Source organism: Styela clava, chromosome 1 (genome assembly GCF_964204865.1).
Source record: "Styela clava chromosome 1, kaStyClav1.hap1.2, whole genome shotgun sequence".
NCBI classification, from domain to species: Eukaryota; Metazoa; Chordata; class Ascidiacea; order Stolidobranchia; family Styelidae; genus Styela; species Styela clava.
Window position 1 is genome coordinate 22,071,847 of NC_135250.1, and position 109,443 is coordinate 22,181,289.

The 109,443-nt window shown below is 36.0% G+C and overlaps 8 protein-coding genes across 13 annotated transcripts; 6 read left to right on the top strand and 2 right to left on the bottom strand.

Annotated features, from left to right (window-relative positions):
* Window positions 1–790: 790 nt before the first annotated feature.
* Window positions 791–3,899, top strand: LOC120345330 (clavanin-D-like). The gene is made up of 4 exons (XM_039414744.2): window positions 791–930; window positions 1,223–1,242; window positions 2,244–2,363; window positions 3,675–3,899. Exons 1-4 carry the CDS (start codon window positions 884–886, stop codon window positions 3,770–3,772), a joined length of 285 nt encoding a protein of 94 aa, XP_039270678.2. The 5' UTR covers window positions 791–883; the 3' UTR covers window positions 3,773–3,899.
* Window positions 3,900–6,874: 2,975 nt separating this feature from the next.
* Window positions 6,875–11,758, top strand: LOC120348302 (glutathione S-transferase Mu 2-like). 2 transcript variants are annotated; one of them, XM_039418421.2, is made up of 8 exons: window positions 6,875–7,135; window positions 7,819–7,894; window positions 7,962–8,020; window positions 8,566–8,692; window positions 8,936–8,984; window positions 9,383–9,500; window positions 9,786–9,896; window positions 10,654–11,758. In XM_039418421.2, the coding sequence occupies exons 1-8, from the start codon at window positions 7,088–7,090 to the stop codon at window positions 10,771–10,773; spliced, it is 708 nt and encodes a 235-aa protein (XP_039274355.2). In that variant the 5' UTR covers window positions 6,875–7,087; the 3' UTR covers window positions 10,774–11,758. The 2 variants fall into 2 exon arrangements, with proteins under 2 accessions (XP_039274355.2, XP_077967942.1); XM_078111816.1 differs by lacking the exons at window positions 9,786–9,896; window positions 10,654–11,758 and adding an exon at window positions 9,582–9,708.
* A 108-nt stretch (window positions 11,759–11,866) lies between these two features.
* On the bottom strand, window positions 11,867–18,960 carry LOC120348301 (nucleoporin Nup43-like). Its single transcript, XM_039418420.2, has 5 exons — window positions 18,647–18,960; window positions 15,252–15,346; window positions 14,492–14,654; window positions 13,213–13,500; window positions 11,867–12,668 (listed from the first exon to the last, which is right to left on the bottom strand). The coding sequence occupies exons 1-5, from the start codon at window positions 18,867–18,869 to the stop codon at window positions 12,409–12,411; spliced, it is 1,029 nt and encodes a 342-aa protein (XP_039274354.2). The 5' UTR covers window positions 18,870–18,960; the 3' UTR covers window positions 11,867–12,408.
* A 2,158-nt stretch (window positions 18,961–21,118) lies between these two features.
* Window positions 21,119–24,818, top strand: LOC120348610 (complement factor H-related protein 2-like). Its single transcript, XM_039418770.2, has 5 exons — window positions 21,119–21,278; window positions 22,065–22,256; window positions 22,618–22,806; window positions 23,953–24,007; window positions 24,414–24,818. The coding sequence occupies exons 1-5, from the start codon at window positions 21,218–21,220 to the stop codon at window positions 24,442–24,444; spliced, it is 528 nt and encodes a 175-aa protein (XP_039274704.1). The 5' UTR covers window positions 21,119–21,217; the 3' UTR covers window positions 24,445–24,818.
* Window positions 24,819–33,375: 8,557 nt separating this feature from the next.
* LOC120345829 (dual specificity calcium/calmodulin-dependent 3',5'-cyclic nucleotide phosphodiesterase 1A-like) lies at window positions 33,376–63,030 on the top strand. Of its 5 annotated transcripts, none has more exons than XM_039415389.2 (15): window positions 33,376–34,301; window positions 52,567–52,963; window positions 53,584–53,697; window positions 54,303–54,409; window positions 55,731–55,879; window positions 57,424–57,540; window positions 57,967–58,107; window positions 58,182–58,282; window positions 59,328–59,456; window positions 60,416–60,517; window positions 60,589–60,672; window positions 61,332–61,450; window positions 61,911–62,130; window positions 62,597–62,712; window positions 62,813–63,030. In XM_039415389.2, exons 1-15 carry the CDS (start codon window positions 33,482–33,484, stop codon window positions 62,920–62,922), a joined length of 2,826 nt encoding a protein of 941 aa, XP_039271323.2. In that variant the 5' UTR covers window positions 33,376–33,481; the 3' UTR covers window positions 62,923–63,030. The 5 variants fall into 5 exon arrangements, with proteins under 5 accessions (XP_039271323.2, XP_039271373.2, XP_039271340.2 ...); XM_039415439.2 differs by lacking the exon at window positions 33,376–34,301 and adding an exon at window positions 38,972–39,102; XM_039415406.2 differs by lacking the exon at window positions 33,376–34,301 and adding an exon at window positions 41,862–42,063.
* Window positions 63,031–68,945: 5,915 nt separating this feature from the next.
* LOC120344188 (large ribosomal subunit protein uL5-like) lies at window positions 68,946–72,942 on the bottom strand. Its single transcript, XM_039413303.2, has 6 exons — window positions 72,819–72,942; window positions 71,327–71,477; window positions 70,855–70,961; window positions 70,053–70,142; window positions 69,438–69,590; window positions 68,946–69,015 (listed from the first exon to the last, which is right to left on the bottom strand). Exons 1-6 carry the CDS (start codon window positions 72,825–72,827, stop codon window positions 68,983–68,985), a joined length of 543 nt encoding a protein of 180 aa, XP_039269237.1. The 5' UTR covers window positions 72,828–72,942; the 3' UTR covers window positions 68,946–68,982.
* A 2,268-nt stretch (window positions 72,943–75,210) lies between these two features.
* LOC120332989 (uncharacterized) lies at window positions 75,211–77,756 on the top strand. Its single transcript, XM_078112864.1, has 3 exons — window positions 75,211–76,469; window positions 76,564–77,578; window positions 77,751–77,756. The coding sequence occupies exons 1-3, from the start codon at window positions 75,211–75,213 to the stop codon at window positions 77,754–77,756; spliced, it is 2,280 nt and encodes a 759-aa protein (XP_077968990.1).
* Window positions 77,757–103,468: 25,712 nt separating this feature from the next.
* Window positions 103,469–108,715, top strand: LOC120348685 (uncharacterized). The gene is made up of 6 exons (XM_039418888.2): window positions 103,469–103,578; window positions 104,721–104,839; window positions 105,729–105,855; window positions 107,098–107,302; window positions 107,583–107,653; window positions 108,494–108,715. The coding sequence occupies exons 1-6, from the start codon at window positions 103,563–103,565 to the stop codon at window positions 108,571–108,573; spliced, it is 618 nt and encodes a 205-aa protein (XP_039274822.2). The 5' UTR covers window positions 103,469–103,562; the 3' UTR covers window positions 108,574–108,715.
* The last annotated feature ends 728 nt before the right edge of the window (window positions 108,716–109,443 follow it).

Consider the following 109,443-nt stretch of genomic DNA (forward strand, 5'->3'; position numbering starts at 1 on the left):
GTTTTCCTTGATTCAAAAAGCGTTTCGCACGACATCTCCTTTGCGATTTCGTATTTAAATAAAGCAGGCTTTTTTACCATGGCCCAATAAATGTGATTTCACTGACTGTTGTTAGGTTTTGTTTGTTCGTTTATATAAAACTCATTGCAAAAAAGGTATTATATTGAAATGTATCAATAGCTTAGTACGCGTCCACTTGAAAATATGTTACAGCAATGAGCCTGCTCCTTCAGGACTCAGACACAGAAAAGACGATCGTAAAATGGGTCCCGTCAATCAAGCCATCACGTCGCTTGTTCGTGCAGTGCCTCGTACGGAAGTCACAGCTCACTTTTACTTGCAAAAAATTGTAATTGTATATCCTACAAAATTGTATTGTATGAAATACCTCATTTGGAACTCCTACATCCTTCCATATGGCCCATAATGTCTGATATAAAGATAATGAATAGAATATCCTTGAATTGAATTCACCAAATACGTTTCACGAACTTCCAACTTCCACCAAAAAATAGTGGACTAGCGGATATTTCAATAACGTTCAATAACGTATGGAAGTTTAATGATATCAAATTCAAATAAATCCATAGTTTATGCACCATAATCATATATCTATAATCATTCCCAAGCTTTCTTTCATATCATGAACTAAAAATTTCTATATGTGGATGTCATTATCATCAGTTTTATCGACATCGATTATCAGAATTTGATTAGGTCATTTCCACGGAATTCAATGCAGTATTAATTTTTATGTGTCGCCACGAGGAAGACTATTGTTAACTTTTTTTAAAATATCGGATGTAGAAGTGTATAAAAAGCCGTCATTTCTCACTGTAAATCACAGTTTCGTCGAATCAAACTGAGACAAACAACAGGAAAGATGAAAACAACAATTTTGATTCTTCTCATGCTGGGACTTGGCATCAAGTAAGTTTTTTTGCATTTCATTTACGCTTTATATCAATTGCCGAGAGAAATTGCCAAGTAAATCCATTTTCACGACGAAATAATCATTCCAACTTACCGACTTCCGCACTTAACAATTCAAAGCATTTCTTCTTTCGAACTAAGAAATATATTTGAACATTACTCTCCCCTTTTTATTATCCGTCTATATGAAGCACTTTTAAATGATATGAAAATTCTATGTAAGATTTATAATATTTTCATTATATTTATCAGTGACTTCTCTAATGTCATGATCATCTTTTGTTTTTAGTGCAAAAGCCCTGGAGGAAAGTAAGTTATAAATTATATTGTCATTATAACTCATTTAAATTTACTTTGTCCTATATTTATATATATGAAGAGAGGTATATTATAAGATTTGGTTCGCGACTCTATTAGCCAGGTAATACTATTCGTCCTGTTTTAAAACACACAACAGGCGCTGCATAAAACTGGCTTACGGCAATTTTTTGGGGTATATTATTGCATTCACCAACATCAGATGCGATCGACTACTCGAGACGTGGCGATCGGTCGGTCGCGATCGTGATCGAGGTATTGGCCACCCCTGATATATAATTTGGCACCAACTCCGGATTGAAGGCAGTGTATGCATGTTTATTTAATATTCTGCTGGAAACGCTTAGTAAATTTAATGCTCCTTGAGTTTCTGTAGTAAATTTTGAACTCTTTCATCACAATTAAAATTCTCCACCAAATTCCGAGTTTTGACTCCGACTCCCAACTCCGCGTATTTGTGATAGTAAGACTCCAGTGAAACATGCCTTGCTCCGACTCCACAATACTAATCGGCGCATTCGAGCTGTCATGTTGGACACGACCTAAGGATCGTTTTGTTGAAATTGTTGTTGGTATTTTTCTTCAACGTCATTAAAAAATTTCCCATTCTTATTACCCACGAGACATTGCTTTGAAACTTCCAGCGAATAAAGATAGCCGTTGTCGCCAGAAGACTATTACTTTACTTTTTTATAAATCTACCTTGAAATCTGGACTTTAACCAAAATTTCGCTGTATTGATATTAATTCCTGGGAACACGGTTTTTAATCCGCCAAACGTTACGGCTGTATATACTTTCGCTAAAAAATGTTTTGTAAAAGCATTAATTTCAAAGTAGTAGAATAACGTGTGTTGGTAAGACGGAATCACATCGGTTCGACAAATCCAATTTACGTACAAACTATGTTTTGCTGTCGATTGGTTTGGTTTGAAAGGTCATCTGTGTGACATAGCTTCAAGAATTCATAAATTAACGCTTTTTTGTCTTCAGGTCAACCGGACGAAGACAAGTTTTATTATCACCATCATCCTTATGGCTGGGATCAACAAGACAATGAAAAGTGGTATCATCCTCATGGGTACGACCATCAAGATAATGGATTAATGGAAAGTACGTTATAAATTATATTGTCATTATAACTCAATTTAATGTATTTCGTCCTGTTTATATATCTGGTGAGAGATATCTTATAAGCTCTGGTTCGCGACTCTATTGGCCAGGTAATTTGAAGTTGTCAAAGAAAGAAAATTTCTGCTTAAAATCAATCACTTCCAATTGTTTCCAAATTTTCTATGAGCCCACTTTCACCTATAAATTTGCCTAAAATTTACTATTTTGAAAATGCGTCACTAAAAATAATGTTGGTGAGCCATTACCTTACGTGGGGTGTGAAGGCATTACTTTTTGTGTCCATATATATGAACATGTGTTGTGTAATCGAGGAAAATGTACCACTGACTCTCAAATCCGGGTTGAAAATATTTCGGCACCAACTCCAGATTGTAAAAAACTTGGCAATGTATACAAGTTTTATTTAATATACTGTTAGAAACGCTTAGTAAACTCAATGCTTCTTGAGTTTCCGTAGTAAAATTTTTATTCTTTTATCATCATTAAAATTCTCCAAAAAATTCTGAATTTTGACTCCAACTCCGTTTAGTTGTGATGATACGACTCATGTGAAAACATGCCATACTCCGACCCCACAATACTAATCGGCGCATTCGAGCTGTCTTGTTGGACACGACCTATGGATCGTTTTGTTGAAATTGTTGTTGGTATTCTTCTTCGACTTCGTGAAAAAATCGCTTCGCTCATTAACTACGGGACCGTTGGACCTAAGATCGTTGTTGTAGCTAGAAGACTATTACTTTATTTATTCATAAATTCACTTTGATATCTAATATTTTATCCAAAATTTTGCTGTAATATTCTTAATTCATGGAAACACGGTTTTTATTCCGCCAAAAGTGACGGCTGACTCCTACTTTGATTTTGCTACAACAACTGTTTTCAAGCCTCAACTCATTATTACTTGGAACAATCTTAGGTCTATACTTAACTCTCGACTCTAAAAATTTAAAATTCTTTTTTGATTTGGATAAATTGCCAGTGCTGTTACTCTAACAGGCAATTTGTGACACAATATATTCCAATACTTTGTGAACGTCCATTGCCGTTACTACTTTAATTTTTCGTGGCTTTTGCTCATAAAAATGGTTTGTAAAAACATTAATTTCAGAGTAGTGAAATAACGTGTGTTGGTAAGACGGAATCATATCGGTTCGACAAATCGAATTTACGTATAATTAAATATTTTGAAGCATAAACTATGTTTTGCTGTCGATTTGTTTGGTTTAAAAAGTCATCTGTGACTTCATAACTTCAGGAATTCATAAAATAACGCTACTTTGTCATCAGGTCAACCGGACGAAGAAAAGATAATAATACATTTCCTCAAACATATATTCCGCTACGACCAACAAGACAATGAAAAGTACTATTATCACCGATGGTGAACAATAAAAAAGTTCTAAACAGCTACGCGACTTGAAGACGGACGGACCCGGCAGAACATAGATATTTCTTTTCTTCATAGATTAAAGGCTAGCCTTATTATTCAGAATATAACACTATAGTATATTGCATTCAACATTTGTATGTTTATTGTGTTTGGAGTGATGTTTTGGGAAATTTGGCACAAACGCGTGTTTCAAGAGGCTCAGGCGATTCAATTTTTATTATGGAGAAGAACAAGAGGCATAGCTTAAATTTTAAAGCAGGGGTCGGCAACCATTCGTCACTCGCAGGCCAAAAATAAAGGTTGTAAGTCATTGGCGGACCGCACATATTTTCAGAATGATAAAAACCGAACAGATGGCCGACATTTTTTCACAAAGGGCATAAGTTAAATTTTAAGCAGCGCGCAAAGATTGATCATGTGAATATTTTCTGCGCCATTAAACCATTTGCACTTAGCATCAACTTTTCTGCGTTTTGTTGCCATTTCTAATCCTATTTAAATTACAGGCTCATTAAACGAGTAATTATGAATTATATTCTTGTTAGGGTATAATATAATTTAGTTTACACGTGTCTCGCAATAAATTCTGTTACGTAAAGAATCTAATCATCAAAACAGCTGTTTTGTTACTATAATTCAGTGTAGCGTCGCGGACCGGATTACATTTCTCCGCGGGCCAGGTCCGTTCTGCGGTCCGTAGGTTGCCGACCCTACTTTAAAGCCAGCACTGCAAATCTATATTGTAATGGAAACCGCACAAAGCCGGAGAAAATTCCACCCGGCCGAAATTTTCCATAGAAATGTTCAATACAGAAATTTGGTTATTTTACCAAAGAGTATCATAGTTGTCCTGAATTTGTTAATTTCGTTTTACATTTCGATAAAAAGAGTATATTCAAGACTGGCTGAAGGCTTCGATAATTGGATAACTCAACTCAATGATAGCACATCGCGTTCAACTTGACGTCTTGGACAAAAGAAAACACATTCAATCTGTAAAGATTGAAGCAGTGGTTCTTAAAGTATGGGTCGCGGAAGGTCCAAAAATGAGTCGCGGCAAGGTCGCGGATGCAAGGGCGGCGTATTGTTGCATCACAATTAATATATGCCAGTCACGTGTCTTGTTTTATACTGTCGGCAACCATGCATGCCGTCGTTGTGTTGACCGCGCGGCATGTCGTCTTACTGAAGCAAAATACCCCAAAAATGGATGTCTTTTTTGGTAACGTAAAATCTCATAGACGAGGCAATGAAAAAGCTCGCCTCTCATCATTAGATGATTCGAGATCTAGCATGAAAGAATGTGGCTTCAGCTCGAGGCACCATTTTCTGCGAACGAAGCAATATCTGCACATTTTATGAGTGGAATTGTGGAAAGTTTTATATCGAGAGACCGAATGCCTAGCTAGGATGTCATGTTTGCGACAGACATGTATACTTGCGCATTGAGCCCAGTAAAATAAATCCGTGTATTTGAGATTTAATGAAAGGAAACTTCAGTTTCACCAATCATACTGAATCAATGGACTGTTTCTAATGAATCGTTGTCTGCATTGAGTCAAATAGTATTAACCTAAAAAATACACTTTTGCGATATTTAGGGTTGGGTCGCGAGTAGTCATAAAACTCTCAAAAAAGTTTAAGAACCATTGGATTGGAGAGTGTCATCCAACATCTTATCATTTACCCTATTCGGTAGTAAACTCTGCCGCTCAACTGGTATTCAGCTTCTCATCTAGATTTGCGAAAATGGTCAGACTTTTTTAGAATTCTGGACAGTTTTGTGGGCCTAGTATTCACGATTTCAAAACATGCTTCTATCTCATAAACGGTGTAAAACTGTTCACACGACACGATGTCAAAATAATAGACACTATCTAGTCATTTGGGTTATTTCAGCTTTTGTATTTTCTTCCTGGAATAAACCAAACAACAACTTCGTGGATTCATACAGAATTCCGTTTAAAATTTGTCAGCAACCAATTAAGAAAACAGCGTGAATAAAAATTTGTTCCAAATCATGTTTGAATTAGCACAGCATGGTAAGTTTGTGTCCCTATAACTTTTCTATAGAGAACAGATTCCTAGACAGACAAAAAACGAGAACAAAAAGCACTGTGACAAATTTTAGATTTCGATTTTGTTTTTATTAGTTAACATGAACATCTTGAATTTAACAATAATTACAAGCATGACGTAGTGACTAGAAGCAGCAATGGATATTCACAATTAACTATAATGGTGCGCGTAGAGGCATTGGTGCATAATAAAGACTTAAATAAACTAAAACTTGAAAAAAAATTCGAATAAAATAGTTTCAGAGATAGATAGATTTGTTAGCACAAGTACGATCCACTATTTTCTAGACTTCTTCGTGCGCGATACTTTCTGCGTACGGTACTGGAAACCGGTTTCACAAGTCTTTAAGAATCTCACTCCATTTTTGCCATTTCTTATCAATTTGTATATGGAATTCGGCGTCAATAAATCCGGTTATATTGCTTAAACTTTTTTTACGCTGTAAAATACTCTCTCTCATTGTACGAATATTCATAAATTTTCGCTCCAGTACGATATCAGAGCAAATATGAGGTGCAGTTAGTCCAGTACCGTATCAACTTAAGTTCATTCGTGCTGAAGTATGAAGTCACCGTCAATTACGCTTAGTGACGGAACAAACGGCATTGATCGTTGGCTGACAATTTTTATTTACTTTTGTTGGATTAGTTATTATTCAATTAGAAATACGAGTTTTAATCATTTTCAAGTTTTATTGAAACATTATACGATTAGAACTTTTCGAGTTTTTTGCGCCCCAGTCCAAACGGCGCCCATGGCACGAGCCATGGCTGTCATACCCTAGATACGCCACTGTATAATTGCAATACTTTCGTTGAATAAATTGCAAGAATGCAAGAAAAATATTGCATAAACAATTATCCTAGATCACATATTCGATAGGATTCAAATCTCACCTGGAACAATTCAGTCGAAAAGATGACACCTACGAACTAAAATTGAACGAGACTGTTAACGTTAACGAATAACTTTCAGTTGATTTAAACCTGTATCGTAGGCCATTCGAGCGAAACGGAAACATCCGACTCATCGTAAAATGGTACGACCAGTTTGTCTCCGTTGTCTATTGATCCTTAGACGCATCTGAATATTCATAAGGTTTACTGTCTTTTTGCAAATCAACGACATCCCATACCAGCAAGTACACAGGGTTAAACTTTAACACCTCGTTCCTCTAGTTGTAGATTGCTTCAGTGTCATCAGCCTATGCACCGGTACTTGCACGCAAAACATGGCGGGTACAAAGATAATGGAGTTAGGATATTGGGATTTTCGAGGGGTAAGTAGGCTAGTTAGATAAGTTTACTTAACGTAGTCAGTTTAACCGTGAACAAAATAATCCTCTTATTGTGATATAAACCCAAAGCTCATACAGAGCCTCGATACAACTCGCCGTCACTGGAGTACTGCATACGCTTCGGTGAATACCTGCAGGGTATTAATATGTTTAGAACTTTAGGAGAACACGAAATAAAATCAGTCAGCGGGACATGCCAATCCAACTGCCGCTAAATACCTATGCGGCGTGACGTCCGTGATTGCAAGTGTTTCCATTCATTGTGATATCGGAAACGATTTTGACTGTGCATTTAGCTCGGTTTACCACAGGCAAACGGAACGGTCAGTCTTAAACGGTTTGAATCGAAAACTAGTTTCCACTTTCCAGCAGTCTTTTTTCGAAAATTTGAGCGATCTTTTACTGACCTCTTGGCAGTCCGATAGGGCTGTAGATAATTAAATACAAAACTCAAAAATATGTTAGTATCACGGGAATAAATTTGTACTCAGATTAACTCCAACACTACATTTTGTGCATGTTACCAACAATTTGGTAAATAGCGCTAAATTACCAATTGAAAAAACCGTGGAAGGAATAACTTGACTTACTAGCATTCCACTCGTTGAGTTTGCCTTCGTGTCTATATTTGCATTTCTCTGTCAATATACATTTTATAATTACAGTATGGCGAGGCATGCCGATATATGCTCGAATACTGCGAATGCGATTATGATGACAAACAATACCCAAGACGATCGCGTGAGTCAAAAGAATTTTGTATTTTGATGACGAGGAGGATTCCTGTTTAATAATTTTTTGTTTTTAGGCGTCGATTACAGTGCATGGAGAGACATATGCGAAACATTAGATCTGGATTTTCCCAATGTAAGCATGAGCGAATAATAGAATTAATAGTATTCTAATTAGTGTACCTGCATCAAATGCAATCGAGTTTCCCCACTTTAAGTATAAGTCGGCACAAAGAAACGTAAAATGAAGTTGATGAATGAAAATAAATCCTAAAGTCTTGCATATGAAGAGACAAATTCTTAAATCACATATATATATATATATACCAAATAGCGTTTGCCTAAAGTTTTGAATCCATGAAGATTAATATTTCAATCCAATGATAAAATTGACACACTGTAAAGTCAATCCCCATCGTGTAAAATGTTGAAGCGCTTTATGAAGGCGTACGTCTATTTTAGGTGACCCCGTATAGAGAAACCTTAGTGTGGCGGAAGTGGAACTGCAATTCTTATATATTTGTTTTTTTCGGAACCCACGTTCCGTTCAATCCACTCACCCTTGCTTAGATATTGACAGCGGATTCCCTGACAGCAGTCGTAATCCATGTTGTTAGTGCTCCACTGAAAGCCTATTTTGGTCGCGACTCTTGGTATAAATCTATTCTTATATACCTTCAGTTACCATATCTGATAGATGGCACAAAAAGATTGACAGAAAGTGTGGCTATATTAAAATATCTCGGTCGGAAATATGGTCTGACACCCGGAAGTGAAGACGACAAAATAAGAGCAGACATGGTGGAAGGTTAGAAATAATACCGTTGAGCAATGTTTGGTATTAATCAGATTGACAATTGATTCATCTTACAAGATATCATAGAGCAATATTAACACTTTTATGTATTACATGTAAGAATTGCCCATAAAACCTTATCCAGCAAAGTGACTTTGTTTACCTAGTCTCATACCAGTCGAACAATGTCAGTGTTTGTAAAAAAAAATGGCCTAATGAAACTTGTCATAAAACAAACGTACATTTTTTTTTCAGGTGTTGTTTTGGAAATTAGAGACCGATTTTATGGATTGTTTTTCGAACCGTTAGTATATTTTCTTACTTTGATATATATGATTTTGGCAGACTTTCCTGGTATTTAATTACTAATCGTTATCTGTAACCAATGATGGGAATCAAAATTTTAAGGTTCCCTTGCATCGAACTCAGATTTCCTCATTTCAGAAAATGTGTGTATGTGATTAAGTAAGCTGCTTTAACAGGACCCGCTTCAGATAAATATAATACACCGAAACGGCAAATATATATACGCTAGTAGTCCGCAGCGCCACACGATACCCGGTTGGTCTACAATGTACAAAACAAAAATAAGAACTGTTTTGCCGATTGCTTCGCAAGAACGGATTTGCATAAAACCCGTGAAACCCAACACCACTCTCTTTAACTGTTTTCAAATTGTCATTTGTTTTATTACATTTTCAGAGAAGGTCAGTACAGCAAGTACGTCCATGACTTCATCACGGACATGCGAGGGCTCCACGCTAAATTAAAGAAGATTATCAAGTTCATGGGCAAAAACAAATGGCTTGTTAATAATGAGGTAATAATAGGTTACGTTCATGTAAAAGATTGATATTTGTTAATCTATGTAGTATTAATTTAAAAATTCATATTAATTCAGGTATTGAATGGTATCGCCTCAAACAACGCGCTTAAAACAGGCACTATACGTTCAAGTGACTACTAAGATAGTTAGGTTTAAAGACATGTCTATTTATTAATAAAGTTTGGGTTAAATATGTATGGAATCGGCTGTTATGCAAAAAAAAACTATTGAGATTAAAGAATTTTTTTGAATATTTTATTAAGAAATTTTATATTACAGTTGACGTACGTGGATTTTCTTTTTTACGCTATGATTGCACAGATTAGATCATTGATTCCGAAAGCACTCGATGGATACGATCGAATCGATAAATATATGATAGATTTTCAGGTACACAAAAGCATAATTATTTCAGACACACTCATGAGATGCTTTTCGACCGGGTTCCCTAGTGTTCTACAAAACGCATATTGGGGTTTTGTGAAATTTGGGAGTTCGGTAGGGTTCGGTTACGGTTTCTATTTGAGTGGACTTTGTCAATTTCCCAATACAATTTGCGTGAAACAGTATTTTCTGCTTTAACAACTACTAGGAATAATAAAAACAAAAGTAGCTTCAGTATAAATATGTGCATAAATATTTCATTAAACAACATGAAGACACGATTTGAAAGTTCGTGCAGAAGGTACCATAGCAGAAGGGTCGTTAAATTTCTTGCATTTTCTCCTCGGTAATGACTTTTCATCGTTGTAGTGTTCATTTTTTTTGACTTTCATGCCCAAATGGGTGGTTTTGAATAATTGTTAATTGGGATTCCGCGATGAGCCCAATAGCATATCAGAGGTCCACAAAGACAAAAAGGTTGAGAAGCACTACACAGGTGTATCACGGATATTTTGAAACGATATTATGACGCTACTTTTTATGTATGAAGTTATTTGCTGTTCGTTTATTTCTAATAATTACTGGTCAAATTCTAATCACAGTATAGACTCAAAACACCACACTGCATTTTGAGTATGTCAGATTTATTGCGCGATGGTTTTCGAAACCTTTTTTTATCATAGGATGCCATTTGAGATATAATTCCAAGGGTGAATTTTGTTTGAGGTAGTTTTTATAGTGAAGTTGTCGATTGTATTTGCAGTCTATACCAACGATAAAGTCTTATCTCAAATCCGGAAGGTTTGCGGAATTTCCAGACCACGATCCGTACTTGCGATTGGACAATAAAGTTGATTCGTCATTTACGAAGCAAGAAGATTAAAAGTCATGTATATATATATATATTGCAACCAATGCTTTAACTTTATCTTCAATAATTCGATTGAATTACGGTTTATTGAGAATGTATCAGACAGTTTGTCAAGCTTTGTGTACTTAGATGGAGAATCTTTCAATTTAGGATATTTTAAATTGCATTCTTAAAATAAATCTGTCACAATCATCAGTCTGCAACTAAAGTGAAAACTGTTGGATTTCAGGATCTTTTAGCACAAATCGATCAGAAAAACTAGCGTTCTTTAAAAAGTATTTTTGCAACTATATCCATATCGCCTCTTCCTTTAGCCGCTACAAGATTCAGCTATTATTTCATAACCATGACGCCTCGATATCTAAAGATGAAAGCAGTCGACAAAGGCTATCACTTTCATTTTTTCAAATTATCCTCGGGGTCGTATGGGATTCTATATTCCATTCAAAATCTTGTTCAATTCATGGGAACACTTTCTGCGCATTGCGACAGGCAGTGCCTGTAAGTATCATTTGTAAAAGTTTATAAAAACCAAGCACACCAATGCAATAAATGCATAATGGGATGTGTGACTATAACGAAAAAGATAGACCGTCACGCACTGTCGTATTTACGTGGAATCGAATACTTATTATTAACTTCAATCAATTTATTTCAGTCGCTCTGGTATAAAACAACGGGCGCATCCTAACCTTTCAAGTTCGCACCGGTATATCTTGACCAAGATGGGGCATATTTTACTTATTTCTATAGAAACACACACAAATGGTAAGCAGGCCTACATAATATCTCATAGATACGTAACAATGCATCGTAGATTTCTCAGATTCAAAAGATTTTCACGATATTTGGAAAATACCGGTACCGGCGTGAAACAAACGCAATATTCGTCAGTGAAACAACGCCGCATGGACGAACAGCGCTGAAAATTGAGTATTGGTAGTAATTTTATGCCGGCGTTGTAAAGCTATGGGGAAAGCTTTGCTAACTTCACCGAATCTTCGTCCCGTGCATTATAGTTTTTGTACCATGGCGGGATTAAAATATTTTATCTTACTCATGGACAGTCGGCGACTCCAGTAATTTTAATAGAACACACACCAAGCTCACAATCAGGAATTTTGTAATTTGAAATAGGATAAGCCGTGCTATCAGCTCTCAACATTTGGGACCACATTTACCAGTAGCAAATTGGCCGACGGAGGATCAGCTGTGTATTTTAGGATACTTTTTAACAATTTTCCTGGAACGCAAATTTTCAATCTACTGCCATCCAAGTTGATAGTTTTTTCGCGTTCTTCAGCATGTCCATAGTTTCAGTGCAAAACAATAGTCAGGAGAATGTTGAACAAAAAAAGTACTGGTATACACTACTATACAAGCAACCATTTTATTGTTCATCAAGTTGCCTGAAAAAACGGCACCTGGCGGAATAAATATAGTGGGCAGGTTTCTAAAACACATATTGCGATAATGGGTCCCTTTAACTGCAGTGAACATCTTTTGCCTCATTAACACAGTAGATTCTCTCCCCAAAAAAGTGCGTTTGATGGGACAGATGAGTTTAATTCTCCTTTCCTCATTACTGCGTATCAAAGCTGGCAATTTTCCATCACATGAAATCCAATTTCAACACTCTTAGTTGTGTCACTGGATATTTTCAATCACATACACAGATTCTGAATCTGTACCGCATACAAGTCTGCTCCCTGATATACTCAAAGAATTGACGGCCATATTGTGGCAGTTCAAAAGTTCTAAGACATCGACTGGAGGTCGATTACCCGCAGAAATTAAGGAATCCTGATTTTTTAATTCTGAAGTAATGTCTAATCTGCGTACTGCACCATCTTCAGAGCATGTAAACAAGTTGTCAGGTGACGTTGGATGGAATTGAACCTCCCATACTGTAATGCAATGTAGGAAGTTTATCCTATGATAGAATATTTCCAAAACCTTACAAATTTTAATAAAACATTATCATATTGATGACGTAGGATAAAATAATTATAGGAAAGGTTGGTAATTTTGACAGATTTCAGTACGAATAGCCTGAACCATTTTAGTATGGCTTGGTGGTTGCTGAGAAAAAGGAGCAAACTCTTGCTGATCACCTGTTTATGGGTATTCGGATGGTATTTCATACAACTATGTGCAGAATTCTACGCTAAACAACAGAAGGTGGCTGCTTATTGTTTCCTACACTAACCATGTTCTTACATCTGAAACATTCATCCGAATAGTGATTACCATATCATGGCTAGATGTTTCACACTGCTATAGTTCACCATATGGATCAGATTACATTACCAAAACTCTTCATGTAGTCTCATAGCTGATTATTTTTAAATAGGTTATGTCAGTTTAACTCATACAATAACTGCACATGTCTTGCAAATAGTGAACTAAATTTTAATTCACAAAAATCTATTATATCTAATTACTTCTCACCTTCAAGATCGTGAACTTCAAGTTTTGTTACGGGTGCAACTTCTTTTCTAATATCGAAGGTAGTAACGCATCCATCGGCCCCACCTGCGGCAAGGATGTGTGGTCGTGAGGGATGCCGACAAACAGATTCTAGCGCAATGAGTTCTTCTGATGTTACAACGATTCGTGACGGACTGTCTTGTGAACTCCTTAAATCCCAGAGACGTAATTGACCCATTTTATTGACAGTGCAAATTTCATTTTGTTTCACAAAACAAACATCAGTAATAGGACAACTGTCCGCTTTAGCTGTAAATGAAAAGTACAACTATATTTTAAAAATGCAAGCCATTTGCAATCGAAACTCGGGTGATTCGAAGGTTATCATTGTAATCTATTATGCTAATACTGTATAAAGATCTTTTAAAAAAGATTAAAATAGAATTACTGTAGATTAAGTATTATTTCAATAGAGGAGGAATGTAATATACCAGCCCCAATATATGATTATATCAATCAATCTTTTATTTTGGTTCTCTGACATAAACAATACAAAAAGTAAACAGACAAAACAAATGCAGAGATACCAGAGAGACAGGTATAACTTTGTATAAAAAGTTAAGAAGCGTACAATATACAGGCCCACCCACCAAAAAAAATAAAACAAGGACAGAAAAACGTGATTTACAATCTTTGACAGTACTTTGAAAGCAATTTAACAAAAACAGCAAATTGAAGTGGATAATTGAATGCAATAAACTTCCACCTTTTAAATTGAAATGTGTGCCGTGTATGTGTAACCCAACAGTGCTTTTCCAAAAATATGGAACAAAAAACACTCCCTAACGTAAAATGGTGATGCTGTAGGCCTAGTTCAATTTCATTGCAAAAATAACACAGTGACAAATAAATAGGATTTACATATTCATCTCAGAGAAGAGAAAAGGTCTCATAAGCAAAGAATGCAGGTTTTTATCTCGCTAAGAGAGCAGAAAGGTGAACGAATGGATTAATTGCACAGTTGTTCAGTAGTGGCTTCTGCCACCAGCTAAGTCTTTATATATGCAACACTGAAATAACCAGCTATCCAAAAGATATGCTGTGACTCTTTCTTATTTGGCAGTTGATGACCGAGAATACAAGTTACACGGATAAAAACAAAGCTTTGAGAGCTTATAGGGTTGATTAACATGATTCAGTTTACAAGAATGAATACAGTCGATTATTGAAATGGTTCAGTTGCCAAATAAACCCATATTAAATTCGAACTATTCTCCCGATCTATGTAGCAGATAATTACCAAGTTTTCTCAGTAGCCTATCACTTCCAATTCTCATCAAATTAATATTTCCATCTTCTCCAACAGTGACAAAATCAGGTATACTGACATCAACCCCAGTACATGGTATTCCGTTTCCAGATATATGGTGCATTCCCTTCCACTCTTGTACTATATCTAGCATCTGGAAATGATGCCATAACAGTTATGATGTATTAGAAAATATTGATTTTAGATAGGTGTGAAGAACAAAACAAAAAAATTGATATTTACAGAATGAAGGAGAACACAAGCCACAATGTATTTGCAGCCAGGATTGGACCTAATTATAGGACGTGTAGGATAAAAATCTCAGTTTACCAGAAATATTCAAGACCTTTCAGAAATAGTAGCTCCTGAGTACAGGAGCTGGCAGTAAGTATAAGGCTGAGAATTGAGAAAGATTGAACATCGGCATACAAGATGCCAGAAGGCTTGGCCTGATGACCCTTAAATTAGAATAGGCAATAATTTTTGACACATTACCATTGAATGAGTGAGTTTATTAACCTATGTTCGAAATTATCTGAAACAAATTAATCTTTTAGTGAAGGGTAAGCGAAAGAGGAATTGTTTTTATTCAAAACAACTGCACAATACAAACATTGAAACATCGGTACTTACTTATTTAATAACAGAATTGGAACAGATGGTTATATAATTTCATACATTTCAATCCCAACCCAAATAAATGTCATTTAGTGATAGCTCTGTAGTTTTTATATAGAGATACCATTCATACCTGAGATACAGAATATTTAAGCAGCACAACATCACCATTCCCCAATCCCGCAATGACTGTGTCTGGATCAGCAAAAGTGAGCGAGTCAATATTACCTGAAATAAGAAAAAGTTACTACATATTAGGATAATAAGTTAAAAAAACATGAATATGAAAAGATCACAATACGTGAATTCAGCAAATGCAGTAGGGCACAGTTCTTCGATTCGAAGAATAGCCCCAACATTAAAAGAAATTAATTATAAAAGTGAGTGCCACTTCTTTGAGAGACAGTCTGGGCCTCCATATCCGCAAAATGTCGCTGCGCAATTAACTAAACGAAAGCAAAAAATAATCTGATTTGCTGAAGGAAAAAAGATAGACAGTAGCATTCCAGGGTTTTCGATAAAAAAAATCATAAATTTGGCCACATGACAGCTGACGCACGTCGCGATTGATTTAAATTATTACAGAAACAAAAATGGCGCGATGTTACGTATTTGCAGTCGTGCCAAGATACCCTCGTTTCAAAGACCAATAGAGTTTTTTTTTATTGAACCAAATGTTGGGACATCTCGAAATGACAGAACAGTGCCCTACTGAAATGAAAACTCCACAAAAAGATTTATGGCAAAGCAAGGCTTTCATCCCATTGCTCATGTAGGTCAGATATTGCTGTATTGAGGAGGGGCCGAGGTTAATCTGTTATAATTTCAGGGTGATGGCTGATAAAGTGAGCCTGTTTTATGCATGATATATTCCATCCCCGACCTAATGCACCATTCAAAATTCCTGTAATCAATGTGCCAGTCAAATTAACAGTATTGTATTTAAAATCCACCACTATTTTGGTTACAATTGTATATTTAAGTTATTATTTAATGTTAATTTGTTTCTATTATGGTACCTAATTTTTGAGTTTTAAATCACCGTAATTTTTTAAATACCAGTAAAAGGATTTAAACTGTTATGTTATGACATATATAATTTTATTACCCTTCATAGAACTTCAGGTGCAGAGGTATGCTGGTATGGAAATATTTGAACCAATAGACTAAACCAGGGGTCACCAAACTTTTTTGACCGCGGGCCGGGTATGACTCAAATTGTGTTGAAACGGGCCGGATGAATATTTTTGTCAATGCAATACAATAAATCCACAAAAGTTGGGAATATCGCAGAATATAGATCGAGAACAACCTAGGAAAAAAAAATTAACAAGATTTCTATATCTAGACAACTATCCTGAGTTTAGCTGTTATCAAAACGTTGCTTTCATGAATTAGAAATGTTACAAAATCCGCGGCAAAAAATGTTCGCATCACGTCTACCGTTACGCCGTGTTGAAATACCGCTCATAAAAACGAGTGCCTGCTGTAGCTTGGAATTCTATGAAATTTTGACATAATTTAGATAAAATAAACAACTATTATCTGGTATTTGAATTTTTTCATTAGCGCATAAATTTCCCAACATTCGACGCTTTTAAAAATTACTCTCCAGTTATACGTAGTGCAAATTAATGATATTGTCTACGGACACCAATAAAATTTATATGGACGTGTGTATTTCTTGTCTAACTTGATACTTACCAATTTTTATGAAGTTCGTACAATCAGAACATCGTTAATTATTACCCACAATGAACCACTGTCAAACTATCATGCACAACTCCAGCGTTTATTTGCGACGATCTTTCGGCGGTGTCAATGACCGTTGCCAGAATAAAATCCTGAAATAGTCTCAATATACCATAGATGTGACGCACATCGAAAGATTAGTGATTGATATGTGTTATTTTTCCATATTTAGTTCAGTTCTTATCAAAAAAGTAAAACAATCATTATGGAAAAAATTGGCTGTCGGGCGGTACTAAAATTCCGATATCTCCGTTATTTCTTGACCGTTTATTCCAAACTTGGTATTGTTTTCTATTTTTACTCAGATCTTTCCACTGGAGCAGTTTTTATTCAAGTCGGATGAACTTCAATTTTTTTGTAACATACCTACATGAATATCCGCATTAAAGCAGTACAAAAGTTAGTGTGGCTTTTGAAATTGGAGCAGTACGCGAGGGATTACAGTAATGTTAGCACAAAATGCACATTTGACGTTTATTTTAGCACGAAAAACAAACAGTTTCGTCGAAAGCAAGCGCCACGAGTGTACAAGTGTATCGCGTACAAGTGTAAAACGTTACGTACTAGTAGCATTCAAAGTCGCAAAAACGAAGTTTTGTTTACAACCACGACTGAAAATCTGTCAGAGTGACAAAAGTGTCTGAGCGGATGCGGAAAGGCCTATTATTACGTCACTTTTCTGCATCTTGCCGATTGGCCAATGTTACGAAATAAACAAGCACGACGATGCTCGTGAAAATCTTCCTTGGAAAAAAATTTAGCCATTTTTGCGTGTTATTGCGGACCAGATAAAATGACGCCGCGGGCCGGATAAAATGACGTTGCGGGCCGGATCCGGCCCGCGGGCCGTAGTTTGGTGACCCCTGCAATAGACTAAACCAGGGGTCACCAAACTTTTTTGACCGCAGGCCAGGTATGACTCAAACTGTGTTGAAAGGGGCCAATATTTTTGTAAATGCAATATAATAAATAAACAAAAGTTGGGAAATCCATTCAATTTATTCAAAAATATATATTCTACAATTCTGAAGATTTGAATATCAAATTCTATATCGCAGAATATAGATTGAGAACATCATGGCAAAACAAATATACAAGATGTCTAGATCTTGAAAACTATTCTGAGGTTAGCTGTTAGCAAAACATTGCTGTCATGCATAGCCGCATGTAAGCAGTACAAAAGTTATTGTGACTTGGTAGAATTACAGCACTATTAGCGCAAAATGCACGTTCCACGTTCATTTTAGCACAAGGAACGTACACAGTAACAGTTTCGCCTAAAGCATGCGCCAAGAGTGCATCCTTCGCAAAAACTGTTGCGTACTGGTAGAGAATTTTAGCCTTTTATATAACAGCTATTCCTAGAATAATTTTGGATTACTGCAATTACACTACAACTCCTAAAAAGGAAAAATGATGATTGACTTATTCGATTCATACTTAAATTTCCGAAACACAACCAAAAACCAACGAATAACATTTAAAAACTGTCTGAGTGGATGCAAAAAGGCTTATTGTTACGTCACTTTTTGCATCTTGCTGAATGAACAATGTTAAGAAATAAACAAGGAAGTCGATTCTCGGGGAAACATCTCATGGAAAAAAATTTCGGAAATAACTTTGTTTGTGTTGTTGCGGGCCAGATGAGAGGACGCCGTGGGCCGGAACGGTCCCGCAGGCCGTAGTTTGGTGACCCCTGGACTAAACAGATATCGAACTTCAGCAACTTGTTTTGTATAAAAAATGAGCTTAATATAATTTGATGTTTATATCTACCTGGTACCCTGCATTTATGAGCGCATCTCAACTTATCAGTTTCCAAGTTTTCATCTTCAATGGCGTCTCCTCCTTGCACCGACCAAACATTGATTGTATTTGTCTTGTTTTCCCAGCTCCCAGTTATAAAGACGTCGGGTTTCTGTAGACTCGATCGAGTGGGTCTCCATCTTACTTTATTTATTTTTTGCGACACAAATTTCACGTATTGAGGATCACCCATAGCAATAAACAGAGATAAAGGCAAAATATCTGGAAGTAAAATACAGAAAGAAACAAAACGGGCTTCAGAATTAGCGGCAAAGTGGAATGACGGGGAACTCCCTTATCACGGATGATGGGAGTTGTAACCGGCAATTGAGTCCATAATTAAAGCATTGTAAATTAACAAAAACTAATTTTAAGATTGCAAAAATAAGACATAAAAAATGCAAATTTTGTTTATTCAAAAGTCATTTTGAATACAGTCTCCTTGTTCAAATGGCTCGACTGGGTGGCGCATGGTACTCCTGCGTCCTGCCTCCCACCAAAGCGTATAGGCTGCCATAACGTCCTTATTTCTAAGATTTGTCCTTATTTTGACATGTGTCCTTATTTTTGTCTTTATTTTATGTGTAAAGTTCAATTCGAATGAATGATTTGCTAGAAATGCTATTTTACAACCTCATTGTTTGCTACGCGCTCTCATTACTTGATAACAGCGAAATAATTGACACAATGACAGCAACAAAAAAATAGCCTACCGGCCAAAATCAGTTCGTGTAACTTGAATCAAAATATAACTTAAAAGTCAGATGGAACAGATAGTTTCCAAGAATAAAGAACTGCTGGAGCAAATTTTTTCTAGTGCAAAGTATGATTAGACACGTGTCGCACTGGCGTGAATACATTTTGTTTATAACATTTCGTTCTTTGTTATTCCATTATTATGTTTCCCCGATGTCCTTATTTTTGGGTTCATATCGATGGTAGCCCTGCATATAACCCACGCAACCGCACCTCTGATTACCCTGTATAGGTTTGCAGTTTCGAACGCCGACCCCTGGCGTAGGCGATAATTCAGTGCGGGAAGATTGCTGGACTCCCCGTAGCCATAGGGTGGTTCACGTAACCGCTGGTCGGTGGTGACTTTTGACTCAATTAATTGCTTACTAAATACACATCTAGAGTAGGATAAAGTTTTTTTGATATATGGCAAAAAAATGAAGACTACGATAGGAATCGATACCTTACGTTACATGTAATGAAATATTATGGAACTAGCGTATAGTCTCAAATATAATAAGTTATATAGAAAACCGAAACAATTTACTCAATCGTTCATAAATAGAGAAGATACCTAAAAATGAAAGCAATATGTTATTTAAAGAAGAAACGGTACAGTTTCATTTACAAATATTGCAAATTCAATTTAGCCAATCTCGTTTGTTTTGTAACCTTTCACTACAAATTTTAAGTGAAATAAAAGTAAAAATGTTTTGACTTGATACAAAAATTGTTATCCAAATTGGTTAAAATGTTTTGGCTCGTCAATAATCCGATTTTTGAGTAAGCGTACCCTTACATCTTGGTAGACTGTTATTAACAGCGCATTGACAACTTAATTAGCGGCTTTTTTATTAAGCCATATTAAAAATAAATTTCAATATTACTATGAAATTGTGTGTTTATGTTAACGGAGTTTTAATTGAGCCTCAAAGGTTTGTTTAATAACATCACTATGCGGCCCATCGACAGGGTAAAATGCTTTATGAACAGAATTTTTTTACCAAGTATTGATTGTTTTATTGCGAACTTTCATAAAAACGTGGTATGAGTAAATACGAACAAAAAATAAACTAATTTGGATGATTACGTAAGCCCGGGGCATGATGTCTTAAATAAATCTAGATAAGAAGCACAATACAAATTATTTTGTGTCTAAAGCATTTTCTTAAAATATGTACATAATTATTTAAAACATGAAACACATTTAGATTTAGATGGATATTTCAATGCCTTATGTCTATCATAAAGCAACTTGACAAATTCTGTAGCATGAACCATAGCGTTCAATTTCTTCATTTCATTATTGGGGGATGTGGAATAGACAGTTCGGTTTTCCGTATGGACGCAGGTAGATAAATGCTCCTTATATAAATGTTATTGATCATCCATGAATTCTGGTGATTTTAAAATACTTTGGTATGCTTTGAACCGTCGCAGAGAGAGGGAGAACTTTTTTCCCTATATTTACCCAATTGACCTTTTCGCAAGATATTTTGGTTGTATTGCATATTTTGGTATTTTTGTTACAAGAGTTCGTTACATACATTTGTTGTCTTTTATTAATAATCCATGTAATTTCCCTTCACTACCTGTACCAACGCGTGTTTGGCAACAGGATATTATCACTTTGATTATAGTTTTCTAATCGGCGATGTCGTTGTCTTGTTCCGCGGATTTTTTGTGCAAATCGTCCACGATATAAGCCCGCAGGGAAAAGAAGTCTAATATTATAGTGCTGTTCCATTTTTATACTTGACATTGATATAATACATCTGGAGCGAGCGGTCGAATATCTGGATAAAAATGGAAAGAATCCGAGATTTATTTGCACTTGTAGTTGCCATTTGCGTTATACAACTTTCAGGTATTTATTTATTTTTTGTTTTATTTTGTACACGTTTTATAGAAAATTTTAAGTGGAAAAATTCGGCTGCTGCAGAATTAGCAATGATGTGAAAAGCACACAAAGTAAACCGCTGGTGAACAGCCAAATATGGATATAAGAAAAAATGGATAAACTATATAACATTTAGTAGATATATATGCTTATTTGTATAAGCTTCGTAGTGTCAGTCATTTTCTAGTGTTTAAGTCTACTTTAAACATGTTCGCTTTAATATACTTTATATATATATATATATCATTTTATATAAATATTATACACCATACTCGAGACATATCGCAATGTTATGAGTGATATCAAACTCTAAAAAAGAATGATGTACAAAATTGCATCAAGTTCGAAATTTTTATATTTCAATATTACGGATAGCCTGTCTTAGTCTGAAAGGCCGATTTTCCATAACACTTCAGCTAATTATTGATTTCAAAATTTTTGTTCAATATATATACTATTTATTTGAAAAAGAATCAGGAAATAAAATATTTTCATTTTAATACTATTCTTATGAATTTGTTAAACAACTTTATTTTTGTATTCTAAACTGAATATAATTGATTTCTGTCACGCTACAGCATTTATGAACGGATAAAAAAATTTCATCTTTAAATAGAAGTTTGTGTTGAATCTTCATTTAACTACAAATATTGGTTATTAACGACTGCAAAGCAATGGTGTAGTGCTGTAATCAAGGAAATACCTTTGATATAGTATCACATATCACATATTTATATTACAAATTGATTTCAGATGCAGCATGTCAAAAACCTTTGATCAAAAATGGCTACGTGCTTCCTGATTATGGACAACAGAAACTTTACAGTGCAGGAGAAAGGGCCATGTTCTCCTGTTTTTTGGCCCTTCGACGTATAGGACCAGCATATGCTGTATGCCAGGGCAATGGACAATGGACTGAAGTAGCGACATGTTTCAACCCACAAAGTACGACGCATTTTTGTATGACTTATGGTTTTAGTTGATCATGACTATGCAGCGGGTGATAAAAATCTCGTTGGTTTGAAATGATTAAAATTTTGTGGGATAATCCGAATTCCCTGAAATATTTAAATTAAAAAAGAACCTTATTAATACAGTTAAAGGTTATTCATTTTCGATTGATTACTGTTACAAAACAAAAACCAGATTTGGATAAAGTTTGCAAATATCAAATCAATATTGAAAAAAATATATTATCAGTAATGTCTCAATTCCCATTTTTTCAACCTCAGCTGAAAAATAAAATAAAAGTATTGGAGTCTGGAAATTTTCTTTTACTGTATTCAACAAATATGTATACATACAGAGTTTTGTCCGCCCGAAGAGGCAGAGATAAAAAATGGATCACCCTTAAACGGGCCCATTCAAGGAAAATTTTACAATGGAATGGCTGTTCACTACATTTGCAAATACGGTTACAAACTTCCAAGTCCACGGCAATACAAGAATATGTGCAAAAATGGAAAATGGGAATACGTTAAACCGGAATGCAAAGGTATATATTTACAGTTCTCTCTTTTGTTACTTATCGATCTTAAAATCGGTAAGTATGTTGATAGGTATTTGTCTGTCTGTCTGTGTGTTAGATGCACGCGATATCTCACGAAGGCGTGGTTGAATCTGCTCCAAATTTTGCATGTGCATTCATCATATCTCGGACCAGTAGCCTATTGATTTTGGATGAATTATGTCGTATAATTAGCGAGTTATTAATTAATTAGTGATGAAGAGATCTGGATTTTTACAAAGCGAGAGATTTTCGAGACGCGCTGAATGTGTGTGTGCATGTCCGATGCGCAAGTTTTCACGCTAGTGAGCCAGAGAGAAGGATACACACCGCTAGATCGTATCTCGTGATTAATCTTTGAGCATTGTCCATATCTCTCTTGTAACTTTGACGTCGTCGCGATGCGCAAGTTTCCTTCGAGAAATTTTCCACGCTATTGAGTCAGAGCGAAGGATACACGCTGCGAGATCGTATCTCGTTACTTATAATTACTCTTTAAAGTTTAAGCAATGTCCATAAACCTCTATGTCTATCAGGTTAGGGGTTGCAGAATTCCTCACCAAAATATCGCTAGGCTGTGTTTGAATAGCCGTCGCAACCCGGGTTAGCGATGTTGTATTTGACACAAAATATAGGATTGGTAAATAGGCTATTGGCTGGAAACTAATCGAAACAATCCAGTTCCGATTTGCAGAATTCTTCATAAAAGTATTTCCTCGAGTAGTATTTTGACGACGACATGGGGAGTTGGCTATTGTTTCCTACATTTTTGATATTGGCTGAAAACTATTCAAAACAATCCAGTTCGGGTTTGCAGAATTTTTCGAATTGAAACTGCAGTTTCTGTTTTGGGGGATCCCCTAACTTTCGATCGATAAGTCTTCGGTCTCTGACCGTTTCCAACCGAATTCTAGTTTTCATTTTCTTGGTGTTCTTCTTTCTTTAGGCTAGCTTCTTTTTCTTTCATCCAACTTTTATATTTTTCGTCTGCGTTCGACGCTTCCACTTCATCATATTCTTTTTTTTTTCGTTTTTTTTTTTTTTTGTATTCATTCCTTTATTTTTTCATACTTTTCATTTCATTTTTTCTTCTATTTTCTCCGTTTATCATCATTGCAATCCCTTTATTTTCAGAAATCGACTATCGTCCTTTAAGAAAATACTGGGATGAACTTTCATTCGAAGAAAGGTGAATATATAGAATTTTATTATATCAAAATACGATAGTTTTATATAAAGAGAGCGGGAGTAGTGGTATTGGTACGTGCAACTTGATTGGCACTATGAATTGGCATTTTGATATTGTAGTTCCACTTCGAAAAAAATCAGTCTACTCTATTGAACGTTCTCATATATAATTTAAATACGCATCGACAAAAGCATTACATTTTTGAACCGATATAATTTTTAATCTAAGTTTCCCACTGTTTTACCTCATAATATCTGAGTAGTAATTGACAATATTCCAACAACCGAGTATTGTTCACCAATGTTCTATCCTAGGCATGTTTGAGCTGGAATGTGCGTAAGGCAAACAGTTTTTAAATAGAATTCCAAATATTACCCTGATTTTAAAGCAAGAACAATGTTTTCAGGGTCACCTACTACTCCATATTTGGAAAATAAGAATAAGTTGGAAGAATCAATGAACACAACGAATCACAACTATTAAATAAATATATTTTTATTTCATCGTCTCCGCTTTCCTATTTTGGTTGATTATGTGTAGCCAATTTTATTCACATTTTAGCAAATTTGCTCGAATATTATGATTTTTTTAGAATATGAGCTTACATGATGTAAAATTGTTTCACCTGCAACAGTAAAATTTTCTCTGTGTGCGACTGTATACAAATATTGTACATTTTACCTAAAATGAATAATTGATGATCTACAGATGTAATAGAAAATGAAACGTGCATATTAGTAGTATATTTAATGAGGTCACAACAACTTGTGATGATTTTTAATAAAGTATTGTAAATAAAAGTTAAAATATAGTTTCTTTGAGTGGAACGGAACAGATAACACAGCACACTCAATTAGAAAGTTTAGTACGTAAGCCGTCAATTCAGATCTGATATAAAAATGCCGTATGGCATTGTATCGCTCTATGCGCATGGTTCCCATCGGCTTCTAACGCATGACAGGCTGCAAATACTTATCTTGTTGCCAGGCAGTCTTACCACACGAAGTGCTTGGCATCTTAAATTACAAGTAACTCGTCACGTAGGCTATACCATACAACAACACAAATGCAGAAGTAGGAAGCTAAGGTTTTGAATGTACGATATAGCCAATGTTACAACCTGGATTAGGAGATGAAATTTAGCTTGACTCCTGGTTAACCAAGGGTTGTTTCGATGATCTACTTGTGCTCACAGCTCGGGTTCGCTCCTGACGTCACTGGGCCATTGCAAAATTAGTCGCCCAAAGTTGCTTATTCATATCCAATCAGACCGAAACAACAATTATGCGTCGACGTAATGATTTAAACCGGTATCATTGCAATTTAAACAATCAGGGTCATGTTTCACTAGATATCAATAATGGATAACGTGCCTGGGGCTTTGCATATTGGTGTTACCTGTTAGTCAATTCAAGTATTAGATTCCTTAACTAATAAAAGTTGATAAAAAATTGTCTGATTTGATTCATGATTTATCTCACTCATCGTGATTGCTATAATACTGAAAGAAATACATACACTAATGGGCACAGATAAACCACAAACACACTCGCAGCTGCAATTTTGACAGACGAAAAGGTCAACACCATTCAATTTGTATACGGGATATACACCGCCATGAAAGTTTGCAGTTTCGCCTCTCATTATCACGCTTATGAGTCCCGAGGGAAAGCAGATAAGATAAAGTAAAGCGAAAGCGTGCCCATAAGTTCACTTTCCTCTGGGTTTGGAACTAAGGGACTTTTAAGTAAATAATGGGAGCTGCAGGATAGCAATTTAAAAAAGCAAGTGCATTCTGAACAATAGGATAATTCATTGCATTCTGATTTTCCTGAGACCACGGTGTACGCATATTCAGCTGGAGTTGCCAAACTCCTCACATTCCAGTGATAATAATAAATTGAATTACGATAATTTAATAATAGGTTTTTGAAGCCTTTAGCCGGATAAAGTCCGTAGGCTTAAATGTCGTGAAATAGACTTGATATAACTCCACTCTGTCTAGACTAGACTAGACTGCAGGATAGCAATTTAAAAAAGCAAGTGCATTCCGACCAATAGGATAATTTATTGCATTCTGATTTTCCTGAGCCCGCGGTGTACGCATATTCAGCTGGAGTTGCCAAACTCCACACATTCTAGTGATAATAATGAATTGAATTACGCTAATCTAATAATAAGTCTTTGAAGCCTTTTGCCGGATAAAGTCCGTAGGCTTAAATGTCGGGAAATAGACTTGATATACCTCCACTCTGTCTAGACTAGACAAAGCGGCATATCTTGCTGAATGAGGCAAAAGGTGTTTTGACTTTCGTAAGAATAATGAAAGGGATAGTTTTAGTCCCGAAGTTTTTAACCGACGGCCTATAGTTTAGCTTTAGTGGTAGGCCACGAAGCTGTTTTCAGTGGACCAGAGAACTTGGCATAAATCAGAACTAAGCTAACAGGAGACTCGTTTAATAATATCATCCTGATCAAATAAGTGCACAGTGCAAAAAGACTTGACCTGAATTTTGTGTTTGTGCCACAACTCTTACTTAACAATGATAAATGTATTGGGGGACTAATGACTTTCTACCCACTCATAGCGTGGGCGCTGCCACTGCTAGCAGTGGCTGACCGATGCAAGCGCTGTCGCTACCGGCAGTCGCCCCGACTAGCGGGATTAATATGATGTTTTGCGTATCCGTGCGTGTGTACGACAATTTTCTCATTAAAGTTGCATGAATAACATGCTGATTAATATTTTGCCTGGTGTCCCTTTGCGCGTTTTTTTTTATCAAATAGAGTAGTTGCCATCATAATCTATCTGTTACAAGTCGCAAGCAGAAACCATCTGTTTTAATCCAGCGAGACTATATTGCAAATTAGCACAAGTTTAATAGATTTTTTGGATCTTTTTCAAGTGCCAGGGTTGTTCAGTTTGTGTTGTCTACCGACATAAAAGAAGAGTCCACCTTCCTTCAATTTCGTTTTTTTGTACATATAGATATACCAGAAGAAGAATAAGTGTTGCGATGGTTACTATCAAAACTGTTTACCTGGCGTAGTTTTGCTCATTCAGTGACATGGTCTGTCATTGACTGAAATATTAGGACGACAGTGTAAATTAATTGATAATCATTTCATAGGTTGCGAATATTCCCATCTTGAATATGAATAAAGCTGACGGAAACAATTCACTTCTGTAACAAAATAAAGACTGGTAGAAATCCTCATGCAAATCTTCACGTTGGGTCAGTTGTCACCCCCTTCAATTAGGGATACATAAACAAACATCTAAAATGTACCACCAATAATGATAGTGTGAGCAGTATGAGAGTAATGCATTAAATATTGTCATTAGTTGGCCTATAAAAAATCATCTATTTCTAATATCTTGCAAATATATGGTTATTAATTGCCTAACTGTTATTGTATATTTATAATATCTTGCAAATGCAATGTACTCCCAGGGCGCGAATTAAAAGGTAAAGTATCGTCATCCCCTTACAGCTTTGGTGTGCGCGAATGAAGGGCTGACACAAAACCACAGCAGCAACGCATCTCCCACTGTATTACCATTCAACGCTCATGTCAAACCGAGGTGAAAAGTTGAGCAAGTTTGAACTTAGTGGAATGATGCAAAAGGAGGTTGTTTCCTGTCTGTCAGTCATGCTAAAGTTTGAAAATTTTCCGCTTGTGCAATTCCACACTTAATGGCTACATTATATATTTTAACATCTCAGTATTATTGATTTGTCGATATGAAACATTTCTCGTTTAATCCTCAAAGTTCAGTTTCAAAAAATCGATTTTTGCTTCAATGTATCCTAAACGGGTTGAGCTATGTCTAAGCGGCAAATGTGAACTGTGTATAGTATAAATCTGTTAATCCACTATTATTTCACAAACCTAATTAAAAAAAATGCTGTCCAAAGCTGTTTTGAAGTTTTTTCAATACATCCCATTCCCATTTCTGTTCCATAATTTCCATCCAAAGGGTGATTTTCCCGATAAAAATCCATATACCCTGAAACTGTTTCACTCTCTAGAAGGCATGACATATTTATTTAATTCAGTTTCCAATCTGATTATCTCTAATCCGGCGTATGATTACAAATCGCAATATTATATATTGATTTGATTTTTTAATTTGCGTAATGTTATGCATTAGGATTAGGATATAAACATAATGCTTCAAATCAGTATGAGTTACCGTTGTAATGTTATGTCGAAAGAAGCTTCAGCAGAAAAGCAGATTGATGGGAAAGAGGTTTATCAGCATATTATCGCAGTGAGATTTGACTTTTACCCGGGTGTAATATTCATAAAGTATGGCGTTCCATAGTTTTTTAAGGAATAATTCATTTTAGATATATGTCAAATTTTAGTGATGAGAAAGCGCGTGTAAATATCGTTTCCCTCTACCTTAAATTAAAAATTTATATTTCTGATCTAAATTACTATGTTACACGTTTGACTTGTTGGGCACAAAGTGTACCGATTATATTATGATTGCATTTTTCTTCCTGTTGTTATGAAAACATTGCGTTTCTATTTGATTACTGGACTAATTGATTTGAAATTTCCAGTGGTTAAAGATTGTTGTTGTCGCTAGGATGCTATTTATTGCTTTTATTTATTTCAAAAATGTCTGTGGGTTATATGGGATTTTTTTTTGTATGCGTTAATGTCATTAAAATTAATTATTGCGCACCTGGCGGTTCTACGTTCTCGTTCGTCGATCTCTGGTAATCAAACGAAGTAGGGAAGACTACAGTACCGGTAGTCTACTGTAAAAGATTTGTATCTTGTTATACTTTTAAATATATAGTAATTTATAAGGTCAAGAAGGGTTGATCGTTACCTCAACAATTAACTTAATTAATATTACAACATTGATAACTCGTGAAGATGTGCTAAATAAGATCTTTGTCTGGAATAACTGATTTAGTGTACGCGAAATAGACACAAGGATCGTTGTGCTAAATTCTCGTTGTTGTTGTTAGCCTTGTTGTTGGTGCCGGGAAGAAATCGCTTTTCTGCCTACGGAATTACGGAACAATCGATTTTAAAATTTCCGTACTTGAAGATGGTTGAAGCCGCTAGAGTGCTATAAATTTTTTTCAAATTTTCTCTGAGTCATATGAGCTCGATAATTTACCGAAATATTTTTGTTTCAAACGGAACACTTTTTATTTCACAGTGCACACTACAGATTTTCTACTTTATGCCATGCCTAAATGTCTACGCTTTTCTTATGAATAATCCTTCAAAAATATCATCTGATAAATTGCCATATTTATTGCGATATGATAATGCACAACAGGCAAAAGTTCAGCCAATTATTTCACAAGTTCATGCTCGGGCCATGGTTGAAGTTCGTCAGGAGAAAGACTTCCGTGTTCCGCTTTTATTCCAAGTACTTATCCTCTCGTCATCGTTAGCATATATCCGTTCTGACTGCTGTTCGATATAACAAATACAATTCACTCATTCTATGTTAGACTGTGCATTCGAATGAATCAGTTCAGCTTCGAGCCGTTGTGGTTAATGATGAGATGCAGGCTGACTCGATTGAAACAGCCGGTAAAATAGTCAACTTATTCGTATTCAATTTGCCGGCTTTCAATTTTCAAAGAATCGAATGGGACCTAAACTTTACCAGAACCTGTTGCTGTATAAATATTCTGCAATGCTAGATACTAGTGTATATTGGATGTTTATTGCAATAGTCTTACCAACCTTATTTCAACTTCCAAAAACAATGCATATTCGTTGATTGACCTAATTGTTAAACGGGTGCTTACCATATTTCTGAAGCACAAAAATCGGGACGGCGCGGATTGGAAAAGCCAACTTTGATTCGATTACAGGGACTTAGTAATAGTTTTAACGTTTCTCATATCATTGTAGGTAGATTACGGGCATCAAAATCAGCTGTGAATACTATTAAAATATGCTCTATTGGTCTTCGCTTCAAATAATGGAAATTGTTCAACTCATTAGATAACTTGCACTAGTGAAGTGAGACGCAAAACAGTGGTGAATCGGCTGCCTCCGTTAAAAAAATTGTAATAGTACTAAATAGAAAAATTATTTATGACTGAATTACTGCAAAATTGGGGCATTTAAGTTTATCGCTGGGACAATGGAAAACATGCTAAAACAGGGACTGTCCCGGCTAAAACGGGATGTATGGTAAGCCTAGCATTAGATACACTCATCTCTTTTACTTTTCTAATGAAGCAGTCGTGAGAAATTATAAATTGTCTAAACTCATTAATTTTGTTAATTACTTCGAATGGAAAAAAAATCTCAGGCAGGTTTTTCTGTAAAATTTTTCTTGATTGCTCGAGTTGAGTTTACCGATTAGGATATCCATGACAAGGTGGTACAGTGCTAGCTTTATGGAGATGTCCACTGGCTGATGTTTTGAAAATTATCTATGATCGTATTCATATCGGTCTTCTAAACCAGCTTTATAAATTTTGTCGTTGCGCTATTTAACTTGACGTCAATTCATATATCGTTCGTTTATTTATGAGTTGTTGTCGAATTAAGGAAAAAAATGAACATAGATCATGTGGAATAATATGTTTTTGTTTGTCTTTGGCGTTTTATTATATACGTTGTTGACGCGAATGTAGACCTTTATTGTAACGTTATACAATCCGTGTGAGAGGTAGTGAGAAATGTACACGTGATATAGTGATACGATAGATAGCAGAAATTGTATTGGTAAAATAATATAGAGAAAATTAGATATATTCGAGTAAGTATGATTAAACGTCGCTTATGAATAGTGTAACGACCTTATCATTACTTTAACTTGGTATGTTAACTCAGGGAGTGCCCTTTTGCCAAGTGCGTTCTCTGTGCTTTCAGAATATTACCTTTATTTCGTGGCTATGAACGAATTTTGCCGTTTTGAAGTGTTGGCTTGAATACTTTTAGGTATTTCTGACATCGCTGTTGCATGGGACCTGCAAAGCACTCTGTGCATTAGCCACCAGGGAATGTCCTTGTTATTTAAACCCTGGAGCATCATAAACTTAGGCTATAGCCAGGGCCGGATTTGGACGATTAGAGGCCCCTAGGCTATTGCATTTGGGAGGCCCCCTATTGCAATTACATCATAAACGCTCTATGTAATATATTGTGACGTCAAACTAAGGATTTCCTGTATCCTGAAATTTAGTATGACGGAATAAATATATTTTCAAATTGCGTGAAATACGAAATTTTAGTTTAAGGCAAAATAATATGTTAATCACTCAGGTAGATTGGATAATAACTTAAGTTTTGAAGCACTTTAGGAAACTGGAGGCTGTTGTAATACGGTGCCAGAAAACCTGACATCATATCACCGGTTTCAAATCGCCAAAGGTGACATGACCTGATAAATGAAGCAATAATGATAAATAAATTTATCATTCAATTTCTTTCAAATGAACAGGTCTGTGATAAAAAAGCTCCGAAAATAGTGAAATATATGATAAAACAAAAGAGCTAGAGTTTTGCAAACTTTGCCTTGTGGTAAATTCGGCATTCTATTGCATTCGAACACACATGTCAATAAATTTAGAAACGCTATTGAGTATCAGAAATGTGCATCGTTAATTGAAAGGTCGCGATTTCTGGTCAATACGAACGTCCTGTCATGGGACCTATTCCCACGTCAGGTTTTACTTTATTAATTTTTCTGCTAAGAATAATGAGATACAGAATAGAGAGTATTAGTAATCCTGTCAATGATAACCAGTAATTAGATTGTCTGCCTATGTCGCGGTGCTGCTGTCGCTAGGAGTTATTTTGATCATTCATAAGAGTAATTGGCCGCAGAGTAGAAAATAACGCGAACGCAAGTTTGTTGTGCAGTCCCGCACAGTAAATCAGAGGTTTATCAGACAATTCGTGCCATTTTCAACATCAATTTCAACATCTTTCACTGCTATAGTGTACTGTATAGAATTGTGTATAGGGTATGTCGGTTCAATTTTACTGTCTTTCCAAGGTTATAAAAATAAAATTGTCTTGATTTATTGCATTTTGAAATATTATTATCGACTCTCTTGTCTCTTCTTCTCTCTGAACCTCTGACTACTAAAAAAGACTCGGTTGGATGCGGGTTCTAATCCGTTTACCGTGCACCTAAACCTAAAGTATATAATATTCACTACTACTTCGTGAATTCACGTCCACTTCCCCACAACTGATGTGACAAATTACGCAGAGAATGCGGCATCAGATCCATTTCAATTAATCTAAATAAATAAATCAACTGCAGTAGCTTCTTACGTGTGAGTGGCTGCGTGTTCCAAGCCGCATTGCTTGAGGAAATATTGTGAAATCGTTCATATGAACGAGGAAACGCTTTATCTTTTCCAATGATGGAAGATATTTCTCCGTAAAAAGACATATTATGACTCATTTAGTCTTCAGTCTGGGACAGTTTTATTTATTGAAGGTTTACGTAGCTTCCATACTTCACTTGGTCTTGTAAACTCAATTCAGAATGTTTTTATTTTGAGAAACTATTTTCGTTTTGGTTCGATGTTCATGAAACTCATATACGCTATCTGAGAGCATAAATGCAAGGAATAGTTAGAATTGTTAAAGAAAATCCGGATATTATCATTAGGACAATAAAGAGCTTTTTTGTCAAATGAATTTGTAAGCGGTATTATGTAGCGTAATAAAAGAGATTGCTTTTAATGACGTCGTTGGGTCTTATCAACCTATTCAACGAGTATGGAATTCATGTTTACCTAAATCGCTTAGCAAAGTTTACTTAACCGGACTCTGTGTCTATCGCGTTTAAAATTCCATACCTACGATAGTTCTACTTTTTGTCTGGGAATGAACCCAGTGAGTTTGTACATTTCAGTCAATTCTCACTCTTTAGCGATCTCTTGCAAAGTTGTAAAGAGAAAGGGATTTTTTATTATAGTATGAAATTGCCATCAAAGATACTTTTTGCTTAGTGGTGTTGAAAGTGAGTTGATTGTAAGGAATAGTTGCGCTGTGGATCAGCGATGAGTTGTTCTACATCATCAAAAATAAGCCAAACTCGAGCCTAACTTGGAAGTACAAAATATAAAGACAGCATGCAGTCTGAGATGTATAAATTGGCCATAACATTGTCAAATTGTCGTTCAGCCGCACTGCTGTTATCATGATCGTTTCTGGACGGAATCGCGACCAAGCCCTGCTGTCTGTCTAAACTTGCTAATCTGCATATCGGTAACCTAATTAAATCTAAGATATACGGGAGAGTGCATTTGTTAGATACAATTAACATCAATGAAGTATAAAATTTACTTAAAAATTCATTGGCATCAAAGTTTTTCAGCTTTTTATTATGATATTTTATGCAGATATTAGCTCCTAACGGTAGCTTCATTCATTGTTAGTTTCCTTCATGGATTGCTAATCTCTAGATGTTACTGTTACGTCACAGTGCTTAAATTATATCCGATAAATAAAATTATGGAAGATAACAAAGAAGGACTTTCGGTCAGACGAGGGAGCTGTGTCAGAAGCTTGCGACCTATTCTATCTCCAAAACCTTGGACAAATTTGTCGCAATTCGGAGAAAAAAGAACTGCCTCCTATAATTTTGATTTAAGGCCGAGTTTGAATTCGTCGCCAGCGAGAGAACGAAAACATTCTTGGAGAGACGACCCATCTTTGAACGTTCATTTGGAGGCTGATATCGGTACCAGAACACAACCAAGGGGCATAAAGTCGAAAAGCTGGGCGGCAGGACCGGTATCACCAATTATCAGAAACAGGCCTTACCGGAAAATAAGCGCACCACTGCGTATACCGAATTCATACACTGACAACCATCCAAAGCCTGGACTACTTGTAAACGGGTCTAGAAGCGAACGAATAACATCACAAAACGTAGATAACTTTGGAATTTTTGAGAGAGACAAAAATGCATTAATAACTCGGAAAAGTAAACCATCAGATCAAAAACGTATCCGTCCAAAAGGGCGACATCACGGTTCAGAAAGTCGATTTCGAAGGCGAAAAAGCTTTGAAGATAGAATCCATAATAACGGACGTTACGACTCGAGTTCGGAGGAAGAACAGAAGCAGATTTCACACAGAGATCGGAAATTTTCAAGTTCGTCAACTCCGAGTTCCAACCTAGCGGTATCTCTTGCAGAAGAATTGAATTCTCCGGTTTTGCAGAAAAAGCTGCAACGAGCCATTGCTAGAAGATCGAACAGCGAGAATAATTTTATTCGACAGACGAGGAAAATACGAGTAGAGGGTTGCATGTACAAGTTGACAATGGGTAAGTTTTATTTCTTCATATTTCTGAATAGATGCCTTATTTTTTGTTCCTAACATTTATCGCTTGCATGACATTGCTAACTTATATTAACCTATATAAGATTCAAATTACGAAGATCTTACAGGCGGATCTTTATAATTACTAAAAAAACTATGCGATAGAAGGTGACTGGAGCTCAAGGCTCTGAAGCTTGTGCGCAATTTGATTCGACTCCGTTCTAACGAACCCGGGAAATAATTAGGGCTGAGCATTTCCGAATTCCTGATGATTTCAGTATCAAATCGAATATTTTTTTGAATCGAACTTCGAATACTTGGAAGATTGGTAATTGTTTATAAATTTTTTATTGTGATGGGTCATCCAGACATAGAATCCGCCACTCAGACAGTTTGCTGAGGGTTCACCACACACAATAAAAAACATGTTTCATCAACAACTCACTATGAAAAAGAGTCTTATGTTAGTTTAAATTTAAAAAGATATGACCTCAAACAAAAAGAAATGACGGTTCACCTCGACCTTTGGCGAACAAAAAAAAACAAGATGGTGGCGATTCTAAATTTTCGTTTCTACCGATTCGAATCACTTAATATTCGATTCGAAATTCCCGGCCCTAAAAATAATAAAGAGAACATCATAAAGAGACGCTTAGAACAAACCGTTTAGTTTTTCTTACCAATTAGTCTTTATTGGTTTACGATAGTGGGCAGTTATAGAGGCGACTGAAGTAATTTATACATAATTATAGTGGGTTGGAGGCAGTGCTGCATACTACATATCCATAAAGTATGGTCAGAGAAAAAGTCCTTTTAACCATTAGAATAAGTGGAATTTTTTTCAAATTCGTTTAACTATTTCCGACCGGAAGATGTCTCGTTTTGCTTTTTGGGGGTTGGTAAGACAATCATGTTTTTTTTTTCAATATTGTACTGTATCGGTATATGTGAACCGGGCCACTTGAATGTCCATAATGTTACTATACTTCGAAACATGATGCTTCGATAAAAGTTTATATAAAGTTATTCCTATATTATTAGTTTATTAGATATATTGGAATAAACAGCGTGATTTTTTGACCTCACTGCAAATTCGGTTCATTCGGTATTCATGTATGATCCCCAAGCTAAAAAGAAAACAAGAAATATGAAACTATTGTAATATATGGACGCCAATTGTTTCAAAGAAAAGCTCGTCTCATAACAGTTCTTTGTGTCATTGTGTATTATCCATAGGATTGGTAAGGAAAATGATAATATTATGGAACTTCCCTGGCTGTGCTATCAGTAAAGTTCAGTGTATATTCTGTTATTTTCTTGTTACTGCAGTACGAGAACTTAAAAATTATTGTCCTTCACTTCAGTAAATCCGATGCATTCGTATTTTGCTTGTTATGCAGAGAAGAGAGCACTCGTTTTAGCAATTTCTCTTGACAAGTTCGCCAGTGTTTTTACCATAAAATGTTACTAATTTCACACATTTTCTGATATAAAGGTTTGCTCATGATATTTGGCTATGTAAAGCGAGTAGCAGATTCGTCATCTGAGGGAATATGCCTAGTTCACTGATTGTATTATCGATTGTAACAGAGCTTATGAGAAGTATATTTGTATCTATGAAATAGTCGATTTACCTCAAAGCAGAGAAAATAAATAAAGACCAGTGAGGGTGTAACGATCTGTAGGAAAAGTATATTTTGATCAATTGGACCTCGGATGACCGCAGTTAAGAATACAATTTCATTTAAATTGATCCGGTTGAATTAGCGATTTGTTATTGTGATGTCATAGTGACTTTCATAACGGATATAATGTACAGTGTATGTATAAAATCCAGTTAGAATTTCAATTTTGTTATGAAGTAAGTTCTCAATATATCTTGATTAACCAGGTTTGTCAGTGTTTCTTTAACTTGTTTTACCACATTAAATGCACTCATATACAACAATCTATATATGGTATCGATAAAATCCCTTCGCAATTGACGTTTGACTCCATAAACAACCCTGTAGGCAATATCAAAATTTTTGGTATTTCAAGCATGAATGTATCTAGCTTTGTTTTATCGTATTATACTCGACATACTGACTGAAAACTTTTTAGTAAATAATGTTGCTGTGAGTGCACTCCAATGACGAGTAAACGAACTCTTCGCGAAAACAAGTCTTTGGTACTTTAAATGGGATTTATCCACTCGATAGCAATTCTTAGAAAGGTTAAATAATATGACCGACGGAAGCGGAAGACCTTGCATTTACGGCACATCTATAAAAACTTAGCAAATTCTGCACATTGAGAAGGTTATTCGTTAGCAGTAGGTTGGAAATGATTCATTCTTTCCTGGTATAACACATCGTCACAATTGATCATTGTTCAGTGGATTCAAAGAATTGAGCTAAATGGAAGTGGAAATTAGCATCAGTGTTTAGCATTACACCTTTTGCACCGTTGCTACGCGGAAGCTGCGGAAGCAACGTGATGGTTATAATATGGTGGCGGACTGTTTACTCAATTTGTATGCCATGGACATAACCATCATCATATATGGCCCAGACTGAAAGAATGTTTATTTTTGACTCAATACATGGTTATTTCTAATCCAACCAGAACTAATAGTGGCCCGATGTACTCTGTTCTATCTTCCTTTGCCGTTACAATTTTGATTTTGAGTGAAATCACGATTCGGTCATTGGGTTCATTACAAAATCCAGTTCCTATTCACCAATGTAAAGGTCGTTTTATATTGTCTATGGACTAATTACAAGCGGCATAGGAAAATTTAGATAATCCCTTTTTATGAAATGATTTTTTTGAATTGAATATCGAATTTGAATAGACGTTTTTGATTCTGTTTTAGCCTCACCAGCACACACTGGTTATATCTTTGAAATAAGCTACAAAGTTTTGCGCAGCAAAATCAATCAATGTTTCGCAACACCACGCACTCAGAAATTTTCAATCATCCTGCTTCAGACACACATAAGTTATTCTTGTAACGTTTCGATTGACGAAAGTCAGACAAGTAAACAGATATTTTCAACAATGATATAGGTCAGAGCTTACATGTTGTTTTAAACATCGATGATAGCTTAAATTCAGATACCTAGTTATTGCTACTTAGGTTAACGGAATTGTAAGTGAGTCGGGGTCAGGGACAGGGTTAGAAATGAGAATATAAACACCGTGAACGATGTTTGAAGATTGTATGTATTGTTTCATTGAGAAAGATTTATGATAAAATTGTAGGATAAAATTGGTAATCGTATACGATTCTAGTAAAAAGAAGAAGTATGACACATTTAGTTTAATGATTCAATCGAAAAAAACGACGGTTATTCGCTTGTTATGTGTCCATTTAACGCCATGGTCTAATATGTATTACGTGAGCATTGCTGTGTATTGTATCCCATTATTTCTAACAATATATAGTCGATATTGATTTCAAAACTGATTCAATATGAATTATTCTTTACACGACATAAATTGACCTGGTTTCCTTTACCGAATCAAGTTAACTTCTCGAGCGTTTTTAAAAGTGTTTATGCTAATGCAATTTCGTTGCCCGCAAATTGGATTAATCATTTTTGGCTTCAAGTCCGAATTCGTAAATAATTTTAACTATTTTGAAAGGTTATACATCAAAATTATCTCTTTTGCTATACTGATAAGGTCATAATTCATAAAACTACTAAATACGATCATGCTTGATCATGCTCGCCAATGTCGATGATATAAGAATGATTTATATGTAGTTGAATAATCATGAAATACTAATCGTGACTAAATAAATGAATAAATAAGTAAAATGAAAATAAAATCTGCTAAATAAAATTTGGCAGTTTTATAATGTTGACGCTTTATGAATAGATTTGTAATTGGGAGTGGAATTTTATTAAATATCCTTAAATATCAAATTATTTTGATATTTATTTTGTATCAATACCTTGAAAGTTAAGTTAAACTTTACTGCTTTTTATACTATCTGAATAATTGAATTGTAATTTTTCTTTTCGCTAACCTTTCATAAAGAGGGCCGCACCGTACATTTTATTTTGTTGTATTTCATCATTGCGCAATATTTGTACATGGAATTGATACGCCGCATTCATATTGATTTTAAGGCCTGTTACAACTTTCACAAATCAATCAATGGAAAATGGTAGTTTATTTTAATATGTGGTCTTTATGAAGCAATTATGACGAAACTATTCCTCTCTTTACAATCCGTCTCCAATCAATATATAATTACAAACGGAAGATATGAGTGCGGCGTTGTAGAGTTTGCTTCCGGAGTTTACTATTGTATAGTTTAGGCAAAAATATATCAGTAGTTTAAACGAGTTTGTCAACCATTTGGTATTCCAGTAATTTGGTTTAAAAACGTATATTTTGGTTTCGAATTTGACTGCCAAAGAGGCCAACATTATAAATCAACCCTTTGCTCTGAAATTACGTCTGAGGCAGATCTTTTACTCTTACGGTATTATTCACTAGCTGTACAACTTTATTCTTTCACCCTTGGCAGAATTGGCAGTAGTCTTTATATTGGAAAAAATTCTACCAGAAGCAGATAATTAACTAATAGCAGGTTGAATTTCGTGACCAAATTTTTTAATACATTGAGATTTATAAACAGCCATTTATGCGTCACCAATATGTCATAGTTATATACACGGCTATAAACAAAAATTAGAATTATTGATATTTATGCGTAACCATATAAATAAATTCATACACATCTTCTAATGTATAAACAAAATATGGCCGACATACATAAACTACATGTCCGTGGGCAATTTAACAAGGTAAGTAGGCTTTAAATACTTTTCAAAATCATGTAAAACTCAATTGCATTCGGTATTGTTTTGATTTCATTGGCATCAGTTCACCCGAGCATACACATTGTTATGATATTTTTTTGACTCAGTTGACATACTGTTACATCAAATTTTCATAGTAATTTACGTAATTTTTTTACCTCATCTTCATTCACACGATGGAATTTGTCAAAAGCATAGGTGCGTGGTTTTAATCACTAGTTTTTCAGAAGTACCAGTAAAGCGTTAATGTATCGTTTTTGTTTTTTATGTTTTGCCAAATTCATTTTCCTATTCATGTATTTCTGGAATTTTTTCAGATTTTTTACGCTTTATAAACAGGAGCGCATTATGTCTAATGCAATTGTCACATTTGAAACGATAATTTAACACAGATTGAATTACTTGAAAATCTGATGTAACTTATGCGTTTTTTTTAATGCAAGCTAAACGAATTTACATTATGCAAGAATTTTTGCGACAATGGGCCCAAAGACGTTACTGTATGTTTATTGATCAGTGATATATGTATTGCGTCGAAAGTTCATTAATTTTGCAAAACGACGCTTAAATTTAGCCACGCTTAGCTTCGGAATATAATATGCAGCTGAACGCCGGATACTGTGGCAGCGTGCCATCGTGTTAACGGCGCTTAACGATGTATGCACGTAGACTAAAACAGTTCACTGTTTGTTCGAAATTTAGGATTTAGAAATGAAAGCGTTCAGCAGTCGTATGTATTTTAGGATGCTTAAAATCACCATAGAATAGGAAAGGCCATGTTATGGCCAAGGAAGACGATTTCTCTGGGCCAGAAAACTACTTTGTTCTCGATTAGAGTTGAATATAAAGCTGATTTAGCCCAGTGACTGTAGAATTAGTTTCCTATGGGGCGCCATTTGCCGTTTCCAACGTATAAATGGTGTGGCAAACTCATGTGTTGAGTTGAGTTACTTTCGTACTGGAGTGGTTCATTCGAAGAAAATTTTGAGTGTTTTATTATTCGATAAGTGAGTACACTAGTTGCACATTTTTACATTAACATCAGTATAGGGCTTGGCACTGCTTACTTTTATACCATAAATTCAGAGTTATGCTTACGATTGAAATTATCGAACAATTCTACAATATTACTTTAGTTTTACTTTTTTTTTAAACTAGTCTATTTTTGAATACACAGTTCAAATTCTGTCAACAAATTGAAAAAACCGCAAGTATTTCCGGAAGGCAGTCGATAAACAGCCATATGTTTACGGTTTAGACTAAAGCTCATAATATCCTATAGTCATTGCTTCCATACATAGCATTATTTTCATTGAAATATTTGTATTCCTAGTTACTTTCGTTGTGTATACAAAAGTAACTTCTTAGTATACACTAGACGTTTGTCAAACATTGCTTCTGTGTGAATTTTAAAAAAAATTTGATTTACCCTCAAGCAACATTCACAAAAAAAAATTTTAGAACTTAAGAATAGACGTATCCAATATTATACAATACAGGGAACCTATTATTTTTGTGTTTGTATATATATATATTCAGAACGCGACGGCCTCACTCTAGTTCGTTCGGATTGCAAACTTTCCGACTGCTCTTATGTGTAGTTAATCTCTCGGGTATGATGAAAACAATAAAATCTATATGGTGTAATCGATTTACTACTGACATTCAAACGTAGCAATGAAACTATTCGTTGTGTAGACTCATTTTTGGACAAGAAATTGTTTTTTTTTGATTTATTGTTGTTCATGGCGGATTTCTTGTTGTCTTTGTTATTATTGTTAGTGGTTCCAAAAATCGCTTTTCTCGGCAAATAACTCGATTTCCAAATTTCCGGTTTTTGAGGATGGAAGAATTGCGAGAACGCTTTCGAATTATTTATGGTTCCAAATTTTGTACTCTAATACCCCCGGCTATCTAAGATCTAAGCATATAATCTATTCATATCATAATGTTGATGAATTACGATTTTCAAAATTCCCTTAAAAATATATAGATTTATTCTAAGCGCTTGGATTATTTTTGAAGCGAAGAACGCCAATCGCTAACGATTAAAATCCAATTGATCAAATTTTCTTAATGAAGCGTTAAATTGAAAAGACTGATGGAATTAAATGTTATTTATTTGAGGCTTATTATAAAATCAATCTTTTTGATTACGCTTACACTCATATGCACTGGATTGGGATATTTTTAGGTCGTTTTAGTTTTTAAGGATTGTTGGAAGATAGTGTATATGATATGGAGATTATTTTAGTATTGAGCATAGATGGGTAGGCGTTTTATTGAATTGTTTTTGTTTGATAGCCATGACAGAATAGCTGCAATGCAAAAAAGTTCTAAGAAAATAATTTTCCTTTTTTTATTGCATTCTTCGTTTTGTTGGAAAGAAGATAATGTTATTTTTTTTTTCAAAAATTGTTTAACGTACTTATGCTTAGACATATGACGTTTACGGTGCAACAGGTGAAATCACAAACTTTTTTTCCTTTAATCAACAAATGCACAACTTGTACGTACGCATCAACCAAGTAAACGGTGATTTTAGGATTGCACTATAGTTAATGCAATCTGTTATCAATGGTTATATTGTAGGATTTGAATGGTTTGAAACAGGGAGGGATTAATATTTATATGTAGTAGGTGAGGCTAGTCAGTAAGATTATAAGTATAAGATGCACACAAATTAAGTGTTTTTCACATTTTTACTCGTGTAATAGTTAATTCCATTTCTTCATTCAAATCTGTCGCAGTATTTTACATACCGTAATATATTCGTAGAATAGAATTATTGCCAACACGGAAATATTGAGAAGGCTTTTGTCAATGTGAAAAACCAATTCACGAAGATGGCGGCGGCTCCGTTTGCACGGAACCCCATACACATGCACCAGAGTAAAAAACGTAAATTGGCGAGTGACAATGGAACCACGGACTTTATTTTCAAAGGTAATTTCAGTAGATGTTGACTGTATTAGACTGTTTTAGAGTCTGTGTGTATCTTTTATGGTAAACATAACATAACTCAATTGGCCAGCTATTTTTTTTATGGTCTCAACACACTAAATCAAGAATGATTGTTGCAAGCTAAAAATGTATATGATTAACATAGATGTGCTGAAATAAGTTCACTTGAATCTAGTAAACATGTAATAAACGTATTTTTCTACCGTTTTCGTGAAATTGGCAATAATGCTGCATTCCTATGACAGATTTATAATTGATGCAACTTAGGATATCGTAAATAGGCTTAGAAATTCTCATGAACCATCCAATTTCAATTTCTTTACTAAAACTAAAAATGTCGATAAACTGAATTTCCTTGAATAATAAACCCTTCAACTCTTCAATTGATAGTTTGAATCCACTCTCAATAAGGTTTTGAATATGTGATTCAATCAGGCTCAGACTAAGCCTATCATATTAATTTCTTTTGCCATTTGCAGTTATAAGCATTTGTCACCAAATTTTGTTTTATTTTTTTTACTTTTTCCCAATGCATAAATTATGTAAGAACAGGTCAATCATATTTAATGCGTTCAATTTTGTATAATTTGCGTGGTCGTTGTGTTTGTACTGTAACTGATTGATATATTACTCTAGCCTAAATTATCGTCGATGTATGTTTTTTCGAGAGGGTTGTATATTATTTTATATATGATCTGAATGGCGCTATTTAATTAAATAGATTGATTTAGAATCCGCTTGCAAATTGCATCTCTTATTTCTAATTTTTGACGGGCATGTTTCGACGAGAACACATCAATTTTTCATACTTGGATGCCATAAATTTTCATTGGGCACAATGTAAAAACTTCAGAAATTTACAGATAATAATACGTACATGAGGTCGAATTAATATAGATGTAGTTAATTATACAGATTGTATATTGTGTTACATTGAAAATAAATTCTGATATCTTGTTTATTTACTTTTTAATCATATTAGATTATACATACTTTTGTAAGTGTTCAACTTTTTTCATTTTGAAGGTCACCACGAACATTTCTCAACCCATCTCAATTATTTTTAGTAATCTTCCAATTATAAACACTATAAGGTTCCTTGGAGAGCTAGTAAGTCCTGGATTAGGACCATTACTCATATAACGAGCAATCGAAAGGTTTTGAATAGACAATCACCTAATTTTAACTCTAATGAGCTAGTAAAACCAGCCTCATAGGCGACATTATGGAGATTTTGGTTATATGTTCCTTTTTCTTCGATACGAGAAATACGGTTATTTCCGTTGGAAATTGAAGCGTCAAATATTGTGTATTATTAATGTAGGCAAATACTGTTACAAAACGAAAAATCGATTTTGTGCAACGTTGGTATTTGTTCTCTATTACATTTTACATTGTAAATATGCTAGTGCGTATATGTATGAATTCTTCGCATTTTTTCAAACATCTTTTTTTGTATAAAGGACATCGTTACATAAATCATGATATTATTTCGTCACAATCATAATTTAAAAAAATTTGTAACGTTTTTTTTTTCAAAATTGTGTCCAAACATTATGAATTACGATTAAACTGAGTTCTTTTACCTTTGATCCATCGATTCCCGATATAATATGTGCTATTTGGTGATTGCACGTCTTCAAAAAAGCATCTCTGTCAATGCTCTGACTACACACAAACAACACTTGGCTATACAGAGTGACTCAAAAAATAAATCCAGGTCATTCGGAACATTTCACAAATCTAAACAGAGCATAACTTTGTGTAAAGCGTGCTGGGTTGCTGAAATTTTTCTGGTGCAGACACAAATAGATGTTTTAGAGTTGAATATTTATTTTTTAGTAAGTAATTTTGATATTTATGGGTTTTGTTTTTTGGGTCACCATGTATAATATATACGTTCATCTCTAATGTAAACGAGTTTTGATGTAGGTTGGGTTTATAGTTGGTTTTGCGCAACCCCCGAACGTGTAAAAATGGTCGGTATTGTAGCATTTATTCAAATTAGTGTAACATTGAACTGAAAATGGAACTAAAAATTACTCAATTCGGATAACAAAGAACGAAGTTTAAACATATATACAGTTTGAGTTAAGCTGCCATAATAATTTACTGAAATTAAATTGACGTTACGGTGAGATGCTATTATTTTGTTGACTTCACACTAAGTAACAGAAATCTGTTTTATTTGCTCATCTTACTCGATACTTTGATTCAATTTTTTCATACAAATAGGGGGAAAAAGATCGGATCGATAAATTTAAATGTCATCCACAGCGCAGACCCGTGTATCAAGCTGAATAGACGGAATGTCTCTTGGGAGTACTAGTGCAAGCGAACAGTTTTTTATGAGATAATGCGTGTGTTTCTGATTTGCTCTCCGCTTGCAATTATGTGGTTCTGAGCGATTTATTTTTTGTGAGATGGAAAGGCAAAAATCGATGTCAAATTGAAGTCGTGATAAGGATTTTTATTCAAATTGGAGTTGAAGATATAATTTTTAAATCAAAATTTATATATTTTACGAGGGAAATTGTAAATTATGCAATGAGAAATATCCTTTTTGGAGTGATATTTTAGCATAGATGACGTTTTTTTGCTCATAAATTTGATTAGAACATACTAAACCGAAACAAGCTTACCGTGTTTCCCCAATAAGAACTAGCCTGAAATTTGAAAATGATTTTAATATAGGTCCTCCCCTTAAAATAAGACCTAGTCAATAACGCGATTTTTTTTCGACCTAGTCGATAGCAAGAAATCTCTCCTACACGATGATTAATAAGCTATATTTTGCAGTTATTTTGAAAAAAAGTTTTATTTATAAGTAAATGGATATCGGTTTTTCTATTTTATATATTTGAAAATCTCGTAATTCTCCACTTTGTAGTTTTGTTTCTGATAAATGAAAATATAAGACATCCCCCGAAAATAAGCCCTAGTGTTATTTTTCGGAAGAAAATTGAAATAAGACCCAGTCTTATTTTCGGAGAACACGTTAGTATCTAGATCTCGTAGAAAGAAATATTCCTGAAATTCCGATATTATATTATACAAACCTTCGAAAATGAAATTATTGAATATTTTGACATTGTAAATCCCCTATGTAGTATTATTACGTCATAGAGTAAATGACAATCGATGTCAATTCGCATGAATTTTGCATTTGAAATTCGTTACAATGACTTACTATGTTAGTTAGCATTTATGTAGTAGGATGTGTATATAGTCTTCTAAGGATAGCAAAGGTATTATAAATTTTTACGTTAGGCATTAAGTCCTAAATGCCATCTAAATTTCAATAATATCAGATTCGATTCAAATCATATCTTACGTTGAAAGGGCTTATTGGCTTAGCAGTTTTGAAATGTCATTCACTATTCAGTATTCAGCAATGGTGCAATGTCACTCGACATGAAGGATAAAGTGGCAGATCAATTTGCGCATCCATATCTGTGACTAATTTTCCCAGCGGAGGTAAGAGCAGAGCACTGCATGTTATTGTATATGGTATTTCAACTTAACCCAACCACTGAAGAGACTCTTCCTCTGTGCCTTGATAGGGAAGACACTTAAATATACGAGAGATACACAAACTACGAACTTCTGCGATCAATAATAATGCATCATACGGCAACAAAATCGACATTGACCAAACTCTTATCCGTACCATCGTCTGACTTAGCAAAAATACTTCTGAAGAATGAAGGTCGAGATTTATGAAAATATAGTTCATTGATTTTTTAAGAATATTCATGTACACGCAGCCGTTGGTAATAAACGATTGTATTTGGATGTTCACTAGATCAAGCGGATGTCAAAATAACATGGTTCAAAAAATGTATGGTAAAAAAACACTTTTATTTTATTGTTCTTTGTTGATAACGCTTACAACTAGAAGATACGTTTCATCTTCAGAGCTCTGGTATGTTTATGAACCGACCTGATGATTGCAAATATATATTCCCAAGAGTAACGTGAAGCTATGTCAACCCCGTTACATCGAATCTTAATAATGCTATTTAAAACATGAAATAGCATTATGGCAAGCAAGGCTTGCCGACTGCTCTTGTAGTCATAACAGTGGCTTGACCGCCAGCGTGTGAAAGTCTGGAGTAAAATGGCTTCTGTAAGAATTTGTTCGTGTTCACATCGCATATAATAGCTGTATAAAAGCAGTTGTTCTTAAATAGGTAAATTTGTACCGTAGGCAATTAGTCGTTTTTAAGGTTCAGATGTTTAGACAGTCATTGGAGTTTTCATCTACATTGAGTTTGAATATTTACAGTTGCTGCTAACCGGGATCATATATTTAACACGTTATTTAATGTTTGTTAGGTTAACTTGCCATTTTGAAGCGTCATTGGTGAGTCGATTTGTACGCAAGTTTAATATTAATATTATACGGGCGCCAAAAGGCCATTTGCTTGCTATAGCCGTAGCAGCGATCGGTAACCTGCAGCTCTTCATTCTCGGAGCTATGGCTCCCGTGAATCGAAATGGCTACAGCAGTTTTATGTCAGAAACAGTGGGGATTCGACGGCATAATGTCGATTACTACTCACTAATTACACATCACAACAGGTATGAGTCGAGAGCGATAAAAAAGGGTCGCATTAAGGCGGTTCGGATCTGTCAAAACAAACTGTTTTTTTTTCATTTCCAAGTTCTTTTCATTTTGCCGTAAACTGAGTTATTGCATCATTCGTAATTTATTTGGCTTCTTCTTAGTAAGAACTAGAATATTGCACCGTGAGTAGTTTTAGAGCCACTGACATTGGAGTAGATGCTGCGGCTCCGCGTACGTTCGAGTTTGACGGAAATTCCAAATGGCTCTTTCAATGCTGAAGGTTGCCGACGCGTGAACTAATGTGCGTGATAAAAATCAACCAAACTACTATAAAAAAGATCGGCCATATTCACATACATTTTTCGTCAATTCAAACTATAAATCCCCTCTTTGACTTCAATGTTTTTCTAGCCAGTAAGTAAGGGTTACTCGTTGAAGCGCAAGTACTTTAACTTTGAATTAGCAAACTTATTACTAAATAACTTCGTTTTTTTTTTAATTATGGATTTTAAACTCATTGAAAAGGTTATCGACAAATTAGATTTTCTAGAATCCCGGTGCCGCAGTACACCATCACTAATTGAATTTGACAACCGATGTGATAGCACCTTGCGGGTTTTTTTTATCACAGGGGAAATAAGGGCACCGCGAAATAAAACGTCAGTAAAAGAATACCTCATCACCTCAGCGTAAAATTCTAGCTTAATCTAGTATGTTTTATATATTTGTGAATACGGATACTTGTTTCGAGTTGGAGCTAGACATTAATGCGGCTATTTATTAATTAAATTAATAAGTCATGGAGAGGAGAGAGGAGTGTATGACACATGAAATGTATATAGATAACAACATGAAATATTGCCTTTAACAATCTCAATTGAGTTCGTATCATAGGTCATAAGGATCAGCCTGAGTTCTCCACTTGACGATACATTTTTTCGAATTGAAAACTGGAACATTACAAAAATTGTATCAGTGTCACATTAAAAATTTAGGAATAAGGTATGGCGATAGGAATAGATAGGTGTTTCATGTGCAGGGTGACCGCAAAAAATTGACTTTGTTCGACGGAAATATCCCTATAATTTTTACTCAAGAGCATAAATCCGCATTTAGGGTCAAAAATCTGAATCTCTTTTTCATCCATCGTGTTATACTTAAAAGATCAATTGAATTTTACTTAAATGATTCAAGATATACGTCATCGCATTAGATTACACGGGTCTCCACAACCGACCTTAATTTCAACCATAGATGCAGAATAAGTCTGTATAGATTCGACTTTAATATGACCACAAGCGTATGGTAATTCGTGGATTATTCTTACCGAGTCGATTCAATTTTCATTAAAATTGCCGCTGATTATTTCCCAGATGGGAAAATCTAAATGCCGTACCTCATCCATAATTCAAATAGTTGACGAACAATTTGACGCACGACGTCCATAGCGATCAACGTCAATTTGAGTTTATGCCCCGCTGGGATGTTTAAAGTGGAAACGTCATCGTGGGGTCACTTTACAACCTCCCTAAATGCATGAATTTGTCTATATGATTAGTCCCGCGTATGTTCGCGCTAGGGTTATATTATTAGTAATAGTATTATATATAAATTATGCTATTACATCTCTTACCCGACTCCGACTAGAGTTGCATTGACTAGTAATAATATTTGTTTTTGATATTGGTAGTAATATTATACTTATTTATTGAAACGTTGGGTACATTGGTGTCGTGATGAATTTAATGACGTCAGCAAGTATGATGTCATAGATAATCATGGTTAAATCACGTATCACGTATTTAGCTCATAATATTACAGCGCTGTATGCGTGCACTCGCTGTTGAAACATTCGACCAGTGCTAACGCGAATTCTACCCGGCTCAATTGTAATAAAACCAGAAATTGTAAAAAAAGATTATTATAACACACCAAATCCAAGTTATCATCGGAGAGTAGGATAGATGTCAAATGAACTCCCACAATTTGAGCAAATTCCCGCAGAAGCGTCCCGATACATTATTTTGGGCAAATGATACCCGTTCGAAATAACCTAACTATGCGATATCGTAACCTAAATATTTATCATTGTTCCTAAATTGGACCATCCCTGGGTGGGCCATAGCATGATAAAAGTAAAACTTGGCTTGGAAAGACCAGCCCGTTCTAAGTGAAGTTTACCTCGCGTTGACTAATGTGATGTCCCATTTCCTGTATAATTTATTCACCTTTGTCGAAAAGCAATCATGTAACTTCACTAAATGAAATCGATCGAAACTAAAAAAAATCGAATTTTATTGTCGCTTAGCTGTGGTGATGCTGGTTTAAAGAAACTGTAATCAATAACCGGTGAAAAAATGCAGTTTAAAAAGGAGTCAGCAACAGTATTTATTATGCATCACGCAATATGCAAAGTCGTATCATTAATTGAATAACTAACTGGTGTGTACGCAGCAACGCAAGAAAAATTTCTTTGTATAAGTAACAGGCGTATTGAGAAATAAAAAGCAGATTTTGGACAGTTTGTGAAACAGATTGTTAATAAATAACATAAAGGGTGTATAATAGACTTACTAAATCGAATATTACCAGCTTTTGAATGTAGCACAATTTTTAAGCTGTCAAAGTTTACCTAGTACCGGTAGAGTTTTGTTCTATAACGTACCGCAGTGTTCTTCAAAGTTAGGTTGCATTGGGTTGTCTAATAAGCATTAGGAGTAGGACCATAGGTTTTCCGATATCGGTTAAACCGGCAAAATCACAATCTGGCAATGTTGATTTATTTTTTTTTTTTTAACCAAATTGGAGAGCGTATTTAATAAACATTCTACACCCTTATTTCTATTCATCGTCTTTTTCAGGGAGAGGTGGGGTAGGATAGATGTAAAGTAGTTACCCAAGTTGAGCCCTTTTTTCAGAAATAAATTGAGATGAACGAATTGAATTCAGTAGTTATATGAGTAGGGTGAGATGATTTTATGATTCGAATAGCCATCTGAAAGGCATCCTTCATGAAAAGTATTTTGGGCTGCTATTTGACATGAAGTTTGATTTTGAAGGCAGTTAGACAAAATGAGTAGGCTACTATCAATCAAGTGCAATGTTCATGTCAAGACTTGCGCCTATTATTATGTTCAAATGTCTCTCCATCCTAAATGAAAAACGGTGATTAATGTAGCTAAAACTGTGCTAAAGGTTTGGTATACAAATTCAAAAAATAAAATTACAAATAGATTTATACTTTGAAGGGTAAACTGGAATAATATGAAAAATTGTTGCCCGCCATATGATCGAGTTGTTCCTCACTCCCGGAAAAAACATGAAAACCCTATCTTAAATACGTAATTTCTGTTATTCAATAGTTTCACAGTTTTCAAATCGATTTTTTATCGTCTTCTGGTCCCATCCCGCCTATAGTCAGCTGCAAACATCTAACTTTTTTATCACCCCTGATAGGGCAATTGAGGCAAGCCCACCCACTCGCGCGACTGTTAATTTGAATCTTGGTCGCGATCAATAGAAATCTATTGACGTTATTTGTACACGATATTTTTCGTCCTTCTGAGGATTATCCAAGATTGTAAAAACATGCGGTATACTGGGGAAGGTTTTAAGTTATTATCTTCTAAATGTCGAGGTTAAACCAGATTTAAAATCTTATTGTGACGTCATATGAATAAAATTATAACATTGCTATAGTGACTGAAATCATATGTATATCGTCAATTTTCGTAACTTGAATCTTTTATAAAATAACAGAAATATGATTAATAATTTAAGAGTTATGAAGTATTTTGTATAATTTTCATACCAAGCAGATAAAAAGTATTGAATAAGTTATAGCCAGTTGCAGAGAGGTCCATCACAGTACATGTATATACTTATTAGACGGGTATTCTCCGTCTTTTGTAGTGGACTACTCAGAGTACAGACGTTATAATAATCAGATTTGACTATTGCTCAAATCTGGGAAAACTCACTTCTGAGTGAGTAACCAACGCTAGAGATTCAGATGAGTTCAATTTCTACATAATACGTTCAGTCTATACGTATTTTCATCGAACGATGTTTCGAAATAATAAATGATTCATATATACTTTTAATATTGAAATGTTCTAAGAATAATGACTTGGTCATTTTTTAAAAGTCATGTGTCATTATTAAAACTCGTGACACAAAATACAGTCATTCGCGATATACTTGAATTTCATAAAAATTTTGCAGATTTTTTAAGTCTTATTATTAAAATCACGTATCGTATCCAACATACAAAATTATTGATTTGATAAATTTATCCGATACATAATTACAATACATTTTTTGTCTGAAGGACACCAAGAATAGCTTTTCAAGTGAAATGAAATTAGTAGTTCATTTTATGTCTGCATAATTAGAGAATCTGCTAAGTTAAAAGCATGTCATGAAATTGTTTCAATTTACTCTCAGATAAATTGGGGGTACATACCCATTAAACCCCGAACTCTTGGCTCCCTAACTGCGATGAGAAAAACTGGCGGCTAATTTTTTCCTAGTCTCATCACAGCTCTTTCGAGATCGTTTTTTGGTGGTTACACAATGACGGTTACATGTTTGATTTATACCTGAATTTATAGCACACGGTAGTCAAAACAACGAAATCACCATTCACGCTTGCAAATCTATCCGAGTGAAAAAATTGTCCGAGCGGTTGCTAAAACTTCAATTGTTTGGTCACCGTATGACTATTGTTATGGAAATAAACAAGGAAGTCAATTTCGGGGTAACATCCATCAGTAAACAGTCCTTTTTAATGTTGAATATGCAGCGTATGTCGTTGTTGTTATTTTGAAAGATTTCTATAGTCGGGATGAATAATTAAATCGCTTACTGGTATTTGATTACCCCGAATACACTTGCACCATTGCACTCTGATATCTCGGATATAACATTCAATCTCGTAGTCAACGGGTCGTTGAACTTGTACTCTTTTCACCATTACGCCGTGATATTTCCAAAAATCCAGGCTCAGCCATGCTAAGAAGGTTAAATTACTTTAAAGCGTTACGAGATATATTTTGCCGGCTTGTGCGCATTGGGTAATCGTTTAAAAATGAATGACGTTATAAGCTTCAGGCTGGTCGCATGAATGCTTTAACTTATTGTTTCTGTAAACGAATTTATCGTTTTTATCTTCGACTTTACCTCAAGCTGACCGCCGCGACATTTTAAACATATGGCTACTTTTATAATTTTAATTTAACTCACCAGGGATTTAATTTGATATAATATTTTTGAACTTTGCTTCGAAGATATTGAAAACGCTAAGCCTTAATAACTTTCGTATTGATTTTCTAGTGCTGGGTTATTCAATTTCGCATTTCCAAGTTGCTTAACTTGGTTAGGTATAGGGACGGATGGAGGTCTCAATCGCTATTCGAGAGGCATCGTCTTCAGAAGATGACTGTGTTCATCTAAGTTTAATTGTTAGGGACGATGTACAAGATGTCGTTACAAATATCGCGACGGTGCCAGCGAATATTTTTTGGGCTAATGACTTATTTCAACCGAAAGTACTTGTAACTTGTATAAGATAAATTCGAAGTAACAGTGAGATTTTAGGTACAAATGGCGGTTCGCGCAAACGGTATTACCACATATAACATAAATCTCAGTGACCCATAAAATATAGTAATTTTGGTGGTGTTAGGCAGGGTAGTTCAATCCGGACGATATTGTTTTTGTTTTATGTTGCTTGAACGAAGCCAACTTCATCAGAAAATAGCTGGTTTAGTAGCTTTCCCCGGCACTTATAAATTAGCATACCGATTTATGCTCTCGTAAGTACAATATGGAAATATTTACAGAGCGACGTAGATACGAAGTTAAAACGCGCTATAACAACATGTTTTTAAAATATAATCTTTTTATTTTTTCAGAGCCTGCGAGTTTGTGTAATTCCGCAGATGACGAAGTTCTGAATTCCAGTCCCGATGCTCCAAAAAAGCGCCAAGCAATACAAAACGTAGGGCATCGTACTGGGAGTATAGGCAGCAGCCTAAGATCGGGGTCCGTCCCCGAAGCTATATTGAGAAAGCAATCATCGGCATTGCAGCGTCAAAGCTCTTACTCACAGAAGGAAATGCGGCAAGCGCAAAAATGGGTGTCAGAAAGGGAGGAGCAAGCCAGACAAATAGACCTAACTAAACCAATCCGGTTACCACCTACTGAAGAGCAAATAGGAACTAGAAACGGGAAAACTAATTCTAATGAACAGGATGAATTAATTTTACCTTGTGTTGATAAAAGAGAAGCATTGGACTGCGCTGCGTTACGGTAAGGCTTTCGTCTTCAATATACAATTATGCTCCCTTAATTAGATAGACCTTTTCCGGGTTCCGGGTTCAATGTGACACTAATTTTAATATTGGGCTCTAAAATTATTGGTAGCTTGTTACAGACAGATAAAAATGTTTTGCTGGCCCACATTTTTCATCTACAACCGTTCCCAGCAACCGGGTTGTGAAGTCGGAGTTCGGCAGGTTTTCTTTGCTGTCGGAGTCGAAATTTTAAATTCATGGGAGACAAACTCAAAATAAAATAGGTCGTTAAGCATTTAATAGTCAATTCAATAATGCTAAATAGTGATCCAAATTTGACTGAGTCTAGAACTGGAGTCGGGGTCAGAATTTCAACCCGGAGTTGGAGTCAAAATGTTTTCAAATTGGAGTTTGAATCCGGGGTCAATTTCTTCCAACTCGAAACCCGGAGCCTAACTCAACAATATTTTTTTCATTTCAAATTCGGGATTTGGATTCAATAGTGAAAATTCTTGCTTCATAAGCTCTACAAGCAACAACAACAATTGTTGATCAATATTTGAATTACTAAGTTCCACTTCCTATGGTTTATACATCGATACCCTGCTTACTTCTGAATATGTTAATTTTACACAGACTAAGAAGAATCACACAAGAAGTGGAAAATGGTCAGATTTCCCCGCAAATAATGAAAGATACGTTACAATATGCTATATCTGTACTTGAAATGAAATTTCTTAACCGGACAAGGTACTTGTAATAATAAGTTGTAATAATATTTTTATCTCATTGTGGTTCTCGAGACTAAATACTTATTATTCAACTACGCTTTTATTCCTGTAAATCGTTTATATAGCGCATATATGTTATTGTAAGATTCGACTATTGTGAGCTATTCAATAACGCTACGGGAATCATTAGTGTGCTTATGCTGGCTCGTCCATACCTAACTCTAGTTGGCATTTGTTTTTGTATAGTTTTGGTGTCTATCATTGTATGTTACACTATCAGTATCACTTTAGAATCTTATATGGATATTATAAAAATATGAAATCTCATTGGCCTTAACCAGAGAAGTTCATTCAAATGCCAATTATGGTGATTAAGAGTGACCCAAAAAACCATAAATTTCTTAATTCTACGAAAAAAAATTTTAACACTTGAATGCTCGAACTTCTGTTTATGTATAATTGTACGCAAAAGTTACAGTAATAGTAGACTTTGAACCAAAATTATTCCATCTAGAATATGTTCCAAATGACTGATATGTATGGAGGTTCTGTTTTGAACTACCGGAATCTTTCTAGTGGCGTGTTTTATATTAAATATTAGCAAATTAGATACATCTTTTCTAGTTATTCTGACGATGACTCTGATGCAGATGCGTCTTTACAAGGTGATAGCGTTGTTCCACCAGAAATCAAAAGGTGGTTGATGCAGACTTTCAGTACTTCAGGAATAGGTAACTATGTATTTTGTATGGTGTTAGGCAGGGTTGTCCAATCCGGACGATATTGTTGTTGTTTTATGTTGCTTGAAGGTGGCCAACTTCATCAAAAAAGTAATAATTCCGATTCTGGACTGGTTCGAATTGTCAAAAACTTTTAATAATCGTGTTAATTTAAAACAGGGGTTCCCATAGCCTTTATTCTCTCGTTTACCAAATGGCAAATTTCAAATGTAAAATTCACCCCTCCAAATTCTAGTGAGCTGTGCTATAAGTCAACTATGAAAAAATGGAACTAAAAGATAGGCGGCCTCTCTGTAGCGGGGAGCACATTGGACATCAATTGCGCGATTGATTACGTTGCAATCTTTTATGTAGGCAACAGCCACATTTGGCCATGTACTTCCTTGCTTGTATAATTTGCATCATTGGAATTTTACGATTTTTTAAAGTTTGGCTGATATTGGTTGGAATTTCTGCTACGTTTTTGATTAAATTAAAATCGATTAGCGAATTGGACGTACATCCCTTTATTTGAACTGGTTTACTAACCAAGAAAACTAATTAGTTTATAACTATGGTGGCGGAGTAAGCTTATTGATTTTTCCAAAAAGAAGATATATCGGTATTTGTGTGATCAAACTTGCGTTGCTTGAGAATAAATAACACAAAATACTAGGGTCGCGAGTTTAAAGGGAAGGCATAATTGCCAGACGATTTTGAAATTGACGAATTCAATTTTCTAAATTTTGGGTAGTTTGTCGGATAGGTTTCACATAATAAAAATACAAAACATGAAATCATATTATGACATCACACAATTTGAATTTTCAAATGCCATATATTCAAATTGGTGAATTTAATTACCGGGCCTTTAGGTATAGGTTATCAGATAGTTTTTACTTGCATTGTAATAAAAGGTATTTTTGACGATTGAGCACGAAGAATTCACGAAAATTTGAATCTAGACAATCGACTCCAAATCCCGACTTCGGGTTGTAAAAAATTCTGACTCCGACTTCAGCTCTGACATTCAGGAAATCAAATTTTGATAAGACAACGATAATTAGGAACGCTTATTAAACCTAATGCGTCTCGATTTTTTGTATAAAAATTTGGTTCTTTCATCAGCATTAAAAGTTTGTAAATCCCACTTCCGGGAATTTGCAATTTCGACCCCGACTCCCAACTCCGGGTAGTTTAAAAATATGACTCCTGCTCCAACTCCACAGCCCTGACACAACTTTTACAGAATTAGACCAGTATTTATCAACCTTCGTTTTTCTTATTTTCCCTTCGCTTGTAACTAAATATTATTTCTTATTTTTTGTTCAAGATGGGAAATCGAAACGTAAAGGAGAACGTCGAACGTTACGCAGCGTTGTTCACGTGATGCAGGCGGGAATGTTTGTGGATCGGATGTTCCGAAAATCTTCAGCTGCCGCGAACATGAATATATCTCCAGATATACAGCGTCATTTAAGGGTATTTTCACTACTTTTCTATTTTAACTTCTTAAAGTTGTTTTAATTTCCCTAAATTACCAAACACACGGTTTTAATCAGCATATGACGTCATAATCCAATTTATGGATTTTTTTTTTACCCAAAAAATTTCACTGTGACGTCACAGTGAGTCTTTGGTTGTGAAATACAAAAGATAATAACATTTAAATCGTGACAAATTTTCAACTTTTTAATGAGAAAATCACAATCTTACTCAAAATACTCGTATTTTAAAAACCTATTTAATTAAAGCACTACGTAGTACTATTCTGTAATGCAAATAGCAATTCAAATGTCGGTTGAAGTTTACCATTATCTTTCGCTTTCTTTTAATCGCTTATCCATACTAATGTGTTATTGCGATCTGAGTGTTTCAATATTACCGGTTAACCACAATGCGTATAAATAGTACAACATTGTTTGAATACATTTATTTGGAACGTTTTCCAAATATTTAATGTTTGCGTGAACCTTATGGCATAAAAGATTATTGATTTGACCTATTACTGTAAAAATTCCGCTGAATTTACTATATTTTACCGGTTATTTCTTTCTTTATATGTTTCACGGCATATATGTTGTCAATGGTTTTTATGTTTTACAAAATGTAATATTTTTACCATTACAATTACGAGTATATGCTAGGTTAAATCACCGTTTTTTGGAGTAACTTGGAAAGCCTTTTTGGTTTGTTTCTTTGTTACATGTGTAATTGCCTCTCGAAATAATACTTGTCAGAGTATATTGAAATGGGCTAATGGTCTCTGACTATATAGATTGGAGTAGTATTTTTAGACTACCCGGAGTTGAAATTTTGGATTTTCTTTGGATTTTTTTTTGGATTTTTTTGCAATCCGGAGACAAGATTTTTCTCAAACCGGAGTCGGACTCAGATTTTTTTAGTAGTATGTTTGATACTTACTAATATAAATTGAGCGTCACTCAAACGTAATCACTAAAATCTTGAACTCTGGTTAATTTTCCTCATATGGAAATAACAACGCCGCGTTATCGTTAATCTAAATAACCTCAAAATACAAGTATACGGCACTTTCTTTTTTATAGTGTGTTGCCTAACAAATATTAATATTCCTTATTGAATGGAAGTAATTAATTTTATCGCTTTGTTTGACGTTTTGCGACGCGTGCATGAGTAGATCATTAGACAAATTTTGCTAACTTGGCAATTTGACTCTTCGCAATTTGCGTCATATTCTGAACAATAAAATTTTCGTGTGTTCGTGCGTCGTGCGTAAGATCTAAATATGATAAAAAGAAATAAAACAATTTGTTAAAATTTGAAACATGCGGTATGGCTCATCGTTAAGAAATATGAGAATGTTAAAGTTTCTTACTTTGAATGGTGATACTGATAAGTCAAAAAAAATTTCAGACACTCAAAAAACGGAGTCAAAATATTTTACTATCCGGAGTCAAAGTCGAAAATTTTCTCAATCCGGAGTCGACAGCCCTTCTTTCGAATTAAATTTTGCCATTTTTCATGCTTTGTTTCTATATTTTCAGGGAATCGGTAGATGGAGATTTGACGTATTTGAACTGGAAGACATAAGCAGCGGTAATGCTTTGAAGTACACGCTATATGAAGTTTTGAGCAAATATGATTTTATCCGTAAATATAAGGTGTGGTATATATTTGATACATTTTTTATTTGTCCATCGTAAAGTTTTCAATCTAAGATATAAACAGGTGTTTTTAATAAACATAGCAGTTGTTAGCGTTTTGCTCTAATGACATTGAAAATTAGAGAATTTATTAAAATATGAAATATCTTAATCGTAACAATCCAAATTGTGGAGTCGGATCCGGAGTTGTATTTTCGGACTTTCCGGAGTCAGAATTACAGCTTTTCAATGATGATAAAATAAGTCAAAACTTACTACTAAAATTCAAAAAGCATGCGTGCATACCAAATTATACAATACTTATACAGCACATGCATCGAGTTGCTTGCTTGAAGCCTAGTTCGGAAGAAGAAGTGAAAGCATCACCGCCACCGCCAGTTGGTTTATGGTTATTTAAATTATCCGATATTAATTCCATTTCAGATTTCACCTAAAGCACTGTTCGCTTTCGCCGAGCGATTACAAATCGGGTACAAAAAGCACAATAACCAATATCACAATCCCACACACGCAGCGGATGTGACGCAATGTATTTCCGTGTTCCTTAACGAATCAGGTTTCATAGTGAGTATCACGTGATTTGATAGTTAGGAAAATATCCGCGATTTTATTTTACCTTTGTATTTATATTTCTACAGAACTGGCTAAGCGATCTGGAAGTATTCGCGATGATTTTTGCCGGAGCGATACATGACCTCGAGCACACAGGAACAACGAATAATTTCCATACACAAACGAGGTGAGGGGAGTCAACGGGTTATCATATCCGGGTTCAGTTTTACGCGATTATTCTATAATGTTGTGTTGGGAAGGTAGGGGTGCAATTACCATTTGTAACGAATAACCTATTGAACCGGTATAATGACTTCTGTACCCAAACGAGGTGAGAGGAGTCATCCGATAATGATATCCGGGTTCATTTTTTCGCGAGTATTTTATAATGTTGTATCTGGAAGCTCAGTGTGATATTGCCGTTTCCAGTGAACTGGTTATCTCAGAAATTAATATGGATGAAACATATCACGAAAAGACTATTTACACATGGCCGATCATAATCCGATAGTCTGTTTATGAATTCATATTTGGCAAACAGTACCAGTAAATTGTTGGTAATTTTTCGATTTTTTATTACAGTGTGATGCATGATCCTCATTTTATTTGGCATTTGATTCCCCAAGGCCCCTATACTTTACGGTAATTATGTTGTCAAGACATGATTGCATTACACAAATTACGATGTCAGCCGTGGCGAATCGTTCGATTTCTAATTCCTGTCGGGCGGTGGTAATAAAAGAACTCGAATTTTCTACAAAATTAAAAAAAATACTCAAGTTACTAAGCGTTCATTATTAAGCTTACATTTGTTACCATTTTTTAATTTTATTGGAGTTCGGAGATGTAATCGGAGTCAAAATTTTTACAAACCGGTTTCAGGAGTCGGAGCTGTGTGAGTAGTAAAAAGTTTCACGAGGCTCCGATTGTCGAATTATAAAAAAAAACGACTCCGGCTCTATTCTCTTCTCCGCGATGAAAAATAGTCTTCGCGAACTCTCAATTCCGACCTTCACAAAATTATTTCCTAGTCTAGAGTTTAATTTTCCCATAATATTTAATTATAATATATATTTTATTATGAATTTTTAATTTCTCCTAAATTCCACTTATTTGAATGTTTTGAATTTTGATCCCGATTTCAGTCAGACTAAAGTTATTTTTTTTACGACGCTTTTTCTTGCATATCGCTCCTATCAGATTTTCTGGTGAATATTCTCTTTTCTTCTTAGATCGAGCCTCGCGCTTTTATACAACGATAAATCCGTACTCGAAAACCACCACGTCAGTGCAGCGTTTCGAATATTGTGGGAAGACCCGGAATGCGATATTCTGGGTGCATTATCGAAAGATGATTACAAGTAAGACTAAAAGTATTACATAAACTAGACTAGGACAATGGTCTCTCCTTAAAGTATTAACTGTCGTATGTTTGTGGGTACTGGTACTGGATATAAGTATACTTTTTTCCCGAAATGTTAGATGAGAAAATAACTATTAGAAACACTGAATTTCCAATTTTAGCTTGATCATTAAATTTTATGTGAATTGCTATTTTTACTTGTTTGCTGAACAAATCTTTCACACCATTATGACGTAATAAAATGAATATATTTTCATAATAATATTAAAATTACAATTAGGTAATTTTTTTTCTTCATTTTTTGTGCATACGATTTTACCCCGTTTCAACTGTGCCAAAAAAGTATCGAATATTCGAAGACGTTCTATTTTACATTTTTTTTTTCGATCAGGCATAAGTTTATTTTATATGTGGTACATGTTGGCTCTATAACTCCACTGGCGGAACGTTTCGATATGTCGAAATGAAAAAAATAGAGTCTTATAAAATTTGCAGGACTTGTTATCTTTCGTTGAACTTCCCCTTCTAACCTAATTCTACTATATTACCTTGGTAGTGATGATTTTCCTGATCTTAGCAATAGCGTGACTTAATTACGTTCATTATTACTTTTCGATCTTAAGATCGGTAAGTAAGTTGATAGGTATTTGTCTGTTTGTTTGTTTGTCTGTCTGTTAGATACACGCGATATCTCACGAAAGCGAATATGAATCCGCTCCAAATTTTGCATATGCATTCATCATATCTTGGATCAGAAGCCTATTGATTTTGGATGCAGTATGTCGTATAATTAGCGAGTTTTTAATTAATTAGTGATGGGACACAAGATGTCTCTATGGAGTAAGAGCGCTGTTTTGAGGGACTTCTAACTTTCGATCGATAAATCTTCGGGCTCTGACCGATATTATCGTTTATTGTATTAATTAATTAGTATTTATATACTATGTATTATTTCAGACAATTTCGAGAACTTGTTATAGAAATGGTGCTTGCAACAGATATGAGTCTTCACTTCGGACAAATAAAAAATATGAAATCGATGTTACTCCACCCAGAAAAGTGAGTTATATTTCTGTTTTTCTTTTAATTTTTTTTGTCTGCCAATCCTTATCACTATTTTCATATTTTAGCATGGAAAGATCAAAAGCGATGGCACTCATGATGCACTGTGCTGATATCAACCATCCTACACGTCCCTGGAATCTGCATCATAGGTATTAGTGGTTTCTGAGTTTCCAGGGCATAGATAGTTATTATCAGTTCAGGCTCCTGGACATATCTTTGATTAAAAACAGATTTCCCACTGTTCTGAGTTAGGGTAGATATATATTATGGAGCAAATGGTTAAGTAAGCATATGAGGTTAAATTCATGGTATGTTCTGGGCCAGGATAGATATAAATACTGTGATAGAAGCTTAGTGTATTCATATGAAATCCAATTCATAAGTAGGACAAGTTCGACATTTAGTACAAAAGCGTATATATACAAATATTCTTTTTGTATTCTGACGTAATACGACGCTAACAATATCTCAAAGAATTGCTCTGCAGACGTACTTAGCTGTCGCAGTTATCCAAAGCTTTTAAGCGCGCATTTTCATCATCTCGTTTCGTTCAATTGGTGGAAGGATTATTGATAAGCAAGCCAGGTGACGCCCGGTTTTCAATAAATCGTTCAAGAATATAGCAAAATGTGTTGGAATAGGCGTATGAATTTATGTTTTACTGCAAATACCGCAAAATTGATTATCCCCAACTCAGTAGTTTATTATCCTTACTCCATGTGAATGTAATAATAATATGCTAACGCACCATTTATCTAGTAACCTAACCACATTTACCATATTTATCCTTTATTGTATTTGTACACAGATGGACATCCCAGCTTCTGGAAGAATTTTTCGAACAAGGTGACAAAGAGCGAGAGTTGCAAATACCCATATCTCCACTTTGTGATCGACACACCACCATGGTAGCGCAATCACAAATAGGTATGTTATTATGAACGTATTATTTTGATTTGCTGACTACAATTTCAACGCCACAATACATACGAATGTTTCCCGTCCGTTAATTTGAACCTCTGCAATTATTTTTTTCATTTCACTGTTGTGGAGTTTTTAACGCGTTTTTCCGAATATTTGCGCGTGGAAACTGTTTCACATCATCGAAATCGCGTTTCCAAGAGATTAGTGTATCCTATTTTTGATTATTGCAATCACACCTAGTCGAAAAATAACTAGACATACAACACTGCAAAAACGAGTCAATGTTTACACAATCATGCTTGAAAATCTGTCTGTGTGAAAAAGATTTCTAAGCAGTGCTTAAATTTTGATTATGACGTCACTATAGACTTCCTTTGGTCTTTGTTACCCAAATGAGATTTCGTCTACCGAACTGAAAATTTTTCTACTCGTACTTCTGTTGATCATTTGTTTTCGTTTCTAGGTTTCATTGATTATGTTATCAAACCTACTTTTGAAGTTTTGAACGACTTATTTTGGAAAGTGAGTGTTTCTGTAACGGAAGAACCGCCAGGAAAAGGAAACTCATCCGGTACCTCGAATGGGTCAGAATCACCAAATTCAAAGCCAGGCTCAACCACTGAAAACAGTTCAGACGATGAACCGGGAGCTTCCAGGCGTCACAGCGTAGGCGTTTCGCCCAAGTAAGTGGAATATTGTTTGAATTAGATACCGACCCTGGGTTGAGAAAAGTTTGACTCTGAACTCGAGTCGTGAAAATTTTCGACTCCAAAAGAATCAGATTTTGATAGGCAAAGACAATTGCGAATGCAAGTCTTCTAGAATGAGCCATTTGAGAACTCTTATTGAACTTGATGGTTTTCTAGTTCCTGAAGATAAATTTGAGTTTTATCGAACGTATGAAATTCCGACTCCCGACGAGTTCAAAATATCGACTCGGTTGAAAAAACTCCGGCCCCACAGCTCTGATTGTAACTTCTTGACAAATAATAGTAAAATGGAGCATAACGCCAAGTTCAATCGACCACCCAAGCTTTGTATGAAAACTGTCTTTTCCGTACAGTTTACTGGAAATTCTAGATGTTTATTTTGTTTCCTTTGGCTTTTCATATATTTTAATTGAATATAGCAAGATATTAACGTTTTTAGAAACTCATCATCGATGGAGAAACCACATTTGAAAGAAAAACTCAAAGAATTTCGAAAAGCGTGCAATCATTACATGATGTCAAACCGACAAAAATGGGTTGAAAAAGACAAAGAAGGTAAGTTTCCTAACTGAGATAACGTTCGCATTGGGGATGGTGGCCTATGTTAACCCAGGGAAGACTCGAAGCCATAAATCAACTTTTGTTTTAATCATAGAGCAAAGTTTGAAACAAGCAGAGGAAGAACAAAATTCTACACCGGTATCACCTTCAACTCCACAGACACAAAGTTCCACGAGTAGTGATAACGGCTCGACAACGACATGACGTTTGAACTTCAGCCTCATGCGCACTGTACTCTAGCTTTTTCTTTCTTGCTCGTTCCATTTCATTTTATTTTTGAATATATATATATTAAAAGGATAACGTATGCGATATTATCCGGATAGAACTATTGTATGACAGTCGGCTGGAATTTCTTTATTTTATAAAAAAAAAATATTTGGAAAACTATTTTTCTTTGAATTTGAGGAACAGACAAAGAAAGATGACAAGACGTCTTAATTATGAGGCGTGGCCATCTAAGGGTTCATAAAGATTCACGTATTTATCCCGGGAGACGGGACGGCCGATAATACGTCTTAATCATATAGCGAACCAAGGTCTCAAGTCCGACCAACAATTATGTCGGGTATGGCATTAGCTAGTCAGTTAGATCAGTGCTTCTTAAACTGGGGGGCGCGAAATGCTCACAGGGGGGGGGGGGGAGAGGTCACAAGATGGAATCGTCGATTTACATGAAACGATTTGTGTTCAAGGTAACTCGCGGTTGCGGCGAATCACGACAAAATAAACTTATTACCTATCTAATATACCACGCCAATCCGCGGACATAACAAAGTGTGATCAACTGCCCGATTATATTTAGTATTAGTATATATATTGCACTCATACAAATTTGTTGTCGTCATTAGAAAGATCTGGTATAATATCTCAGAAAGTATATTTAATTTAGTACAATTAAAATACATGTAAAGTATATGAAAAATACATATTCATCGACACGAAATCCCCGCGGTACGGCTCCTGAGTCAGTTCTCGAGATGACGTCAGTCGTTAAAAAAGCCCGACTTTTTCAACGAATATGTAATGGTTTTTCTGTTGATTAAAATATTCAATCCATGATCGATATATTTATTTAAAATGGTTGCTTTATTCATTCAATTGTGATAAATTAAATTTGCGATTGCGTCGATAAAATAAAAGCACCACTGCTCCAAAATAACACGGTAATCCGCAACCATAAAAATGTCGATTACATATTGTTTTGATTTGTATTCTTGCCAATTCCACCAATATGAGCTGTCCCTGTAACTCTTAATCCGCTTTATCGCAATGCCACCACTCGATTAATTTCAAGATATCCCCGTTACAGATATTCCTAAGTCTGCGATCCCACGGAGTGAAATTTATTTCAAGTCTGTAGTTTTAGAACACTACTGGTGTGACGCACGCACAAGGAATTTATGAGATTTTCAATGTCTAAGAAAGTGTTTTTAATCTGTCGCGCTCCACCCTAAAACAAAACTCATGGCGTTTTCCGTTCTATTTTTAGTATTTTATAATGCCACTTTTACAATGAAGAAATTTTTAGTTACGGATTCACTTCTTCATTCTATATTTAGCATCTCGTCGCTGATGATTATATAATAAAAACTAACTCGTTTTCCTCACAAAAAGTAATTATATATAATAGTTTTCGCGGCACTAGAATATGTCGAGGAAAATTTCGGATTTAGGGAGAATAAACACCGAAATCAAGATTTTTAGGGCTCAAATAATACTCCACGCTGACGTAAACAATGGAGATTTAAACAAAATGTAATCGCAAACGCCTTAGCGATTTTATTTTTCAGCGGTCAAGGGCCGGGGAAACGTCCACATGCATAATAACCAGTGGCGGCGCGTCAATAGGGCCAACCGGGGCAATGCCCCGGTTGTTTTTTCGGTATAATAAAAAATATTCGAAAAATACCTCAATATCGGTTGCACAGACTGTCTACACTAGCCATATTCTACCGACATGGTTCATTTTTCGCTCGCAAAGCCTTCGCCGAACGTCGACGGGGCGACGCCGATTTTGCCCCGGTTGCTCATTGTATATCGTATTCTCTCTTTTATCTTCCACTCGCCGCGTTTGTTTTTTGTTTCTTTTACTAAATCTTTGGGGCCGATCGGGGCTAGCCCCGAAATTATGACGACACAATGCCGACGATTGTTACAACAACGTGTTGACATATTCACGCATTCCTCCTCGTTCGTTGGTTGCTTGAAGAGTTGATAGTTTCCTCGCCTTCGTTTTTGTCGCTTGTTTCGCTATTTGAATCAGTTAGAGACCTTTAGTCCATTTGCTTTCGATATTCCATATTCCTTTTGAGCTCCTCACTTCTTTCCGGCTTCGCATTTCTTAGCCTTAGACCTCATAATGAATAAGGTTGATGCACTACTTCGCACTCCGTTTTCTCGGTTTTCGCAGCTGCCGCTGGAACAAAAATTAGAGGTACAACGTCTTGGGCCTTATCAACCAAAAAATTGTTCACTGGAACACGAATGGTTGTGTTACAGCGAGGACAAAAATGCACTTTTTTGTTTTTATTGCCTACTTTTTGCTACCGCCCGTGACTCACGTTGGTGTAAATTTGGTTTTAGAGACCTTAAACATCTTTCCGAGCGTGCAAGGGATCATCAATCTTCTATGGAGCATCTGGACAATGCAGTAAAATACCGAACATTCGGAAATGTCAATATTGCAGCACAGTTGGATGAAGGACGCGCGGTTTCTATTCGTCGGCACAACCAAAACGTCGAGAAAAACCGCCATGTTCTCGGTCGATTGATAGATGTTTTGAAGTTCATTGGTTGTCACGAGCTGTCCCTCCGTGGGCACGATGAACGGGCTGGCTATTCTAATAGAGGGGTATTTTTGGATATGGTGGAATAGGTGACCGTACATTTGAACCCATGTACATTTGAACCCATATGTATATCCGCGGGTTCAATCTATATGCAGGTGTTAAACCCGTGGGTTAGGGTTAGTATGGGTTCAAATATCCGTAAAACAAAACAAATTTCCATAGGTGCAATAGTATGCAGGTGCAATTCCCATGGGTTCAAATGTACGTGGGTTCAAATGTAATGGAATCGGTGGAATACACCGCATCCCTAGATACAGTATTGAGAGATCATCTTGATGCCGCAACTGTTTCGAAAGGGACATCTAAGGATATCCAAAATGATTTGCTCGACTCAATGTATAAAATTTATTTACAACATTTGGCTCTGGAAATTGAGAATTGCCAGTTCCTTTCGATTCAGTCTGACGAGACAACTGACATCACGTGCGTTTCCCAACTGGCTGTGATTTTTCGGTTTGTGAAAGATGGTAAACCTACCGAGAGATTTCACAGCTTTGTACCAATCGTTGATCGCACGGCTTGCGGGATATCGGCTGTACTGAAAGAAGTGTTACAGCCTTACAACGCGAAGTCAAAATTGATAGCTCGAACTTATGACGGCGCGGCAGTCATGAGTGGGTCGAAACATGATGTTCAAGTTTATATAAAAGAAGATTTTCCTCATGCGCATTTTTTACATTGTTATGCACACCAATTTAACCTCGTTATTAAATATATGTGTCTTGATACCCCTCTCGTCCGTATATTTTTTGCAAATGTTTCGGGGTTTTCTTCATTTTTTTCCGTTTCGCCGAAGCGCTCTGACCTCCTTCGCCAGATATGTAGCCGCCGTCTCCCAGCTTGTGCACCAACACGTTGGAACTTCCAATCACGCGTGGTGCAGGGCGTGTCCGAAATTAGGTCTGAGCTCATTGAGTGTTTCAATGGCATTCAGAGCTCCACGGTTTGGGACGAACGCTCTGTGAGGGAGGCGGCAGGTCTAAAGCGCCTGCTAGAAGATGGTGAGTTTTCATTTTTTCTAGCTTTTTTCTCCACAATATTCTATCACGTGGATGTATTATACGGATGTATTATTTGGCTACTGTCTCCAAATTTTACCCCATGATAAACGTTGGTAAATTGGAAAATGAATTGCGATGTATATACACCAATCAAACTTTTTTAAACATCACATCAACTTGCGCGCTCTATGGGTTCCTCATAGATAACACTCTAGAAACTACCTTTGCGGCGTCTGCGAAATTCCTGGACATCATTTTGACGACGTCTATTTTTTCCGCCGACGCAGAGCGAACATTCAGCACGCTGAAGCGTATTGAAACGTATCTCAGAAACACAATGAAGCAAGATAGATTAAATTCCTTGGCTGTTTTATCCATTCACAGAGACGTTATTTCTGGGATGCATGACTTTAATCAGCGCGTTATTGAGCATTTTGCTTCCAAGAAACCGCGGTGTGTTGCATATATGTTCAAGCAGTAGAAGTCTAGCAGCATATTAGATATCTATGAGTGAGCGACGCATGTCCTTATCTTTGCATAACTTTCATTTCTTAATAGAAACGTTTTAAACCTTATTTTAGGTTTTGTCTGCTTTCCCGAAGTTTCTGTTAATATGTCATTGTATTTATCTGGGTAAATATTGCCTTTCCTTTTGAAAGAGGTTTCAAAATAAACTATGTCTATATTTATTAATCCCTCGACTTGGACCGGTTTTAAAGACACTTTCTTATCGTTAAAAATTGTCGCTTTTGCCGATTGGTTGTTACCGATGGAATGGTTTTTATACTCATAAAATGATGGGAGAACTTACAGCGCTCATCCTGTCCCCGTAGATGGGGGTGACTTGGTCCCGCAGTAGCTTGCCCCGGTTGTCAAAATGACCACGCGCCGCCACTGATAATAACTATTAAAAATGAACTGCTTTTAAATTTACATAAATTCATTTGCACTTCTCCATTTTGTTTGAAACGTTAGTGAAGCCAAGAAGTCGGTAATTGTTGCTTATTTTTAACACATAGTAAATAATTTTTGCTTTGCTCAATAGTGAGATAGTAAACAATTGATTGAAATTTTACGTGTCTTATGTAAACGTTTAGGTTTATTGCTTATTTAGTTTTACTTAATAATTAGTTTAACTTCCCCAGGTATTGCAAAATGAGCGGAAAACCGAGAATTTATGATGACCAACCACTATTTGGCTTTAAACATATGACAGTGAATGGCGAAGTTGTACTCCGTAGCGTTTTGTGCCTGAACAATCTGAGCAATGACGCTATGAGCCCAACACTCTTATAGCGCCATCCTAATTTATAACAACCTGTCCATCACAAAAGCATTTTTTCAAAGCAAAAAGAGGGGGGGCGCGAAGTTTGTAAAATTTTTCAAAGGGGGGCGCAGCTGAAAAAGTTTAAGAACATGAAGCCGTAACCGAACAGTCTTTACGTGGATCACCCTACGACGACAAGGAGTCTAGCAATCCTGCCACAGATATATATCTATAAGTAGGGTTACCATATTTTTTCGACTTCAAATCGGGACGCCTCAAAAGACAACGACCCCTTAGCTGTGATTTTGTAACTTCACATTTTCCGATTTTACTACATAGGCCTACATTTAAAGCTGTCCCGCTGTCTTTATTGACCATATTGTTATCGAAATTTCATGCGCATATTCTCTGTCCAAATACCGGGTTCAGTTCGAAAAATAGGAAGGAATTGACGTTAACGATACCGGTACACATAATTCGAATTTAGACTAATTAGTATTGGTTTTACATGCATGCGATACGTCTGCCATGAATGGGAATCAGCGAAAAACGAACGCATTCACCTTCAGTAAGTAGGCTAGCCCTGCGCTACTCAGAAACAACAGTAATAGAGAACATGTTTGTGCATTATGCTGGAAAAGCGGGACAAAACGCTATAAGGGAATTCCGAAACCAAAATTCTGACATCGGCAAATCTGAAAATACGCCCGGACCTCCCATGTCACCCAACAGCAATGTAATAGTAACTGGCCAAATCACTTGATCGAGAATCTATGAATTGAATCTAAAATCCGTAACATGATTGCAGAATCGCTTTCACACCTTGATATAAGCTCAGATTCTTACCGGTCGTTTATCGCCAAGCTAACCTGCGGCTATGTTCGAGAGGAATAATCTTTAGTATTAGCTGCAACAAATTGTTAGTAGAAGCATTGACCACCAATATATGTCTTGAACAAACCCGTACGTACACTTTGCCAAATCATCCGGGTGGATTTTTTCAAGTTGAGACAGACAGTGCGCCCTATTTTGGACTCCCTATAAAGTTGAAAATGGCAAAACCTACCCAACTAATGAACAGATTTCTTCACACAAAAAAGCACAAAGTTTCGTTTCAATTTTTATTGACTAAATTGTAAGATGACTACGATTTCTTCGCCAAAATGATGCCATCATACTGAAATAAATATATTATAGGTTGATAAACGAAACAAACTGTAATACAGTAGTACAAATACACGCTAATTACATGAAGATCTATAATAACAGGCCTATAAACACAGCAAGCAGAGGTGTAAATTGGTAAAACTATGTGTCAGACAGTGACACTCAGTGTGTAGCAAGACTTTTATATCACATACCGGTACTATAGTCCTCTTCATTATTACTATAGCACCATTGCATTATACGGGCACTATCGCAAAAGAATAGGGGAAGGATAGGGAGTTAGTTCAGCTAGCATACCCCGACTAATAGCTAAATTGATGAAATTTAGAAAATCATTGACCTGGGGAAAATAGAAAATTTTAATTTAACGACTGCAAGTAAAAAGTCAGGCTCCAATCTTAAGAACAAAAATGAAGAAATGAACCAACTCACCTTCTGCTGAAACCATCTCATGGTATCACTCTTGGTAATTCTGTGAGGAAATCCAACACGGTTCTTCTTTCTCCTGCGATATCTCACATTATACCCTGCTCTCGACATGACAATGTAGAAATCCATACCATAAATACCAATTGATGGATCGTACTACATAGAGAAAAAAATATATACTGATATGTTATGTATGAGAGAGACGGTATATTTTATATATATAAACAACCCAAATGCTAATGAAAAGAGACTGGAGAAAAAACATGATATTCCACGATAAGTTATGTATGAGAGAGAGACTCCATTTGTTTTATATACATGAAGGTGAATAAATGCATACGAAAAGAGACTGGGTGCCCCAATCCTGCTGAACATAGGAACATTAACTACTCCCGTAGTATGTGTACAGATTAGGGTTAGGGCATAATTTCATTCCGATTTTTCTTATTTCAGTTCTATTACAAGTTCAGGGACTGTCTGTGTTAGCCAAGAGAACCCCGCCCATGGGCTTCAGTCCTTTTAAACAACTTGTAAAGTAGGTGAAAAAATTAGCTACCTCTATATTGATACACACACTTCTGGAGCACCAAAAAATAAATTTGACAGTAATGTACTAACCTTGATGCCAAGATCGATATGTTCCTGGATACCAAATCCAAAGTTTCCAGTACCAGAGAAATTGTTTCTTCTCAACTCATATTCACGGACCTATTTAAAATAAAATATAAAAATGTTTTGCTGTATTGTCAATTTGACATACTATCATTGAAACTCCAGTAAGTTAACTAAAACATGGAAATTGTTTGATGCTTAACTCTTTCTTAAGCTTAACAAATATCAAACCAGAGTTCGAGTTTTTCGCCTCTGGATAAGCTAACAGTGTTTTTTTTAACCAGTGGGTCATAAATTGTTTCCAAGCAGGCGACGGAACATGGTTCAAAATTGTTTACAATAATTACTGTGCTTTTAAAAACTTAAAATAGCAAATGAAAAAGAAAATTATTTGAGAAATCCATTTCTTGGTTGTGCACATACAACAACATGCCATTGTTTTGCAATAATATTTCTATCTCTGATTGTCTACTTTCATAATAGCACTGCTTAAATTAGTTCTTTTATCAGCTGCACGAAAGTTTAACGCATAAATTAAGCAAATAACTTGTAGCCAACTTGATTTGAGACAGTGTATGAAGAATGGAAACACTGCTTAAGTTTCTCAATTAAGCTTTGTGAAATTTTCAATAAAATGAAAATCGCAAGTTCGCAACAATATCTTCATGTACTCAAATATTAAAATTATGATTCTGTATCCAATATCAATAAATACATGCAAAAATCGGACTAACACATCACAACCATGCAGAGCAGTATCGAGATTGAGAATCAAGTTCGACAAAAAAGCATTAGCGTACACACATACCTTGAGCCCCCTTTCCAAAATTTCTTCTGCTTTTGCTCCCCTCACTGTACAGTGAACAGCAATCTTTTCATTTCTTCTAATTCCGAAGGATCGCACTGTGTAGCGAGCTGTAACAGAATCAATTGTTAATTTAAATGTTTCAGCTGCAAACACATCTATAGAAAAAAACAAGGCCATATTTGGTCCACATTTGAATAGTTAGGTGACATAGTACTATTTCTTGTAATTCATTTTATTATTAGGATTGTTTGCATTATTTAATTTGGCAAGGACCAAAAAGTTCTCATCCATTTTTCTCTCCAAAGTATACTGGCGAACTTGATAGATTCTGGTCCTTCAAAAACTTGTCGCTTTTTCCATATCAATGACTAAGTTTGTAGCAGGTCTTGATTGAAGCAAAATGCATGAATATGTGCCCTGAATATAAATTTGGCTAACATTCCCAAAAATGACTTCAAAAACAAAGATTAACCTTTTGAGAAGACTGGAGTTTGACCAGTAAGTTGCTCCAAAACTTTGGCAGCTCTTGTCAATCTGTCACCGGATTCTCCAACGCAAATATTTAGGCAGAGTTTTTCGATGCGAATATCTCGCATAACATTCGTCTTCTTATCACCTGTGTCCTGTAAGTATAAGTGACTTAATGATTTTTGGAAACAAATCATCATTTATTGATCTATTTGTTCAACCCAGAAGAGTTATTAGAAAGGTTTAGAATTTGCAGACCCAAAATATTTACAGAGAACTGGAGAAGTAAATAGGCTAGTAAATAGTTTGCTTTTGACAATTGCAAACCACAGATCTTGATTTTAGACAACACATTTTATATGGATATCACTCCAAATACAGTACGGTACACTATACAGATTGAGCGACATTGTCTCGTTCCAGAGAAACCCATTTTACCGATGATAAGACAACCCTCCTTTGGGAGACGTCTGGACATTGATGTACCTCAATATTGGTAAAAATTTTCAAAGTTTCCCAAACTTATTGGGCCGCGAACCCTTATTTGTGAATCTTAGTTTTAACGGACACCCATCCTGAGTCGTATCAATGTCTGTGCCTAACCAACGAGGAAGGATACCGGTAATGCTTCATTTACAACACAACAACATTAATGTGATGGATGAGGTGGCTTTTCACTGCACAATTTATCAATTCTGGCAGCAATTTGTGACAAGCAAACTAGTAGGTCCGACTCTACGGCAAGTCTTGACCTGTATTTTGTCATCATATTGGTAAGACAATACGAAACACTATCCAAATTCCAAGAATTTTCCTCCATTTGGTTTAATACAACAAACACTCCATGTGTCTCACAAACGAGGGGCGTCTGGCACCACGTCAGATGCGTCATATCACACCATGCTTGTCTCAATGATAATCTAAATTAATTTTTTTCCTTTGGTTATTAGGGTTATTTTTTCCAGAGGGTGTTTGGTCATCGGCAAAAAGGGATTCTCAAAAACGAGACAATGTCTCTCGATCTGTAAAGTGTGCCATACTGTATAATGCACTCAATCTGAACCAAAACTGCTATGCGATATGTAAAAAACAATCAAAATTGAGTTAGCAAGCGCAAAAGTCTGGAAGTGGACAAACACTGAATCCCGAAATCAGTAGATTTTGACCTCTTGTTAAAAACTACCATCAGACCACGCTTTCCATTTTACAGTCCAGCAATCGAGAGTCTTTAAAATATCAAAGAATCACCACACACGCGGAAGTGCGAATGAGATGGGCTAAATAAAAATTTCAGACGGCGTGTCAGTTCGCAAGTTTCAGGCCAAATTTCGCACAGTGAATCATGTTACTTTCCAATATTATCAGCAGCTGAGACCTTCGCCACATACACTCACGTTATTCTTACACTTTACTCACTCAAAATTACTATCAGTAGGGCACACATATTGTCAAAATAGCCATTTAAAAACACATTTTGAAGGACAAAACTGACAAACCTCCGCCATGTTGTTGGCCGCCGGGAAAAGGAATATCCGCGTGGGATTATGGGTAAAATAGAGACTTCCGCGATATAGCGACAATTTTCCCACGTTCAGGCCAATATACCAGATGCCAGATGAATTTTTTATTATATTTTTATATTTAGTATTATGAACTTGTTTTAGTCATAAATCAACAAATATATTAGGGGAAAAATATAAGAGTAATAACATTTGCCCACTTCTTCAACATTATTGCATCTAAAATGTGTAATAAATAATAAGAGATAACATGGGGTCAAATAAGACAGTGATTGTCGTAAGGGAGAGTCTGGTGCAAACTAGAACAGGTCATCTCAACCGGGAATTAGACTGTTGGCCAAAGAAACACTACAGGCTACAATCTTAGTGGAAAATCTGAAAGAAGCAGACAGCAAACTAAATGTAATAATATTCGTCAATATTACTCCATGGCCTGCCAAGCGTGACGTCTATTAAATTTGTTAATTAATTGAGACTTTCATCAGACCCGATCCCTGTTAGTAGCGTGGCGCGAGGGAAGCGTATAGGTGTGGCAATACGTCAGGCCAGGTTCGAATCCCGATCGAAGGACTAAAAAAGGTAGTTCGAAGATGGTCCTAGGAAGGAAAGCCAGAGACAGTAGATCGGGAAAGGGTGGATCGGGTCCGAGAGGGGAAAGAAATAGAACAGATCCGTAGCAAGCAGGAAGATTATCAGCAAATACTGAAATAGGGAGTTTAGAAGAAGACAGAAGGCTAAGATTGAAGGGGGAGTAGATCAGCGAGTGGGGAGAGCCAGAACAGAAAGTCGAAATCGAAGCGAGCAGACAAAAAGGGAGGCGGCGAACAGGGAAGAAAAAAAGGGTAGAGGCAGATCAGACAAAATCAATATATCTGCGGGATTAAAAAGATAGCGGTGGTATATACAGATAAGGTCCAGGCACAAAAGAGAAAAAAAGAAAGCAGAAACGGAAGACAGAACAGAAAGAAATATCGGAAGGAGGCAGTCACACACACAGCAAGCAGGTCATGTAGAAAAAGTCGGAACAAAAAAGTTTGGAACAAATTCTAGGAACAACATAATTTTTGTGCAAAACGTCCTAGATTTTCCGACACTTTTGGGTACAAACATACGCAAACAGAAGTCTAGTAGACAAAATTAAATATTTCACTTCATTTTCGTAGAAGTAATTGAGAAATTGATGGTTCCGTTTTTTGGGGACCACGCTATATAATACTGTTTTTATTATAAATCAGTTAAATATGCTGCGTAAGTCACTGAACTTTAGTTTGAAACTGATAGTTTGAACTTACACAACACAAATGATAAACCGACATCAAACAATGTCAGACACAACATGATATAACAACAGGCTAGATCTTTGCCTTTTCCAATTTATGTATTACTTATGCAGCCTTATTATTCAATGACCCAAGAAATAAAAATGAACCAGTCAAGTCGCAACATGAAGATGGTCCTACGGTATATACCATTTCTACGCAGCGAGAAATTTCCAAGCAAACTAGTTTGAACATAGGAGTGACATCAAATATCACACTTCTTGTAAGTTCCCGTATTGATGCCAGCGCCCCCTCCCCAATAGCCCAGTTTGATAGCCAGCGCCCCCCAATTGCCCAAATCGCCAACGCCCCCCCCCCCCCAAGTTATCGCAAACGCCCCCCCCCCCCCCAAGTTATCGCAAACGCTCACAAAAGAGCGTTTCTGCCCACTTTGGGAGCCGGTGGTTTATAGTCACATTGGTGCAAAACGATTGTGCGCGCGTGCAACTGACTCCGACTTTAGATACTGTTCAGTATATCCGCGTAAAATTATTGGCTAAAAAATACGTTTACGGATTACGGACGTTTGACCCACAAACATTATTTCTATACTTACTCCGAACAGTCACTGATGTGTAAGGGCAACCTTCCAAACGTTTCTTTCATTCTGGAGAGAATATTTTTTTCTTGCGTTCCAGAAGTATGTGCACACACCGGAACCTCGTATGTGTACCAGGTTAGGCCATATTTTTTATTCCAATTTTCCTTGTTTCAGTTCTATTACGAGTTTGGTGGATAGCCAAGTAACTCCAGTAGTATTTGTACCTAAAATTATGTCTTAACCTTGTGGTGATTTATGTATTGAAATCTAGCAACGCCTAAAACAGCCACGACATTTGACCCTGCTGACGTATACTGTTCGTCCTTTAGTAGCATGGTGTTTTGATTTTGAAAGTCATTCTTTGGTCTGTGCTGCTTTAAGACTCTTAGTCGACGTTTGAGCTAATAAAAGCCTAGTATACAAGTTTGTTTCTTTCTGTATTAGGTTCGCCTCAATTTTATTAGCTCAAAACTTAAACTTGAAACGATTAACTGGTTTTCCGAAAGCAATGGCAACTTCCGACGAAAAACTTATTCGGGTGCCAGTGCTTGATGTCTTGCCGAATGAAGTTGGAGCTCTAAATGTATTTTCCCATTGGGACAGAATGCTTACAAATTACTTAACAGCTGTGGAATCCAACAGATCCACGGAAGGTGTTTCAAGGCAAATCAACAAATGTGCTATCATGGGTGGATATTTATCACCTGACGTGTTTTCCTTTGTGGAAGATGTGGATGTGTATGATGAAGCTATGGTGATTTTGCGCAAACATTATCCAAGAAAGAAGAATATCATATATGCAAGGCACACGCTGGCCACACGGATTCAGTTGAGCAGTGAAACTATCTCCGAATTTTCCCAGGCGCTCAGGTCGCTTGCGAAAGATTGTAATTTCAAAGCAGTCAGCGCCGAGCAACACAGAGAGGAGGCGCTAAGAGATGCGCTTATAACAGGGCTATGTTCCGCTAATATTCGACAAAGATTGCTAGAATATGACGAATTATCACTGGAAAAAGCCATTCAAATTGCTGATTCTTTGGAACGAGCCGAGAAATTTTCGCATTCGTACCAGCAATCATTGCCTCATCAAGCAGCCGTTACTTCAATGGATGATAAATTTTCGGTAAACAAAGAAGACCAATTTTCTGAGTTTGGCTCTAATAGTGACCAACACGTAGCTGCTGCAAGAAGTACTTACGGAACAAAAGTTAACCGTAGAAGGTGTTATTTTTGCGGACGAATTCATGCTTTAAATCGACTGGAGTGCCCTGCTACAAACGCAGAGTGTTTTAATTGTGGTCTTCGAGGACATTTTGCAACAGTTTGTCGTAAAGCGAAGAAATCGGTTGCTACCGTAAACGATTTGCACCTGACTTCAATTATAGCTGGTATTCATACTTCGTTGTCACGATCAACGATTACTGCTAAAATTGCGGAAAACCCTCTGATGGCTCTGCTAGACTCCGGTGCTTCACAGAGTTACATAAAGGCATCCGTGGCAAGAAGTCTTGGCCTCACCCTCTACGGTCCAAAAACTGTAATTGCACTTGCTTCGAACGAATCAGTTGCACAAACCATTGGGTTTGTGGACGCTCCGCTAAAGATTGGAACGAGAGTTTATGATGCAATGAAGTTTGGTGTTGTGGAAAATCTGTGTACGGACATCATAAAATCTGTGTACGGACATCATACTGGGCCAAGATTTTTTAGGCAAACATCGAAAGGTTGTCTTCGAATTCAACGGAGACCTAGACTATTTGTACGTTGGTAAAGAGGTCTGCAATTTGGCTAGCGCAAAAGTAAGTGAACCTTTACGTATATTTCGATTTGTTGACGATAACTGTAAGCCAATTGCTGTCAGGTCCCGAAACTACAGTTCCGATGATCTAAAGTTCATCAAAGATGAGATTGCTCGTTTGTTGCGGGAGGGCATCATAGAACGGTCAGAGTCGCCGTGGCGCGCTCAAGTATTGGTCACAAAAGACCAAAGACATAAAAAACGTCTTGTTATTGACTATTCACAAACAATAAATAGATACACTGCTCTTGACGCGTATCCCTTGCCTCGCATAAACAATATAATTAACGAGGTTTCTAAAGGAAAGATTTACAGTACCATCGATTTACGTTCGGCTTATCACCAAATTCCTATTTCTGACGTTGACAGACCTTCTTACACTGGGTTCGAAGCTGCTGGCTCTTTATATCAATTTTGCAGGGTCCCTTTTGGAGTGACTAATGGAGTGGCTGTATTTCAGAGATACATGGATTCTTTCATCGAGCGTGAAAATCTTGAAGGCACCCTTGCTTACTTAGATAACGTCACAATTTTTGGGGATGATCAACCACAACATGATAAACGATTGAAAGCTTTTATGAATGCTGCGGAGCGGCAAGGTTTGACATTAAATAAAAATAAGTCTGTATTTTCAGTGACTGAACTGAAATTCCTTGGGCATTTGGTATCACATGGCAAAATTCGGCCAGATCCTGATCATTTACAACCTCTTATTAATCTTAAACCACCTAGAAATGGAAGTAATTTGAAACGTTGCTTGGGATTATTTGCCTACTATTCGAAATGGATATCTAAATTTTCTGAAAAATTAAAGCCACTTTCAACTACTACATCATTTCCCCTCAAAGGCAAAGCTTTATCTTCTTTTAATCAACTGAAAGCTGATTTGTTAAAAGCGTGCTTGGGGTGCATATATGAAGATGAACCGTTTGTTATTGAGTGTGATGCATCCAAATTTGCGATTGCAGCCATATTGAGTCAAAAAGGAAGGCCGGTTGCCTTTAACTCTCGAACACTCGGTAAGTCGGAATTAAGGCATCCGGCCGTAGAAAAAGAAGCGGCGGCGATTGTTGAAGCTGTAAGAAAATGGGGATATATTTCGCATGGGAAAAAGTTTAAACTGATAACTGATCAAAAGGCTTTGGCATACATTTTTCGGAAAAATCATAAAAGTAAAATTAAGAATACTAAGTTACAATTGTGGAAACTAGAACTTTCCATATTTGACTATGAAATTGTCCATCGCCCAGGTGTAGAAAATGTGGCACCAGACGCATTGTCAAGAATTTGTGCTAGCAACGCTTGTTGTACAATGAGTCTAAGAGAAGTTCATACTCAATTGGGCCATCCTGGTGTTCGTCGATTACTTCATTTCATTCTCTCTAAATCTTTGCCCTTTTCTGTTGACGATGTGAAGAGAGAATGCGCTAATTGTCGACAATGTGCCCAAATAAAACCCAATTTTTATAGATTCGATGGGAGCCATCACTTGGTCAAAGCTACTCGGCCGTGGGAGAGAATTAGTATTGATTTTAAAGGTCCCGTCGCGGGAAAAAGGCGATATTTGCTCGTGGTATTAGACGAGTATAGTAGATTCCCTTTTGTATACCCATGTGCAGACATGACTGCAATCACTGTCACTAAATGTCTCGCATCATTATTTTCATTGGTTGGTCTACCGGAATATGTTCACAGCGACAGAGGAACTTCATTTTTGGCTAATGAACTGAGAAGAGTTTCTTGCAAGAAAGGGTATAGCGACTAGCAATACAACTCCTTATCACCCGAAAGGGAATTCCCAGTGCGAAAGGGCAAACCAGACCATATGGAAAACTATCAAACTAATGCTGTTATCAAGAAATTTGCCCGAGAGTGCTTGGGAGGAAGTTCTGCCAGACGCTCTACATGCGACAAGATCCCTTCTTTGCACCTCCACTGGTACTACGCCACATAATCGCATGTTCAATTTTGAAAGACGATCTATGATTGGAAACTCCGTACCAGACTGGCTATTGAATAGCGGTAAAGTACTCCTTTGCAAGTTTGTACGAGCGAAAAGCGACCCGATTTGTGAAGAAGTTGAGCTTCTGGAAGCTAACACCAAATACTCGTTAATTCGTTATCCCGATGGTCGAGAATCTACGGTTTCAACGAGTGATCTGGCGCGATTCCCTGAAACTGTACAATCTGACTACAAGCAATTGGAATTTGAAAAGACTAAATCCATATCGGAATCAACTCCTAAGGATGTGACATTCAGTTTTGAGAATCTCGATTCGAAGAACGATGACACAATCCCTTCTGATGACTTAGTTGAAGTAGCAGATAAAACTTCTACTCCAATTAAGAAGGAAGAGATGCCTATTCGTCGGTCGAGCCGTTTCAAAAGGGCGCCTGATCGTTATGGAGACTGGGCCTCGTAATTGGGCGACTTTTGAATCTATTTATTTCATGTTAACGTTTCCATACTTGAGTTATTATTATACTTTTATTGTCTTACTTTTATCAGCTGGAGAGAATGTGGTGATTTATGTATTGAAATCTAGCAACGCCTAAAACAGCCACGACATTTGACCCTGCTGACGTATACTGTTCGTCCTTTAGTAGCATGGTGTTTTGATTTTGGAGGTCATTCTTTGGTTTGTGCTGCTTTAAGACTCTTAGTCGACGTTTGAGCTAATAAAAGCCTAGTATACAAGTTTCTTTCTGTATTAGGTTCGCCTCAAACCTTAACCTGGTACACATACGACGTTCCCGTGTCCGCCATCTCGGTGCACATACTTCTGGTGTACCTATTTCCTTTCCAACTGTACTCCCAACATTTGTTCACAAATAATTAGTACGGGGTGTACCGGTTGCTGATAGGCTGGACTGATTGGTTGGTATTAGCCGTGTGAACAAGTAAACATATAAATTGCCGGTATATAAATTGGACTGATAAAATTGTCATATACGAGTTCAGGATGAAATCGACATATATATATTAGGGCTGGGCATTTTCGAATACCTTGTGATTTCAGAATCGAATCGAATAATTTTTTCGAATCGAATCGAATCTCGAATACTTGAAAATATATAATTGTAAGCGACTTTATTATAGTAATTAGTCCTCTCAACAAATGAATTACTGAAGACATAGAATAAATCACTCAGATAGATTACTGAGCGTTCACACAGAATAACAAACACGTTTTATCAATAACTCACTACAGAAAATAGTCATATGTTAGAATTTCGTTGAAAAAATATGACTTCAATGAAAAAAAAATTGGGGAATTCACCTCGACCATTAGCGGAAAGATAAAAACAAGATGGCGGCGATTCGAAATTCCAGTCTGAACCGATTCGAATAATTTACTATTCGATTCGAATCGAATATTCGATTCGAAATGCCCAGCCCTAATATATATACGAATAAGTAATAATCTGTTCGCAACACTGTCTTGCTGCACAATAACGCACAGACATTACATGGGTCGTAACCAGTGGTGGGATTCAGCCGGTTCTATAGAACCGTCTCACGGAGTTTTATGAGATCAGCAAACCGGTTAGCATTACTGGTTACTGTCAATGACTTTTTGGCGACAGAACCGGCTGAAACATAAGACTTTTGTGTTGGAACCGGCTGACAAAAAATTTGAATCCTACCACTGGTTACATGCCATGATCGCTTTTTAAATTGTAATGATGCAGTAATGTTGTTTAAAATAAATAAATATGTAAATTCGGGATAACTATGTAAATCCTATATTTTTGTGGCGCGATAGCAAAACGGTTAAAGTGTTAGACATACCATGTTTTTTCCAAAATGAGACGGTCTCATTTCAATTTTTTTCTTGGGGCGAGTGTCTTTTATTTTCGTTCATCAAAAATAAAATCACAAAGTAGAGAATAATGAGATTTTTAAATATGCAATATATGACAACCGATATCCATTTACTTATAAATAGATAACGCGTTTTAATTGAAAAAAAAAATTCTTTACATAGATTATTCGAAAATGACCATATCATCATTCTGTGGAATGTCTTGCAAGTCACTAGATTCATAAACTTCGATGAAGATTTCATTTATCTGAACTTTCTGGTGAATGTTTTCACCTATAGTTTTATGTCGCGCTATCGACTAGATCTTATTTTAATGGGGAGGGCTTAGGTCAACTCAGACCGACCATCACGACGTCTTCGACGCCGTTCAAATTGAATACAAAAACAATTTCACACTGTGAGCGTATGAACCGACTTTCGATTTGGTAAATCGACCTACAGACCACACATCGACAGACTGTCGTTCTCTGTTTGAAACTTGCTTTTAATTGGACCTTGCGTGTATCGTTTACCTGCATGATACCGGTATTGCTGTTTTCAACGTCAGGCTTCAGTACCAGTGTCGGCAGTTGGCTGGGAAATTGTCTTGGAAAAAGTATGGGTCCACGCATACTCCAAAGAAGAAATGAGCTAGGGAGTTGTGTCCGTAGTTACTATCACTCTAATTTTTACATATCGTCAGGCTAATAATCGAATTGCATAAATCATTTTTGGCGGTTTTGAGTTTTTTTTTTATAAAATAGGTATTTATGTAATGCTGCGGGTTTGTTAACTCAGATTTTATTTTAAGAATTTCGAAACCTATAAAAATTGAGATTATGTATGACATGCAAATTTGTTCAATTGTTTCATCATAATGAATTATCATTGTTAACGCAGGACCATTGTGACGTCACAAAGGCTAAATAACCTCTGTGAAGAATTTTCGAGTTTTTAAAGCTCAGATTCTAGTTTAGCGCTTATAAATTTGAATTTATACTACAGTATAGGAAGGCGTGCACTTGTGATATTCACTGTCTGCGTCCAATTCACTTTGGTTGGCTACTATATAAGGGTACATTGCTGTTTTATTCTTTATATTTAATCTTAGTCTTATTTCGATGGGTGTGCAGAGCGTGATATAGTGATGAAATATATATTTTTAAACATAAAAAATAATGTAATTGAAACTGATTGGCAATTTTGGGGATCAGACATCGTAGATAATAAAAATTACATTCGTTTTTGGATTGTTTGGTTTTTAGGACTGGTGCATATAGTCAAGTTGCAATGTCCCCAAGTCATAGACACATTTCGGCCTAAGCCACAGTGCGCCAATGCGACGTCATATGACTGCGTCATACAAATTACATAAATCCGGCTACGATCAAAAAATTGACTATGGCAAATTATTGACTCTCAATGGCATAGCAATATCATTATGAAGTTTTTTACGTTGGTCTCAAAACTGCTGAAAATGACTTACGCAATTCGGTCATTAGCGTGACAATATGTTACACCAGCGTTTCCCAAACTTTTTCGGCCACGGAGCACTTACACTTTTTATCTCGCCTCGCGGAACACCAAAAAATGAAAGGGTGAAATTGATAAAGATAAGCGGTGTAATATAACGGTTCCCAATGGATAGTGGATAGTTGCCAAATGCGCCGCGAAAACTAACAGAATAGTGTTAAAACATACCTAATATACCTTTTTATGTCTATTACTTTCCATTACGTAGTGTTTGCCTCTAATGTTACGTCTAATGGAGATAGAAGCCCTTACTACAATTTCGCGAGCTGCAGACCTGCAGTTTTTTTTACCCGCTGAATCGAGTTTAGCGAGCATGAGCAAATTTTCCAGCATTTCAAAGTAAAACCAGGCAGAGATGGAGGAAGAAGAGTTAACTTTTTGGTTATACTCTTTAGTTGTACCTACTTGTTTGCCTGTAGCAAAACCAAATGGATTGCTGTAAACTTGATAATGAACTTAACAATCAATAAGGTAGGCCGACGGTTAATGAAAATGCCACTACCCTACCTACCCTAGTTCGTCCGCTTTAGGCCGACGGGGACGCGAAATTAAGCGGTCAGTTGGGCGACAACTTCACGATTCTTAGATCGCCATGGTGACCAATTTAGACGTATTATTTATTCCTTTCCACGGAACACTCGGAAGACTCTTGCGGAATACTAGTGTTCCGGGGAACACAGTTTGGGAAACGCTGTGTTACACCATAACGGTTTAATTGGTGACGGCGTCTTTACGCTACCTGTCTACTGAGCACACACCGGTATAGACATATATATATAACAGATGACAGCATGCAGGAATCAAATGTTTCATTTAACAGGCGAATTCAGCAGACTTGTAAAAGAGTGGAGTTGGAAAAAGAATCCCATTTCTTCTAGTATATCAGATTGTATCCGGAAAAGTTTACGGAGCGTGTCAAACTCATAGGCCCAAAGATTGCCTTCTTAAACACAAACTGGAGGAAATGAAGATAAGCTGAACAAAGGCTGGCAATAACATTCAGGCAAGATCATCATTGTACAGAAGACTCAGCTATTCCAGTATTCAGATCTGCAGAAGGCTAGTAGAAAATAATAAAATTGTAATTTTATCCAGGACCTATTCTAGAATCATATATCTAGTAGGCAAATCTCATGTATTTGCTAGTTGGACACGTAGTGGCCATAACGATCGTTTCAAAATTTTGTTGTTATTGGACACGTAGTGGACATAACGATCGTTTCAAAATTTTGTTGTTGGACACGTAGTGGACATAACGCTCGTTTCAATATTATGTTGTTCTTGTTCTTTGACACAGAATAACACACCTAGTGGAAATATTAAAAAACCGCTTTTCTCTTCGAATACTGGACCAATTGCTTTGAAATTTTCAGTGGTTGAAGATGAATTTTTCCCCAGAAGGCTATTACTTTTATTCATTTTAAATATTTCTGTTAGCTCTGTGAGATTTGTTTTTGTTTGATATTACGTCATTAAACGTTCCGCGGACATCGGACGCCATTTTGTGTCCTACTGTACTGGTGCTTCGCTTGGTGTGAATATATTTGTAGACTGTGATCTGACGGTACGGTAAACCGTATACTGTACTGCAAACAGACCTGTCCATATATTTGGATGTAGCTCTCATGTTGGACACGTAGTGGACATAACGATCGTTTCAATATTATGTTGGTCTTGTTGTTGTTGTTCTTTGACACTTTTTGGACATCTACTGGAAAATCTAAAAAACCGCTTTTCTCTTTCATTACTGGACCGATTGCTTCGAAATATTTACTGGTTAAAGATGAAATTCTTCTCCAGAAGGCTATTACTTTTATTTATTTAAAATATTTCTGTTAGTTCTGTGAGATTTGTTTTTGTTTGCTATGACGTCACCGAACGTTCTGCGGACGCATAGTTGACACTCCTCTTCTTTTTGATCACGTGCCATCGAACGTCGATGGTTCGTAACGAAGTCCTTACGGTACTTTGCTACGATTTTTTCCTTACGCTGATGTTGTTTAATGTCATTGCGCTGATCGACGGTACGGTAAGCCGTACTGTACTGCAAACAGGCGTGTCCATATATTTGGGTGTAGCTCTCTTGTTATTGTTATTTTCATTATTTGTCTCCATCATATTTAAAAAAATCGCTTTTCTCTTCGAATACTGGACCAATTGCTTTGAAATTGAGTAAAGATTGATTTTTTTGCCAGAAGGCTATTACTTTTATTAGGCTTCCCGCTGCTTGTCAGCAGGGAACCTATTGTATTCCTGTGTTTTATTATTATTATTTATTATTATTATTATTATTATTTTTTTTTTTTCAAATTGGTCCTACAAACTTGAAATTCACCTCAAATGTGCAGAAGTTCTCAGCTAGCAATAAAATGCAAATTTTATGCATGACTGATCACGCTTTCACGCTCCAGTGAGCAAAACGCGTTTTCAGTTTTTTTGCGATTTCTCAAAATTGATACATGCTATTGGGTTGAAATTCATAACAATGATAAATGGACATGTTCCGGATACGATATGTCAAGGATGCGCATGAGTGACCTCGGCGATACGCTCCAGTGAGCAATATAGGATTTTACATTTTCATCTTCTTCTCGAGAACGACACTACTTAGAGACTTGAAATTTACATCACATGCAGATAATAAGTCCCCCAACATAAATTGCAAATTTTATGCATGACTGACCACGCTTTCACGCTTCAGTGAACAAAACGCGTTTTCAGTTTTTTTGCGATTTCTCAAAATTGATACATGCTATTGGGTTGAAATTTAGAACAATGATTAATGGACATGTTCCGGATACGATATGTCAAGGATACGCATGAGTGACCTCGGCGATACGCTCCAGTGAGCAATATAGGATTTTACATTTTCATCTTCTTCTCGAGAACGACACTACTTAGAGACTTGAAATTTACATCACATGCAGATAATAAGTCCCCCATCATAAATTGCAAATTTTATGCATGACTGACCACGCTTTCACGCTCCAGTGAGCAAAACGCGTCTTCAGTTTTTTTTACGCGGGAAGCCTGTTAAAGCTGCACGCAGCTCTAGTTTATTTCTAAATTTCGCATGAAATCTGATATTTTGTTTAAAATTTCGCTGTATTATTTTATCCATGGGAACAGTGGCTGTCCGAAATTATTTCTACGCGAAACTCGGTAGTTGGAGTTTGAACATAGACTGCAATTGCTACTATACCTATAAAAAAGAAAATAACGCGAGAAGTGTAGAATACAACAAACAAGCAAGCGGTGCGCAATATCTGATAACTAATGTGCTTCTGAAAGCACTTAACTAATAATCTACTGGAGTCTATAATCTAAATGTCTAGTCTATTATGTTTCATAAGAAAAAGACGTTAACGTGAAAGTATCCAGATTTCCCTAAAGACCACAAAGAGAAAGAGCTTTGGATAAAAAGCTATATGGCTACCTAGAGAAAATAGCACTAGTAGACCTTCTGATTTTTGTTACCTTATGATATATATGTAGCAACCTATATTTTAATGTGAAGAATGTATTCAATTTTAAAATAAAACAGTGAAACTAAAAATAGTATAAATGTTAATTTTTTTAATAATTTGGACAAGGCTTTAAAAACCTTAATCCAGTTAAATTTTTTTGAGGAATTTAGTCATTAAAGTCGCGATGTGTAGTATTTTCATAGTAGAACAATATTTTGTGTTTCTTGTTTTTAGTTTATAATGCACTGTTGGTGTGAGGCTTTTTTATTAGCAGGTTTTCATTATTCATTCATTTTTTAGGCTTGTATAGCCTTCTATTTAAGGACGTCTTGCTGACAGCCCTTTTGTCTTAACGAGAGTACATTGGTTACTATCTTTCCGTGATGATTACAAATTTTAACATAAACTTTTGGCAGGAAAATAAAATAAAAATGCACTTGTCAAAAAAATCTTTAAATCACTATTGCAGTGAACGATACCAAAGATTTAGGTATTTTTCTTTACAGGTTGTGTAGAACTTCTTCATTATTTTTTATGAATGTTATAATCCCATGTCATCTTTCAAAACGGGTTTGTTGAGCAAAGTGATTCTGATGTAGAAAGTGGAAACAAACTAAACTTCAAGCTTGTCAAATCTGAACTGATGATGAAATTGAACTTTCATATGTCATGCAATGAATTTATCAGCAAAGACAAAGATCTTCTTAACGCGACAAAATCACAAGAAAAATACAAATTTACATACTAAAAAGACTGATTCTTGGTGTTTTTGTTGAATTTAGTGTTTTTTCGCATTTATGACCCAAAGATTCAACATTTCCCAAGTTTCTTTGATTATGATAAAATTACTAAGAGACTTGGAGTATGTGAATCACTCTCTGACGCGCAGCGCGCACTGTTGCCTTTGATGTCTTTCGTGTTTCACAAGTTTTTGTTGCATCAATTTTAAAATTCTAGACAATAAGGTGTCCCGGAATGGTTTAACACTAAGTTGGTCCATTCTAGCAGTGCATATTATGAGCTGTTTTTTCGAAATCCGAACTTTTGGACAGGCGTCTAAAAAAGATGGACCTAAACTTTCCTCGATATCTATCAACAAAAATTTTCCATACAAGCTTTTAATCATTTTAGTTTTTTAACACCAACATTTACTTTACACACTCAGATCACCGTATTTGCCTCATTAACTATTCTTTGTATTTTACATTCAACAAATGATCTGGTTCTTACAACAAGGCTTCGCAATAAAAAGCAGGGCTGGAGCAATAATGGTCTGCCTCATCAAATTTGCCCCATGGAAATACAAAATGATGCATTTATTGTTTTATGTTTTTTTTTCAATTTTTATTTCGAATGTAGTATAAATGTTCGAATTGTAAGCGCAAGGCTTGAAATTTATGATAAACTGGAATTGAATAGGCACGTTTTTAATTAATTTTGACACTTTAGCCTCAAGATATTATGCCACTTGGAATTTGTTGTCTTTTTTCAATATCAGTACTGGCACAAGAAACACGATTTGTAGTTGAAGTTCTATATCTCTCGCCCATTCTAGGATGACCTCAACAGACAATTCATCGACAGATTAGTGGATCAGTAGATATGAGTGTGAATGCGACGATGGTCGGTGTCGAAAAGATTTGTCGGTCGGTTTGTGTGTGAGTCAGGCTTCATATTAAAATCATTTTTAAATTCAAGCTAGGTCTTTTTTTGGGGAAACACGGTACCTGTGTTAGCATCGCAGTTACATATCTTAGTTTCAAATCTCATGAAACTCAGTTCACCCAGTGTGCGACGAGTCGAGTAGACGGTGCCTAACTTGAAATAACCGACCCTTGTTTGCCCATCGCGATCTTGTCAGACACGAAATGTACACATGGATCATTTTGTTGTTTTTCTTGATATTTTTCTGCATATTGTTGTGAAAAAATCGCTTTATGCGTGCGAAAATGTAATCAAAAATTGCGCACCTTCTGGCTGTTCCGCGTTCTCATTTGTCGTGAAGAATCCATAAGTTACATGGATACATGTTGTCTTTCGTGTCCATATATTTGAACACCCAACACCGTTATCTTGTTTTAGGTTCAGCTTGTAGTTTTGTTGTTGTTGTTATGTTTTATGGCGCTTATAACTTCAGTGGTCTTTTGCGCCTTTGATCATTTTGAATTTAAAAATCCTATACTAACATATAATACAATATTTACGAATATACAATTATACAATTGAATCAATTACAATAGGTAATTTTTCTAAATATTTCTGCCAGTAGACAAAACAAATTCGATAACAGTTTCAATAATATCCATGTTACTAAACACTTCTTCCAAAGTCATTTCCAGTTTAAGTTTTCTGGCTTTGCTAATGACTGGTCTTCTTTGATGATTATATCGTTGACAATGCAATAGGTAGTGGTCTACGGTCTCGGGTACGAAACACTGTTCACAAAATCCGTCAGAATGACAGCCAATTTTATGTAAATGTGCATTCAGTGCGCAATGGCCAGTTTGCAGTCGGAATAAAATAACTTGATATTTACGTGACAAAGTTTCGTTCTCTTGTCGTGACATCGTGGTAGGATGAAATCTTTTATAATGGCTTGCTGATTCACTAATTACATATTCCGTATTCCATTTTCGAGCCAATATATCAAAATATGATTTTGCTTCTGAGACGGAAAGTGGCAGAATTGCATCGAGGGAAAGTTTGTTGATTGCTCCTTTTGCCAGGTTATCCACTATTTCGTTTCCGATAATTCCTACGTGAGCTGGTGACCATAGGAATGTAACTTGTATTCCTTGTTTTGTTTAACACCGAGTTTATTGTAGCTATTTTCGCTATTAATATGTTTTTGAATGTTGAATAATTAAGAAGAGCTGAAAGGGCATTGAGACAATCTGTTATTATCAATACACGTTCCGGTCTTGTTGTTGCGATCCATCTGAGACAACCCAGAATTGCGTATAGCTCCGATGTATGTGAAGAGACAAATCGATGTAATTTCAGTTTTTTCTCTACTTTCGCTTGAGGCACATAATATGCAGCACCCACGCCAAATGTGTTTTTCGAACCGTCAGTAAATACTTGTACATAGTCTCGATAGTTTTCGTGTATATGGTCAAGGAATGACGTTTGAAGTATTGTTGGTGAACATGTTGTACCATAAATAGTTAACGATGTATCAATTTGCGGTGGCTTCATTATCCAGGGAGGAATCTCGAAATTGACATATTTTGCAACGGAGAAGTCGGTAAAAAAGCTGTTGGTTGTTTTAATATTAAACGTTGCAAATGATGGTTTGTCAGGAAAATATTCTTCCCACGACTGTTTGAATAATTGTGCTGTAATTTCGCTGTCATGAGGAATCATTCTGCATTTGTAATGTAGACATTTTCTATAATGTATAACATGTAAAGGCATTTCTTTACACTGGGATTGTAAAGCTATAATGGGAGTACTTTTTAATGCACCCAAGCAAATGCGTAAACATTGTGATTGGATTACAGCCAGTTTCTGCAATATAGTCGGGGATGCAAAATAAATTGCTTCCATGCCGTACTCGATAACTGGCTTTATTATCGCCCTATATACTGTGAGCAAGGTATTCTTATTTGCACCCCATTTCGTACCCGATAATGCACGTAACAAATTCACTCTTTTACCGCATCTTTTTTCTATGTATTCAATATGTTGTCTGTATGCCAATCGTGAATCAAATATGACTCCCAGGTATTTGCAGTCCTTCTCAATTTTGAGACTAGATCCTTCTATTTTCAATATTGTATGCGGTTGTTTTCGTCTCGTGAAAAGAATGGCTTTTGATTTTGTTTTCGAGAGGCGAAACCCCCAATCATTGTACCAGTAATTAATATTGTCTAGATTAGTTTGGACCTTTGTAAAAAGATGATCAATATTTAACTCAACTTCCCAAATACTGCAGTCGTCCGCAAAGAGCGCTATGTTTGAAGACACACAGTGGGGCGAATCGTTTGTCATAACATTAAAAAGAAGTGGTGATAAAACGCTACCTTGAGGAATTCCGTTATCGAGCTTGAATATATCGGACATTGTGTTGCCGATACGGACTTGAAAGGTACGGATCGACAAAAACGATTTAATCCACATAAAATAAGCTTGTAGTTTACCTGATGTGTTGATGGACAATAAACCTCGGATCATTAGCTCGCGTAATAAATAATTTTGTGATGAAGATAAACAAGATATTAGCACGGTAATACCTTTTTTATTACGCCCCTCCATGAACCGTTGGACAGCTTTCTAAGCACAAGAAGCCTTATCCGTCGATGAAGACGGGGCAGTACATACATAGATAGATAGATAGTTTATTTTGAAAACTCCATAACAAACCTAAATTTAAAATGGAGAATTCTGGAAGGCAAGCAAAACCTACAAAAAAGTTTAAAACATGAAGTATCTCATGTGCCTGCCCACCAGCACGCACACAAAAGCACAAGCCCAATTAAATGAGGCTTGGGCCAAACTTAAAAAACAAAATACACGATAGTAATAAACTTTCGGGCTGTTGTACTCTCTTTCAACAATTACGTTGATAATGACCAATACCTACAACCTCATGCAAAGATAATGTGGGGAGTGGAATGTAATAAATTTGCGACGATAGTCATACTCAAGAAGCCATGAAAGCTTTAAGAAAAACCAAGCCATGAAAAACTACACTGATTGCTAGATTGGGCATTGCTGAAAAGGTGATAAGTGGTTTAATATACAAACAAACGCAAAACCATGGCGGCAAATTCGGTGTGCGGACACTCATAAAAGCAATTATTAGGAAAAACACTAACCACACGTGAGCAGGTCTGTAGCCTAATTAATACATTGACGTGGCCAACATTGTTAAAACAGTACCGGTATACACACAGAGAGAACAAATCAAAAATATGCCACTAAATGAATGTTTAAAAATGTTACACTGTAAGTTACATTGCAAACTATTTACACATATATAGTTGAATACTCGTATTCAAGCGGAATTTCTAGAAATAGCAGTATATCATACTCTTTGACACAAAATAAAATATCTGAATCAATCCCTGTTGTATTCATCTTTCGATTCTGTTATGATGTCCGTATGTTGCCTTTATGCTGCCATGTAATTTCATATTCGGCCTTTACTTGTTGATATTCCTTAAGTGCTGGTTCATTGTTGTCAATCTAATCTTTCTGCGCCGTTCAAAAATGCGACCGCACCCGACGACTGCCAAACACAAACTTTAAATCCAATCTTTTATCCATAAACTTCTTTAATTCCGGTGGATGGGCCTTGATCATGTTGATATCACGAGATACAAATCTAATAGTAAATACTAATAGTAATTTAAACTCCATCCAGTTTTTCTCATTCTATGTGGCATACGTTTGAGCTTATTTTATCAAAGGTATATTTGCCATTTGTGTGTCAAGAATGAAAATGACAAACGCCATGAATTTTACCGCTACTGTGGAAATTCAAGAAAGTACGTTGTTACTGGTTGATGATAAAAATTATACAAAGTGGTATTTTTCTGGCAACAGTTTTCTGGCTTTCTCGATTCATACTTTGCTGAGGGCTACGCTAACAGTAGTCTGCGGATATCTTCTGATTAGTATAGTATACGTCTTCACGGATAAACGAAGCGGAGTGCAAGATCTACAAGACACAAATAACATTGCTTGGAACAAGTGGAGCAAATTGTCCACAATCGCCGCGATTGCTTGTCATGTGCTTTCCGGTATCAGCAGCTGCATAAACTTCGCTTTTGACTATAATTTTGTGGACTATTGTAATGTGGCCAAAGTGATCAGTGTCGTTTTATTCGGACTTGTTAACATGGCAGTATTGACTTCAATGTGGTGCAGACAGCGGATAGTTTATTCCAATTCATTTTTGGATCCACTTTCAAATAAATTTACCAGATTCATGAGTTATTTGTCTGTAATATGGATCTTGTCTTATCCAGCACTCACAGTGGTAGTGATACGTGCTGTAGTAGAGTCACCCATCTGCCTAGAAGGGGGGTCGTCGCCAGGAATTCGACAAGCGACTGTGTATATGGGTATCGTACGAATTTTAGAAAAGTCAACCATTTTAGGCTTACTTTTTCATCCGCTGCTGAACATTGGAGGAATGGACAAAATGACATGACGTATACTGTTATATCATCTGTGATTCCATTTATAAAACGATCACTGAAGGTGTGTGTTGCTTTAGTAGTTCTCCAGACAATTTTCACAATCATATCTGCTACGTTTGGCCAGTATGAATGGTATGAGGCTACATCAGCAACGTTTATTAACCAAACACTCAACGTAATTGCTTGCATTTTTTCTTTCTCCAAATGGAGAACTGTGCTGCTGCCGTGTAAGAAGCAATCACAAGTCGCCCCTACTGATATAGCCATGAGAAGACTTCACCGTCCTCGCCCCCTTCCAGGATTTGCATAAACCTCAGTTATGTGTGAAATTCATTATTAAGTTTAGTCTGGATCTTTTGTACAAAGACCCCGGGAACGCTCAAAATAAAAAATTAATAATTATTCAGTAATAATTATACAATGCAGATTGCGTTAGAAATTCAAACCCGAACGCTAACTGGATTTCCATTAATTTGTTATTTTAAAACGTGGCAGGGTGTTTTCCTCAAACCTCACATTAGTGGCGGGGGCTTTGTACAGAAGATCCTTCAGTTCTTCGGAGGCCGTCGAAATAAAAAGTCAAGATATTTGTCAATCTGAGTTGTTTATGGACCCGGACTTATGGATTGTTCTGTCATTTTATATTTTTTTCCTTTTAACGAAAATCCAATTTTCTCATTAACTACTGGACCAATTTCTTTGAATTTTTCAGTGTTTAAATATTTTAATTGTCACTAGGAGGCTATTATCAATTATTTCAAAAATATATTGTATCGCTTTTCTCATTTTACCGTCGTTATAGGCGATCAAAAGTAGAGAAGGTGATTATAACCTAATTTGAGGACTTTCTTTTCCTACTTCTATCACTTTTATCATAACAAATCACAGCGCATTCGAAAGCGAAATATAATTTATTAACATTAATTTACAACGAGTTACGGGTAAGAATTAATCAACGGCTATCGCTTTATGGAAATTTCTCTAGACATTAGGAGGAAAAATTATTTAGACCAGTGATTCCCAAAGTGGGCGATATCGCCCCCCAATGGGCGAAAACGATACATAGGGGGGCGATTTCGCGAAACCTGTTTTAAGTTCGGCGCACTTAATTCTGTACATTGTGTGCATTTGCAGGCTTGAATCAGGTGGGCGATTATCACACGCGAAAGGATTTCTGAACTCGTCTTCGCAGTAAGGTACGGTAGTTTGGGTATCCCAGTGGTCGGCAAAATACGGCCGGAGTAAAATAATCTGGCCCGGGAAGATTCACTAGATGGACCTTTTTATATAATCTAATACTTTATTTATAATCTACGCTCGAGGAGTAAATTACTTTTTTCACGTAACAGAATTTATCGTGAGAAACGTTTGGACTAAATTTTATTATATCCTAAAAATTCTATTGAACAGCTACTCGTTTAACGAGCCTACAATTTAATTATAATTAGACAAATGGAAACACGAAGAAAATTTGATGCTGAGGGCAGGGGTTCAATAGCGCAGTCAATATTCGAATATATTGCAAAGCAATAGAGAAATAAAATTCATATTCTATTCGAGAGATTCATCACTGCTTAATTTTTGTAAGAATGTATCTTCTTAAAGAAAATCTTTATCGAAATTCCACAAATCATGCGAAAATATTCACTTCGATGTTTGGAAGTACATATTTGTGCGAACAAATATTTTCGAAAATGAACATTACAAAGAACAGCAAAGAACTGGGATTAGTGATGCCCATTTAGAAAATGTTTCAATCTTGGCGTCGTAAAGCTATCCAGCGTGATGCAGCAAAAAGACAGTGTCACATTGAATGTCATTGTAATATTTTTTTAATAAGACGACTGAGTTGAGTTCACGAATTGTCGCAGTTTTCGCGCGCTGTTCCTTTTTTAACTTTCAAAAAATATATGCGACCTGCCAAAGCCTAGCAACGCTGAATTTTGTCCTGCGAGCGACATAAAATTTGCCGACAACCTGTAGCCGGTCGATTGTCGGTCACGGCTTCTTCCACATCCGAGTCCATGAATCCAAAAACAAATGGCTGGGTAGTTATGGACTGGTGATCGGACTGGAGGCCGTGGTAGGATAAGGAATCGGGGATGAATTTCACCGAAGTATTTTGGTGCAGGTCATCAGGCTGTACGAATGAATGAGATGTACGAAAATCATTTTTATAAGTTTGGGAAAATTAACTTTGTTTTCATTATTTTAATGTGAAATGGGGTGAATTTAGGAAGTGAAATGCTATAAGTCAAGAGTACTCGACGGTTTTTGAGGAGGTGGAACCCTGGATTTTTTCATTTTCGACCTCTTATATGGTGAAAAAGGGGTTTTCAGCCGTGCTACTATTGCTATCAAAACAACGAAGTTGACTTTCCACCAGTAAACGGGGTAATTTTAGATATAATAAAAAAAAAACTCGCTGAAGAACACCAAGCTCATCTATCCTCATTAAAAAACACTATAAACTATGATTTGTCTTCTTATTTGGTCTGTAATATATTTGTTTCTGACTTTACATTTTTTCGCAGTGCCGGGGGGCGATGGAGTTGTATAAACTACTTTAGGGGGGCGATGGCCAAAAAAGTTTGGGAACCACTGATTTAGACCACGTAGAAATGCCATTATTGTCGATTTGTTCACGTATTTGGTATCAGTGTTTTAACCCAAAGCTGAGTTACGTGCATACTCAACACTGAGTATTTGAGCGATTACCAATTTGCGGAGTTTTTAATTATTATTTAAAACGAAAATAAGACGAACACGATCTAAACCTAAAAGCATAGAAATGTCAGCTATCCGCTTCGCAAATATCGCATCCCGGGGTCAGTAATAATAATATTGTTCGCTTAAAATTGGAACCGTAATTTACAAACTGTGATACAAATTCTACACAGAAGATAAAAATCAGAATAAAATTAATTTGTTTTGTGATTGCACTCCTTAATAGTTGTCTTCAACGTCTTCGCCGATGTGGAGTCACAATTCTGTACGAAATATATATGAAAACCAAACTACGATATCTGCCGTTGCGTGAGAATTAATATTCGGTAGTGAATAAAAAAGTGCTTTAATATAGTTTAACAACATTAATTGTAATGTTGCCGCCGAAACGATCACGGTGACAAAAAATTTACTGCAACCTTTGATCATGATAAAATTATGAAATAAAAAACGCCGCATTGTTACGGAGTTTTCAGTCTTCTATAAAATTCGACAAAAAAAGTTTCGGCGGCCGACATATAGTATATATATATAGTTTAAAACAACAATACTCATTATTCGGCTTTCGTTGAAAATATTCTAATAACTGGATTAAAAAATGCGATGTTGCCCACCACTAATCACGGCGCATGTAAATATACATTGAATGGCAATAAAAAATCAACTTCATTAGCAATAAATTCCAAGTAATAGTTTCACATTTCATGCATTTGATCGGCGCTACATGCGAGCGTGTTTTTGTACATACAAACGATTATGACGCTACTGTCATCTGCTAGTTCAGTGTTTCCCATGAGTCAGCGGAGCGTTTGAATGAGTCCGCAACGAGCGTGAAATTCACTGCGGGCCGCAAACGTTTTTGCAAAACTTAACTATCCGCCAAGTTACGATTTACGTTAGAATTTACATAAAACATAAAAAGCAAGTTTATTGACATAACATTCATCGAGTCAATAATAACTGGTTACTGAGTAGGTCTAGGCTTATATTCAACTATTAGAATAGCAATTTACTATTCGAAAATTTGGTAACAATTACGCGACAGGTCACTTGCGCGTCGCTTAATCAAACGATGGTATTTCTCAACTCACTTGCGGATTCCCGACGAATAAAGAGTCTGCCGTATAGAGGTTGGATCGGGCCCAAAAATTCCAGCACGACCCAGGCCCGTGGGTATTAAACCCGACTAATTAACTGGATTTGCAGGCCCGAGACAGGAGCAAACCCGAAATTTTCAATTTTTTTAGTTCTTTGAATTGTCATTGCAAGAGTTTAGTACATAGTATGTGTCGTGTTGATGAGGCAACTTCTGTGCTTTTTTACAGACCACGGTCTCTCGTGGCCAAAACACGGCCGAAACGCCTCATTTATAAAAAAAAATAAGCAATAGAGAAGCCCGACCCGAACGTAATGAATGACATTTCAGTCCCAACCCGGCCCGAATTTTGGGTCGCTTTTTTAGACATTGCTAATCGCAAAATTTCGGGTGCTACCAGTGCATTTCCCTCTGAGATTCATTGCTTTACTGCCTTCACATTGGTACGTACACTTTTGGAGCGCCGTAAGTGTTGTACAAACAGCTCAGATTTGTCGAATTCACAAAAATACGAATCAACACAAAATATAATCGGGCACTTTACCAAGCATTTTGTGTCCACGGGATTGACATGATATTTTCTGAGTAGTATTGCTTTTATTTCGTCAACACAACCGCATATTAAAATGCGACGCAGATCACAATTGAATTAATAATAAAGCAAGGCGATGGATATGTATTTTTGATTTACTAACATATACACTTCAAATATATTTTTAATTATATTATATTTTTAAAGTACTAAATCAAGTTGTACTTTCTGAAAATTTATAGCAAATTGTAGGATTTTCTAAGGGCGATAACAAATTCGAAAGATCGCAAAAAATATGTATCAAAACTAAATATAATCGGGCAATATATTCTCGCATCATCATGTTCGCATATTGTCGTGGCATTTTAAAGAAGTAAGGCTTTCATCTAGTCGTAAGTAGACGCAACCGCGAGTTACCATAAACAAAATTAAATTAAAATAGCAAGACATTGTAATTCTTGTCGTTGTCATGGATTGAATATTGCGCAAGAGAAAAGGTCTATACCAGGCTTGTCCATGGGACATATTTTTCTGTCCCATTCCCATCCCATAGCAATTATGCCTGTCCCATCCCATTGGGAAGAAATTCAAAAAAAATTGTTAAATTTGGGTTTAGCGTTTATTAAATAGGACTACATGTACGAAGAGACATGCAAAACAACAAAATTTACGGACTTTGTTAACTTTATATTCATAACTATTATACACGTGTACATCAGCTCCACGAAGTATATTGTTAATGCTGAATATATATTGCTCTCTATAACTAACAAGAGAGCTATGCTCAAATATATGAACACGAAGTCCATAACGAATTGTTTTACCATAATTTTCACGAAAATTATACGGTTTTCGCGTCCCACGTGAAATACAAATGTATGCTGCCCCATACCAACCCATGGGACATTTCGCTTAAACAGTCCTGGTATTGACACACTAAATAAGTCAGCTCTTTTAACGAACGCGTAATTGCGCCAAATTTCCGATTTTGAAATTCTGTTGTGTTTGGTTTCACTGCTTCTTCATACAGAGTACCGTTGCAATAAACGCACTTTGAGTCCGCAAAGGTTTTCGCCGGTGAGAAAATAGTCCGCGACCAAAAAAGGTTGGGAAACACTGCTAGTTATAGCTCTCTCTAAAATTAATTTTCGCGATTTTCAATGTTTTATTTCTAAATGCGGGTACCTGCCGAGTACGGATTAATGGTCGATGTTTGAAATAGTACTTGCAAAATATTCACCAAACACCGTCAGGCAAGGAGAGGCGGGCTACACATAACTGTGTAATTTTGCTGTGAACGACCATACAATTCAGTTTATTAACGCATTACGTCTTCGCGAATTGCACTTTGAGTGCAATGTTTTAATTTCATCGTAACCCCCACAGGAAAAATCCTGGCTGCGCCCTTGTACTGAACATTTGGTAAATCAATAAGCTTATACTTTGAAAACAATTTTCTATACATTATTGAGATTTTGGCACCCAAATCAATTAAAAGCTTGGTTTCTATCCACTGGAGTATCTAGGGTATGGCAGCCATGGCACGTGCCATGGGCGCCGTTTGGACGGGGGCGCAAAAAACGCGAAAATTTTTTATTATATAATGTACACTTAGTACAATTGATTATGACGTCACAATCAACATAAATTAACTTGAATTGATACGGGACTGGACAACTGCTTCTCATATTTGCGCTGCTGTTGCACTGGATTGAAAATTTATGAATATTTTTACAATGAAACGTAGTATACTTGGGAAAAAAGAAAGTGGGGCCCAAGGGAGAAAAAGACGAAAACAGGAGGCAAAGGAAGCTGAAAATTGAGGAATTTTATTGTGCCATTCTTCAAGAGGTGTTCCTATGCTAACAGCCCTGAAAATCCGATTTCAAAAGTGCAAAATGATCAATCAGAGCAAGAACCTAAAGAAGTTGGCCATCCCAAACAAGAAAGTAAGGAAACTGGCCAATCTCAGAAAAAAATTGAAAAAGTTTTGAACGTGAACAAAGAAGGTAAATCTGATATGCCGGGCCTTATTTTAAAACGTGACGTCGGACTTATGCAGTTTGATAAAAGCACAGGAAAACCTATTTTGTCAAATTGGATGAGAGCAGAAATCACCAAGCTTGGTTCAAAATATTTTCAGAACAGTCATGGGCCTTTTCTGCCTAAAGATAATCGTGCAATGAGCAGTAACTGGTTCAAGAGAAAATTAGCAAATGGGAAGAAGTGACACGTTCTTAGCTGATGTATTCGCCTTCTAAAAAAGCTGCTTATTGCATTTGCTGTCTGCTCTATAGTCAAACAGATCAACAATCTTCTTTGCAACAGGAAGCTGGATTTAGTCAGTGGAAAACACCCGAAAGGAGGATCGCTCATGAAAATGCTAAACATCACAGGGAGTGTTTTACAGCGTGGAAAGAACTGGAAAGAAATTTGAGCAATAAAACCGGAATTATTGACGCCGAATTTCACGTACAAATTGAGAAGGAAAGGCAAAAATGGCGTGAGATTCTCAAAAGAATATTGCATGGAATAAAGTATCTGGCGGAACAATACCTCGCTTTGCGAGGGCACAGGGAATCACTTCAAGCAGATAGTGATTCAAATGTTGGTAATTTTCTCGGCTTAATGAAATTCCTTGTCGTCTTTGATCCTGTGCTGCGAGAGCATCTCGGTTTCATTGAAAGCCATCGACATTCAACCTCTTACCTTTCTCCAGACGTTTAAAATGAATTTATTTATCTTATGGCATCTCATGTTTGCAAAAACATGATAGAAAAAAATAAAAAAGCCAAGTACTATGGTCTTATATTTGACTCAACTCCCGACCAGGCGCCTCGAGAGCAAGTTTCAGAAGTTGTGAGATATGTTGATATATACTTTGACGAGAAAACAGTTTGTGTCAAAGAGTCCTTTCTGGGTTTCCTTCAACTTCATCAAAAAGATGCTGCAAGCTTCGTTGAAGTTATTATGCAACAACTACATAAAGATGAGATAAAAATAGAAAACTGTCGAGTGTTATGACAATGCTGCTGTAATGGCGGGACATCGAAATGGTGTACAACAAAGGATACACGAACAAAACAAGCATGCAGTGTTTGTTAATTGTGACAATCATTCTCTCAACCTTATAGGAATTCACGCTGCTAGACAAGACACAGATATGGATTCTTTTTTTGGGACCATTAACTCATTGTACAATTATTTCTCCCGTTCTACGAAGCGGTGGGAAAAGTTAAAGGATACCGTCCCGTTGGTGTTCAAGAACAGAAGCAGTAAAACCAATTGAGTTATATCTTGAAGAAATAGTACTTCTGCTTGAGAACATGGTGGAAGATGATAGTCAAACAATCGACACCCGGAGCGATGGACAACAAATACTAAATCGTATTCTGACATACAACTTTATGACACTTGTAGGGTTTTGGAAAAGGCTACTTATACCAATTGATAGAGTTCAAAAACGATTACAGGATAAAACAATGAATTTTCACAACGCAGCCCTCGATTTGAAAGGCCTGAGAGATCATTTCAACGATGAAAGAGAGAAAATAGTTGATGAATGCCTAAAAAATCTTTGCGACAAATGGGGCGTTGAATTTGAAAAGAGGCCGAGGCGCAAAAAAAGAATAGCTGGTATAGAATATCCGGGATGCAGGTTTATCCGCGTGATCAAATGAAGCGCGTCATAAAAGGAGCTTTCGATCGTCTCCACAAAGAAATGAATGACCGTTTTTCTCGGTTATTTGACATCGATGTCAAGTTTGGATTTTTGCTTGATGTCCAGAGACTTTGTTATAGTCGTGACTGTGGACACTTACAGTGGCTGTGTGATAACTTAGCTTCTGTTTACAGTGATAATCTTGACGGCAAGCAATTATATGCGGAAATCATTGATTGCAAAATGTTGATTTCAAGTCGTACCAGCGTCAAGTTATTGCGACCTGAAGATCTCCTTACCTTCATAGTCGAATATGGGGATGAAAGTGTATTTCCCAATCTCCGAATAGCTTTGCAAATTTTGCTGACAGTGGCAGTACCCATAGCAAGTTGCGAGCGATCGTTTAGTAAACTTAAATTAATTCTGTCATACCTTCGATCTTCCATGAGCCAGGAACTGTTGTGTGATCTAGCTTTATTAAGTATAGAGAGAGGCGAAACAAAGAAGACAAATTTTAATGACATCATTGACGAATTTGCGTCAAGAAAGGCACGGAAAGTACTATTCTAAGATATTGTTTTTTTCCGATCGTCCACTGCCTATTGTTTATTGTGCCGTTATTAAATTGCTTATTCTGTAATTAAATTGTGTGGTTGAGAGCAATCAATTTCATATAAACGAAAAAAGAGAAACATGCGTAGGGGGCGTATTTTTAAACGTTTGCCATGGGCGTCATTTTACCTAGATACGCCACTGTTTCTATCAATCATTAAAAAACAATGTTTAAAAATACTATTAACAGAATCACAATTAAATTTTAACAGAAAATACATTTTGCTCATCATCACTTTGTTTTTGTGATGACAACACTTGTCTTGTAGTCTTTTGTTTCAATGACCTACACATTTTCATGGAATGATTTCTTTTATTACATGCATGACAAATACGATTTTTAGCAGGACAATTCCTACTATATGAAACATGAGAATTTGATCCACATCAAGTACAATGTTGTTTAGCATATGATAAATTTGCTTTTTGGTTTTTCCATTGATTGTGATATCTTTGTCTTTGAATTCCTTGCATAATAGGATTTTCTTCTTTTTTTGAACTTTGGTTTTCCATTGGTATTCGTTTTTTTATGAATACGATGTGATTCTAATGTGAAGGTTCAATTTGACAAGCCAGTTTTACTGCTTGATCCAAAGTCAATGTATCAGATTCCGTTAGCAACCTTTCTCTTATTCTTGGTGAGATGGTTTGTTCGACTATTTGACCACAGATCAGATCATCTGACATATATATCACCAAAATCACACTCGACGTATTTTATTATTTTTTTGTGATTTGATTACCAAGATGTAGAAAGGTTAGGTTCGCTCTTCAGTATGTTCGACCCGTAGTAGTATATATTTACGGTTCGACTTTCATCGCACGTTCACTCCGGATATTGGATTTCTCCAGAACAGCGTTTCCAAAACTTTTTCGGCCACGGAACACTTACACTTTTTATCTCGCCTCGCGAAACACCATAATATGAAAGGGTAAAATTAATAAAGAAAACGGTGTAATGTAGCGGTTCCCAAATCCCAATGGGTTCGTCGTGGCGAGTTGCCAATTGAGCCGCGAAAACCAACAGAATTGCGTTAAACATAGGGTTACCATATTTTTGTGACTTCAAAGCGGGACGTCTCCGAAGACCAAAATCCCTTAGATTTGATTTTTTTTAACTTTGTATTTTCCGATTTTACTACATAGGCCTACATTTGATTAACTTAATTTTTATTGACATTATTGTCATCGGCAGTTCACATATTCTCTGACTAAATAAATGGTTTAAGGATAATAAGGATAAGATTTACATATTTATCAGTTCAACATTTTCGTTTAGGCATTTTAACAGATAATTTAGATAACAATATTAAACGAAACAAACAAAATCACACATTCACCTTCAGTGGGAAGTCTACCGGTACGCTACGCAGCCAAAACATGCTAATTGCTAATGTTCGTGTATTATGCTGGCTGAACGCCAAAGGGGAACTTTTGACTGACCGGTCGGGACGTCGGGACAAGATTTTAAAAAGTGGGACCGTCCCGCCTAAAACGGGACCCAGCTAAACATACCTAAAATACGATTGAATATTTTACACATTTCATTTATAACAAATGTTTTATTGTTTCTTAATTTGAATGCTGTGTAAATTTATCAACAAATCCATTTTACCTTTCTATGTTGTTTACTTTCCATTACGTAGTGTTTGCCTCTAATTTTACGTCTAATGGAGATAGACAGGCTTGTCCATGGGACATATTTTTCTGTCCCATTCCCATCGCAACATAGCAATTATGCCTGATCCATCCCATGGGATTTCCATTGGAATAAAATTCAATAAAAATTGTTAAATCCATAACGGAATGATTTACCATCATTTCCCAGAAAATCATACGGTTTTCGTGTCCCGTGGGAAATACAAATGTGTGCTGTCCCATTCCCATGGACAAGCCTGGAAATAGAAGTAGTTGCTGCAACTTCGTGAGCCGCAGTTTATTTATCTGCTGAATCGAGTTTAGCGGATATGAGTAATTTTTTTAGCATTTCATAGAAAAACCAGACAGAGACGGCGTAAGAAGAGTTGACCATTTGCTGCTATTTTTTAGAACTTCTTGTTTGCCTGTAGCAAAACCAAAAGGATTGCTGCTATTTGATAAAAAACTTAACAGTCAAAGAGCTAGGCTGACAGTTGACGAAAATGCCACTACCCTCCTTTGATCAGTCCGTTTCAGGCCGGCGGTGACGTGAACGGTCAGTTGGGCGACAACTTCACGATCTCTCGATCGCCATGGCGACCCATTTAGACGTATTTTTGATTTATTTCCCACGGAACACTCGGAAGATGGAAACAAAAAACTATGTATTTAAAAATAAAATTGTTCGATTCCAAAATATTCTAATGCGAAAATTCCGTTTGGCATTGGAATTTATCTGGCAAAAAAAAAAGACGCTCGCTGAACACAGTTTGGGAAACACTGCTCCAGAACAAAAATCGTATGGACCTTTTCCCGAGCATCGTTTTCCTTGTTTACTTCGTGACATTGGCCAATCAGCAAGATGCAAAAAGTGACGTAACAATGCCCCCTTTTCGCATCCGCTCAGACACTTTTCTCACTCAGACAGATTTTTAAGTGTGGTTGTGAACATTACCTCGTTTTCGCGTTTTTGAACTCTATTCGTTAGTTTTCAGTTGTGTTTCGGAAACTTAAATATAAATCAGATAATTCAATGATCACTCTGTCTTCCTAGGAGTTTTAATTTGATTGCAGTAATAAAAATTAGTGTAGAAATAGCTGTGATAGACTAGCCTGAAATTCTTTACAGGTACTTTTAAAAAAAGATTGTTGTATGCGATGAATCATAATGATGTTTTGTAACACATACCCCATTTTACAGGCGCCAACTCGCAAAAGCACTCTTAAAATAGCCCCGAAAATTTTGCAATGGACCTTTCCCCGAGCATCGACTTCATTGTTTACTTCGTGACATTGGCCAATCAGCAAGATGCAAAAAGTGACGTAACAATGCCCCCTTTTCGCATCCGCTCAGACACTTTTCTCACTCAGACAGATTTTCAAGCGTGGTTGTAAACATTACCTCGTTTTTGCGTTTTTGAACTCTATTCGTTAGTTTTCAGTTGTGTTTCGGAAACTTAAATACTAATCAGATAATTTAATGATCACTCTGTCTCTCTAGGAGTTTTAATTTAATTGCAGTAATAAAAATTATTGTAGAAATAGCTGTGATAGACTAGCCTGAAAATCTTTACCGGTACTTTTAAACAACAGATTGTTATGTGCGTTGAATCATATTAATGGTTTTAAACACACACCCCATTTTACAGGCGCCAACTCGCAAAATCACTCCTAAAATAGCACTGAAAATTTTGCAATAGTAAAGTATAGGAAGATTTTGCGGGGGTCAAAGGTCGGGGAAAGGTCCATGGTAAAGTATAGGAAAAATTATCCGGGGGTCAAAGGTCGGGGAAAGGTCCATTGAGTTGAATACTTGAGTGGTTCCTGCGCGTGCTGTAGCGATGGCGACGGCATCTGGTGAGTGCGCGTTTGCAATTTATTGATTAGTATAAAGTCATTTAGATTCCATAATCATCATTACAGACGACGTAACAATTGACGGAAACAAACATGAAAGAAGTCAGGAAGCAAACAAAACCTAGGTTTAATGAGGTGTTGCCAACATAAGTGGTACCGGTACATGGTCACTCACCAAAATTGATATCAATTCACAGTTCACACGCAGACATACAACCACAGAGATGAAATAACATTAAAAAAAAGAGATAAAACTAGGATAAATTACTTGATAAAAAACAAAAAAAGAAATGAATAAAAAGTTAATAATAGCCACACTAGGTATATTCAGATATTAATAATGCTATAAACAGTTTTCTTAACTTTACATTCTTAATTTGCATTTTCGTATATTTGTGCTTTGGCAATGCATCAATCTTTTTCTATATAAATGCAACGAATTTTTATGTATCCAATAAAAAAATATTGCTCAATACAGCAATATGACAACCACGGCCACAAAAAAATTATTGAAATATAAAATTCTGGATTGTACAAAGTGTTGTCCTATTCTTCTTTTGATCAGTGTTTTCATAACATGAAAACATTTAAAGGTTATTGCCCGATTTTGTATGTGCATGTAAATTTTATTGTGTGTTTCAACTGTTTTTGGTGAATAAGCATGTAGGCCTACTTGTACGTTTTTAACTCTGTCCTTTAAGTTATGCCCGTCTCCCAGGTATCTCTGCATTTTGTTTGTTCGTTTGTTGTTGTTTTGTTTCATGCCAGAGCAACCAAAATAAAATTGATTGAACTTTGTAAGGATTGCAAAATTGAATACCATATTTAATACACAGAAGTGGATAGTAAATTTTTTTTCATTAAAATAGGTTTTTGACAAGCTGCATGCATCCATACCTAAATCCATACCACTAAATTAATGCATCCATACCAAATTGCCCAACTGAAAATTGCCACAAACAAGATGCATAAAGGGGTGGACCAGACCTTCATGAGAATTTACATCTATCTTAGAAAGAGTCATGATAACATTCCTTGCCTATACATGGATTATTTCCGCATTTCAAATTTTAGAGTTATCTATGTTCATTTCTTTCGGTCTTCGGGTGACCAGTTAACAATTCATTTCTATATTTTTTCAGAAGGTCGTTTGAGGGTCTCTGCGAACCCAAGCAACTACTCTCTTGATCATTTATATCCACGAATAAAACAACCTATAACAAGTGCTCCACCGTCGATGAGAAGAAATTATCATTTGAATGTAGGTAACAAATCACTTCAATCAAAAATGAGAAAACTTTCAACAAAAAATTAGTACAATATTTGTAGTGTGACTCCTAAATTCATTAGACCAGGCTAGTCTAATGCGTAAAGAATTTTTTAAAAGTTAGAATCGCAACAAAATTGATGGTTTGCTCATAAAATTTCCTTGCAAAAAAATCAGCACATATTTAATTGGCTCATTATTGGATTTACCGAATAACGTCTTTCTTCATTTTAGTGGCTGTTTCTCTAAGCTTTTCGCAGGTGAAAGTGTCTTGAAAATGAGTTATTTATTTATTGCGAAATGCACACAAAGTAGCAAAATATGGGCGATTTTACTAATGTATGAAAGTTTATGATATGCTATCTAAATATTTGGTTAAACCTTTGTGTTCTATGATAAGTACCGGTAGGTATATTATGGTATCCTCGAAGTCTACACGAATCTTGTTTGAACCTTCTACGTCTAATGAGAATGATGCAAACTTTTGGAATTTCTCCGTTAAAATATGACACAGTTATATGATATTCCTAAGTTAGAGCTTCTCGAATATTTCCTGTAAATGCATTACTTTGAAGCAAATTGACGACGATTTTTTTATTAATTTTTTGACGATAACATATTCATTCATTTGCTTTTGTATTATGCTTTTTATTATTAAATATGATGTACAAAATAACTAATGGGACATGTTGATGTTCAAAACTAGGCATTTTTATGGAAGCACAGGGGAACAGATCATGAATTGATTAATGCCATACAAAATTGTAGTGAAAGAAGTACTAGAAAGTTTAGATATTAGAGATACCCAGTGGCTATTGGACTTTTGGTGCTCAACGCTATTGCTTTCCCTTTAACTACTATCATGTTTTTGTATGATTTTTAGCATCCTGATCTTTCAAAAGGCCAGAAAAAATATCTATGGAGCATTTGTTCAGCATACAGTACTGCACAGATGAAACGTCTTGTTCAAGACCAATATTTGAAACAATGCTGGTATGAAGCCGAGAAAGGTATGAGATCTTGATATTGTTTTCATTATACATTGGATGAAAGTTGTTGCTAAATAAAGTTGGTTCATAGGTGTTATCACCTGTTACAGTTTATAGCGCAGTACATTGTTCTGATTGTATCTGTGAGGCTCGGCAGTTTGCACATCATGCTAGTTGTTGGTACACACTTGCAATTGCACCTCTGATTACCCTGGGATGGTCCACAAGATTGAATCCTGTGGGAGATTTGCTGGCTCTTTTCCTTGCCTTCATAACGTGGTTCAAGCAACTGCTGGATCTGAATAGTTACGGCTTCCTCCACCATCAAGTCCATGCATATGGCACAATAACTGGTTAACTCTTGTACCTGATATATAACCAGATGAGAGGCTGTGGTTCACCATATGTATAACCTACCATATTACCGACATTCCTCTTTTTTGAAAAATGTGAAAATCCTATCCTAAGTATTTAGTGTCTGCATGACTTCCTAGACCTGGGACAGTCAAGATGACTCTTTTTTTTTTTTTTCACTGGATGTTCCACATCTTGGTTCTGAACAAGGCTCCATACAGCAGGAACCACTGGCTGATATTTGAAGAGCCAAAAAAATGCTGGTACCCATATCGCATTCCTCAAATTTTGCCAAGTATCGATATATTAGTTTATTTATTGTTTAAAAAAACTATGGCATGATGTACAGGGTGTTCATAAAGTCATGAAATTTTTAAATTGGGGAGAGAATTAATCGATACCATATAGTATGTTGCCCCCTATCCGTGTATTAAATGAATTAAGAAAACTTAAACAGACACTGATCAAAACAAAACAGACCTGGTTGAGATATATTGAAAACTGATTTTTCAATAAATTGAAATTGTAACTAGACTCAATGAACACCCTGTATATTTATGCATTATCAATTTTAAAACGAGAATATCGGTCGGAGACCGAAACCTTATCGATCGAAACTGCGGTTTTGAATCATGACTCTATAGTGACCCCGCGTGTCCCATCACTAATTAATTAATAACTCGCTAATTATACGACATAATTCATCCAAAATCAATAGGCTTCTTGTCCGAGATATGATGAATGCTCAAGCAAAATTTGGAGCAGATTCAACCTCGCCTTCTTGAGATATCGCGTTCATCTAACAGACATACAGACAGACAAATACCTATCAACATACTTACCGATCTTAAGATCGATAAGTAATAAATTTAGATGCTATACTGAACTAAAATCCAACTTTTTAACCAGGTATTTTACGAGTGGATGATTTGTACAAATACCTGCGTTACATAGCTGATCCAACAAAGCGGAAAAGACAATTTCAAGAAAACCCAAAAATGTGGCGTGCGAGGAGTGATCAGTATAACTTCAGATATCATCGAGAGCATGTTATCAACCAACCGTTACCTGCTTTACCTATATATGTGGAAAATGAGATTAAAGCACTCACAAGGCAAGATGTCATCATAAAATAAATAGTTCCATTTAAATGTTATCCTAACCTGCGATGCCATCTTAGTTGAACCTAATGGTTTAACAGCTACGCCACCTGAATAATTCATCTGCTCTGAGCATAATTGGAAAGAATTTGAATATGCCAAAACTCCTTATTTTTGCTACTTAGACTTTTGTTTTGATTGTGACCATTGTAATGATATGTGTGTGTTGCTGATTTACATTTTCTCTTGTTATAGTGTTTAGTTTTTCAATTTTGTGAAATTTTTCTTCAACAGGACAATTAGTATTCCTGTTCAAAGAAGATACGTAACCAAAAATAGAAGAGAAAAAGTAAAACCAAAACCAGGTAAAATAGTAATTTGTGTAAATGTTCTCATGCTCACTGTCAGAGATCATCAATCAGTGTGCTCACAGGATCGGCAGTTGGCATATTTCGCACCATTATGGGAACACACATGTCATCGCATACTTGATTATCTTGTGGGTTTTGCAGTTTCGAATCCGGTGGGTGGCGAATATGTGTGGGGGGATGGCTGGACTCTTCGTTGTTGTGGGGTGGTTCATGTACCCAACTGCTGGTCAGTTACAGCTTCCACCACAAACAAGTCCATGCATCTGCAACAAATACTGGTTACCTATACCCATATCCGACATGGACTGGTAACGGAACCAAAGACTCATCATATGATTGAGTAATCTTATCATCTTTCTACTCTTCCATGATAAATGTGATAAGGATAAATCTCATTCCATATTGCATACTTCACTTAAACTTGCCCGTCCTTAAAATGTACAATTCAGAGGTTCTTTTTATCTTCAAAATAATTTTGATCCTTTCCATATTTTCCTTTATAGCTTAGGTCACGTTCGGATTTGAAAATTTATGAGATGTAATATGTTTGTATTAGCCATCAATTTTTTGTTGTGAAGAAAAAACTTTTTTCAAAGCTGATCCTGATTCAATGAAACTCAAAATCTGTCCCTTAATTTGAAAGATTTTCATTGCAGTTTTGTTTGATATGATGATTTTTAGAAGCTTTATATTCAAGTTTATATAAGAAAAACATGTTCCACCATCAAATAACATAGTAATGTGCTTAATAATCCTTTTAAACTTGACCAAAATTTGTGGTATATACTAGCAATGTATAATAGTAACTTGACTAACACGCCTTTTTCATTTTAGAAACATTTCCACAGAGTAACAGGGAGAAACATGCACGATTCGTACTTCCACCTGACAACCCAAAAAAGAAATGGAATTGAACCAATCTTGTAGAATTGAAATTGCCTTTTTATTTACATGCTTGCATATATCATGTCTTTCACTGTGTAGCTGTTTTACCTATTGAAATATTTTCAAATTGCTTTTGATGTTACCTTATAAATATATGTCATTTTTCTTATATATTTATTGCAAACACTGGGTGTCATGAGAGGGGTTTGAATCGCTGCACTAAACAAATTTCGTTGACAATAATACATTATACCTATTACGCCGGTCCTGATCACAGTTGGATTCTCTGCTTCGCGGTGCTTGTTGTATTCGGTGATATGTTTGGAATTGTTGTGCTACCAGCAATGAAATAACAATATTATAGAGAAATGAAATGCAAACATTTCCAAATCAAAGAATATTTTGTCTTGTAGAAATGTATGTTCAACCACAAAACGCGGGAAATCTTTTTTGTGTGATAAATATAGGGATGAAAAACAGGCCTTCCATATCACTATCAGAACGTAGCATGAAAGTGTTGTAAGAAATATACCTGTAATTCTATAATTGATTAATAATAATATTACATATTTTAAAATACTGACCAAACTACTGCAGTTTGGAAGTACTGGTCCAGAGGTACCGTAACTTACAGACTTATGGGACGCTAGAACACAAGCAGTTGCAGACAAATATTTTCTTCAGTTGTTGTGGTTGGGTGACAGGAAGTACTGATTATATATTTAATAGGGCTTTAATACTGTATGGGAGTACATGTATGAGGTGAAGTGTATTTGAAGGTTATTGATTGAATTGAGATTACGTGCTTTATCTTACTGCTGTACTGTCTTATGTGATAAATGCATGTGATAAATGTTTGGGCTTTCATAAATGCACTTGTTCCAAAAAAAAAAAATTGC

Coding starts and splice junctions, on each gene's coding strand:
- LOC120348685 (XM_039418888.2), top strand. Junction 105,856..107,097: donor CTGGTATGAAGCCGAGAAAG/GTATGAGATCTT, acceptor CTTTTTAACCAG/GTATTTTACGAGTGGATGAT. Junction 107,303..107,582: donor GAGATTAAAGCACTCACAAG/GCAAGATGTCAT, acceptor TTTCTTCAACAG/GACAATTAGTATTCCTGTTC.
- LOC120345829 (XM_039415389.2), top strand. CDS start 33,482: ATGGAAGATAACAAAGAAGGACTTTCGGTCAGACGAGGGAGCTGTGTC. Junction 52,964..53,583: donor TTGGACTGCGCTGCGTTACG/GTAAGGCTTTCG, acceptor AATTTTACACAG/ACTAAGAAGAATCACACAAG. Junction 60,673..61,331: donor CCCTGGAATCTGCATCATAG/GTATTAGTGGTT, acceptor ATTTGTACACAG/ATGGACATCCCAGCTTCTGG.
- LOC120345330 (XM_039414744.2), top strand. CDS start 884: ATGAAAACAACAATTTTGATTCTTCTCATGCTGGGACTTGGCATCAA. Junction 1,243..2,243: donor TGCAAAAGCCCTGGAGGAAA/GTAAGTTATAAA, acceptor TTTTGTCTTCAG/GTCAACCGGACGAAGACAAG. Junction 2,364..3,674: donor AGATAATGGATTAATGGAAA/GTACGTTATAAA, acceptor CTTTGTCATCAG/GTCAACCGGACGAAGAAAAG.
- LOC120348302 (XM_039418421.2), top strand. CDS start 7,088: ATGGCGGGTACAAAGATAATGGAGTTAGGATATTGGGATTTTCGAGGG. Junction 9,501..9,785: donor AATGGCTTGTTAATAATGAG/GTAATAATAGGT, acceptor TTTATATTACAG/TTGACGTACGTGGATTTTCT. Junction 9,897..10,653: donor AATATATGATAGATTTTCAG/GTACACAAAAGC, acceptor TTGTATTTGCAG/TCTATACCAACGATAAAGTC.
- LOC120332989 (XM_078112864.1), top strand. CDS start 75,211: ATGGCAACTTCCGACGAAAAACTTATTCGGGTGCCAGTGCTTGATGTC. Junction 76,470..76,563: donor CCTAGACTATTTGTACGTTG/GTAAAGAGGTCT, acceptor AATTGCTGTCAG/GTCCCGAAACTACAGTTCCG.
- LOC120348610 (XM_039418770.2), top strand. CDS start 21,218: ATGGAAAGAATCCGAGATTTATTTGCACTTGTAGTTGCCATTTGCGTT. Junction 22,807..23,952: donor CGTTAAACCGGAATGCAAAG/GTATATATTTAC, acceptor CTTTATTTTCAG/AAATCGACTATCGTCCTTTA. Junction 24,008..24,413: donor GAACTTTCATTCGAAGAAAG/GTGAATATATAG, acceptor CAATGTTTTCAG/GGTCACCTACTACTCCATAT.
- LOC120344188 (XM_039413303.2), bottom strand. Junction 70,143..70,854: donor TTTTGGAAAGGGGGCTCAAG/GTATGTGTGTAC, acceptor TATTTTAAATAG/GTCCGTGAATATGAGTTGAG. Junction 69,591..70,052: donor ATATCGATCTTGGCATCAAG/GTTAGTACATTA, acceptor TTCTCTATGTAG/TACGATCCATCAATTGGTAT.
- LOC120348301 (XM_039418420.2), bottom strand. CDS start 18,869: ATGGGTGATCCTCAATACGTGAAATTTGTGTCGCAAAAAATAAATAAA. Junction 15,347..18,646: donor TCATAAATGCAGGGTACCAG/GTAGATATAAAC, acceptor TTCTTATTTCAG/GTAATATTGACTCGCTCACT. Junction 13,501..14,491: donor TAGGCTACTGAGAAAACTTG/GTAATTATCTGC, acceptor TTTCATTTACAG/CTAAAGCGGACAGTTGTCCT.